This window comes from Glycine soja, chromosome 7 (assembly GCF_004193775.1).
Source record: "Glycine soja cultivar W05 chromosome 7, ASM419377v2, whole genome shotgun sequence".
Classification (NCBI taxonomy): domain Eukaryota; kingdom Viridiplantae; phylum Streptophyta; class Magnoliopsida; order Fabales; family Fabaceae; genus Glycine; species Glycine soja.
Window position 1 is genome coordinate 941,358 of NC_041008.1, and position 127,222 is coordinate 1,068,579.

General features: G+C 32.5%; 14 protein-coding genes, 1 long non-coding RNA gene, 1 other non-coding gene and 2 pseudogenes across 29 annotated transcripts; 12 read left to right on the plus strand and 6 right to left on the minus strand.

Moving 5' to 3' along the window:
• The first annotated feature begins 3,407 nt into the window (after positions 1-3,407).
• On the plus strand, positions 3,408-3,922 carry LOC114417956 (annotated as a pseudogene).
• Positions 3,473-5,317, plus strand: LOC114417955 (dof zinc finger protein DOF3.1-like). The gene is made up of 2 exons (XM_028383048.1): positions 3,473-4,645; positions 4,750-5,317. Exon 1 carries the CDS (start codon positions 3,955-3,957, stop codon positions 4,588-4,590), a length of 636 nt encoding a protein of 211 aa, XP_028238849.1. The 5' UTR covers positions 3,473-3,954; the 3' UTR covers positions 4,591-4,645; positions 4,750-5,317.
• A 9,246-nt stretch (positions 5,318-14,563) lies between these two features.
• LOC114419203 (zinc finger protein 3-like) lies at positions 14,564-15,292 on the plus strand. The gene has a single exon (XM_028384849.1). It carries the CDS (start codon positions 14,564-14,566, stop codon positions 15,290-15,292), a length of 729 nt encoding a protein of 242 aa, XP_028240650.1.
• Positions 15,293-18,794: 3,502 nt separating this feature from the next.
• Positions 18,795-27,860, minus strand: LOC114417957 (ubiquitin carboxyl-terminal hydrolase 6-like). 2 transcript variants are annotated; one of them, XM_028383050.1, is made up of 18 exons: positions 27,616-27,860; positions 26,731-26,876; positions 26,490-26,525; positions 26,291-26,398; positions 25,151-25,251; positions 24,939-25,071; positions 24,057-24,116; positions 23,898-23,965; positions 23,546-23,596; positions 22,497-22,605; positions 21,935-22,023; positions 20,892-20,961; positions 20,680-20,760; positions 20,475-20,570; positions 19,929-19,977; positions 19,723-19,833; positions 19,559-19,633; positions 18,795-19,261 (listed from the first exon to the last, which is right to left on the minus strand). In XM_028383050.1, the coding sequence occupies exons 1-18, from the start codon at positions 27,623-27,625 to the stop codon at positions 19,206-19,208; spliced, it is 1,449 nt and encodes a 482-aa protein (XP_028238851.1). In that variant the 5' UTR covers positions 27,626-27,860; the 3' UTR covers positions 18,795-19,205. The 2 variants fall into 2 exon arrangements, with proteins under 2 accessions (XP_028238851.1, XP_028238852.1); XM_028383051.1 differs by having other exon boundaries at positions 24,939-25,065; positions 27,616-27,858.
• A 1,434-nt stretch (positions 27,861-29,294) lies between these two features.
• On the plus strand, positions 29,295-30,062 carry LOC114419205 (probable galacturonosyltransferase-like 4; the record flags this gene model as incomplete). The annotated part of the gene is made up of 2 exons (XM_028384851.1): positions 29,295-29,328; positions 29,500-30,062. Coding segments are annotated over 2 exons (597 nt in total), but the record flags the coding sequence as incomplete, so codon positions are not given.
• A 731-nt stretch (positions 30,063-30,793) lies between these two features.
• On the plus strand, positions 30,794-39,707 carry LOC114417958 (dentin sialophosphoprotein-like). Of its 2 annotated transcripts, XM_028383052.1 has the most exons (12): positions 30,795-31,230; positions 31,788-32,011; positions 34,379-34,446; positions 34,692-34,763; positions 34,903-35,249; positions 35,358-35,426; positions 35,506-35,594; positions 35,701-37,908; positions 38,039-38,116; positions 38,220-38,331; positions 38,916-38,966; positions 39,225-39,707. In XM_028383052.1, the coding sequence occupies exons 1-12, from the start codon at positions 30,907-30,909 to the stop codon at positions 39,270-39,272; spliced, it is 3,690 nt and encodes a 1,229-aa protein (XP_028238853.1). In that variant the 5' UTR covers positions 30,795-30,906; the 3' UTR covers positions 39,273-39,707. The 2 variants fall into 2 exon arrangements, with proteins under 2 accessions (XP_028238854.1, XP_028238853.1); XM_028383053.1 differs by lacking the exon at positions 39,225-39,707 and having other exon boundaries at positions 30,794-31,230; positions 38,876-38,965.
• A 1,148-nt stretch (positions 39,708-40,855) lies between these two features.
• On the plus strand, positions 40,856-51,153 carry LOC114417959 (NADP-specific glutamate dehydrogenase-like). 6 transcript variants are annotated; one of them, XM_028383055.1, is made up of 16 exons: positions 40,856-41,252; positions 41,723-42,361; positions 43,858-43,987; positions 44,098-44,299; positions 45,352-45,438; positions 45,518-45,577; positions 45,658-45,744; positions 46,206-46,277; positions 46,637-46,692; positions 47,014-47,099; positions 47,286-47,376; positions 47,466-47,623; positions 47,713-47,804; positions 48,071-48,151; positions 48,856-48,929; positions 50,740-51,153. In XM_028383055.1, exons 2-16 carry the CDS (start codon positions 41,800-41,802, stop codon positions 50,813-50,815), a joined length of 1,914 nt encoding a protein of 637 aa, XP_028238856.1. In that variant the 5' UTR covers positions 40,856-41,252; positions 41,723-41,799; the 3' UTR covers positions 50,816-51,153. The 6 variants fall into 6 exon arrangements, with proteins under 6 accessions (XP_028238856.1, XP_028238855.1, XP_028238857.1 ...); XM_028383054.1 differs by having other exon boundaries at positions 41,757-42,361; XM_028383056.1 differs by having other exon boundaries at positions 41,757-42,361; positions 43,876-43,987.
• A 1,491-nt stretch (positions 51,154-52,644) lies between these two features.
• On the minus strand, positions 52,645-58,175 carry LOC114417960 (RWD domain-containing protein 1-like). Of its 2 annotated transcripts, none has more exons than XM_028383061.1 (11): positions 57,979-58,175; positions 57,741-57,806; positions 57,535-57,602; positions 56,705-56,738; positions 56,461-56,530; positions 56,251-56,308; positions 55,876-56,001; positions 54,211-54,302; positions 53,828-53,906; positions 53,213-53,291; positions 52,645-53,127 (listed from the first exon to the last, which is right to left on the minus strand). In XM_028383061.1, the coding sequence occupies exons 1-11, from the start codon at positions 57,983-57,985 to the stop codon at positions 53,042-53,044; spliced, it is 765 nt and encodes a 254-aa protein (XP_028238862.1). In that variant the 5' UTR covers positions 57,986-58,175; the 3' UTR covers positions 52,645-53,041. The 2 variants fall into 2 exon arrangements, with proteins under 2 accessions (XP_028238862.1, XP_028238863.1); XM_028383062.1 differs by having other exon boundaries at positions 52,645-53,124; positions 57,979-58,172.
• A 981-nt stretch (positions 58,176-59,156) lies between these two features.
• LOC114417961 (uncharacterized protein At1g51745-like) lies at positions 59,157-64,190 on the plus strand. Its single transcript, XM_028383063.1, has 3 exons — positions 59,157-59,836; positions 60,687-61,756; positions 62,568-64,190. The coding sequence occupies exons 1-3, from the start codon at positions 59,646-59,648 to the stop codon at positions 63,659-63,661; spliced, it is 2,355 nt and encodes a 784-aa protein (XP_028238864.1). The 5' UTR covers positions 59,157-59,645; the 3' UTR covers positions 63,662-64,190.
• Positions 64,191-65,909: 1,719 nt separating this feature from the next.
• On the plus strand, positions 65,910-67,846 carry LOC114417962 (60S ribosomal protein L28-2-like). Its single transcript, XM_028383064.1, has 3 exons — positions 65,910-66,096; positions 66,381-66,544; positions 67,525-67,846. The coding sequence occupies exons 1-3, from the start codon at positions 65,949-65,951 to the stop codon at positions 67,663-67,665; spliced, it is 453 nt and encodes a 150-aa protein (XP_028238865.1). The 5' UTR covers positions 65,910-65,948; the 3' UTR covers positions 67,666-67,846.
• LOC114420820 lies at positions 67,021-67,113 on the plus strand. The gene has a single exon (XR_003668452.1). It is a non-coding gene; the product is annotated as a small nucleolar RNA R24 (small nucleolar RNA).
• Positions 67,847-70,675: 2,829 nt separating the features above from the next.
• Positions 70,676-76,598, minus strand: LOC114417963 (anoctamin-like protein At1g73020). Its single transcript, XM_028383065.1, has 16 exons — positions 75,890-76,598; positions 75,506-75,575; positions 75,241-75,356; positions 74,785-74,911; positions 74,600-74,700; positions 74,416-74,507; positions 74,225-74,329; positions 73,844-74,113; positions 72,876-73,008; positions 72,678-72,791; positions 72,473-72,540; positions 72,242-72,369; positions 71,975-72,057; positions 71,733-71,840; positions 71,392-71,550; positions 70,676-71,300 (listed from the first exon to the last, which is right to left on the minus strand). Exons 1-16 carry the CDS (start codon positions 76,061-76,063, stop codon positions 71,172-71,174), a joined length of 1,977 nt encoding a protein of 658 aa, XP_028238866.1. The 5' UTR covers positions 76,064-76,598; the 3' UTR covers positions 70,676-71,171.
• Positions 76,599-77,359: 761 nt separating this feature from the next.
• On the plus strand, positions 77,360-78,896 carry LOC114419209 (annotated as a pseudogene).
• Positions 78,897-83,024: 4,128 nt separating this feature from the next.
• LOC114417964 (IAA-amino acid hydrolase ILR1-like 4) lies at positions 83,025-92,175 on the plus strand. Of its 3 annotated transcripts, none has more exons than XM_028383066.1 (5): positions 83,025-83,517; positions 89,217-89,342; positions 90,022-90,336; positions 91,043-91,171; positions 91,600-92,175. In XM_028383066.1, the coding sequence occupies exons 1-5, from the start codon at positions 83,167-83,169 to the stop codon at positions 92,008-92,010; spliced, it is 1,332 nt and encodes a 443-aa protein (XP_028238867.1). In that variant the 5' UTR covers positions 83,025-83,166; the 3' UTR covers positions 92,011-92,175. The 3 variants fall into 3 exon arrangements, with proteins under 3 accessions (XP_028238867.1, XP_028238869.1, XP_028238868.1); XM_028383068.1 differs by lacking the exons at positions 89,217-89,342; positions 90,022-90,336; positions 91,043-91,171; positions 91,600-92,175 and adding exons at positions 83,713-83,838; positions 84,628-84,942; positions 85,746-85,874; positions 86,720-87,405 and having other exon boundaries at positions 83,073-83,517; XM_028383067.1 differs by lacking the exon at positions 83,025-83,517 and adding an exon at positions 88,631-89,006.
• Positions 88,385-89,197, minus strand: LOC114417967. Its single transcript, XR_003667961.1, has 2 exons — positions 88,963-89,197; positions 88,385-88,782 (listed from the first exon to the last, which is right to left on the minus strand). It is a non-coding gene; the product is annotated as an uncharacterized LOC114417967 (long non-coding RNA).
• A 737-nt stretch (positions 92,176-92,912) lies between the features above and the next one.
• On the minus strand, positions 92,913-98,209 carry LOC114417966 (glycosyltransferase BC10-like). Its single transcript, XM_028383069.1, has 2 exons — positions 96,922-98,209; positions 92,913-94,050 (listed from the first exon to the last, which is right to left on the minus strand). The coding sequence occupies exons 1-2, from the start codon at positions 97,423-97,425 to the stop codon at positions 93,391-93,393; spliced, it is 1,164 nt and encodes a 387-aa protein (XP_028238870.1). The 5' UTR covers positions 97,426-98,209; the 3' UTR covers positions 92,913-93,390.
• Positions 98,210-101,262: 3,053 nt separating this feature from the next.
• LOC114417968 (ELF3-like protein 2) lies at positions 101,263-106,401 on the minus strand. 4 transcript variants are annotated; one of them, XM_028383073.1, is made up of 7 exons: positions 106,118-106,400; positions 105,168-105,430; positions 104,402-104,509; positions 103,952-104,306; positions 103,561-103,882; positions 102,802-102,853; positions 101,263-102,692 (listed from the first exon to the last, which is right to left on the minus strand). In XM_028383073.1, exons 2-7 carry the CDS (start codon positions 105,393-105,395, stop codon positions 101,697-101,699), a joined length of 2,061 nt encoding a protein of 686 aa, XP_028238874.1. In that variant the 5' UTR covers positions 105,396-105,430; positions 106,118-106,400; the 3' UTR covers positions 101,263-101,696. The 4 variants fall into 4 exon arrangements, with proteins under 4 accessions (XP_028238874.1, XP_028238875.1, XP_028238873.1 ...); XM_028383074.1 differs by having other exon boundaries at positions 103,561-103,861; positions 106,118-106,399; XM_028383072.1 differs by having other exon boundaries at positions 103,561-104,306; positions 106,207-106,401.
• A 12,790-nt stretch (positions 106,402-119,191) lies between these two features.
• LOC114419008 (transcription factor bHLH87-like) lies at positions 119,192-121,081 on the plus strand. The gene is made up of 2 exons (XM_028384582.1): positions 119,192-119,353; positions 119,460-121,081. The coding sequence occupies exon 2, from the start codon at positions 119,538-119,540 to the stop codon at positions 120,831-120,833; it is 1,296 nt and encodes a 431-aa protein (XP_028240383.1). The 5' UTR covers positions 119,192-119,353; positions 119,460-119,537; the 3' UTR covers positions 120,834-121,081.
• Positions 121,082-127,222: the final 6,141 nt, after the last annotated feature.

A 127,222-nucleotide genomic window follows, 5' to 3' on the forward strand; every position in this document is an offset into this window, starting at 1 on the left:
ATCAATTACCTTTATTAGTTTTTTAAGAAAGTTGTTGAAATAATTGATACTACGTAAGTGATTATTATTTTTTTAAAAAATCAATCTACTTCTAACATGTACTAAGTGGAATAAGCTACAAAATTTATATTGTACCATTTTTTCGATAAAATTATATTATAATGTATCATAAAGTTTGCTGCGTGAAATAAGCTACATAGATTATACTGTATCGTAAAGCTTTGTCATTTATTGAGTACAGAAATGAACTATTTACATTTAATTCCCTCTTAATATTTGACATGTAATTTTTTTGTCCTCTACTTTTAATTGCCAGACCATCTTCCATCTAATTAACCTTCTTGTTGGTACTTTGATATTTAATGAATTAGATCAAATATATAACTCATTGAATAACATTACTACATAATATTAAATGCAAGTGGTACATCTAATTAAATTATTAACTAGACTATTAAAATATTAAAGTATTATTTTTTTATATGTGAGAATCAAAGATAATATTAAAAAATTATAATAAATTATGTATCTTATTTAGTCAATTGAGGCACTAAATTAGACTTCCTTAACAAAAGTATTATTTATTAACATAAAAATAATTAATTTACTTATTACTCAAATTTATTATTATTATTAACCCACTTTCACAAGAATCATTGGTAATAAATAAGTAAATTTTCGTGGTTGACCTACTTGACCAAAAAAGTTAGTGAAGAGTTAGATATTAGATATATTTTGTTAAATCGTCTCATAAGTAAAATCCATTTAAAAAATAGTAAAATGGCCCAAAACTAAATGATAATTGATTGGAAATAGCGTTCTAGATTTCCGATTTAACCAAAAAATATTTTTAAATCAAATTAAGGCCCGCTTAATGCATGTTAAATTGTACAAGTTTATATATATATATATATATATATATATATATATATATATATATATATATATATAATCCTTGTATTAAATGCTTTATAAGCTTGAATTTTTCACTCGAACTCTACGAGACTTAGGAATAATGTCTTGTCTCAACTTTACGTGTGTACTGTTGTCTGTATAGATGTCTGAACAAAGATAAATGAACATCTATACTTTTCAAACACCTAATTAATATTTATATATATTTTTTATTTTTCTCCTCTTATCATATTATATAACTTATTATAAATTATATATATATTTTTTTATTTTTTCATTTTTTCACTTGGTGGGTCGTATAATATATTTGACATCCATAAATTATTTTGGTAGATGTTTACTTTGAAGCATCTTCAAAAATTTATTTATTATTGACCTATGTTTATATGCTCTGATAAAATTACTATGTAATGTTTAAAAATAATTAATATTAATACTAATTATTATAGTTAGACCAATACACTATGAACCAGTATTTACACCAATAAATAATGTTAAATCTAATTAAAAAAAAACATTTAGAAGAATAGTACCTTACTTACCTAAACTGTAGTGTATAATTAGAGATGAGTGATGTAGTAGAGAGATAGGACTGGGTCAAACCCAAAATGACAAAAACCACTCCCATGGATGGGGGGGTTACGCCACGTGTTGCGGGTGACATTGGCCATGCTGAGGTGGGGTGACGGTAACTCAACGCAATCAAACGGACCATTCCCGCTTCTTCAGGCTTCCACGTCCCAGATTTCCTTCCGTCTTATTCAACGGCTCAGATCTTCCCCAGAAACCCAATGATGCCCCTTTGCTTTGTTCGCACGCCAGGGAGGTTCCCTGGCCCACTGCTTGCCCTTATTATGCTGCTCTATGTTTGGAATGAGGATAAAAGGATCAAGAGAAAAGTAAAATATTTTTGTTTTTATTTTTATTTTCTCTTAATTCAATAAAATAAATTGTATTATTATTCTCATTTTTTGGGTCAATCATACCATAAGAGTGTGCTTGTTTTGCCCAATTGAGATATGATTACACCAAGTCCAATATAATTTGACTATAAAAGTAAGAAATGTGATGTTTTTCGGAAATAGAGATTGACATAAATGTATATTGGGATCGACAATCTATAAAGGTACTAAATATAATTTTAGTATATCTAAAATATAAAAAAATTGATTTTAATTTTTAAAATTTTTATCCTAAAAAATTAAGGTATGTTATATTTCGGGAACCGATTAAAATGTCTCTTGTGTTGAATCTTGGATGTGTCTTGAAACATATTTAATAACAAATTAAATGATAATCTAAACATGCTCAAAATTATTATTTCTGGACCTTATTATTATTATTATTATTATTAGGTAACACTTATTAATTTTTTTAAGTGACATATCATGTCAATACATAATATCGCAATTTTTTTCTAATTTTTTATATATTTTAAAATGAACATTAGAAAAAAAATAATCATTTTTAATTTTGAAGAAAAAAGTATTTTACAGAGTAAAATGATAATTTACTTATTTTATACAGACTGAAAATAATAGTTTTAAATTTTAAAATAACGAAATATGAATTTATATACAAATTAAAATTCACTTTTTTTTATAAAAACTAAAAATATCTTTAAACCTCACTTTCATTATTATCTAGAATTATTAGATTAGATAGACTATTAGTTGATAGTTGTGCTTTGTGGTTGGTGGATTAATTAGATTAATTAATTTGATAGAGACATTCTACTATCACAAACTAATGTTATGTTTAAACAATTAGCATTAGTATGATGTGTAAAAATAAATCTTGTTGATTTGTCTATTACCATAGGAATTTTTGTTGTTATTATACCCTACTTTTGCCAAAGAATAACCTGTTTCCTTTTATATTTTAGTGTTACTTTTCCATTACCAGTAGTCCAGTACACTTTGGGAAAGTGTGTGATATGCAAAAGTCATGGATTTTGCCTCTTTTCAACTGGAAGTTTATTTTATAAGAAAGAGAATTATAATTTGTTAATTAAAAATATTTTTTTTGTCTACAATTACAGTGTCTTCTACAGAATAATCCTAATTCATTCCGAGTTTTGAGAAAAAAACATTTATTTAAAGAATTAAATATGTATCACTTTAAAATCAATTATTTAATGATAAAAATTTAAATATTTTATAATTGATCATGCACAGTTATATATTTTGGTAATGGTCTTTAAAGTAAAATAAAAGTAATTGATAACTTAGTTTTCTACATATGTAAGAGCATATTTGGAATGCTTTAAATTCAGTTTGGAGAAAAAAAAATAGTTTTACGACATACTTAATTACCTTTAAAAATATGTCTCACATAGTTATATTTGATCTGAAATTAAGTTTCTATAAAAAATCAACTTTATTTTAAAATAAACTCAATTTACAAAATAAAACTATTTCATAATTAAGGTGATTCTATTTGATTTGTGAGCTTGTGGTCACTTCCACGCGGATGTACTGGTTGACAACATCTTCATCTTTGTCAACATTTTCATGCTCTCCAAATATCATCACATGCCATCTCACATTTCCTCTTCAACATTGCTTGCTCCATGTTTTCTCCACTTTAATCTGTGTGCTTTTCTCCTCAGTCACTACCACAGAAATCCAACAACCGAACAGAAGGTTCAATCTCTATGCATTCGGTACTTTGTCTTATATTCCTATGTTTTATATTATAGCCTATAAAACAAACTCTCTGAAATTGGTCCTAGATTGAAGACTTTTCATGTGATTCCATTTACACTAGACCTCCAAAACACATTTCCAGAGTCCCAAAAAATCCAACCTTTTTGTCCTCTTTCTTCTCTTCTTCTCTCATTGGTGATTGGTGGTTCAACTCAATTCAATTCCTTTTTGCCACTTCACATCCTCAAAAGCCAACACCAACTACTGTTTCCCTCAAGCAAAAGTTTGGATCTTCCTACACCAACCACTCAGTCACTCATCTCTTAACTTTGACACTTATCTTTCCATAAACACCATACACACCCTCTTCAAAATTCAAGTCCTTTCTAGGATGCAAGACCCAACAGCATTCCAAGGAGTGAAGCCACCCCAGTTTCCTGAACAAGAACAACTCAAGTGTCCACGTTGTGACTCCAACAACACCAAATTCTGCTACTATAACAACTACAACCTCTCGCAGCCACGCCACTTTTGCAAGAACTGCAGAAGGTACTGGACTAAAGGTGGCGCTTTGAGAAACATCCCTGTTGGGGGTGGAAGCAGAAAGACCACAAAACGTTCTTCATCAACCTTATCAAAACGCTCTTCTGCACCATCTTCTTCCTCTGCAGTTTCGGATCCTGACCCGACCCGGATTTGCACCAACCCGGTTGATCAAGATCAAAGGGTGCTCAACATTGGTGGTGGCAGTTTCAGTTCCCTTCTAGCTTCATCTGGGCACTTCGGAACCCTCTTGGAGGGTCTGAATCCATCTGGGTCGGGTCTCAAAATGGGTGAATTTGTGGAGGGCGTGAGTTCTGACCCGGGTCTGAATCTGGATTCGGGTCTAAACCCGGATTTGCAGGTTCAGAGCAATGAGAATTCAGAGAGTTTTCTAGGTTTGCAGAATGGTGATTCAAGCTGTTGGAATGGTACTCATGGTTGGTCTGATCTTGCAATATACACACCTGGCCCAAGTTTTCAATAGAAGCTTAGTGATAAAAGTTTGAGACTTTTTGGCTTAATCCAGCTTCTCGATTATGGTGATTGGTCTTATATATATAATATATACTTAAATACTATGGTTGTGTTTTTTCCTGGTTATAGAAAAGTTTAGTGGAGTTTGATCTTGGGAAATTCATAACAGGTTTCACCGTTCAAAAAGCACTTAATGTACAGGATATTCAAATTCACATTCTTGTGAAATATGAATTCTATCTTGTCAACTGGATCAATCTTCGTTCATATTTACTATATGATTATGTAAAGAGTTATATAATTTGATCAAGCCTATGGAGAGCATGCTATGGAGGATCATACATACACCAGAATGTCACTGAAGCAGCATCCTTTAGGTAAAGATTTTTTTTTCTTTCAATATTTTATATGCTCGTGATTGGTGTTTTTCAAACTTACCACTTGTGAAAATTTGGGGAAAAAAAAGGCATTTTTTTTGTGAGGATGGCTCGGAGGATGTGAGATGTTATTATCATATGTAATTTGGTATGTGTTTTTGCATAGCTTTTGAAGTGTCCTCGGATATATGGAAGTTTACATTGACAAGTTGTTGTTGACTTGTTGTGCGTTATATTTAGATATTTAAGGGGATTTGGGGATGATATGGGGAAATCTAAAGTACCGCCTTTGAAGTTGTATCTTGTTTGTATCTTATCAATGGAGAACCTGACAACTGACACCTTGTTTCTTTGCTCTTATGTTCCGTCCTGGTCAATGTTTTCAGATTCATGCCTCTCATGATCTTGTTAACTTGTTCAAAACTAAATGGTGTAAATGTTGGTATTATTTAATATTTATTTAACTTTAGCATTCTTAATCTGTATAATTTAAGCTTCAAATTTATGGCTTTAGTATAAGGGATGTTCCGTTGGTAAGCATATCTCAAATGGACGTGAGTTTTACTGTCAATGTGAAAATTTTGTAGGTAAATAATCTGTAAGTATTATCATGATTCTGACGAGTCCTCATAATTTCAGCTCATGAAAACTTTCCATGAGCTAGAGTTGTTCAGTTTCTTTTAGTGGAATTCTTCCAAATATGTTATTGTGTTCATTTTATTTGTACTTATAGGTATATAATTTTGAGTCAATATATGGCTTGCCAAGAATCAAGATCCCTCCAAAGATTGTACGAATTTCTATCTTAATGTGCTGCCATAACTAAACTCATGTTGAATTGATTGTGCTTTTGTGATCGAGAAGTGTGTGTTTTTTAATGGGTGTGTGATCATGATCTTAGTTCTCAAGTGGTCTCCACATACCATGATGGACCACTATGTGTGTGTGTTCTCTCAGTTACCATTTCATTTACGACGCCGCACATATGTGTGGGTTGCCAGCTAAGTTTGGCGACAGATTCATGTATATGTTTAATTTACGGAACTTGTGGAAATTATGCTAATAAATAGCTAGCTAGCATCAATATATCCTATGGGAGTATTTTTAGTAAAATCATAAGTTTAAAGAAAAATATTTAAAATTTTAAAACAGCTTATGAATAATTTAAAAATTGAATTTAAAATAAAAGTTATGAATTATGTGTTGTTTCTTTATGGCTATAAAACTAGAGATTTAAAGGTGTGTTTATATTAGTGACCATGTTAAAATAAGATTGAATATGACTTGCAAATTTTTATTTCATGTTCGGTGTATTTTAAAAATAATATTAAACTAGACAAGGGTTAAAAATAGTATATTTTGATTAAACTAAAGAGGAATCGAGAATAAAATATAAAATCGTTCCATTTGATTTTATGTTTGAATAGACAGAAGATGATGAAATTGCAATTGTGTAGAACACTAATGCTATACTTAGAAGAAGTGAAAAGGGGAGGAAGGAGAGATGAAAAAGATCAAAATATGTTTATACATTTTTTGTTTGGTATGTTTGTGTTTATAACATCGAAGAAAAGATTAAAATTCAAGTGAGATTCATTATATATATATATATATATATATATAATTTTTATACAATAAAATAAGAAGAAAAAATGATAACTTATTTTTTTCACTTTCTCTTTTACTTTAAATAATTATCTCATTCTTTTTTTCATCCTAGATCAAACGTACCCTAACTCATTTTCTATTATTCAATATCTTCAACTAGTTTTTTTTCCTCTTGAAGGATGGACCATGCAATGAAATGAATATTTTGTTTGTTTGATCATAGAAGTATCGAACAAATATTTTATTATAATATTAACAAACATTGGTATATAATTAGATTTTTTTTTAATCATGTTGAGTAGTTTTTGATTCTGTGACGTGAGTGGACAAACATTGTTGAAAGAAATTACACTTCCTCATCTCGGCAATTTTTTCTTTTAAATCTTGTTACGGATTAATTTCCGAGTGATAATTAGGGAATATTCTTATAATTTCTTACTGTCAATCTCATTCTTTATTAGGTATCCAAACACAACCTAATTCTTACTAAAAAATATCTCTAGTTTAATTTATTACACAGGAAATACCATAAAACAGTTGTTTAATGCAAACATTTATATCACTTAATCTTAAATAATTTCTATTGATTATTTATGACTGAATTTTTATAGGAAAAAAAGAAAAATGCTGGGTCATTAACATGGACAAAGAACACAGCTATTTTCTTTCACAGTTGATATGGTTTCATCTGAGTTTGAATTTGCGGTACTTCATTTTCTTTTCTTCCAATGTCAAACATAATCGGAACCATATGTATGGGCCGTGTACTTAGCCTAGTAGAATACTCAAAGAAATTGTCCCAAGTTACATCACAAAGAAAAACGTGTTTTGAGTAATCAAATTGATGGACACAAACGTGATGTCAATAGTTTGCTTAACTGTGGCCAACGTTGATTGGGGGGGAGGAACAGAATAGTCATGGTGAATTTCAAACTTCACATTTCGAATATCACAATCGACATGCAAGCTTTGACTAAGATTGCTATAAATGATCAGGAAAGAAGATATTGCTTAGCTTCTTCCCTATAATAAATGTGATCCACGTCAACTAGAAGATAAATCATGTGTTAACTCAGGCATGTTATCATTAACAAAATGTCTTAACTAACACATTGAGTGTCTTCATGACACACATGTTCTAGTCAACAAAGACTAGGGCTTTGCATGGCATACTAGACCTTTATGCCAAGAACAATTTCATTGGTACCTCTTCTTGAATCCTTGTCCCACCCTTGGGGTTCACCTCTAATATCTCTTCCACTCTTGTGTCTTAGATCTTTGCATGGCATAATTTAATTTAAGGTTCAGAGAGAAAGAGAATTATTTGAAAGTTAAGGTTAGAGGTTCATCGACGGCCGCAGAAATGGAAATCACGCACCCAATCCCTTCTCTGGTTTGCTACGAGCAAAGCAATCATTCATGAAATTGTATTTGTTTTTCTTCTTATAATGTTCATGAAATCCCTTCTTTAGTTATTACATCCTTGCATTTGTTTTTACATGGTTATTATTGCAAAATCAATATTTATTTTGGAATCAATATTGACTAAAAATTGCTCAAAACAATCAATAAAATATTACTAATAGAATGATGCAATCAATAGGTCAAAGAGTTTCATGGATTATAAAATGCCCAGTGAATGAGTTTAAGAATTATTGGATGCTAGATTATAAATTACTCAATCAATAAGTTAATAAGTCAAAGAGTTTCCTAAATTATAAATTGCTCAGTTAATAATAAGTCAAAGAGTTTTTTGGATTTATAAATCATTCAATCAACAACTTAATAAGTCAAAGAGTTTTCCTGAATTATAAAGAATTTACTGAATTATAAACTGTTCAGTCAATAAGTCAAAGAGTTTCGTGAATTATAAATCATTTTTAATTTAATAGTAAGTAAAAGAGTTTCTTGAATTATAAACGTTTAGTCAATAAGTCAAAGAGTTCTCCATATTATAAATGGCTCAGTCAATAAGTGTTAGAAATTTCATATGTATTTAATACGAAATTTTCTTTTTGTTGTGATAGTTGCTTAAACTTCTTATATAGTAAGATACTCCTTTAGTCCACTTTTATAAGATATTATTGATTAATTTATGCTTATTAAAAAATTGATTAATTTATGCTTATTAAAAAATTGATTAATTTAAGAAATTAACATTAAATTTATCTTTAATTATAATTTTTTTAAAAAATTTACTCTTGAATAATTAATGCATGAAAAGGAACTAATAGTAGCATAGTTTTAATTTTAAAATTAAACTCTTCACTTCTCCAATCCTTACAAGAGAAAAAAAAAATCATAGCATTTATTATTTATGAACTAGATTTATTAAATGTATTTTGATAAAAAAAAAATAATTATCCATATAATATAGTTTTAGCCCAAAAGATTTAGCATGTAATAAGGAAAAAATAAAGCAAAACGTCAAATCAAAAACTAATAATTAAATATACTAAGAGGGATTAACTTACATAAAAAATTTGGTTTAAGTTTAATAGATCAATTTATCATTATATTTATTTTTGACGTACAATAGTCACATGAAAGTTTGAACCTAAGACCTCATACATATTACTCCAAATCTCTCATCACTGGATCACCCTAATGGTTCAATTTTCCATGATTGATTTCTCCTCTTAGTTATCTATTGAAACTGAGGTCTTAAAGTCTGGAACTTAATCAGAAACTCTTGTAATATTATTTCATGTAATCAATTAGCAACAAACCGTGTAATAATATTTGACATAATAGGCGAAATAATTAATAAAGATCATATCCGATGATCCAAAGATAACTAACATCACCATTACACCATTAAGATCTATCACAAGATAATCAGATAAGGTATTTTTTCAAAATTACCAAAACAAAACGGTTATAATAGTGTTTAACAACGATTACTAAGTTGAAGATTGTTATATATAAGTCACTTGTAATAGCTGGCCTTGAACCACTAAAAGCTACTGAGGCAATCTTGGCAGCAAAGATAAAATGGAAATCAATCATGGAAAAGTTGTTATTGCTGCTGCATCAAATAAGTCAGCATCATTAATGAAGGAAGTTTTTTGCAAGTATTGCAATAAGAAGTTCAGTAGTTATCAAGCCTTGGGTGGGCATCATAATTCTCACAAGGCTGAAAGAGAGCAGAAAAACAAAACAAAATTCTTAGCAAGGCTTCTGCTTATTATAAAAAATCATCTGTTAATTCAAATCATGCTTATGCTTATGGGTATGGTGGCAAAACATTAGGGGTTTCACCACTATCCATGACTCCTTTTAAGCCCTTCTGTTATATGGGGTCACACATGACTATCAACATGTTGCTGCATGGCCATGGCAGTACCAGATTTTGAATCCTCCTCAACCCACCATGCATCAATTCATGGCTGAAGGGAGTGGATTTCATCAAAATCACAAATCATATCAACCTTCAATTTCTTCTACAGGACCAAATTCAGGGTCACAACCACAGCCAAATCATATCCACACTTTTATGACTGATGGGAGTGCATCTCATCAACAATACAAATCACATCAACCTTTGATTTCTTGTACCGTTGGAGAAGGACCAACAAATTCAGGGTCAAAGCCACATTCATCACATCCTAGTTTATGTGATAAAGGCAATTTTGGGCAAGCAACCGATTCTTCAATGATACATCAGAAGGCAATCATAGAAGGGTCTGATTTGAATGTCAAGACTTCATGTGATCATGAGAATTCTGCTCCGGAAAATAGTTCTTCTTCAGTGAATGGAGCAGTGGAGAATCTTGATTTGATTCTCAAGCTTTGAAGTCCCAATTCAGTCTAATTTCATGTTCTTTGGTGAATTCACTAGAATTATGCTAATGTTGAGGGACTTAGTAATTTGGTATTAGTGTTTGTATCTGGTATGCATAATATGGACAAATTAGTCATTTCTTGGAACATAATAAGACTTGTTTTTTCTGATCATTATCAACTGTGTTGAATTGTTATATTGCTTCAGCCCACAATAACAAACGCATCACTGTCCTGATTATTATAAAAAACGCATCATTAATGTCTTCGACGTTGCCAAAGCCAGATTGTCATTTTATATAAATTATTATAATTATATGGACTTTCTATTATCAGTACTAAGATTCAATATTTTAATGAATAATATTGGACAGTAAAATCTCACTGGATGAATTACATACATATTTTCACTAGAATGTCATAAAGGAGGTTATAAAAAGATTGACTCAAATTAATGAGCACCAGATAATTAAATAAATAATAAAAAGAAGTCAAATTACCAAAACATAATGGGCAATGATTATTAAGTTGCAGAGAATGCGAAACTTGTTAGTATACTATATATAAGTCACTTTTAATAGCCTTACACTACCGTCAGTTACAAAGCTAACTAACCCTCTTAGTTTCTATTTCTTGGCAACAAAGAAAGCAATCTTGGGAAGAAGAAAGATACAATAATGGGAGCATACAGAAATCTTAAAGCAGCTGCAAGAAAGCATGGAAAAGTTGCAGCAGCAGCAGCAGTATCATCAAATGAGCCACCACCACCACCAGGAGAAAGGTTATTGCGTTGCAAGTGTTGCAATGCCGAGTTCGATTGTAGCAACGCCTTGCGTGAACATGAGAAATTCCTCGAGGAAGAAATGGAAGAAGAAAGCAGAAATTCTTCAACATTACCTCAGAATGAAAGCATACAGAGGCAACTTGGACAAGAAACCAGCAATTCTTCAATATTGTCTCAGGCGGCTCAGAATATTACCATGCATCAGTTCCAAAGTTTAATGGCTCAAGGGATCAGTGGATCATCTCATCAACCTTCGGTTTCTTGTTCTGCAGTGCCAGTTATAGTACAAGGACTTCCAAGTTCAAGCTCACAGCCTAATGGGAATTTTGGCCAAGAAAGCAGTTCTTCAAGAAGACCTCAGAATGAAAGCTTAGAGAGGCCTCATTTCAATGTCAATGAGAGGCAATTTGGCCAAGAAAGAAGCAATTCTTCAATATTACCTCAGACTCAGAATATTGACATGCATCCTCAGTTCCAAAGTTTAATGGCTCAAGGGAGTACTGGGCCATCTCATCAACCTTTGGTTTCTTCAATAAGACCTCAGATTGCAAGCATAGGGAGTGCAGCATCTCATCAACACCGCAGCTCATATCAACCTTTGGTTTCTTCTTCAGTTACATCAAGTTCAAGGTCACATCCTAGTTTATGTTATGAGGGTAGTTCTGGCCAGGAAAGCAATTCTTTAGTAAGGCCTCAGAATGCAAGCATAGAGAGGAGGAGTGATAAGAGGAAATTTGGCCAAGAAAGCACCAGTTCTTCAATCAGAGAGAGGAGCCCTGCTGAATGTCAAGCGACTCAAGCCTTCATGTGATGAGAGCAAAATTGACCAATCAAGCAGTTCTTCAGTAATAGTACCTCAGAATACAATCACTGAGGTAGAGGGGCCTCAACAAATCAGTTCTTCTTCAACACCTGTGAATGGAGCTCAAGAGGAAGAGAAGTTTGATTTGAATCTCAAGCCTTGAATTCACAAGTTAGTCTAGTTTCGTGTTCTCTGGTGAATTCCTTATAGCATGAGATTAGAAATTCATGATGACATTAGAGTTTGTATCTGGTATGCATAATATGGACAATTTAGTCATTTCTTAGAACATAATAATAATAAGACCTTTTTTTTTTCTGATCATTATAAACTGTGTAGAATTGTTATATTGCTTCAGTCCTCACTTGTCAAGTATCGATGTTTAGATGTTGCAAAAGCCAGATTCTCCTTTTATGGAAATTATTAGAATCATTTGAACTTTCTATTTTCTATCATCAGCACTAAGTTTAAAGGGACATGAGCAACGGAAGGGTTAAAAGTTCTTTGTATCAGGAAGTGCCAAATCCTGCACACCTGTTTGTATCAATTTTATGCATTTTGTTGTGCTTGTGGCTGCTGTTTTGGGTTCATTTGCACTTCCTAACTGATATTGGACCAACAAAATTGTCTGCCATTTTGCGTTTCGAACTTGCAACTTTTGAGTGAGAACATATATTTTTGCTAGATTTTCTATAACTAATTGCTTCTGTTATGATGAGTGCTAATATAATACGAAAAGAGGAACAGGTGATATAATAAATTTTAATTTGAGTTATGAGGCGAGCACATTAATAATAAAAAATGTGGGGGGAGTTCTCTGCTCTGTTTTTAGAAAATAAGACAAGTTAATATTATTATTATTATCGATTTTCCAATTAAAAGAAATAAGTCGTATTTATTATCATTCACTTCCCTAATTTATATTTATATAGATACATAAATAGGGTGAGAAATAAATTATTCCATAAATAACTTTATTGGCTGGATTGTTAAAATTTAGGCTAAATTATAATTTTAGTCATTCTATAATTTCAAATTCGTAATTTTAATTCCCATATTTTAAAATTAAGATATTTAGTCATCTATTTTTTAAAATAAATAATTTTAGTCATTCCATTGATTAAATAAAATAAAAAATAAAAAGGATAGATTTAAATTCATGACCTTTGACTAAAAAATAAGTCAATAGTTATTAAATTAAATATTAAATATTTATTTTAATTTATAATTTTTTATATTTCAGAAAAAATAATAACTCTTAACAAATAATACATCTAAAATAGAATTTATAAAATTATTTATTTTTTTGTCTTTAAATAAAATGTTCATTTTCTACAAAAAATCATAGATTTAGAATTATAAAAAAATTAAAATTACAATTTAATCTAAATTTTAGCAATCCAACCAATAAATTGGGTTCACAAATTTTATAAATTTTAAAAAATATTTGATATTTTGTTAGTAAATTCAATTTAACGTACAATTATTTTTTTAATATAAATTGTTTTTTTAAATATATGTAAATGTGAGCATAAGATTATATAACTACAAATATATCAAGAGAGCTTAATTCGATTGTTTAGTATAATGTGTGAATTAATAATAATTATTTATATGTGTCTTTGATTCCTATGAATAAAACAATATTCAATTTATTTAAAAGTTGGTGTGCATGATCATTCAATAATAAGAAAATATTCAACGCTTCTATATATATAAAGAATTATTAAGTATTTTAGATCGATCGTCCTAACCCTATGTAAAAAAAAAAATACTATTTACATTGTACTAAAAATCATTGAAAAAAGTACTTTCAAAATCGATTTTAAGAAAAATAAAAACATTTTGAGATTTTGATTCTAAGTAAATTAATTTTTATTTTAGGATAATTTTAGTACAATTATATGGGAATTTTTAAAAAGATATAATACTTTATTAATCAATAATATTGGATGATAGTATTTCAAAGGATAAAATATATATATTCTTATAAGAAATAACATAAAGAAAGTCATAAGCGTGTATTACTCTTTATAGAGATTTTATCGTAAAAGATATTGAGAGAAATAAGAAATAAGTAGGAAAAAAAATGTAAAGAAAGGTGTATTTATAAAAGTGAGTGAATGAATCTTGATAATAATAATACTAAGAACAATAAAGAGAAAGTAATTTCATAATTATTTTCATTATCTTCCTTTTAAAAAAAATATTTGCATTATATTTTTTAAGGTTAGCATATTCTTAAAAGGAATAAAATCAAATCTAATAAATTATGAACATCTACGAATTAAAATAAACATATTGATTTAAAGCAATTTTACTATTTATGAATATAATTTCACGTTATCAATAAAGGAACAGGGTAACAATCATGGGTACCATATCCCTGGATAAATTACTTTACAATTAAGATATATCACCAGATAATTAGAAAATAAATTTTTTTCAAAATTATTACAAAAACAAAACCCTCATAACAACAACAACGATTACTTACTTCAATAGAAACTTGTTATATATATATATGTAAGCGGCTGTTAATAACCTTGTACCACTAAAACCTACTCTGAGCAAAAAGACTCTCCAAGTTTGGAAGCAATTTTGAAAGCAACCAAGATAAAAAAAAATAATGGAAAGCAATGTTGAAGCAGAAAGCAATCATGGAAAAGTTTCTGCTTCTGCATCAACATCAAATAAGTCACCACCAATGAAGAATGATTTAATTTGCAAGTATTGTAACAAGAAGTTCAGCAATTACCAAGCCTTGGGTGGGCATCAGAATGCACACAAGGAAGAGAGAGCAGCAGCACAAAAAGAGAAGATTCTTAACATGGCTTCTGCTTATAACAAAAATTCATATGTTGGTGGGTTTGTTAATTCAAACCAATCTTATGGATTTGGTGGCAAAACATTAGGGGTGTCACCTCTATCCATGACCCGTTTTAAGCCCCATTATTATAGTAATTGGCCTCATATGTCACACGTTGCATGGCCAAGGCACCAGATTTTGAATAGTGTTCAACCCACCATTCATCAGTTGCAAACTTTGATGATGGCTGATCAAGGGAGCGGATTTTATCAGCACCACAAATCATATCAACCTTTGGCTTTTCCTATACTTAGAGAAGGAGCAGTAATAAATTCAGGGTCACAATCACAGTTATTATTAAATCCTAGTTTATGTTATAAGGGGAATAATTTTGGTCAAGCAAGCAATTCTTCAATAATACCTCAGAATAAAATCATAGAGGGTTCTGATGATTTGAATATCAAGATTTCTGGTGAAGCAAAAAACAGTTTTTCTTCAATGCCTTCCAATGGAGACGTGAAGGAGCTTGATTTGACTCTCAAAATTTGAAGCCCCAAGCTATTTTTGAGGCATTTAGTGATTTGCATGATATTAGAAATTCAGGAAATTAGAGTTTGTTTCTATTTCATTATGCTTTTGGTTATTTAGTTATGTATTTAAACTCCTTTTTTTAGTGCTTGTTTAGATAAGTTTTCTTTGTCTTTTTATGCTTCAAACGACAGAAACAACAAACACCCTAGTTGTGCCCCCATGATTATAAATTATAGTTTTACCTTTCTTTATGTTCATTCACTTTTCCCTTCCATCCTTTATTGTTTAATTCAAAATTACGTCCATATATTACACAACTTTTGCTAATGAAGTAAAAAAAAATATTTTTTTCTCATTTTATTTTAAAGACAAGATGTATCTTTTAAGGATATAATCTTGCTCATATACTACTATACAATTCTGCTTGATTATCTTTTCCTATGGATATTTAACGTTACTGCGTATTATTTCTCATTATTAATCTGGGAAACAAAATTCTTTCTAAAAAATCTTTTTGATAGATTATTTTATTTATGAATAAATACTTTAAATTATTATATACGTCAATTATATAAATTATTAATTGAACCATATCACCTAATTAAATAATGAATATTTGATTTTCACTTTTAGTGTGAATGAACCATAATGTGTTAAACTGCTCATTGCTTCTAATATTCACCTTTAGAGGCAATTTTATAATTTTGAGAATATATTTGGATTTTCTGATTTTATAACAAAATAATTAATCTATAAGAGAATATGTATTTAAAAAAGTACTAAATGACTATTTTTTGGTATTATCATGTAAATCTTTTGTTTCGTTACAGATATATTGATTATTTATGAGTGAAATTGAATTCGGTACCCTTAATCAAAATTTTAAGTTTAAACCTTGTAAATATATATATATATATATATATATAGAAGATAAATTACACTAAAAATATCAATTAAATTTCTTAACGAGTCATGAAATGGATATCTTACAACAAAATTATGGTAATCTAAACAAACAAAAATCAATTCAATAGACATTCACGTGACCATGTAAAACTTCAAAAATAGCATTTGGATTTACATGCTAAACTAATCTGACCGCAAAAAGATGCCACTAGCTTATCATATCGAGTTCATATATTTTTTACCAATGCAAATGTAACAAATCAGTTGACCAAAACAAATCCCTTTTTTTATGCTACAAATTCATCAAAACGAATGTATGGAGATTTTTCTTCAGGTGCTCCTAACTCTGAATAACTCGCTGAATTTTGCCTTGTCTTGTATATAAGAAGAAATTATTTCAACCATCTTTTGTTAAGAGCAGAGGGATTAGGAACTCCTTGGATTCGAGGTCAAGGAACCTCCTGTGCTATTTTTACTAAGGTTATGCAAATTCATCTCCCTTAATTCATTGATTTCAATTGCGTTTTATACACTGCTTTGTTGGAACAGATTTCTAACAAATCACTAACAAACTGACAAAGGCTCTAACAACCTCTAAATGGTTATAACTAACTTATTCCGAGTTCTATGGCAATGCATTCTTGGCTGAAGCTTACAGTAATTCACACATGGGCCTCAAGTACTGCATCTGTCTCCTCTTGTGTGTTGCTATCATCTTCACATATGGATGTCTGTGTAATTAGTATATCATAACAAAATATTATTTAATATAAGAAAATCTTTAATACACAGAAATCAAGTAGCACAAAAGATTATCTAAAAAAACTATTGGTGGCAAAATGGGATTAAGTTAAACAAGAGTACGGTTTAGTTATTAAAAATCTGAAACCCCAAAATTTATAACATGTATTATAAATTTTTGTTAATTGAAAATTGTAATTAATTATTTCTATTTACATTTCTTACCAATAGTTAAAAAATATGTAAAATCAATTGCAATGTTCATACAACTTTTGTGCAAAGTAACCTTATAATCAAATAGTAAGATGATTGATATCACAAATAAATAAATAAAAATATTTTATTTTTCCTATTTATTGTTTATTGGCCAGCTGTCCTTAGGACAAGAACCATAACATAAGCCAATGAAAATTTAGGATTATGATATATGAACCGCAAAAATAATAATTTTCTTCTAATAAACGAGTCACATCAAAATTAGAGAGATCTTATACCAACAAAATATAGATACTTTTTCGTAATTTACTACTTAAGGATGTCATAATCAACGTACTTGAAATAGTTATGAAATGAGTGACATCTTGGAAAAAAAAAATTATGAAAATAATTAATGATCTTAGAGAGAGAGAGCTCATTCAAACATGTTAGAGCATTCAAACATGTTAGAGTTAGTTGTCGAAATTTTGGAAAGAAGAGAGAATCCTAACCACCAATAAAAATGTTGAGTAAAATGTTATGGTATGAAAGTTACTTAGAAGTTCTTGTGTATATAATTAAGCTTGTCTTTCTTTTATGACTTTGGGAAAATAATGATAAAATGAATAAGAAGAAAATTAAGATATACTAGTAAATAAAAGATATTAAGATATTCTAACAGTTTTTCTTGCAATTGCTGAAATATTGGAAAAATTAATAATCATTGGAGTATGAAAAATAAAGTTTCCCTTGAGACATATACAGTAATCAAACCAACCTACCTGTGTACGCCGTTCGTCAACATATGTCTTTACTTTGTGAAGTAAAGCTTCTTTCATCCTGTTACAAAAGATGGCGTGAAAGTTATCAAAGTAACATGGATCATAAAAGTATACTCAACTTAAGAAGAAAATCATGAACGATTCGGATCGGGTAGATGAACCAGAACTCCCCTTCTTCCCGTCACTTTCGGATCTCGAATTTGTTTTTTTCTTTGTTGTTGTGCTTGCGAGGAGAGAAGTAGAGAAAGATGAGAGATGCTGAGGATAACAGAGACTGCATTTTTCTTTCGGAGTGAGATTGTGTTAAGAACTCAGAGTATTGATTGAAATAATGAAGTGCAACGCACATCCTTTTATGATTAATATATTGTGCCAAGTCAAATAGATTTGATCTTGGTCCATATATCTCGTATTGGAGGATTGTCGGGCAAATAACTTGTCTTAAGCACATAGAAGTTCAATTATCGGATCTAGATGTAAAAAAATATCTCTAACTAGTAAATAACATGTTTTTTTATTAAAAAGCTTGAGAAGGTTAAAAATATATATTTTTTATCCATAAAAATCAAAACATAAAAAGTTTAGAGTTTACAAGTCAATAACTCCTAGTGAAGCTAAAAGATATCTGTTGTCCATTACCATTTAAAAAGACTATAAAAATGATAACATTAATCATTACTATTGCATTTTTATCATGATTCTTAGTTTGGAAAATTAGTTATTAATTTCTCAATTAAATGTCCTGAAGATACAGATCAATAAGGCCCAAATTAATAAAACAAGTTATGTTAAAGTTAAAAAAGCAAACAAACAAACGCACAAACAAACCATTCAACATAATATTTAATTAGTGGTATTACCATAAAGAGAAAACAAATCAAAATGCCACGACAAAGGGTATAAAATATTTAAAAATATATATAAAAAAAAGGATTCGCTTATCATAATCAAATTAAACATGTTTATGTCAAGTTTTCATCCTGTATTGTATGCTCACTAAGCATTTCATAAAGGACGTTGCTCTCGCGTTTGATTCATAGAAATAATAGGCTAGGCTTTCACCACAGAAATGTATGTAACTTGATATTCAAGTGCCTCTTGGACCCAGTCGATGGAAGGAAGGAGATTCAGGGGTACCATGCTTCATTTCAAATCCTTATGCATCCTTTAAAAAAAATATAATACCTAAACGAAATAAATACCGACTAATGAGCATCAAACCTCAGGAGTAGAAAACAAATAAACCATTTCTCATTCACAATCCTTGATTCTCTGAAGTAAAACACCAAATCGGCTCTTCCTAGCAATTACACAGATACAACACGAGCCTTGTACATGATTATATACGCCATGTGCCAATCACCTACAGACAAAGATGACAGCAAATTTTTTATAGACTCATCTATATATATATACACACACATACATACAACAAATTTGAAGTTGATGTAAGTAACGGATGCACTTGTGATTTCCTAATATAATAAATTGGCTAATCCTTTACGAAGGAAGAAAAAAAGTTCAAGATATGCATATGCAAATTGGCGATCATGCTAGGCTCAATTGGGGAGAAAGCAGAAGGGAGGGGGTAGCAGGGGAGAGGGAGAAGTAGTAACAACGATATCGATGTCGGCAAACTAATTCTGTTGTATATCCTCACCTCCTCCAGATAGTCTAGTGATGTCTTCTTCTAGTTTTGGTTTGGGATTGTCATCATCAAACTCTATCCATTTCCCTGCCAACAACAAAAATTAATATTATTGCTTGAAAGAGACCGGGACAGAGTCAGATACTACAAACACAATTCTGTTTCCCAGAACCAACCATTTTCTTGCTTGACCCAACCAACATAATGTCCTGAATCAGCACTTCTACCCTTGTGGGTTAATACAGCAACCAAATCATAAATTCCAGTCATCTGTGTTTCCTTTTCACCTATAGACAGAGAATGGAGTAAAAAGCAGAAAGTGGATTGAGAAAACAAAAACAAAATAAATAAATATGAGTAGCATAATGTTGCAGGTTTTTACCCTCCTCCATGGGAACTACAGATGGCTCCCCTCCTCCACTTGTTGCTCCCTGAATCAACGAAAGAAACAAAGTATTAAGGATTGTGATTATTTATGCGTATGGTAGCAGCATCTAGCATGTGGTATATGCAATGGTGATTCAATGGAATGGACTTACTGTAACAAAATGACCATTCCTATTTCTCAGTTTGGCAGCTTTAGGAATGAATGGCTTTTATAATTGATACATGGAATCAATGTAAATCTAAAATCAAGGTTTAACTTTTCTCGTATACAATAGGATCTTGCTAACCAGTGTCCTAAGAAAACTGGTTAAGAAATCAATAAATCTAAGGTTTATATTGGAAATCATGATGGAAGTGCATTGAAAATCATGGTAGGAGAGCATTAATAATACTTTTTAAGAAAAATTATTCCTTAACAAGTGTCTGAGGGTATTGGTTAGATGGGATGAAATTACTACTTCATACTTATGCTAGCAAACAACATGGCAATCATTAATTACTGCATATCAAGCATGATGTTTCAGTTTGGCTGTTTCCTCACCTCAGCATCAGACATTTTTACATCATTTTCCTTCTGAACAGAGCTTTTCTCATTCACTTTCAGACCAAGCTTTTTGCCTTCTTCATTTCTTAGGATCTGAAGGTACAATATCCAAAATGAGAATATAAGCCCACACATTTTACAAAGCAAACATCTTTTTCTTACAAACAACCATAAGATTTTCATGTCAAGACAAAGAGTATACCTGTCTAGGAGCTTCCAATTTTTTACGAAGTTCGTCAGAACAAAAATCATAAACATCCAACTCCAGAGGATAATCTACTTTCTGAGATAACCAAGCACAATGACATTGTAAAATAAATTTCAGAAAGCAAACAAATTCTTCCAAGGATAATTTGTCCGACTCAACAATAACTATCCAAAAACACACACAAAAAAGCAGATAGTGAGCTTTACCCGCAAAATCTTAGCCTTCTGGTTGGATTCCCTCTTCCAAAAGAAACGGACAAACTGAACAGTCAAGTACCTTGAACAGGAAAAGGTTGAAAATCACATCACTCATAGCAATTACCAAGGAAGAAATAACACAACAAAGAAACAACCAATCTTCATCTCAACAATTACAAGGCCAATATCTTGAGGTCCAATTTTGTCAAACTCAAACCAATATTTTAATTCTGATACATGAGAAAGATTGCAAGTTATATAGAATCTTAACTCTTTCAAAATAGTTACATAGAGATGTAAAATTTCAATTAGTAATATTAAAGAAGATAAAATAAGAACTCATGAGCCATGACTAGAATTGTTACTTAACACCATCCACACTCAATCATAGGAATTACAATGTACGGCCAAAACTAGACAGACTTGTTTTCATGATAGACCGTAGAAAGATGTCTTGGCACAGTCAATTTAAAAACCCAGCCTATCTAGTATCTACGATTTAGACCATTTTCAGTCATAGCCTACAAGAAATTTTAAATTTATTATTATGGTTTTGACATTATATTGTGAGGGTGAACGGGGGAAAAAATAACACAAAAATAAACAACACAATTGAATCCCACTCACTGTCCCTGTTATTATGAGGGGGGGGGGGGGGGGGGGTGGAATCATTATTGGGCCAGTAACAAACATGTTAAGCTTTTAGATTCTTCACATGGTATCAGAGCAACTATATGACCAAGCAATTAGTTTCATTAAATTTCAGCACAAGTACACTGGACTTACGCATTATCCATGCTTCAAACACAAATGACTATTGAATTAAGGGATGAATAAGACATTAAAATCATTCATGACTAGAATTGTTACTTAACACCATCCATACTTCATTGAGTTAGCATTGAATGGTCCCATAAACAACACCTTTGATGCAAGTTATACAAGAAAATGTAGCTTGAACTTGTATAGTTCAAAAACTCCAACTGAAATCACATGACAACAAAGAAAAAATCATCCTAAGAAATATCATTTCAAAAAAAGAGAATATCAACCTTGGTAGGGCATTAATGCGTGATTCCTTCAAGTGTATAGCACTACGGCCCAATACAAGTGAAGCCTTTTCTAACTCGGATTTTAACCCCTACAAAAGTCAACTAGGTTAAATAAAAGTTCATGAAAAGTGTATTCATCATAAGGAATATGCTGTTACACATTAACCACAGCATGAAAATCATTAAACAGATAATGATTTCTAAAGAGCAAAAATTTTGCCAATAATTCCTTATTGTGGTCTATAAGTTTAAGTAAATTTCAGCAATCCAACATATCATTGCACTTTCACTGACATAATAGCATAGTTATACAACTTTATCAAGACAAAATTATCAGTGAAATCTTAGGAGTGAACTAGGGAAGAGGTTGGAATAGTAGGGAGAAGAGATGGACAGATTAACAGAGCAAGAAGGATGAAAAAGTTAGACAAGCAAAACAAAAACATAAAAATGGGGGTTAGACTTGCAAGGAGAAAACAACATCCTTAGTAAACAACCCCCAAGGTCCCCAACACACAAACACACATGTTGTCAATGGAAAGAGAGATGCCTTAGCACTTACATGTTTTATCCCTTCATGCAAATGGTTCACCTCCTGCGATATGTGGCATTTAAGTGAATAAACAGACTCTGCTTCTGAGCTTTCTTCCTTACTCTCTTGACAATGAATCCTAACAAGTTATTATCAAAATGACTACATTAAACGGGATACAATTTTATGGACATCAGTAAGCATTTTAATAAACTTCAAAAAGTGTGGATTCTCTCTTTTTTTTGTAGTTTTTTTGGTGGTACAGTCACTTTTAATTCATAATAAATTGAACTAACCAGAATGCTCCATAAAGCAAGGACTACAATGCTACACAAGGAAACAAATGTTCACACATAGAACAAAATTAAAATTCTCTCCAGCCAAGACTGACATCATGGATACATAAAAATATGAAAAGAGGTCGTTTCCAGATTCAAACCCATGACTAACAAAGCATAACTTTACCGCTATGTCAGGACTTGTCCTCAATTTAAATATGCATTAAATATTAATTTATCAAATATATAATCTATACTTATCAATATTTTTTAAGCAACCCAAGCATCATAGAATAAATAGTTTCTCTTGAAAGTTGGTAAGCAGTTGTGTCTTAATTCCTGATTGCATTTAATTCAAAAACATTGCCAGCAAACAACTTCTTTAGCATAGTTAACATCCCCAGACAATGAAAAAAGTTGCCTTTGTATTTATTTATATTCCATGAGCTTCCATACTGTGATAAACTAATAGGTTTAATCTCTAAAAATATAATACGTGGATAATATGCCACTGGCACAATTTGCTAGATACTAGATATAAGAGAGCATGCTTTAGGATGAGAAATAGCAAAAAATAACATGACAATGAGACGTCTACAAGTAAAAATCAAGAAAAGAAAGAATTTACTTGATTTTTCATACATTCAAGGCAAGCCTGTCAAATCACTAGACTAGCTACAAATAGTAGCTAGAACAATGGTACAAATGAAAACAAAAAATTAAGCATAGAGTACTTTGAGGATGTAATTAACATATTGCACGTTAGTAGCCAACAATTGGGGAGAAAGTGTTAGACTGTACCTGCTAATAAGTTCTATGCCAAAGAGGGCCTTCACAGCATCGGGATTTTCACTGAAAATAAAGAATAAAATTTGTTAGATTGAAATTCACATTCTGAATGCAAGTGGATGATAAATATTGAGTAATATATAAATCAGGAGAGTTAACAAAACCTAGTAGACTGTATTTTAAACAAAACTAGATTGACCAAACAGTATGTCAAGAAGAGAGAAGTGAGAAGTGAAGAGAATGGAGATCAAATGTTTAGTAATTTAATTTAAATCTGCCACATTTTTTAAACAATATAAGTATCAATCGTGAGATACTGCCACAATTGCATTCAATTCAGTTACCAAGAAATAGACACAGTTACCTAGATCCAGGGGATCTGAGGGACTGAGAGAGTGTGTATAAAAGTTGTGTCCAACATTCTTCAGCATCCTATTAGACATGAAAAATAAAATAGGTAGGTATACAGTTCACTACTAGAGCAATAAAACTAATTCCATAAGGTGGCATGCAACTTAAAAACCTGTTGCATGAACACTCCATTATGCAGCTGGCCAAATTGAGGATATTTTTTCCGCAATACCTGGCAATCCAGGGCAAGAACAGAGCAGTAAGCAACCATTAAAAAAATATGAAAATAAAACTTTTCAATATACAATGACAGAGAATAGCTATCCTACTCAAATGACATAAAAGAAGTAAAATAAAAGTGGCAGAGGATACACATCAATATATTCTTAAACCACATTCTAATAGTGACAAGTCTCCACTTTGGAAGTTAATTTCAAAAGGACATAAATATGTTGGTACAAAAAGGTACATGAATAAATTTTTCAATAACAGACCAACAATATACATCAATCTAAATAAATGAAACATTGGGTGGTAGAAGACATTCAGATGGCCAAATAACACCGACAGTCATCAGAGGTGGCTGGTTATCAACCCAGGGTTAATATGGGATACAATAAAAGGTAGAACCTAAACTCCATATTGCCATACTCCTAAGACCTTGTCGAATTGAGATTTAAAAGATGTCAGAAAAAGAACAAAGTAACAAAAATAATAATAATTTAACTGAATTCCTGAATCCATAAACTTGTGCCAACATATTTATGCCCATTTTTGTGCAAACATATTTATGTCCATTCAAAAGGAGAACATAAATATATTGGCACAAAAAGAAGTAAAAAAAATAGTTATTATGAAATTTAATTTAATGAAAATCTAAAACTACCCAATACTGTGTTACTATGAAATTTTCAATGTACCATACTAATCACTAACATTAAAAAATTCAAAAAAATGAAAGTCTTCCCACCCAAAAACATACAGCATCATATAAACAACAAATTAACAAAGATAAACAAATAATTAGTTATATAATGAACACTATATAATGTACCATCCAAAATTGCATTGGCGCCACAGGCTTGACACTTTTATCAAGCTCGCTGAACAAGTCACGGGTTGCAATGGTCAACAGATGAGAAGATTGATCAACATCATTGTTTCGTCCTGAATGTGAATAACTGATTCTAAGAAAGTTAATATTATTCATCACATCTCAGCTTCAAATGCAGCAAAATGTCAAATTGTGTCTTAGAAAAAACTTACTTAGTCAAAGCTGACTTTAACTCAGGCACAGAATGGAGGCATTGCAATGTTGAATTCATATAACATGTGTTTCCCAAGTTGAAAAGACCAGCAGTATGCCCCTAGGAAAACCAACAGGAAAAAAAAAATCAAATGCTAAAACAAAAATATTCCTTCTCTAGTTATCAATGAGATAAAACTAGTCATTCAATGAGAATTAATTAAACTCCATCAGTGTTTCATCCTTTCAGGACCAAATTACTGCCAATTTAAGGACCAAAGTGATGGCACAATTTGACATTGAAGGACCAATTTGATATCATATATACTATTAAGAACCAATTTGATGTTGTGTTTAATGGTTGACCAATACAATGCTATGTACATCTTTAGAGGATCAAGCAGAACAAAGACCCACTGAACATGTTAATCAAACACTAGTGTATGGCAATGGGTCAGTGAATGAGTGGTCAGACCAGTGGGTCACTAATTGAACCGCACCAACCGGTGTAAAATAAAGTGACATGAAAAATAATATAAGAGTGTGTGTCTATATATATATATATATATATATATATATATATATTATTTGTTTTACATCCACTCAAAAGGAAGCATAGCTTAGTGGCACTTGTTAAAAATAACTCTTCTGCAAGTACAATGTACAAGGTTTGAATCTTGTTGGTGTTGTTTTTTTTTTTTAATATTTACAAAATTTGTGCTGCAAGAGTATTAATTACAGTTGAAAAGTCAAGCATGTATCACATGGATCAATGTCTGTTGTGTGTGGATTAACATGCCAGAGTGAAAACTGAAGTCAAGTCATGAGATAAAAAAAAAAACGGATGAACCGGTTCCAAGCACCAGGTGGACCAGTTTATACCAGGTCAAATGCATAACCGATCTGGTCATGTGCTGGACCAGCACTGGTTTCCGGTTCAACTACACGGCCCAACCCAGTTTTTATAGCACTGTTTCTGTGTTCTATAAATGACTGACAACATAAGGACAAAAATACAAGATTGTTAGATTATACATCTGTTAAGATGCTTATGACTCATGCCCGCTATTTTAGAGCTACGCTATCACAAAAAATAAAAACATAACCATTTGCAGTTTACCAAGTAACATATGTGTGTGTAATTAAGAATTGAAACTTACAACAGCAACTACTTGTTCTTCTTCAGGAAGATCTTCAACAAAAACAGTTCCCTTCTCAGGAGTCTTTACAACTTCATCAGCTGTACCCATCATCATTAGCTTTTGACCCTGGAAAAAGAAGATTATGTAGATCTATTAAATGAAAAGATGTACGGAATATAGTTGAACGGTAACGAAAAGCACATTCTAGCATCCTAACCTCTTTCACCCCTACTGTTGACCAATCAGCATCATCCTGCATTGCAAGAGGAAATTAAAGGAAGAAAAAGAAGAGCTCTGAAACAACTTCATTCCAGCTTATTTATACAGAAACTTTTTATAAGACCTACTAAGATCAACTCACTGATTATTAATAAGGAAATATGAAAATCAAATCGGATAAAGCATGGTCAGGCTAAGTTTGCTTATTTCTTCCAGTATCACTTCAACAATCTACTTACCTTCAAAAGACCACCCTTGACCATAATTTTTTGTCTTTCGGGAGGCACACCAGTCAAATCATACAATTGGCATTTAAAAACATAAGGAGACTGGGTAGTGTCAAGTTCTACATCTTTGAAAATCTCCTTTTGCCATCTTACGCTTACTGCAGAGAAAGATCAGTTGAACTTGTGAATACCAGAATGACGAATTCAGATTAAAAAAAATAACAATCAACAAGACAATAGCAGTAAAAGGAACTCCATCATTATCTTTCAAAATCAATTTTAGTCTATCAGTAACATCCTTTACGAGATGTAAAACAAGACAATCATTCATACACAATGAAAAATATTTAAAATCAGTTAGAAACCCGTCGTAATTTCCTCACTATTCTTATAGCATAGTTAGACTTCCAAAGAAGTGAAATGCACCTACATCTTCACTTTCGAAAGTTCCAAGGAACACTGGATAATGATAATAACAAAGTGTAACGAAACACGGAACTTGAAAACAGCATATCCAAGCAAGATAACACTGGATAATGATAATAACAAAGTGTAACGAAACACGGAACTTGAAAACAGCATATCCAAGCAAGATAACACTGAGTCACCCTAGCTTACACAAAATAGATTAATTTCATAAAGAAAGCCAGAAATCGAGCTCAAAAGACAACACCTCGTCAGAATTCAAAATGAACAGAAATTCCTTGTCTCATTAGCACAAACCCTAAATTACCAACGCTGCATCTCTTAGATTTCGAACAGTAGTAAAAGTAATAAAAAAAATAACAGCAGCAAATAAAATTGAAATAATAATGCATCGAAATAAGGGCTATGAATGCGTAGAGAAGAAAGGAATAGTAGCATGTTGAGAATAAAAGAGAGAGAAAGGTGTGTGACCTGTAATCATGGTGAGAGTGAGAGGAAGAAAGGAACAAAGAGTTGGGAAGAGGTTGGCTTGAAGAAAGAGCAAAATGAAACGAAACAAAATATATTGAGGCCTTTGTTTCTGTGTGTTGGGGTTTTATATTTGGGGCGAGAGCAAGAGGAGATTGTCTGGCCCACTCTCTCGTGTTCACTGCGCCAGCCGACGAACCCAACCCCACGAGACTCTTCTTTTGTTGGACCGCGACTCTCTACTAAATCATATCAGCCTTCGCAACTTCCGGAATATGACAGTATTATATTATGAAAAATATATATAATTAGATAATAAATATGTATTAACTTAGATAGGATAGCTATTATACTACAAAACGGACCCTAAATGTATTTGGTCTAAAAATATATTGAGTATATTTTATAATTAAAATTTATAATAAATAAATATTTTATTCCATGCAAGGTTGCTTGATTGAACCATACAATGTTTATTTCATGCAAACTTTCTTTTGCCCAAAGGCCTTTGCGAGGAAATTAATAAGATATCAAGGACCTTTCTTTGCTCTTTCTTACAAAAAAAAAATGATTTTGTGGGTCCATAATATTTTTTATAAATATCTTGAGAACAATATTTTATTTAGTACTAAAATGAAATTAGATGACTCGTATATTTGAAGGAGCATTGTGAAAGTGAAAAACATCTTCAACGTCGAGAGTCAGGCTTATGGCGACTCCTTCAATGCTGTCAAAAGAGAATGGTGCTAAGGAAAGTGGTTGTCGTTTCAAGTTCTAAAGATAAATTTGTGAGTAAGAGAGAACAAGAATACAACGAGTGAAAGGAGAGGAACGACCACACGTAAAATTACCATCGTCTTCGTTTTACGCTATTGAAAGACAGCTTAGCGAAAATTGTCTTTGAAATGTTGACAGTATTTGCAAAATTACCCCCCCCCCAAACAACGATTGCTTTTCGACAATCGACTTTAAATACGTGTAGTAAAAAACACTTTTTTAGTAGTGTTTTTGACATCATTTACGATTTAAACTGCAACCACAATAATGCTTTTAAATGGGTGTGGAAGATCCACATATATTCCAAAGAATATATATATTACTTTTTTGTTGGCTCATTCTTCATAAATCACTGCCCATGAATTCTTTGAGGCGTCACAGGAACACAACGTCTTCTCTTGTGTGCAACAATTATTCTCATTAAGAGATGTTCTCCATTGTTTGCAGGAATGTCCGTATGCTTTTGGAGGTCTAGATGTGATTATCCCTTCTCTCTGAGCCTGTGTTTTTTGTTATGAACCATGAAGCTTGATTGAAAACTTGGTTGAAGTCCCAACATGGTTTCCTTTTTGCAGGAACATTATGGTGAATTTGACGTGGAGAAACAATCACTGTTTTGATGCAAACCACTATAAAATTAACCAAGTATTGAGAAAAATATAATTGCTTAACGATGACATCATTTCATCCCTACACGATCGGGGTATAAAGGCTCGATCCCATTTTTTTTTTCTCGAGATGTTCTCCTCCTAGTTTTCCTATGTTGGAACTAAATGTAGATGGTAGTTTATTGTTTTCATCTTCAAGCATTGGGTCCAGAGTGTTTTGCGCAATTAAAACTCTACTTTTCAATACTTGGATGTTATTATGTTTCCTTCTCTAAATATGTATTTAAATATATTTTAGGTTTAATTACCTATTTAGTCCCTATAGTTTTCAAATTTATTCATTTTAGTCCTTATAGTTAATAAATGACTTTTTTAGTTATTGCAGTTTACCTTTTAATTCCAAATAAGTCCTTACCATTAAAATTGTTTAACATCATTAAATTATTATTGTCAGGACCGCACCGACAATTGGTGTGTTTTCCCACCGCACCTTGCCTCTTCTGTGATATGTTTGCCATTCGCCTCGGTCTCATCTGCCGTCCTTCCCCGGAGCTCCCTCTCTTCTGGGAGGCCCTCGCCTTATGCAACGGCGAAGACTGCGGCTCCTCTCCTTTTGCCACCATTAACGTAGCCATGATCCTCGACACCAACTACCTCCGCGACACCATGGCCGCGATGCTCTCCATGCTTCAACATTCGACGTGCCCCAAGAACCTGGTCTTCCACTTCCTCTTCGCCCATGACGACGCTCTCGAACTCTTCTCTAGCATCAAGTCCACCTTCCTTTACCTCAAGATGAAGATTTATCGGTTTGACTCCAACAGGGTCCGCGACAAGATATCCAAGTCCATTCGACAGGCCTTGGACCAGCCCCTGAATTACGCCAGAATATACCTTGCCGATACCATACCAGAAGACGTGAAACACGTGATATATTTGGACTCTGACCTGGTGGTGGTTGACGACATAGCCAAGCTTTATGGTGTTGATATGAAGAGCCAAGGTGCGGTGCGAAAACACACTGGTCGTCGGTGCGGTCCTAACAACAATAATATGCTATGGTGAAGCATAGTGTCGCGGAGGTAGTTGGTGTCGAGGGTCATGGCTACATTAATGGTGGCGGAGGGAGAGTAGCAGCATTCCTTGCCGTTGTGGAAGGTGGGGGCCTCCCGAAAGAGAGGGAGCTCCGGGGAAGGACGGCAGACGAGGCCAAGGCGAATGACAAACATATCAGAGAAGAGCCAAGGTGTGGTTGAAAAACACACCGGTCGTCAATGCGATCCTGGCAACAATAATTTAACGATGTTAAACAATTTTAATGGTAGAGACCTATTGGAAATTAAAAGGTAAACTACAAAGACTAAAAAAACCACTTATTAACTATAATGACTAAAATGGATAAGTTTGAAAACTATAGAGACTAAATGTGTAATTAAACCTATATTTTAATACTTCGTGTTGACATCCTCCTTTAAAAATATAAATAATTACTTTTAAAACTTCTTATTATCTTAATTTCTTATCTGAAGATACATTTTTCTAGGACATTCGTGTCACCTATTTTATCAATACTTATCACTCTTACTTTTATAATTTATTTTATTGTCATTAAAAAATTAAAACATGAAAAACAACATAGAATTTTCACAATTTCAATGAAACAAGTAAAGAAAGCAAATTAGGGTAGAAGAAAAATAATACCCAACTCATGGGGGGCATTATTGCAATGTGAAGGATAGAGAAATACAAAAAAAGAAGAAATATAGAGGATTCTATTATTATTATTGCTGTGGCATTTTCATGTTTTTTTTTTTAATTATTATCAAATATCGATCTGAAGAGTGGAACGAACGTTCCATCCTCATCACAGGCATTTCGGAGGCGAAAACAACGCAACCGCAATCCCAACATGTACGGCGGCGCCTCCTCGAAGCTGGGCCGTGGCGCCCCCAACCGCCGCTCCTTCCCCCCTCCTCCGGCGCCGCATCGTTCCTCGGCCCCCGTCGGCCGCCTCTCCCTCGGCTCCTCCGCCAGCAACGCCGCCAAGGACACGGCGGCGGCGGCGGCGGCGGTGGAGGAGACATTCAGCCTCGTCTCCGGCAGCAATCCGCTCGCGTTCTCGATGATCATTCGCCTCGCGCCCGACCTCGTGGAGGAGATCAGGCGCGTGGAGGCACAGGGCGGCACCGCGCGCGTGAAGTTCGGTCCCAATCCACACAATCCCACCGGAAACGTAACGCTTCTCACTCAATTTGTTTGGTTTTCAACTTTCGATTGGTTTCTGCAAAGTGTTGGTTGTCAAATCGAACGTTAAAGCCTTTGTTTATTCATTTCTTTTTGTTTCTTTAGTCATGCTCATTTAAGTTTAATGGAATAAAAAGAAACGTTACGGATAAATATAAACTAGGCCACTTGGGTAACCGGGAATTCACCAGTCTAAACATTATTTGAACTTGAAATTATGCATATTTTGAAATTCATTCACTGAATTTGAATCTGTATCAACGTTACTCCTTTTTGAACAGTGTTATAATCATAGTACTACTAGGAAGTAGTGACTATTTGTTGAATTGTGTATTTGTGAGCCTAATTTGATAGTTTTCAATGTTATGTGCTGACTAATTGACATGTAAGCTTATCAATATCGTTTCTGTTTGGGTGTGAAATTGGGTGATTTTGCCGCATGACTCGGTTTGTGTTTACTGTCTTTTGTTTCTGTGTGTTCGTGTTTTTGTTAAGCAATTTCTGATCTGTAGTTTGGAATGTCTGTCTGTTTTGTATTTGTGCCAGATTATTGATGTTGGTGGGAAGGAGTTCAGATTTACATGGTCAAAGGATGGTGACCTCTGTGATATTTACGAAGAGCGCCGTAGTGGTGAAGATGGGAATGGTTTGCTTGTTGAATCTGGGTGTGCCTGGCGCAAGCTGAATGTGCAGCGTGTCTTGGATGAGTCAACCAAGAATCACGTCAAAAGACGGTCAGAGGAAGCCGAACGCAAGATAAAGTCTCGCAAGTATGTAGCTGTAATTGGGATATTCCTTACATTATTTTCCTTTTCAGTGATCTTCTGTCTCTTTCCTTGTTAATTTGTTACTGCTTGCATTTTGTATGCATTTATAAGAAAGTGCACAGGATGCTTCTGTTAAAAAGATATTTTAATATATTTGTTCTACAGTATCGGTGGAGCAATCTCTCAAAGTATTACCCTAGAATTTTCAAAATTTAAGGTATGCGATAAAAATCAATTGATATATTTAGAGTGTAAAGTAAGTAATATCAGTCATTGTTGACAAAATCAATGGTCGATGTTAGCGCACAATCACATGCTAACACGCATGATAAATCATGGATGTGTTGGAATATCAACCATTGTTTTTCTCATAAACAGTTGAACTTACTTACTTTACCATTACTCACTTTAAAGGATCCAAGTCCAAATTTCAAACAACCACCAGGGTAATAATGTTGAAGCTGAGTTTTGAAGTCTTGATGGTTAGTTTTTGATAAATTTTTTCTATGGTTGCTACAATTTTTATTTCTTTCAGAATTCTGTCACATATTATTACATAAAAGGATATTGGAGTATGTAAATACATAACTATGAAAACAGTTTTGTTTCATGATTGTAAGGGATGTTAGCTCTTGCTAACAGCACCCATCTAGTATTAGTCAGCAGTATAGATATTGTAAGGGCTGTTAATTTTTCACTAACGACACCTCACTAAGATCAGGTAGTTACATTCTGTTAGAAGTTAGTAAGGATTAGTTAGAGTTAGTTATTGTTAGTTTCTCAGTTCAGAGGTCTTTAAATACCTCAGTTGTAACTAACTCAAGTTAACTTTTGAGATCAATAATATCAGTTTTCAATTTCTCTCTCTCTCACTCTCAGTTTATCGAAAATGGTATTAGAGCCTATCTTTGATCCATTAAAGGGTCACCCACCATGTTATCCATGCACCAAGCCCAAAAGTGTTGGGTGTGAGAGGGTGTATTGGGGAAAACCCAAGTCTGACATCTGCTAGAGATAGTGCCAAGATAGAGTATATAAGTGGGGACAATCCTCACCCTACGAACTAGCTTTTGAGGTTGAGTTAGGCCCAAACCAACATTCTAAGATGAAAACATAATATGTATAACCAGCTGTACGATTAATGTGGGGTTTTGTTTATGTTGGGAGGCGACACTCTAAGTGTCTTGTATTTATGTATACTTCACCAGTACCCCTGGTACCGCTGTGATCTAAATTAATAATATATATATTTTTCCCTTCCAAAAAAAAAAAATAACCAGCTGTACGTATAGTAGATAGAATTTCAACAGTTGAGGCAAAATAGAGGTGAGCATAGGGGGAACAGATCCTAGTTCAGTTTGTTATTAACTTCCCAGTAGTCAACAGTTGTCCTACAGCAGTTAGTTAGGTGGAGCCTCTGAATGAATTGTTTAGCCGTATTAGAGTATTGTACAGAGAGTTGCAGTATTCAACTTCACTCTCAATCAAGTCAGTTAGTTAGAAGTTAGGTTTCTGTTGTGAGTTTGTTAGTAAGTTGGATAGTCAGTTAGTTAGTCATAACTAACTACTCAGATCTATAAATACTCAGTTGTTACTCAAAGTTCAGTGGCTAATAATCATTTTCCTCTCTGTTCTATGATTTGTTAAGACTCTTTTAAGCGGGAACTCGAGCCAAAGTAATAGGAAGAGGAATTCTAGGGGGTGTACTGATTTTTGGGAGTCTTGAATCCCTGGAGTTGAGAGAGGATTCATTACTGTTATTTTCATCATATCTTTTCCTCTTGGCTCTGTAATCTTTTTGATTCTTAGTTCAGACCCAAGGATAGGAGTTAATGTTATTCCATATCTGTTTTTCTGCCTTTCTGGTACTATTCTATTAATGTCTACTATTTAACATTACAATATACAACAACAATAACGTGCAGTTAAAGCTTTATTTACTTGAAATACGAGGAAAACTTTTCTGAATAATATTCAGTGATTCAAAATATACAAGCTCTACTGTTAATATATAGGCTAATCCCAATAAATGAAAAACAGGAAATATGGCAATACTATATTGCAATAGTTACAAATACTAATGGGATATGCACAGGAAAGAAAAATATTCATTCCTAAATAAGAGTGATTTACATATTTACAACATTTTTTTTGTAAAAAAGTAATATGCTCTATTTCTAGTGTTAAAGTCATCATTAACTCATCTGTTTCTTTTCTTAGCTAATTAGCTTGCTTAAATTTTTTGTAACTCAATGATTTTTTTCTTATATTACTTTCCATACAGTGATTGTTTATGGTGTATGAATCCTCCGCTCCCTCCCCCCCTCTCCTTGTTTTGGCCAGTTCATTTATTTTTGTTGTTTACAACAGAGCCATTGTCCTAGAGCCTGGGAACCCATCTATGAAGAGCCAGATAAAGGCATTAGCAGCTGTTGAGGGTAACTTTTCTTTCGTTTCTTCTACTTTATGGATGAATTTTTCCTGTAATATTTGAAGTGTGAAAGTTCCAAATAGCTATTGTCATTGAGATGAGCAACTTGAAATTTTTTCTTGATATTGGGCATGTTATCTGCTTATCATCACTCTATTTTCTCTGCCAAAGCTTTCCAGATTTACTGTATTTAGTTTAATAATGTTTATATTGAACTATTTTAATGAATAGCCTTACACTTGCCTTGTCCAGCTACACCATGGAAGAATTATAATAAAAAGAAAGAGGCTGCACTTAAGAAAAGGAAAGTGGAAACCCTTCAAGGTGATTGAAATTTACATCTTTCCAACATATTTTCAGTCAATCTTAAGATGACATTTTTTTACCAGTATTGAAACCCTTCTGATAAATTTCTGTTAGCTCATGTAATTCATCTGTAATGTCTTGAACTTTTTTTTAATAGTTGGTGGCCCCCCAAAATCTTCCCATAGATCTGGATTGACTTCAACAAATACTAGTACCAAGGGCAGACATTCCTCTCCTCTTCCGTCTCCACCAGATCATTTTGCTGCTTCATCCTCTCCAATGGGAGCTGTAAATATGTCTAAGAGCTTTGAGGATGCTGTGCCCTCACAAATGACAGGCAAACAAGATACTAATGCTGTTTCTGAGAAAGAAATCCCTACCAGAACAAACAATGCTATGAGGAACACGCCAGGAGGCAAGGGGAAAAATTGGTCTAAACCAGTAGATTTGCAGGTCATGTTAATTTCTCTTCTAAAGGATAAACCTAATGGAATGACTTTGAAGGTATTGTACAAAATCCAGTATATAATTCTTCTTAGGCTTATTTTTAATTTCTCTAACTTTTGATTCATGTAATTTATCTTCTTAACTGCTTTTCCCCTTTGATTATAGGCCTTGGAGAAAGCTGTTGGAGACACACTTCCAAATTCCATGAAGAAAATTGAGCCAATTATAAAAAAAGTAAGTGGTGGGATTCTTTTGAGGCTGTTGTTTTATGATACGCCTGTTGTATAATTTTTCCTTTAATGTTGAGCTTCAGATTGCAAAATACCAGGCTCCAGGAAGGTATATTTTGAAACCAGGAGTGGATTTGGAAAGCTTAAATAAACCTCAGACTGAAAGTGGAAGGTACCTTTTATTTTTATATAACTATACTATGGTATACCAGTACTGCAAGTGCATCACTTTTGTGGATCCCTTCATGCATATAAGGTGTATTGTCTTTTTTGTACAGTTCTCCTGATGACAATCACAGCCAGATACTTGCTCGTGAAGATTTTTATGATCAGACATCAGGTCCACAGGGAGGATCTGAAGAGAAAGTACCAAATATTGATTTGGAGGGAATTGTTAAAGAAAATTCCAAAGTAGAAGAAGAATCAAACAATTTGGAAAAAATTGATGCCCAACATACTTCACCTGATATCCTTGGTGATAAAAAAGGTTCTGATCATAGTGAAGGGCAGGCAGGAAGCTCCAGTGATAGTGGAAGTGACAGTGATAGTGACAGTGACAGCAGCGATAGTGGAAGTGATAGTGGAAGCCACAGTAGGAGCAGAAGCAGAAGTCCTGCTGGGACAGGGAGTGGGAGTAGTAGTGACAGTGAAAGTGATGCATCTTCCAGCAGCAAAGAGTTACTGGAGGGTTCTGATGAGGATGTAGATATTATGACCAGTGATGATGAAAAAGAGTCAAAACCAAAAACAGAAGTCTCTGATCAAAGGATGCCCTTACCCATTCCAGCAAAATCACCTGATCGAAGGTCAATGCAGAATGAGGTTGATGAGCAGCAGGATGGTAATGAATCTGATGCAGTTGAAATTGAAAAGGACTTACCTGAGGAAAAGGAGGCTGAAATGGCTCTACCTCCGGCTACCATTTCTAATAGAGGTGGAAAATATGCAGAAGAGACAAGACCATTTCCACCTGACTATCAACAACTCCAGGAACGCCAAAATTATATAGGGAGTTTGTTTGACGAAAGAGTAAATGAAGTTAAAGATAGTTCTAGGCATGAACAGTATGACAGCTCTAATAGGTTTTCCCAAGGTAAACATAAGAGGGGTTCTGATGCGAAGAACATTGAGGAGAAATCAGAACATGCAAAAAGGTTGAAAGCAGAAAACTTGACCTGTCAACCATTTTCTCCCAGTAATGATGTGCAGACATTCGAGAATTCTCGGAACTTGTCTCCTTTTGAATTTACTGAAGACACTAGTAAGGGACCTAATGTACAAGTGTTGAACAGAGCAGAGAGACAAGGGAATTCAAGTGTTGGGTTACAGAAAGGACCCAATCGAGCATTTCCTGGAAAATCTGGTTCAGATTTTCCACAAATAGGTCAAAGGTCATCAGCTCAAATCCCTTCAGAAAACCCTCCCTACCCATTGGAAAAATCAGATAAGCAACTTGAGAGTGTAAGGCACAGTAAAAAACACTCAGGAAAGGACTTCCATGTACGGGAAGCTTCTTCTGTGCAGAAAGATAAATCTCAGAGAGATTCCTTGAATGAAGATATTCATGCCATTGAGAAAAAAGTTCCCAGGAATTCCAGGGATGGTAGTAATGGAAGTAAACAGTCACTATCCATGGATTCTTATTACCAAAAACAAGGTGAAATGGTTGGTAAATTAAAGGAAGGCAGACAAAGTACACAGTCACACTTGGGAACATCACCTAAGGACAACAATCAAATTGGTTTTGATCAATCCCCTGAAACTAATGGGCGAGGTATCTCTCTTCAAAGAGAGCTTTCAGACTTGGAGTTGGGTGAATTTCGTGAGTCCACTCCAGATGAAACTCATGTTGCAAAGCAATTTGAACGAAAAGGTTCATTTAAACAGTTGGAAAACAAAGCAAACACTTCAGAGGATAGAAATTCTGATATTACTAAAGTAAAACCTTCTTTGAAAGCAACTTCAGATTCAGGAAAGCCATCCTCAGCCTTTGTAAATTCTGGGTTTCCCTGTAATTTCGACAACACTAATAAAAAGAACTCAGATAATCATTTTGAAGATTCAACAAAATCTCGTTCTAGAGTTATGCAGACTCATTCGCAACATTTAAGAGCAGATCCTGCAGAAGTTGGATCTCAAAACAAATTGGCAGAAATGAGCAGTAAATATAGAAATAGTGAATCTGGGGGGAGCCAAGAGTTTGACTTGGAAGGTCGCAGTGAAAGCAATAGAAGAGTGCCTGCAAATGCATCTAAACCACAAGACAGTAAACGCGGAATAGTTTCTGACCCTGTGAAAGAAAGTAAAAGACAAACACCTAATTCAGTGGAAGAGATGGCTGATGGAGGAAAGGATTCTGTGTTTGCAGATAGAAATCATAGCGATCAAAAGAAGAGAGAATCATCTTCAGATGAAAATAGTTGCTCTTATTCAAAGTATGAAAAGGATGAACCTGAATTGAAGGGACCAATAAGGACTTTCTCCCAGTAAGCTGTTATTCTTAATTTTTTCTTTAAACTGTTGTTTCAGTGATTCATGTTGTGGCAGGGTTCGCCTTTTTAGTTAATCACTTGATTTTTTGGGCATCTGATACGTTTTTTTCCTATGCAATGCTAGATATAAAGAATATGTGCAGGAATTTCAAGATAAATATGATAGTTACTGCTCCTTAAACAAGATTTTGGAGGGATACCGGTAAATGCCATTACAAATCAAGGATTCATTGCTTTTATGTTAGATGTTTAGTTTTATTATTTGTTTGATAGTCTGTCTAACATCTCTTACCCATAATCTGCAGGGATCAGTTTCAGAAACTAGGCAACGATTTAGAACTTGCTAAAGGCAGGGATATGGATAGATACTATGACATCGTGGAGCAGCTGAAGGAATCCTATCGACGCTGTGGACCGGTATGTTCTATTTTGCTCCTTCCCATGCATGCAGTATTTGTATAATTGTACTATAGAGCCCAAATGTTGAACAAGTAATATTTTAGTACATTCTTGTTCTGCATTCAACAGTTTCTCAAAATTTTGTTCATTCTTAAGCTCCTTTTGTCTAATCTTGTCCATTTATCTTTCTGCATTGGAAGAAAAAATCTTTGAAAATATTTGTACTGTCTAAATCACTTGTACGATAATCTTGAAGGAATTTATGTTGATTGAAAGAGATTGTGTATGAGACAATTAATGCTCTAGTTCATGTGCATGTCTTAACTATTAAGCCGGTTCATCTTATTATCTTAAATAGCAACCTGATATAGCATTGGCTGCAATGGTAATTGACTGGTAATTGTCTAGTTCAACTTGATGCAATTTTGGTTGAGTTTATCGTTAAACAAATTAGTTATTTAACTTTTTATTAAGACTTTGTGTTTGGATATAGGAGTTTTTTTAATCGTTTCTCTAAGTGTTTCATGTATTACCTAATTTGTAAAGCTCTCATCGTATTTAGTATATATCTTCAAAACATGTGGGCATGATGTGAATTGCAGAGGCACAAGAGATTGAGGAAAATATTTGTTGTTCTTCATACGGAATTGGAGGTAATTATTTACATCTTCTCTAACCTTGATCTAGAATTGTTTTCTTAAGAGTAAATATACAATTTCAAAAGTGTCAACCTATATTGATTTGGTCCCGTAAAGTTTCCATATACACAATTTTATCCTTGAATTTGTCTATTTCATGAGAAATTAGATCTTCCAACTTGCAATTAACTAAATTTGGAGTCTAAATTTGTCATGAAGTGCTTCTTTCTACATGCTCCTGACGCTTTTTTTTTTTTTTTTTCCCACTTGCAGAATCTCAAGCGAAGGATCAAAGACTTTGCAAACTCGTATAATAAATGATGAAAATACAAGAGGACTATATTAGATAAAATTGAAGCCTGTTTTTCAAGGTTAAGAACTTTTGGGTGATACATGATGCGCAGTAGAGTAGATGGATTCTTTTCTAGGTTGGGTGTGCACTAGTTTTTGATACTATTTCTTGGTAGAGCCATATATTTGTATATAAATGAAATTTTGTCTGTTGCTTTTGCGTATGGGTCTGGCATATTTTTGGCTTAGCCTGGCCTTCATTTTGTCTCCATGTCTAGATAAATTGTATATTCTTTAATACCGTTTAACATATTCACCGAGGTACTAGAGAAATTTGAGAATGTGCATTTTAAGTTCACAAGCCAAAAGAAATGTCACATTGAACTTTTACAATGTCACATGGTTATTATGGAAAAACTGTTGCCAAATAGGGCAAGGAAATGAAATGGGCATTCTTTAAGTGAATTACTCCCTTCATTTTTTTATTTTTTTTTGTCTAAGTGTTCCGGTTCATCAAGAAAAAAGATGTTAACTAATCTATAATTCGGTGGAAAGGTAAATAAAGTTTGATAAAGAATTGTTTGATTTATTTTTTATAAGATCCAATCCATAATTTTCATGAAAAAAAATCTAATTCTTTAATTGTGTTAGTTATTTTTTGACTAAAATATTTTTAATTAATTCTACTTGCAAACAAATAATTAATTGTACTGGCATTATTTATTTTTTGAATCCATTTTAAAAAAAGTCATTCAATTTTAGTTGTTTGTTTGATTATCCAATCAACTTGCTTTTCAATTCAATTTTATTTTTTTATTCAAAATTCAATTTTGATTTAATATAATATATTCTAAAGAAATTTGAATTGAAGTTTATAACACAATAAATAAACTTTAAATTATACAATAAGATAAAATATCTAATCCAATTAGCATATTATTATAATTCTAAAATTAATATATATTTCTATTTAAATTATTGAAAAAACTTATATAGTATTTTATAAGAAAATGTTTAACTTGCCTGTTTTTGTTGTAATTTATTTTATAATCTGTTAAAATATATTTTATTCTGTTTTTTGTTTTTTATTATCATAAAAATATCATATTTAAGGAAATTTATGAGTTATGACGACTTAATAATCTCTTAATTTTTTAAAATTATAAAAATAAATTCTTGAGAACCATTTTATATCCCTTTTTTTCTGTTGTTATAATAGATCCACTTACTTAAAGAATTACATAATTTTGATTTTTTTATTACACATGGAAATACTCAATAAGAAGAGGATATTTTGTCAAGTTAAAAGATTATTTTTCTTATTTTAAAATAATTATTTTTTAAATAATAAAGACTCTCATATAATATAATGTAACGTAATATAATATAATATAAATTGAAAAACTTTAAATAATAAAAGTTTGAAAAAATATATGAAAATTATTTCACTAAAACAATATTTCTGAAAAAAATAACATTCATATATACGAGATTTTATTTTCATTTCCAAAATCCATGCATAAATATTTATAACCAACAAAACTAATTTTACCTCTTGAAAAATGAAACCGTTCTAATAAATCATCATATCCAAAATTCCTCATTATTATCGCTATTATCACTATCATATTATATCAGATCAAATCAGGCTGGTGCCAAGATTGTTTGAGTTATACATATATTTGATGGATGATGATGATATACACACAATCCACATCACATCACATAACATCACCATCACATACATGATGATACGTTCATCCTCGCCACTCTTCACTCCCCCCACTTTCTTCGATTTCTGAAATACCTTACAAAACAAACAGTCCCAGAAACAATCATTAAACTCCCAATTTTGTCTTGTTCTACTCATCACTCATTCTCTAACCTCAATTTCAAATAAAAGTTTCATTCTTTTCACTGCTCCAATCTCCCCTCTTTGATCTCACTCCAACCACGAGATGCTCAAAACTTCTGCTTTTCAAGTTTGCCACTTTCGTTCTAATTCTCGAGGTATTTCAGCTCACCGATGAAATTCAACTTCTGGGTATTTCTGCTAATTTAATTACGAGTTGTGGGTCGTTGGCAAAAAACATTTTTTTTGTGGGGTTTGTGTGGACTCTGGCTTTATGTATTTTGAGGATTCTGAGGTTTATGATGTGCCTTGGGGTTTAAATGATTGTCAATTCAAATATTGGGTTGAGGGAAGTTTATGAGGGGGTTTCTTCAATTGAAATGTTGCCTGAACACTAGAAAGGATGTTCATGTTTGGGATTTTTGTTTATTGCGATTTTGAAGAACTGAAGACTGGCCTAGACAGTGCCACTGTTTTGATTTCTACTTGAGTACCGGTTTGTTTTGTGTTGTGTGTGTCTAGGCCAACTCAATTAAGCCATGCAATTTTATGAAGCTGATGTCCAGACATATGTTTATCTTGCTTAAGAGTTTTGTTTGTTTGTTTGTTCCATTAACTCCTAAAATAGGTAAATTGGTGATTCGATGTATTTGTCTTGACAGAAAGCAAAGTATTTTAAATTTGTTGAGAGGGTTGTGATGCTGAATGTTGTTTCCAACCAGTGGAGTAAGGATGAATTCTGCAATGGATGATATGAATTTGATTCAGCAAACCCAGAGACATCACTTGGTTGTGAGGGAGATTGGCGAGGAGATTGATTTAGAAATAGGAGCTGGGGAGGATGACCCGTCATTTGGTAGCACTACTCTGATTGGTGCACCGATGCGGGAATCTTCTGTAGAAGAACATGGTGAGAGCAAGCAGATGGGGATGATTTCTCAGCTTCCTAATGATGCTCAAGATATGTCCAAGACCCAACAAGGGAAAAGGAAGAAAAAGGTTGTTAAAAGATGGAGAGAAGAATGGGCAGACACCTATAAGTGGGCTTATGTTGATGTGAAGGATGGTACACCGAGGATTTTCTGCTCTGTCTGCAGGGAGTACGGTCGGAAGCATAGAAGAAATCCTTATGGGAATGAGGGCAGTCGTAATATGCAGATGAGTGCCCTGGAAGAACACAACAACAGTTTGCTTCACAAAGAGGCTCTTCGTCTTCAAATGGCCTCCAAAGATAAAATTGTGGTCGACAAGCCTGTTTATGTAAAAGGTTGGCCATCTCAGCATGCTATAATAACTTCCATGTACAGATAATATTTTTAGTTATTTTGAAAATGTTGATGGTTGTATACTGCGTTTTGTATTAGTTGATTTGAGCCATTTGTTGTGCTCTTCCCCAATTCGTTTTAATTTGTGGTCATAAGTTCATAACAAATATATTGTTTGTTGTGTTGAAAATTCACAAAAGATGCATTTGATCAATTATATAGGATAATAAGGGATATGCTTCAATGCTGCATTCAACATTTCAATTGATCTTTAGTTGTATGAAGTGCACATATTGTGTTATTAGATGAATCTGAATGTAATTGTGATCTATACTACTGCTTTTAGAGTTTAAATTACCACTGATTTGGCAGCATCCTATGGCATACAACCATTTTTATTTGTTCCCTCCACTGGTTTAATGGTTGCTTTGCAAAATTTAGTTTCCGTCCACACTTTCAAATTCTTGCTTTCTGCTTTTGTCCTGAATAATATGATATTAATTCGCCATTTTGTTTAATATTAGAGTATATGACTGTATCTTTATGCTGTAGTTGTATATTGTTGCCAGTATATTGTTAGCTTTAACACACAGCACATGTACCCTCATTCTGTGAGTTAAGAGAAGTAACCAACAGATTAATTTAACTGTTTAGTTAGTTAGCGGCTCAATAATTCTGTTACAATAGTATTCCCTACACTGTTCCCTATATTTTTAGAGCTGCACTCAGATAACAGGGTTAATTCATTTTGTTTTAGAAAAAAAGTATACCATTTTCAGATTCTTTCTCTCTCAGGTTTCTTTCCTTTTCTATTATTTTCCTTCAGTTTCTGTTCACATATACTTCAACATTTAATGCTATTTTTAAGGTTTCAACGTTCATCTTAAAATGTCAATGATATGGGCTCAAAGAGGCCCGTTATTTCTAAAGTGTATGTGGGAAGGGCCTAAAGGTGCGATGCACCTGATCATAGCCAAAGGGCGGAAATGGGGGGATGGGTGGGGAAAAAAAGTGATAACAAAATAGTGGTATAAGTGGAGAGAGAGGGAAGGAGGGGGTAAGATGGAATTTAGTTGAATTTGGATCCTTTGGAGAGTTTAGGACTCACGAAGTGCCCGAGAGAGTTTCTCTTACTAATTTCTTCCTTGTTTATATGGTACACAGTGCTATATCTCAGGATCTTGTTCTTAATCCCAGATCTGAATACATTAACAATTCAGATACTTTTAGTTTTTATTTTTATCTGTACTTGATACCTAACAGTCAAGATTCAGTTATCATTATCAGTGTGATAGAATTTCTATTTTACAATTGACATAATCAATTTCTTGAAACAAGTATATATTTGTTATCTACACACAAAATAGTATGTAGATTTATAAGTCATCATCATTGATCATTCTTATAATTGACATAATCAATTTCTTGAAACAAGTCATCTTCTTTCTTATAACATGCTTATGTTCTTGGGTATTGTCTGACAATTCTATAATTGAAGTTGCCATGTCAAAAACAGCAGGATCAATTCTTGAAGCTACACTAAAAAGGGATCCTCATGAGGTTGAATTCATTCAGGCAGTCCAAGAAGCAGTTCAAGCCCTTGAAAGAGTCATAGCAAAAAATTCTCGGTGTGTTTTATTCAAATGGCTATAGTTATATATTTAATTATCCACAGATGACAAAGCCAATGCTTTTGTATTTGATGCTTCTGATTCTCATCAATATTCTCATGTTTCAGTTATATTAACATCATGGAGCGCTTATTGGAACCTGAACGAATGATTGTTTTTCGAGTTTCATGGGTGGATGATAGGGGTGGGACATGTGTGAATCGGGGCTTTAGGGTACAGTTTAACCAGTCAATGGGTCCATGTAGGGGTGGTATTCGTTTTCATCCATCAATGAATTTAAGTGTTGCCAAGTTCCTTGGTTTTGAACAGGTATTATGAGTATTTTTGGTATTCACATATGACATTATTTCTTACAAGTAATGCCTTAACTCTTGCAGAATTTAGCCTATTTTAATGCCATCGCATTTTTTTCCATGACTTTGAAGCCTATAGGTTATTTGTCAACCACAAGAATGCACAACATGTGTAAAAGATTTTCTCCCTTTTTTTTTGGGTGGGGGGATCCAAGTTACACCCCTTGATCCCTTACATTTGGGTTGTATGTTACACACTTTTTACATTTCATCCCCATGGTAGGACCCACCTTTTTCTTTAATTTTTTTTAACATTGATGTGATGCCACTGTTAGTGCTGTATGGTAGTAGTCTGTTTTGTGTTTTTAAAATGAGAATAAACACATGAAAAGATGGGAGGATAAGTAAGCAAACATGTGTGCTTGCAGTTGCACATACACGTGTCCATATATTGTTGAAGTTTGTTGATAAAAAAAAAGATGGGAGTGAGCAAATAAGTGCCCGAATGATAATAAAAAGATGGTGAGAGTATTCAATGGAATAAAGAGTTAGGCAGGGTCAATGTTGGAGTTTTTTTAAATACTCTCTTAGGGTGGCTTTTGGGATGCTGATATCTTAGATGTCTAAGATCACTTGGTACCAATTATACTAACATAAGATGCATGCGTTTGAGAATGTACGTGTTTTTACACACGTGGGTATGCTGTATTTGTGCAATTGATAAGTAAACCATAAAATTTCATATCTGCCTTATCATAATTCGTGGTAAAAACTAAAAAGTTAAAAATGTTAAACTCAATACTAAATGCTAACATGACTAGATCTTTTGTGTTCTATGCGCTTTATGTAAGGAAATATAATGATTGGGACAGAAAACCTGTATTCACTCAAAATACCAATCATACAATATCTTGAGTTTGGTTGAGTAATGATGTATATATCTAAGCCTTCATTTGTTTATATTTGACAAATATACTGAGATTCACATATCAGCCAAAGAATCTGATTCTGAGCTGCATTTCTGCATTGGACCACTTTATAGTTTATTCGACACGTCCTTCTCTGCAGACTTTAAAGAATGCCTTATCACCATACAAATTAGGAGGAGCAGCTGGTGGAAGTGATTTCGATCCAAAAGGAAAAAGTGATAATGAGGTGAATTTTCAACTTATTCAATTTGATCTCTACTTATGTAGTTCTATAATTACTAAATGTTACTTTGATAAGTCGGCAGATTATGCGATTTTGCCAAAGTTTCATGAGCGAAATGTATCGCTACCTGGGGCCTGACAAGGTAAACTGAAAGCATATCTTTTAAGCTTTTCGCATTCAAGGCCCATTTCATGTATTATTCTTGTGATGGATGTCTACTAGGACCTTCCGTCTGAGGAAATGGGTGTTGGTACTCGAGAAATGGGGTATCTTTTTGGACAGTATAGGCGTCTAGCAGGTCATTTTCAGGTAATTCATACATTCTCAAATCCTAACAAACTATTTGGTCGAAATATAAACATTTTACCTTTTTTCTTATATATTTTCCCCTGTATGTTTATACCTCAGATCTGAATTGCTTGATGCACTTTATGTAAAAACATCAATAGAATAAATCCCGATGACCGAGGAAAAATGAATAGATTGAGCAAACTCAGAGATAACTGTGGACCCGACCTAATAGGAAAAAAAATGGTTGTTGTTTCTGGTTGTTTTTCTGCCTTTATGTGCTTGAGGATTATTGCTTTACTGTACAGAAATGAATGTTGCATATCTTGCACAATATATCATGTATAGTGCTTCGTGTAGCATATCTAATCAGTTTAGGAACACAAAATTTTGAGATACTGATTATGTTGGCATTTGGGGCAGAAAGGACAACTATGTTTTGTTTTCTGGGTATTTTTCATATGTATGCCTTACTTATGCAGGGAAGCTTTACAGGGCCAAGGATATTTTGGTCTGGCTCCAGTCTTCGACCTGAAGCTACTGGCTATGGGCTGGTAATTTCAATTTTTAATTCTCACTCTCTGGATGTATGGTGAGATGTGAAAATATGAGTGATTATGTATGAAATGTGCTCCTGCTCCATGGTAGCCTTCCATTTTCTTTCCTTTTCTGTATGAGATATCCTTTCACAGCAGGTCCTATCAATTTCTTGTGTATATCCTTGTTCAACAAAAAAAAAAGAGCAATCTCTAAGCATTATTGCCTATGACCTCATATCAGCTAACTCATCATATCAGAACAATAAGCATGTAGCATGCAAGTCCATTCTGGCCAAGAAGATCATCATAAAATGTTCTCTGCATCTATTTTTTCTAGTAATTAAATTTTTAACAAGTTTGTCATGCTTCTGCAGGTTTTCTTTGCCCAGCTCATGCTTGCTGACATGAATAAAGAACTTAAAGGATTAAGGTTTCTATTTTAATTTACACTCTTTCTTAAACAGTGTTGCTAATGACTTGTTCATTATTGGTGTACCTTTCTGACCCTCATTTCTTGTTATGATATCCCTTTGAGAATTTAAATCTTTTCTTTTCAATTTGGTAGCTTTCTTTTCTTGAATTCAAAATTCCATTAATATTAGAAACTTGGAAACCCCCATTTTCAATAATATCTTTTGTTAACTTATTAGATTTTTTTAAAAGACTATCTAGTGTGAAATTTGTTGCATCCTAAATTGATTTCTCACATTCGTGATCCTGGAATACTCTTCTAATTTATAATTTCTTGTAGATGTGCTGTGAGTGGTTCTGGAAAGATTGCAATGCATGTCTTAGAGAAGCTAATTGCTTATGGTGCTCTTCCCATTTCAGTATCAGGTAATTTTGGTTTTTATGCTGTGTGTATTCTTTTATTCTATCTAGAATGAAAACTTGTGCTTTGTACACGAGATTTTTCATATATGGTACTAATTGAATATAAGATTCTCATATCATTTTGAGTACCGTTGTGTATCCTGGTCCTTTCAAAGAGTTTTTTTTTTTTTTAACAAAAGCATCTGACAGATTCTAGAGGATATTTGGTTGATGAGGATGGATTTGACTACATGAAAATATCATTTTTGAGAGACATCAAAGCTCAACAAAGAAGTTTACGGTTTGTATCATTCCTGTTGTCTGTTTATGCTTTATTCTTGCTATTATGTATAATTTTACTGTCCTTGTTCATAAATTTACAATATGTAGAGACTATTCAAAGACCTATGCTCGGTCCAAATATTATGATGAAGCAAAACCATGGAGTGAAAGGTGTGATGTTGCATTTGCTTGTACTTCACAGAATGAAATTGATCAATCTGATGCCATTAATTTGGTTAATTCAGGTTGTCGTATACTAGTAGAAGGTAGTTGTTCTTGTAGGATGCAATATTTTGGTTTTTTTCCTCTTCCTCATATATACTAATGGAAGCTACCTTTTTAATTTGAATCCCAGGTTCAAACATGCCTTGTACCCCTGAGGCAGTTCAGATTCTTAGGAAAGCTAGTGTTCTCATTGCTCCTGCAATGGCTGCCGGTGCTGGAGGGGTGACATTTTAATTTTATTTTTCCTATGTATATTTTATAGTGTATAAATAATCCCACCGTAACCAAAACAACAACAACATTAGTGATCGTGGTGATGGTGGGGTACAGCCACTTTCAATTCTAATACTGCCATGATGAAAATGCAAATTTTATCCACCTTAATTGATCTTCTCTTCAACTTATGGAAGATTCAATTTTTCAACACCAAACGTTAAACATGACATTTGGTGGATCTATCTTTAATCTTCTGTTCCCATTGCTTGCAGGTTGTGGCTGGAGAACTTGAACTGAATCATGAATGCAGTTTGATGCACTGGTCACCGGAGGACTTTGAATCTAAATTGCAGGTAGTTTTGTGAAATCAATTGCTCTTACAAATCATATAGGTTTCCTTTTAAGAACTGTAAATGGTTGCTAAGTTTATTATTATGTAGTTGTACTCAATGTTCTTATTGACTCTTCCTATTCAAATTGAATTTAACTCATTCTTACATGTTAGAATAGAATGATACAATTTCCATAAACGAAGTTATGTTTCTTATGTGCAGAGAAATACATTATAATGTGTGTTTACTGTTTATTTGTGATTTTATCTTCTTTTTATTGTTTTTGGGAGAGGGAGGGTAGGGCTGCTAAAAAAACTAGTTTTAAAAAAATAACTATAACTAGTTATATAAAAGTAGTTATAAAACTATAACTAGTTTTATAGTTATAGTTATAGTTTTAGTGTTATACAAATGGTTATTTCAAATAACTTATTTTTATTCATTTATAACCGGTTGCGTAATTGGTTTTAGATATAACTAGTTTATTCATAACCAGTTATACACCCATATTTTAAAAACAATAACTGGTTATATCAAATTATAACTAGTTATTGTTTTATAACTACTTTTATATAACCAGTTGGATGACTGGTGCCAGATGAAGATGTGGAAATTGTGAGTTACTCATGTTTAATTAATAATTTTTCTTCCACACTTCCGTAAACATCCGCCACATACTGTTTTACAACAACTTCTGTCTTCAAATTTGTTGTTTCTATGGGCAGGAAGCAATGAAGCAGACTTATCAGAGGGCTATGAAAGCTGCAACTGACTTTGGTTATCAAAAAGAAAGTCCTGAGTAAGTGCTTTCTTCGGTAACACATTACAAAATGATGAAAGCTTCTAACTTTATATGCTTTACTTTCCAAAATTAATGCTCTCCCTGTAGGCATCCTGATTGATTTGTTCTCTCCTTTTTCATTTTGCTGTCCTACCACAATACAAAATATATGATTTTCCTCTCTGAAGTTCTTTCTTGATGTTGTGAGTAGGGGCGGACAAAAAAAACTGAATTGAACTGAACTGCTATTCAGTTCAGTTTTAAAAAATTGAACCACTTCCAAAAGAACTGTTAAATGAACCATTATTAAAAAAACCACGACAGTACCAGTGCAATGCGGAAGAGTTTCGCTTCAACACTACATCCGTGCTTCGTTTCAACTTTCACGATCCTGCTTCTAATACATTATAGGCAAAATTGTATTTTTGGTCCCCCAATTTATCTCTAGTTTCGAATTTGGTCTCCCAGTAATTTAATTCACGAATTTGGTCCTCTTATCTTATAAAATCGTGCAATGTTGGTCCCCCAGGCCACAATTGGACGTTGACCGTTAACAACAATGCATTTCATCTTTCATGGAGTTGACATCCAATTAAAACATGACACGTGACAGTCATCATCCAATAAGAATGTGACACGTGACAGTCAACGTCACTTGTTAACGGTCAATGTGCAATTGTGGCCTGAAGGATCAACATTGCACGATTTTATAAAATATGAGGACCAAATTCGTGAATTAAATTACTGGGGGACCAAATCCGAAATTGAAGATAAACTGGGAGACCAAATTTGCAATTTTGCCTAAATTATAATTAAACACTTTTTTCTAATAAAACTACTTTCTTCACGTGGGTTTTCAATTCAGTAACTTTGCAAAATCACATTATATATGTATTTGAATAAAAGTTATAATTTGTCTAAATTTTAAAATAAATTGCTTCTGTGCGTTGAAAAGTAATTAATAATAGATTTGAAAATTCTTAACTTTTATAATAAATGTTTACTTATTTAATAGTGTAAAAATCTTTATAATAAAAATACATCAAAATTGAACACGCATTTTTATAATGAATTCTTATAACATTTTTATAATTTATTTATTTATTATATTACTTATCTACTAATTTTTTTCTAACATAAATCAATGTAAAAATGAGAAGCAAAATTAAAATAATGTGGTGTTTTTGTAATTAAAAGTGAAAAAAAAGTTGTTTTCTCAAAACAAATTACCCTTAAAAATAGTTCGTGCAGTTTGGGACAATTTAGAGTAGTTTGCAACATTTCGGAGCTGTTTGGAACAATTCAGAGCAGTTTGAAACAGTTCAAAACAAATCAGAGAGTAGTTCAGTTCAAACCAGTTCAGTTCAGTTTGAATCGCCTCAAAGACAGTTCGGTTCAATTTGCTTGAGCTGTTTTGCCAGTTTAGTTCAGTTCAGTTTGGGCGAACTGGAAATGCAGTTTGGAACAGTTCGCCACAATTCAGTTCAGTTCAAATTGAATAGCCCTAGTTGTGAGTATTGAGTATGCTAATTTAGAAGAATTATAGCTACAAGATCTGTCTTGACCAAGTTTATTTTTCAATGATCAAGATAGCATTTGTGAGATGCAATGTCTTTTTAATATTAAAAAGAAACTTAGAACACCTATATAATCCATCCTTTTATTAACTTTTTTATCCAAAAAAGGTAAAATGCATTCTAGTGTAACATGTCATTGTAATGGCAACTGTAGATTCTTGTGAGTGTAGTTTCCTTGCAATGTATTTGTTTGAATGATCATTCATCTAAATATGTAGCCCTAGTTAATATGTGTATGCTTGGTATGTCAGGGCTTTGGTACATGGAGCAGTCATCTCTGCCTTTCTAACCATTGCTCAAGCCATGACTGATCAAGGCTCTATATAGAGGTTCATATTGCATAGTTTTGAATGCATCCAAATACTGATGTTAACCAATTAGCACTGCTTGGAAATCTGCATTCAGTGAATAGTCCAAATCATTGCTGATGCTACAGTATTGCCAAAGCATATTTCCTTGTAAAAATATGTAAGAAAATTTAGACTCAGAAAAGAAAAATATTTGAAGGACAAATTTTAGTTTCACAACAGAATAGGCATCTTTATTATTACCAAGAAAAAGGAGAAATTGTCCTTGGCTTATTAAACCCTGTTTGATGCTTGTTCCAAACTTGAGAAATATTTGGATATTGAGATTTGAAATAAAAGATTAGTGTTCAGTTTGAATATGCTTGTTGTTTAGAAGTTTTCCTTCGAAAAAGTCTTTAGATATTTCAAAATTTTATTCGAGACATTTTGTATCTTAAAATTAAAAGTGACCAACCATGCTATTAAATTCCTACAAACGTTCAAGTTTAGGGAAAATTCTTAAAAATATTCGTGTTGAATAATAGCATCTAAAAATAGTCTCATTTAAAATAAAACACACACACACGTGTGAGTGTTTTTATTTTATTTTTTATGTTCTCTACTTTGTTAGCATGTTTAATAATGTTAAAAAAAAAATACTAAAAATTGCAGGAGATTTTTTAAACAAATTAATTAAAACAATAAAAAAATCTAATCTTTCTCGCAAGTACTCAATAAAAACTCGAACCGTGCAATCATTGCAAACAAAGTTAGCAAGTTTGTCTTCCCCATATCTTCAATCCGTGCAATCATAGCCACAGGAAAAACACCTTCCACTTTTTTTTATTTGGCGAAATTTTCCTTGTCATATGCTCATATTCATGGTCGAGAATTTTTATTTATTGTTCCTCTGCATATGTATATGCTTCGAGAAGGCACCGACTTACTTTAAAAATAAGTCTTAGACACCTTTTTTTAACAACTTTTTTATAATACAAATTCAAAAAATTTAATTGTTGAATCAAATTATGCTATAATGACTATACATATCAAAGTTTAGATAAATAAAACATTCATAGGTATATAATATTATATTTTAGAAGTGTGGTACCTGTTAAAAAAAAGTTGATTAATGAAGTATCAAATTTTAATTTTTATAATATATTTTATAAACTTGATATCCTTAATAAAAACTTTCCATCTTTAATTAGATTAATGTAATTTAATGTTTATAAAAATTTATTAAGAGATGTAAGTTCAATAAGAATTAGTCTTGAAGAAGTAAATGACCCTCAACCGAACTTGTGTAAGTAAATGTTTATAAAAATTATCTAAATTTTAATAAGTTTATTTAGTTCAACATGGTTTATTATACTTTATTCTTTGTTATTTGTTAAAAGAAAAAATTAAAGAAATAAAACATAAGTAACAAGTCCAAGTTTACAAAAGTAAACAGATTATTACATATGTAGAAATAAATTGATTACTTTTGCATATGTGTTTTTTTTATTCACAAATGTTATTTTGTTAGAATGTTAATTTTATTAATAAATGAGATCGAACTTACCACTTTTTCTCTCTTTCCTTCTCCCTTCACTATCTAACTCACCTAATATCTCCTAATTTTGTAAATGTATAACTTACTATTGAACCATGTGTAACTGGATGCAGAAATAATCTTTGTAAATGTAGGCACGGTGGAATTTTGTCATTTACTAGAGGTTAAAAATTAAATGGAATGCCAAATGTTTTTCTTACTCCAGTGAAGAATTTCAGCCGACCAAACTAGTTTTAAATTCCGTATTTCATTCATGATATATAACCATAACCTTAAAGAGAAAATGATAAAACAAAATTTGAGACTATCTCTAAACTTGAATGGATTCAAATTCAGACATCTCTACACTCGATTAGAAAGGTCAAAAAGGCAGAAGAGTATTCTTTTAGTTTTTTACAAAACACTTCTGCATAGATACACACATTCATAATGAAACAAAACCATCTTATTTCTTCTACTTCAAATTGAGTTGTCTACCCTAAGTTACTGATTTCAAGCAATTCAAGGATGATGACTACAAATAAAAGATATTTCTTTTATATGAAACAGTGTTTAAGTGAAATACAATATCACACATCAAACACTTCTGTATTGTATCTTCGATAATATCATAAAACCAAATCCTCCAGTCTTAGAAAGATGGCAAAAACTCCCACAAAGTCAGCGAGGCATACTGTAAAACTCTGCCTGGTATGTGACATATTCAATTTAACTAGCCCTCATAGAAGAATGTGTGGATAAATCTGATTTTTCGGCCAGATAATGCTCAAGCATATCCTCTTCTTCATCATCTGCTATGATTATCATTATATACAAAATAAGTATTTGTTTCAAAGAAACAGCACGTATGTGCATAAAGATGGAAAGAGAGAGGAATACCTTCAAAATCATCTTCATCAAAGTCAATATCTTCCTCATCCTCCACATCAGATTCCTCAGCGACAGCAGCCACACCTTTCTGTGAATTAACAAAAATAGATGGTATAACTTATATGCTCATAAAATTTAAAAGAATTACTGTAAGATGATGCCAGTAGGAATGAAATTTTAAGAAACAGGATCCATTAACCAAGAGTGTTTAATTAAGTTGTGACATGTTTAAAGCAAGATTCATTAATAAGGAACCTTAGGCAATTGTATTCAACAACCAAGATGCATTAACCACTAGAGGCTACTGTGATAGGTTTTTAATGTCTAATTTAGGAGGCACCATTTACCAAGGAATGCTTTTTATATATATTTTTATAGCCTTCTCATACATTACCAATTCCAAGTTGTGATTTCTTTTTAATTTAATTTAATATAAAACAATTTAAGGTTCATCATTTATTTTAGTTGCTGGTACCAAGTTACACATTTGAGTTGTTGAACGTGTGACACAAAAATATTAATTAGGACATCAAAGTTAGGAATAACTATAGTAAGGACAATGTGACACAAATATTAATTAGGACATCAAGGTTAGGAATAACTATAGTAAGGACAATACGGTACCACTCTTCCACTTTCAAACCACTGTCTACCACTGAGCTTCTTTTCCTTAGGAGCTGTGAGCACAGACTCTGGCATTAGCCTGCAACCAGAACAAATTGTTTTGGCATCAAAAGAAAAGTTGCAACAGCAGGCATTTAGAATAGATCGACTAATTATTTACTCTATTATGTCATTTGTTACAATGTTACATTTCAAATTTACAATCTTCCCACCCCTACTCTCTTTTTTCCTGTCTTCCTCCTGCCATACATTATAAATATATTTTTAAATACCCCCACAGATAATCACTTGTCACACATGTAGAAGATTCATATATTTACAGAAAACCTTTGTATCTCAAAATTGTAGATTTGAAGAGATTGAGAAAACTAAAAGGAGCTTACTTGGCTAGTTCCAATGCTAGTTCAGCTTCAAACCTTTCTCTCCATGCCAAAAATGTTTCAACGGTAACTGGTTCCCCGTGGGGTATCACTACCTAAAATGTTGGATAGATAAAATAGTCAGACAGCTTTTTCAACACAATTTTCATAGAAAAATGTAAAAAATCATAAAAAGAATATATTACAGAGGAAATACATCTTCATCTTAAAATGAATCCAGGTAAGAATATATCAGAAGAAAACAAACCACCACTGCTACCTAATATGACTACTAAGAACTAAAGGAATATTCTCCAAAACACATTAACAGACAAGAAGTAATTACATATAAAAATGAATGTATAGTCTATAATTCTATATGCTCATCTACCAGGCACAATCTAATGGAATTACAAAAAGAGGGAAGTCTGATAATAAAAAATTTCCCAAGAAGGAACAATTATTGAACCCAAAATATTATAGAGAATAACTGCTTCAAATGGTTATTTCCCTTCATAGTAAAAAAAAGTATAGTAAGAGGGCGAGCCTCGGCGCAGCGGTAAAGTTGTGCCTTGGTGACCGATTGGTCATGGGTTCAAATCAGGAAACAGTCTCTTTGCATATGCAAGGATAAGACTGCATAAAGTGACCCTCCCCCATGCCTTTGCATAGCGAGGAGCCTTGCACCCCGATACGTTAGTTTAAGTTATTGGGCTTTGAACTTTGATCATATCAGTGCTCTTATTCACTGTGTTTGACTTGACTATTACCCTTCTCTATTTGTCCCAACTTCTACAAGCTGCCTAAGATGTACAAGCACATATTTTCTCCTTTCACACAGATAAACTTTGTTCCTTCCATACACAAACTAAACTTTCTGGTAGAGAAAAATAAAAGCAGTCAGCACTGGCCTTGCAAATAAAGCTGTTTTGAATAAAGCATACCAAATATCTAAGCTAGGGTTACTTTCACTAATCAAAGTATCAAATACAGATGCAGTAAAGGTACAAGTATTATTGAGATGATGTAACATTTAGTATCACTGATCTTGTTAGCATTACTCACTATGAAGTTCAATTACTGGGATAGAGCAATTTATCTAAAGTATAGGATACAATACAGGAAGAGCATACATTAGCTTAAGTAATTAAAAATATAGTTAACATGTAATAACAATAATAATAAATAAATAAATAAATTCAAAACATTTTAGGGACAATATGACTTGCAGTTCAATAGTGTTTCTTATTTTATTTACCAGTGTGGAAGTTCTTTTTTATATTTTTAGTTTATGTTGAAAATGTCTTTAATAGTATTCATTGTATACTGTATATAGCTCTAATCTTGTTCTACACAATTGTACTACAAGTTGTACACAGTCCTTTCTGCTAATAAGTCTCAGAAAGAAGTTGCTATCTTTTTTACAGAATTTTTTTTATTAAAAGGCTAAGAGAAAGAAATTACTACATTTTGAGAATATGGGATTCTCAATGGGGAAAAACGGGAAAATCAAACACAAACACAAAAAAAAAAATGTGGGCCTCACTATTGTCTTACTATATTTTTCAGTAGGTACTTTGTGATCACAAATAACCCTCAATGTCTTTCTCCATTTTTAGCCATCCCGCTTGTATTATGAGTTTAACCAAAATTTCAAAAGAAAAATCATAAAATAGACGTCAGTCTTACATCATCTTTGGCTGCTTCTTCTGCTTCAGTACTCCCAACATCATCTTGAGAAAACCGGTCAGCCAACCACTCTTTAGCTGAGGTAACAAGTGTGTAGATCATAGCCATACCAAGATTTTCAGATGCCTGTGGAACACAAGTTTTGCATCAAAATATCCAATTTCCATAACCTAGCAAGTATCCACAACAAATGTAGAGTTCCATAACAATCACTTGTTGTGCAACATGAAAATGCACACATAACAACAGCAAACATATTAAATTAAGAGTGACTATTTAAATGTCTTTCAATCTGAATGACAACCAGTGCAAGAATAGCACAAAGACTAGATCAGCTCAAACATTAAATAGCAAAACTGCATTGTAAAAGACTACCTCTTGTTGAAGTTTTTCTTTCAAAATCCTTAGATCTTCAGCAGATATTCCTTGCAAACTGTTAAGTATAGATGGAATATAGACACATCATAATGTTAGTGTATGCTAATAAATGAATCAAAAACATATGTAATGTGATGCACTTGACATTAACTGAACAGACAAACAAAAATATTATAAATATTAGACAATTATAATAGCAATACTGACCTTTTCAAATTTAAAAGTGGAGGTTCATCAGGATATGTTTCTGTGTGTGAAAAGATCAAAGCCAGTTGTGCTGCAACAAAAATAGCAATTGCATCATTCATATATGCAGTATATAATGTCCAAAAGTAAAACAATATCTTAGGAAGAAAAACAAGATATTCCAAAATCTAAAGTACATGTTCAGTAAAACTGAACACCAAAATGGAGAAGAAAATAATATATCGAAGAGAAAGAAAAAAGAAACCTGGATTAGTTATTGGCCCATCTTCATCGTCATCCTGTTCAAATGAATAACATTTAGATAAATATAAGGATAGTTTTTGTTAGTTTTCAGCTTAAAACCATTTGACACAAAGTAAAGTTGTCCAATAGATATATAAGTTGTACCCTCATAATTGAGGTAGGCAATGTGGGACTTCCTAACCCCCCCCCCCCCCCCCACAAATGCCTACCAGAATAGGCGAGAACCAAGATGTGTTATATAGGTTTTGATACCATATTATATTTCAACTTAAAACCAATTGGCACTAAGTGAAACTGCACCCGAGAATTGATGTGGAACTTCCTAACAGTTTTTGCCAAGTTATTTGGTAGGGAAGACATCTCAGTTCCCTAAGTATAAGGCACCAATCAAAGGAGGAGGAAAAGCAACGGAAATAAACCCAAACAAGCTACTTTTTACCAGAAGAAGACATCGATATTATTCCAAATAATTTCAATGAATGACACTGCATACAACAGGAAAATGTTCATCTCTTCTTCTCAACAACAAAGGAACTTCATTACATAGAAAAAGAAAAGTAAACTATTAATCAAAATATATGGATCGCAATAACATAAACACAAATCGTTCCCATCATAAATAAGCTGCATAATAGCAACCATCATAGTTATCCATGCCAAAGACTTAAAGTATTTTCCACCAGGTATGGCCAGCTATACGGAATATGGATCAAACAATACCACTAGTAAAAAAAACCGACTCTTCGGACTTAAATAAACAAGAAGTTAAAAAAACCAAAAATGCATAACACGAGAAACCAAAGTAAAAGAGTTAGAAATAGAAACATTTACCTGCGCAACAACCTTTATTTGGAAGCACCGATTGGAAGTACTTAGGCCACTTTCACCAGAGTGTATTTCTAGCATGGAATGAATGTCAAACAGAAAATCAAGCCCCCTTTTTTTTTCTCAGTGGAAAAACAAATGACAAGTAAATTGGGATAATAATAATAATAATATAATATATAGATATTTTAAATGGTATTAAAAAAAAAAACCTTTGAACTCATCCATGAGTATAGCTTCTAATGCTTCAATCTCCATATCCTGTTCTTGTTTGTAGTCTGCGTAACACAACATATCATCAAATAAGGCTAATGCTATTGGGAATTTACGCACATAACAGAATGATCAATTTGCAACCAAAAGCATGGAATAAAGTTGAAATAACATGCAATTGCAAACGGAAAAAGTAGAAAGGGGGAAAAAACAGAAAGATTAAGATTAAGGAATTACCCGTCATGGTTGGAAATTGATTCCTATTAAAATGTAGAGAGAGAAAGAGGGAGGATGGGATTAGCAAGGCGGTGTCAGGGCAACAGTGGGAAGGGAAGACCTAACCACTGAAACACTACGTTTTGACAAGTAAGCCGTAATTTCGATTCATTCCAACATGAATGCGATTCAAACTCTTTTTTTTTTCTTTTCTTTATTTCGGTCTCTCCAATAATCTTTATCTTGATTGTTAGTATATATTTTTAATTTGAAAGGTAAAATAAATAGATGATTTATTATGATTAATATCAAGCTAAAATCCAATTTTAGTTTATATATTATGTATCAACTTTAATTTCTAAAATAAAAATTGCCAATTTTGGACCTTGATATTTTTTATGGAAAAAAATTGATTTGGGGGTGGACACAGATCTATATTGATATTTCTTTGATTTTTTATTTTAAAGTGGAGGGGGCTTGATATTTCTTTGATAGTTTGATTTGATAATTTTGAGGGGGTGTTTGTTTCATGATGGATTCTAAAAAATATGAAGATGAGAATATATATATATTCTCATGTTATAAGTTTTTTAAAAAAATTCTTAAGTATTATTAATTTCTAGAAATGTTTTCTTGCATCTATATTCTAATAAGGAATGGGTGGGAAATTCCCATGGAAATAAGTGAAAATATAGTAAGAGAATTTGTAAGTACTTTATTGAAAATGATCGATGATGGGAAATTAGAAGAGATAAATATATCATAAAAAGGGAGAAAAATATATGGTTGTGATCATTATTACTACACATATTAAAGAGTTCGAATTACTATTTTCAGTTGAGAATGGGTATATAAATGTACGCAGCATGAAATGAGAAGCACAATAAATCAAACGAATTATAAAAAATAGTGTTAAATTTTATTTTATAGTATTTTATAAGAAATAAAGCTAAACCAATACTATCCACCAAAAAGGAAAATTTTTATACTAAATTTTTAATTTTTAAAGAAGAAATAATAATAATAATAAATACATGTATGCTGACAACACAGGTGAAACCTGACAAAGGGTGTACTAAATTCAACCGTATACACTTTTTATTTATTTATTAAAAAAAAGAAATATAATACTTAGAATTATTATAAACAGCACGATCATACTGTATTGTATTCGATTCTTAAAGATAAAAATAAAAACATAAAAAACGAACACATCCCTTCACTGCCTCCCTCCTTGCTTCTCTAATGGGCCATCGCCTAAAGATACCAAATGTCACGTTTTGATCCAAACACCAACCCAACCTTCTTTCTCTCTCTCTCAGTGCAGAAAACCGCTTTGCTTCATCTCACTTTTTCTCTTTCTTCCCTCACTCACTACTCACTCTCTCTGGTGTGTTGCCACGGATGACCACCACCATGAAATGGCAAAAACCCTTCTCACAAAACCCACTTTCCTATTAGATCCCTCCTTTCTCCTTTCCCTCTCTTAGATCTTCCCCTGCATGCACCCATTACAATTCCCAATGGGGTTTTAGCCTCTTCGCCTTCTTCTGGGGTTCACCTGTTTTGCGCAAAAGTGAAACCTTTGAACCCTTTCCCAACTGGGTACCTCCGCAGGGGCGTGTTTGGATTGATTTCTTTCAAGGGCTTAAGAAAAGAGCTTCTTTTTATTATTTTTATTTGGAGAAATGGGTAGCTCCGGGGAGTCGAACCTGAACGTAATCGATGCGTCGGTGGGTGGGTTGGTTTGGGTCCGACGGAGAAACGGGTCGTGGTGGCCGGGTCGGATAATGGGTCTTCACGAATTATCGGAGAGTTGCTTGGTTTCTCCGAGATCGGGTACTCCCGTCAAGCTCTTAGGTCGTGAAGATGCAAGCGTGTCAGTTCCTTCTTCTTCTTTTCTGTCTCAACTTTTTTTGTTGTTGCAATTTCTGTTTCTATGTTTTTGCTCATATTCCTGTCTGAACTTGTTTTTTTCATCTTTAACTGGATGGTGTTGTGGTTGTGACTATATGCTATCAATCATGTGATACTAGCTTGATCATTGGATTTTTATTTTTTATGTTTCTGGTTTATGTCATTAGAGTATTATTTATAGGGTGGAATTGTTTTCTCAGCTTCTTAATTATGTTCCCCACATCTTGGGATGCTTTTTCCTTTTTTTCTTCCTGAGTTGTTGGGGAATCTTGCAGCCGCCATTGAGCAATGGAGCGTTTTAAACCTTTAAAATAGATATGATTGCTTTCTCTAGTTAAATGTGTCTGTTACTGCTTCCTGTTTAGTGAAGCTTAGGACTGAGTAGAACTAATTTATGTTTCTCATAAACTTATGATTGGAACTGTTTTGCTTTTACCAATTCGTTGATTTGTGTTTCCAGAATGAGAAATTGAACCATATAGTCTTGTCATTCTTTTGGAGAAACATTATGATTTATGATGCCTACTCCCTCGTCCCTAATCTATATGCCCAAGATAAGCTACAAACAGATTTTCAGAAGAACCAGATATAGTTTTAGAACTTGGCTGTGGCTTTCCCTTTTCAGCCGAAATTTAAGCTGTTTGTTATTAGGAAACTTACCCATTTTCCACTGTAACTTCCTGAATTCGATTCATTATCATATAAAAAATTAATGTCTAGCTTGTGTACTACAGTTGTCTTTCTTGAATTTGTTTAAAGGTTTATTGAAATTTGCATAAGATTTGATTTTGAAAAAAACTTCTGTGATACAGGGATTGGTATAATCTTGAAAAATCAAAGCGGGTAAAAGCTTTTCGCTGTGGAGAGTATGATGAATGCATTGAGAAGGCGAAGGCATCTGCTGCTAATTCAAGCAAGAAGGCAGTGAAGTATGCTCGCAGGGAAGATGCTATTCTTCATGCTCTTGAGCTAGAGAGTGCTCACCTGGACAAGGAATCATTAAGCTTATGCTCCAGATTAGATAAACCTGGTAGTGAACATGGAGGATCAGCTGGCGAATTACCACTCATGTCTAATTCTGGTGAAGACAATGAAGATGTGGTGGATGATCTGAGTGACTCTGATGACAATTCTAATGCAGCTCCAGAATTGTCACAATCTGGTATATCTTTTGAAGAGCCTAATCACTATGGTACTTTAAAGATGCAATCTGTGCAAGGAAGGAGGAGAAGAACACCTAATGATTCAGAAGATGATGGATTTGAAGGAGTCAAGCGAATGAGAGGACTTGAGGACCTAGGCATTAGTGTAGTGTCAAAGAGACAGGTCCAAGGTACAAGTGCAACTGAGATAGTTCATCACATTAGTGCTTCACTCAACAATTCAACTGCAGGGAACTGTCTGGCAAATGGAACTTCTGTAAATGGTGGTAAAGGTTATTCTTCAACACTGAAAAGGAAGAGATCACAAGTGGCAAATGCTCATGAATTATTGAAAAGGAAAAATCGACGCCGGCCCTTGACTAAGGTTTTGGAGAGTACAGCCATGGTGTCAGTTCCTGTCATTTGTAATCAGCTTCCCAGTTCAAGCAGTTCTCCACTGTGTGGGGTAACTGATGGAAGGATTTCAGGATTAGATTCTAATGGTTCAAAGAAAACTTTTCCAACTACAACACATAATTCAGATAGTACTGAGGCTGCTTGTGAGAATGGGACTTCATTAATTGTTCATGACCATGGTAGTGATGATGCTTCCCAAATCAATCACGAGGTCAAGGAGAATGAGACTTTTGGCATACCGGGGCTAGTTGGCAAAGATTCTCCTGATGAACTATTTGATGTGCCATTTGTTGGGGTTCTAGGGGAGGAGAAACACACTACGGGTATGCCACAGTATCTGAATTTCCATAGTTATCAGAATGCATTGCAGTTTCAATGTCCTCCTCCCCCGCCACCCCCCGCGCTTGCTGATATTATTTTTCTTTTTTCTTTCCCTTTTCATCCATATTTAAATTTTCCTTTTGGTTTCGTGACAGATTTAGGTCTTTAGAAGGGTATGTTGCATAAGTTAAATAGTTTATGTAGCCCTGCTCAGATCATGAAGCTCAGGAAAAAAAGAGGGAAAATGAATGTGGATTCTGGAAGAGACACAGTGATCATAGATTATGATTAATAACAGTTGAATAAGCTAGGTTAGGTTGAAGCATGGTTATATGGTTGGCTTCTTTGGAAGTAAACTATTGAGATTCATTGACCTTCAATTTTGCACCTGAGCTAGTGGCACTCATGTTGCCTATGTTGCAGAAACAGTTTTATCTGAAGTGTATAACTTGTGCCCTTTCTCCATTGAGATTGTCACCTGCTTTTGTCTGTTTTCTCATGGTTATTGCTCATGTCCCAATAGTATGTGTACAAATGGATTGTTTAAAGTTGCATCATTGAGCTGTAGAATAATTATCCATAACTACATATATTAATTTTATGTGGCTGTGTTCTTTTCCTGAGGTTTGCAATCAATGCTACTGCTTCCCTATTTCCATCTGTTTATCTTTAATCAATAAAACCCTTTTTTTACCTATTGAAAGCTGTAGAATATAGTTAAGTTATACTACAACTTTGCTTTTCTTTATGTTGTGGTTTGAAAAGATGTGGGCTGGATAATTAACATGCACTGATGTTAATTTCTTTTTCCAGATTTCTCACCCATACAGGTTTCTTGTTCATCTGGCAAGCCTCAAGTTAGTGCATTGGGAGAACAGTCTTGTAATGCTAGTCAATGTGAAGCTGTGTCCTTGAGAAATGAGAGCAAGAATGAACCTGGTTGTACCAGTTCAGCTGCTGGTCACATTATTGTTGGCCATAGAGCAGACAAAGGTAGTTCAAAGTGGCAGTCAAAAGGAAAGAGGAATTCAAGACATACGAGTAAAAATATAAAACATGCCTCAAGAAAATATGTGGACACAGACCCCCAATCCAGTGCTTATTTGTCAGGAATAGGGATCTCGGATGGAATCTATCAGGGTGCTTGTCAGAAAGTTGATTGGAATGGCATGGGTGCACCGAATACTTCATACAAATGTACTTCTCAAGTTAAGTGCAAACCTGTTGCTGTGGGCCAACTGGAAGGATTCCGGGACTTGAACAAGCATATCAAGGGGACAACAACAGAGGCAAAGCTATTGCCTGATGGATCTCTCACACCTCAGAGATTGCTTCCTTATCGCCATTCACGCTTCACTGTTAACTCCAGATATCAAACGGCAGATTTCCCTGGAAGAAATTATTATTCTGATGCTTCATTATATGACGTTAAGCTAGAAGTTAAATCCAGCTACCGGCCACAACACGTCCCTTTGGTTTCTCTTGTGAGTAAACTGAATGGCAAAGCCTTTATTGGACACCCTTTGGCGGTTGAGGTCTTGGTTGAAGGTCATTGTGATAAAATGTTGAGTGACATTGGATGTGACTTGGAAGTTGGTGATGTCTATTGTGCAGCCAAGCCAAACTCGGTGACCAGAAGAATACATTCCAAGAATTTAACGCGATTTTCGCCTAGTAAATCCTCCAAGATGAAGAAAACTGGGCTCTTGAATAAAAAGATTCGGAAATTGTCATCATTGACAGGTCACAAGCAGTTAGAAGAGGAAAGAAAACCAGTGGTAGATAAGCTCAAGGGTCCTGTTATAGCTTGTATTCCCCTCAAAGTAGTATTCAGTAGGATAAATGAAGCAGTGAGTGGTCAGGCACGGTCCACATACCGTGCATTACCAACATCATCCAACCCTTGACTTGTGAGGAGTTAAATGAATGGATGGTGGTGTGGATAATTGCTTCTTTGGTAATGTAAGAGATTTTGGTTTAGTTCTGCAGACCATAATATTATCTCTACTTTTTTTTAACTACATGCACAGTTTGCAGCCCCCACATATTCTGCCATGAAGGTCGAATCTTCTGTACAATTTCAAGACATTTTCATGTAGAACTTAGTAGGAGTTAAATCATCTGAGGCTTCTCTTGGCTCTGTAAATAATGTAACATTGGATGAGATGTAAAGAGGGATGGTCTAGTATTAGATGTTTGACCTGATATTAGGTTCTTAAAAAGTAATGAATTAGGATGTTACGGAGGTTCAATAACTACATTGTATACTCATGTTGGATTTGGACTCGATTGTTTATGTCGAAGTCACCTCTATGAATCCTACAAGCCTAAAACAAAGAAAAATGCAATTATGAGAACATTTGGATCAATCCCCATTTCAATTCGTTGTGTTTGTATGGGAACTTGTTTGCCATCATTACATATGACGGTTGCTCATATTGTTAGTATTTTTCTTTGTTGTGAATGCTTATTCTATATTCTATAATGTGGATGTTATTTCATTAGCTTTATGGATGTGATTATCTTTAACAAACATGCAAAAGAAAAAGAGAATAGTTATTCTATTAATTATATTCATTTCTTTCTAAATGTACATTTTTAAATAGAATTTTATGTAAATATTTACATCATAGTTTTATTTTTTTCTATCGGTTCGAATATACAGTTTCATAGGTTATGTTGCATCTTATGTCCCAGTAAAGCGATACTGAGATTGTAAGGCTGTGCAATTTGGACTTGTAATATGATATATGTAATAATTTGGTAGTTTCTTATTCATTGAATGACAAATCATATGTAGGGCATGAAGATGCAAATTAAAATGGGAAAAAAATTTCTTACGGCAATGACAAACTATTCAAAGTATATATTGGAACCTGGAGATTAATTAAAATGAGATTGTTGACCTGATATTAGGTTCTCGTGTTCAATATTTTAGAAATTTAGCTGTATTAAAAATTTGCAAGAGTTTTACTATACATAATAAGCGATTGAGTTCCACTTAAATTAGATATTTTATATGATGCTGTTAGTTCTATAACGGTTTATTTATACTTTTAATCTTGATACTTAAACTTAACGATTATTCTGTAAAAAAAAAAACTTATAAGCGAATTTGCTCTTTTCTAATTTTAATTGTTTGTATTTATTTTTCATTCTTTTTCAATTATTCAATTAAATATCTCACTCCAAAGTTTCATAAAAAAAATATGTATACAACAAAGATATGATATATTATTAATTTGTATTGATTTGCAAAGGATAAAAATAAATAAAATAATAAAATGAAAATAAAAACAATAAATTACTTGTTTTTTTTATAACTGTTATTGAAATGTTTTATATGCTAAGTACATACATCAATAGTACGAAATGCTTTATTGAATGAAATCTTGCTGTGAAAGACTTAAATTTGAACGATTAAAAATTTGTACCAAGTAAATACAAGCAATTAAAACTAGGATGATGAAATAGACATGACATTAAATATAAATACTAAAATTACAATTAAGCTAAAAGGAAAAGAGTATTTATAGTTGATGATAACAACACTAAAATATAGAGCAATTATGACAAATGGAAAAATATGAACAAAGTAATTCTTGTGAGTATCACATGATTGTCATTCCTCTCTCTTGAGTCTCTTCTCCTTCACTTCAATTGTTTTTTTTTACGTGTTTAGTTGTTTATTTTAAGAGAAATATTTAAAAAAGGAAAAAGGAAACCATGTTTAACCCAAAAGGATTTCTCTTTTTTTATCTAAATTCTAATTTTTAAATAGAAAATATAATTAACCTGGCAGTTATTTGAAGTTTCAACCCATAATTTTAATTTTTTTTTCGTATAAACATTTCTTTGGCATATATATTAGCACATGTTTGCATTTGCTTAAAATTCAAGAAATTTTTATTTTATATTTTTTTAATTGGTTTTTAAACATGGTGTTATTCACTGTAAGTTTATTAATTTATATTTTCGTATAAACATTTCTTTATTTTAATTAATTTTTAAAAAATTGGAATGGGCTATTTGATCCTAAGTAATAAGATCCAAATCCAACCCACATTACACGGATCTTTACGGGTCGAAGTTCCCGAACCCGGTTTATTCAATTTGATAAATTAGGGTTTTTTCACTGTCCTATATATAAGCCTAACGCAAAACCCTAGTTTTGTCTTGCAGGCGAAAGAGAAGATGGCCACCGTTCCAGGGCAGCTCGTGTGGGAGATCGTGAAGAAAAACAACTCCTTTTTGGTCAAGCAGTTCGGAAGGGGGACCCAGAGCGTCGAATTCAGCAGAGAGAGCAACAATCTCTACAACCTCAATTCGTTCAAGTACTCTGGTATGCCATCACTTCATTTTTTTTTTGAGCTAAAAAATTGGATTTTGTTTTAATTATTGAAAATGAGTTCTTGAAAAACTATTCCTTGTGATGATATTGAGTGAGAATATCTGGGGTTGAATTATTGGGGTAGAGCTTGTGCTTATATTGAAATGCTTAGATTTTGACGATGGCGTGTTTATCTAATGATCTCAGAGTTGGCTTAATTTGAGAGACGTTTTATGGAATGGATCAATGTGTTTTGATAGTTTTTGTCTGAATGTCCTGTTTCATTGTTATGGTAGGTTTGGCAAACAAGAAAACTGTTACGGTACAGCCTGAGGGTAAAGATCAGGCTGTGTTGTTGGCTACAACAAAGACAAAGAAGCAAAACAAGCCTGCTGCATTGCTTCACAAATCTGTGATGAAGAAGGAGTTCAGGAGGATGGCAAAGGCTGTTGAAAATCAGGTAATTTTAAAATAACTTTCTTCCTTAGGTTAGATTTTTTATGCGTAATGGAGTATGATATTCTTTTTCTAATTCTGAGAGGTAGAATCTATTGCTATTTCAAATATATGTTTTGTTTTGTTTTTTCTTCTTTGATGACCACTAATCTAGTTTGGTTCTTGTTTGGTGTTAGAGTGTTAGTTGTTTTAGCTAAGAGTCAAATTGAACTTGTCCTTATTATCCTGCAAAGTGATATTGCTAGTAGGCCTATGACTTGCGTTTGATGCTTACTCTATTATGTCAGTGACTGAACTGTCCCCCAGGTAGCAATTTTGGTGTCATTTTCATAAATGAAAAGAAATTATGTGTTATTATTGTTCTTTGATCTGTTGAAGTTACATTGCCTACTTGTTTTGATTTTGTGATTGTTGTGTGTCTTTGTTGGGGGACATTGTGCTTAAAAAACAACCTTTTTGGGCTTTTGACAGTAAGACTCAGCTGCAGTGATGAGCCTCTAACATATAAGAAGAATCCTTTTCGTTTGAGTTTCTTCAATGAAATATACATGTCACGCTTGGCTTCTGAGCTTCTATCATTCAGAAATTTATTCATGAATTTGTTCTACTGATTCCTTCCTGATGCTGTTAATATAGGAAAGTTTATGTTCCTTTCTTATGCTGGTTAATCATTGTCTGATATCAGCATCCAAATTTTCATGTTAGTATTATGTTTTGGTCTGAATTTTCCCAAGTATTCTGCTTGAACCCATGAATTCCCTCGAGTAAAAGCTTACTTGAGTTTTGCATGGACAGTACATGGTTCTTTAGTTTTAATCTGTAATAGTTTTCTTCGTATTTTCCAATTGCCCAAAATTCCCTCTTAATGCCTGTTTATTTATTTGGAATTGTTGCTTCTAAAAATTGTGGTGCTGTTACCCCATTATACCCAAAATTTATAACTTTTAACTGATTTCCTTTTCCTAATGATGCACTGTGCTTCAGGTGGCAGAAAATTACTACAGGCCCGATCTCAAGAAGGCCGCCCTTGCAAGGTTGAGTGCTGTTCACAGAAGCCTCAAAGTTGCCAAGTCTGGTGTCAAGAAGAGGAATAGACAGGCAGTGAAGGTCGCCAGTAGGAAGTGAAAGGGAATCGAGAAGAGTTAGATTGCATTCAACCCTCGATTTTTGCCCCCTTTTTGTGTTTTTAGAACTCCAATCTAGATTTCTCGAGTTTGTTTTGCAATGCAATTATTTATTAACTATTCAATATGAAACTTGAACTACCATGTTATAGATTTCACCTTCATTGATTTGTGTCTTGGTATAATCGCCTTATGCATGTTGCTTTAAAGTCGTTCTGACAAAATAGGTAGCTATTATTGCGTCAAAGGAGGGGGATGCTTGGTGTCTTTAGCATTAAAACCCTTGATTGAAAAGATTTTTATTTGTTTTTCTTTTATCTTAGCATATAATGAACGCAGTTGTGTAGAACTTGTGAATGTTGAAACCAGAGTTGGTGCGAGTGCGAGGATTGATTGGTTGGGGGGTTGAAACATGGTAAAGCACAGTTGCGTAGATGTTCGTAATAATTCGGTGAAAACTTAAACTTGTTTAGATTATTCGCCATGAAATATGCTGGGCTTGATTTAGTAATTGGCACCTCAATTAACTAAACAAAGTAGCTCATGCAATAAGATTTTTGCCATTTTGGTATAGCGAAAATATTTTTGCAATACCAGAGAAAAATGAAGTTGCAGAGCATCACTTAAGGTTTGATAAAATAAATTGCATACCTCTTACATAAAATAGATTAACTGTAGAAAGATGAAAAAAAATCAGTTGATGAGCTATGGTCGTTGACGACATTATTTGTACGTAAAATGCGACATTGTTACGTAGGTTGTATCATAAACTTGAGAGGGGTTAATCGTAGGCTGGTTTTTGGCTGTTGGTTGACAAAAAAAATTGGTGTATGAAAAGAAAGGTTAGAAGTAGCATGTCAGAAGTAAATATGTGGTTTAAACAACTTTCAGAAGTAAATCAGATGCAATGAGTCCTAACTCTAGTAGCTACCTAATATTCAGCCATTCAGAAGTTTCGGTCGGACCTTGGTTCCAAGGGTGGGGGTAGTACATGTAAATGTAAAGAGGATTTGCCTGCTACAAGTTGTCACATAATACTAAGGTAAATGCAGAGGGTTTTTAGTATATAACGACGGCACCTAGAAGCTTGAATATTACCTTAGTTACATTTTGTGTGACTAATGTTCATGTTATAAGGTGATGTGTTGCTATTCGTAACATTTGGTCCTGTTATGATTAGGCCTGATGGTTGACTGGCTTGTCCATTCGTGACCATCACGATAGTCTTAAACCGTTTGAGGCTTAATGTTAATTAAAAAAAATATTACAAATTAATTATGTTTATTTTGAATCTCTTTTCTCCTTTTCAACACAAGTTTGGTTTATACCAAAAAATATTTGTTTTGAATCAAGAGGCCTCTCAAATCCAACCACGGAAGAATTTGATACGCTTTAGCTTCTAGTTACAAATTTGTAAATAATCAAACTATCTGTTATTCTTCATAGTTAAGTTAACGCGGTCTCTACTATTAGTACAGAAAATTTCCTCATTAATATGGTCATTTGTGGTCTCGTATAGAAAGGAATATATCAAATTTTGAAGTGTAAACACTATTCTATTCCTATGGTACCAACCTTAGTTCCATATATTATAATTCAATACCACTATGTTCGTCCTAATACAAAATAACACATTGTTTTTGTTTAATAATCAAATAATTACTTCTCTCAGTCAACAGGAAAATGAAAGGAAGAACAAAATTAGAAAAAATACAATTTGAATGTGTTGACAAAGTTTAAAGTCAATGAAAGTATATTATTACACGGATTGGAGTACCATGTTACTTGTCTTAGTGTAATTCGTTGGCCTTATAAAAGAGTTACATACAATACAGAGTTTCATAATTCGTTAGGTACTTACTGTACCACATTTTCTTTCACAAACTATTCTGGCTGCTGATCACACAGCAGCCATGTCTGTAAAGAAATCTGTGTCTCTCAATGGTGGCAATTCGGTTGCCAAGCTTAAAGGCCAGAAACCTTCAAAACGGAGGCGTCTCAATCGTTGTTTCTCTTCGGTTGAATTGTCTATGGAGCCAGGGAAGCAGCTGAAGGACATGGATTCCAACAAGTTGAAGGGTGAGATCAAGAGGTGGGCTAAGGCTGTTGTTGCATATGCACGCCAAGTCAGTGGCCGTTTTGGAAAGTCACATGGCTAAGTCACAAATTAAAGTTGATGGAATAACAAGTTCTTATCTAAGGGCCAGATCACAGACATGGCTTTTTGAATTTGTTTGATGGAAGAAATGTTGGTGGAGTTTGAAAATGAGCTTTACATCAACTGGTTTTAGCCTTGAGAATTGGTGCATAGATGTTAAAGTGGTGGTTGTATATTTGTTGTGAGAAGCAAGGTGAATCAAATAATTTTTTTTTTTTTGTGAATCATATAATTTTGTGTTGGGATATCCATTTGTATTGACAGGAATCATGCCCTGTCAATTTGAAGGTAGAATGCCAAATTATAATACATTTAAATTTCACAAAGTGATATTGTAAATATAATCTGGAATTAGAAAGTATTTCTTTTCTCTCCATTGAACTGCTAACTGCCAAATTATACTGTGATGCGTGAAATGTATACAAATTCTGCAGCACATGAGCCGTAGTATCGTATTTGTATATTGAATTTTCATAAATTCTATGTCCAATAGATATACTGCTACCATTTTTTAACTAATCGTATACCTGCTTTTCTGAAATGGATACTTATACAAGAATATTGACACCAGTAACATGTTTTCCTTATAAGTATCTAAGTGCAAGTTGCAAACACCAAAGGAAAAGCAATTGGGGTTGGAAATAAGAAATATTAGGGCCTGTTTATTTCTGTTCACTTTTAAAATACAAAACTGTCATTTTGTTTTTAATTTGTTCCTTGTTTTCAAATATTTGTACCAGAAACATTGAAAACATTTTTTTCTTCGTTCTCTCTATTTCCTATAGATTTACAAGAAGGTAACAGTTTTGTAAATCAAAAGTAAAAACGGATAATAATGAAAACAATCTAAATGTGTCCTAGTCAAATCGTCACATATATAAGACAGTAACTAAACCGCTAAGAGATACACTTTGTTCTGAATTACATTCCTTTCTCTAGTACACACAAACTCGAGTGTCTAGAAATATTTTCAGGTAGCCACCACTGCTGTGTTGTCAATTTGTCATTCATCACCTTTGGTCATTCCTCAAATTCGTAATCAAACAACTATAATGAAATTTAAATGCCTCAAAAAGATACAATCCTTGTTTCACTGACTTCTTGACAAAACTTGTAGTAATTAGTAATTTTCTTATGTACAATTTAAAAGGGAGAACACTAACTGTAGGGTTGTATGAACTATTTTATAGGCACAGGAGAGGGAAGATAAACAGGTCAATCAAAGCAAAATCCCTTCTTAATATACAATTCAGCCATGGAAAACTGAGACAATAGAAAGACAATCCAGCATAAGCTTTCTTTCTCTCGTGTTGAAGTGGTAATGAAGTAAATAATAAGCTGGAAAGGCATCATTCCAATTTTTTCCCCTCTCTAAATGTCTTATCTCCTCCGGAAATAGTCCTTAAAAGCTTCTTAGAACACATATCCTGTGCCTGTGTAGTGTGTTTTGCACGGTTGGCTCTTACCCAAGCAGGTTCCTGCAAAGAAAACAGTACCATAAGCTTGTTATCTCTCATTAAGCATCTTTGAAATGGAAGAATGATAGTGGATGGGAAGCAAAACAATCACCTCAGGAATGAAGCGAGAGAGACCGAACTTAGTCAACAAGAGGACATGCTCCATGATTAATATTGCCGCAAGTCCAGGCTCTATTTTCCATTTTCCCTCCTCATCATATAGCCATGCTAAAAGAGCGCAGTTGGTGCATATAGACATCAATATAAGAAACTACAAAATGAAGAATGTTCTTAAATTAGAGTTATATAAAAATCAAGTGTATAACTCAAGGTGTAGATATCTCTTCCATATAGTTGGTTATTTGGTAAACATGTTTTTCCAATTTATAATTAATATGAAGTGGATTATGCAAAATAATTGACAAGCACCTTCCAAAATATATAAACAAATACCTGAAATATGTTAAGCCAGGCTCCTACTGTTGCAGCGGCACGAGGAACAGGCCGCCTCAAAATTACTAGCAGCTTCAATGCATCTGTCCTGATCTCCATAAGGTTGTTCTGACCATGGAGGGAGTAAGTTGTCAACAATGTAATATTTTATAAAAGTCCGAAATGAATTAAAGAGCATTTATAGCAATGATGAAGGCACAAAAGCAAGTGAAAACAAGGGAGGTAGATAAAAGCATTTATACCACAGCAGCAAAAGCAAATGCAGGTGGGAATGCGCAAGCAAACATCAAAATCATTCCAAACTGCAATGCCAATTCTAAGAAATCTGCAAAACAGGATAGGATAATGTCAGTCTTGGGACACTTCTATAACATGATGAGAAATCAAGCCTTTTTAATTTAGACTTCTACACACACATGTATATCTAAATGAAACTATTTATATTCCATATGTTCAAGAATTAATTAAATACCATATACAATTTAAAAGTGTAATGAATTTGGAAGTACCATCAAATAACCCATCTTCAAGCTCCTCACCAATGCTAGCAGAGTAAGAGAGCTTCAGGTATTCTTTTTCTACTCTAGAAGTAAACTGGAACTTTTCTCTTGCTTCTCCTTTCTCATTCTTCTTGTGTCTTGAGAAATAAAATAAATTAGCTATTGTATAGTGGTAACTGGTAACAAGGTAAACAAAATAAACCCAGCATACTCCATGTCCAAGGGGATGAAAAGGCTTACCGAACCCTGTACTTTTTATAGCTATACTTGAGATAAGGCAATGAATTTTCCACCAAGTTTTCCAACACCTGGAAATATGCTTTCTTTTACTCTTCTATGTTAAAGGAAAAGCCCCAAACTAAAGAGAGGGAGAAAAGTAGAAAAGTAATGGGTAAATGGGAGAAGGGAGAGACAAAGATAACATGAGAAAACTTTTCTCTGCAACCTCAGACAGAAGGAGTCGCTGAATCAACACTTGGCGAAGAGTTGAAAAATTACGATGCAACAAGGCATGATAAAAGATTCCAATGTATGTCTGCATAAAGTACAGACCAAACACCTGTGGGAGAAAGTAAACCCCTAAGTTCAATGTTTAGGATAAAGTGAAAAAAACAACATGGTATCTATTAATCCCCATCATTACCTTGTAGACCAAGCTATCAGCCCGTTTTTCTGTGTTCTCATTGTTTTCATTCATGATAAGTTTGACAGACACCTTGCCACCAATCTTGGTAATATACTGAATGGCGAAAAGGTATACAGCAGTGAGCCCAAACCTGAAACCCAACATTAAATAAGAGTGATATTAATGAAGTATTGATCTCAACCAAATATAAGAGTTTATATGACTAACAAAAGATACTTATTAGCATCAAATTACAGATTATTTAGTAGAGACAAGCTAGTGCCTTCCTAATGGGATCTAAATCCACAAGTTCAAATTTATTTTGACAGTACAAAGAACAGAATTCGTGAGTTTTACGTGGGTGACCGAGAAGCTTGTGGGACTAATGTAACAACAAAATGAATCTCAATTTTATGTTCTTATTCTCAGGTACAACACTAAAAAAAAAAAAAGTCCACATTGACATGTATGAATCATGGGATAAATTGCATTTAGAAAAAACACACTCAACAGAGAAGATACTAAGTATTCATAGAGACATAGTATATCGAGAACAAATTGGATCACACAGTTAACGATCCTGGTGGTGTTATGCTTTACTTCACTGGATGGAGTTGAACTTTTAGTTTGACAGACACAAAACTAAAGTAGGGTAATTGCTGCTGCCTACTACAGAGTCAAAAAGGAGAAAATGAATTAAAAACAGTCACATTGATACTCAAAGGGGCTGACATATAAAACAAAATCCTTCAGAAAGGTTGAGAGCCCCATCTCAGTAAAGATGTGAAAATAAATGTTGCAAGAACTAATAATTATACGAACAAAATGGAAGATCCTTTAGTTGAGATTCAAGAATGAAAGAACAAAATAGAATGACTGGAATAAGAGAACAACACAGAGAAAGAAATTCCAAAAATAAAAATAACAGAATATTCAATTAACACAAACAAGTAGAAGTAAAGAAAAAAAATGGTATGCATTCTTACTTAATTATATCAGAATCAAGAACTTCATAAAGATGAGCATATGCCAACTCAAATGGTAACTGGAGGCATATGATGCTGAAGATAATGATAGCATCATTTCTGAATCGCATAAGACGCCCAAGCCACTCATGTCTCTGGAATATTTCCTTCTCTTTAGCTCTATCAGTCTCAAATACTTTCATGAGTTCCATTGGGGGCTGCCAGGAGCTCGACTTCCTGCCTGAAATCTTGTATCCTTGGTCAGCTGCAACTATAGAACTAATAGGCCATCTGCAACACCAAAACACGAGAGAGAAAAAGATGTGAAGGAAGAGGGAAGAATCTCAGCAAGCAAAGAAGTGATTGCACTGATCCCAAAAGAAGTAAAAAGTATAACATTACCTGGCTAAAAGTGCAGAATTTTTACGTTTCCAGAACTGAGAAAACATTATAGCCCAAAGTATCACCATGATGAAGAAAATAGGAAGCACAACTAACTTCAATGACCTAAAGTGTAATAAGAAGTCATAAACCCACTTGACTAGATGCAACACTAAAGAAGTGGTAGCATAAACACCCTCAGATTTGCTCACCCAAAATCTATCAATTGCAAAGTAAGCCCAAATGCAGCAGGGAAGAGCATCCACCGTGTGAACATTCCAAGAAAAGCAAAATAGATTGCAATCTGCAGATTATTCATTCCTTCATTGGATAAGGAGAATAGATAACATCATTTTCATATAATGTTATAAAGCTCAGAGTCATAGTCACACAAACCTTTGCCCCATAATATGAATAAATCTCATCGATTGGCTGACTAGTGAAGTCCCACCATTGAAGTGCCCAACTTCTAAGAAGTTTCTTTCTCTTCTGTTCATCTATCAACCAAAAAGCAATATTAGTCCAGGTTTCAAGTCACACCAATCTAGAGAAAAATTGATGGCACATGTGAGTTAAAACACCATGCAAAGGAAAGACTTGCTTAACAATTTCCACTGATTCCAATTTTAGAAGCAGATTCTCCCCAATTTCCCAATGGATTTCTTTTCCATCAAATTTAAGGGTTTTTACTGACTTGCTGTTGTTTACCTGCAAATTCAATTTTACAAGAGAACGAAAATGTTAAGACATGTCAAATTGTCAATAGGAGAGTTCATACAAGACTGCAATTCCATGGTAGTCATGGCCACACTACTGATAACAGCAATAAAGTTAATGAGCATGCCACATTTTTCGTTTTCATCATCACAAGAATGCTTTTTCCTAATGTTTTCTTGAACTAGAAAACTAAGGCACCTATAATCTGAGAATCGGGTAAAACAACAAGCGGCATGTGTGGAACTGGCTAACAAGCACAACAAATTACAAAGAGGGATTTCAACTTGAAGAAACGACAAATGGCCACAGAAAAAACTCACTATTCCATATATCAAGTGACAGTAGCACTGAAAACGCTCATACCAACTGAAAACAGAACCATCAGGTTGTTTCACAAAAGCTTCAACCTCCTCAACCTCAAATTGCAAATCCATACCTGTCATTTATTACAAGACGCATTAACACAAACATAGGAATTGTATAACCACTCACATGCTAGTTAGCACTTAGCACCATCTGACACAGTGACTTAAATACTATCGTAACAGGCAGAACAGATGCCCCCTTTGAGGGAATCGCATATACCAATAAGAGTCCGTTTCTTGATTTGTAGTTCAGCTGCAGCCCTCCCCAACGTCTCCAAAGGTGCAGCCAACTAAACAAATGACAAGTAAGTTTTAGCCACTCATCAAAAAGCTTAAATTAGACACACATAACTTATTAAACCACAAGATTGATAGACTATGGTTCATAAAAAAAAAAAAAAGAAGATTGATAGACCATGGAACAATATCATAAGAAAATGCCTTTTTTAGAAAGAAAAAAAAAAAGAGACTAAGATTCCCCTAGACATACCAAAATGAGAAAAAAAAAAAAGAAATTGTAAACTGTAAAGCATAGAATTGGATGAAAGTGACCAATGAAACATATGGAGTTTTTAAACATAGAGAGGAATTGAGAAAACCTAACCTTGATGAACTCATCTGCAATGCCAATAACTCTCTCAACTACAAATCCCACCTTCTCAAACTCCTTTACAAGGACGTATGCACAGTCACATGATTCATCTTTTTCCTGAACCACTCTCCTAGGAATCACCACCCCAATTTCAAAAACATGTTCTTCATTTCCATGCTTTTTCATCTTCGACCCCACTAACCCAATACACGTGAGAAAAAGCCAAAAATAACAACAAATTACCTCCCTTCCCTCCTTCAACTATTCAAAGGAGCATTTGTTTTCACAAAATAAAATAAAAAAAGCTTCAAATGAGCAGAAGAAAGATCCGTTTTTGGCCAAAAGGGGTTGAAGAAAATGCCATAAAAATGAAGAATTCCGAGGAGAAAATCAATGGGTGCGCTGTGTTGGAAAAAACTAGCACCGTCCAAGGGGTGGAAAATTGAAGACGGTGTGTTGTATGTGTGGGGTCATACAAACTGGAATGACGAGAATTCCTAAGGAAAGGTTTTAACTTTGAATTGAAGTAAACACAAAACTAAAAAGGTGGTGATGGGAAAAAAGACGGAAAGAAGGAAAAAATACAAAGAGGATTAGAACGAGCTTGAGGAAGGTGTCATAACTCATAAGCCTACCAAAATGAAACGGCCATTCTCAGCAGAAACCTCTCTCAGGAGGGACAGACACAGACACATAACATTAACACAGGGTCTTGTCCACGTCCATGCTTGCTACTTTTGTGCCTTTCTCTTTTTCTTTCTTTATGTAAAAAAAAACAAAAACTTTACCAAAAGTATTACAGTATATTTTTATTATTATTATGAAATGAAATATTTACAGTCTTTCACAACTTAATCAACTAGTTTTAATTAAGTTTTTTTTAATATTTTATTTATTTATTTATTTATAATACCAAATTCGAAATTTTGTTTAAAAAGATTTAAATTTAATTTCATTCGTACCCACAAATGTTGGTGTATATATTTTACATATGTTATGTTATTACATTATTTATATTAATTAAATTAATCTTTTAAAACTTAAATCATCATCATTATAGCAATTTCCATCATATCAAATTAATCTTTTAATTACTAAAAATCGAAAATATTATCATATTAATATTGAATTTAATTGCTAAAATAATTAAACTAACATTCTATGACAATTTAATTTACTGATAGATAAATCTTTGAAAGAAAATATATAATTTTTATTTAATCACAAGTCCTTGAAAAATTAAAATAGTGATGCAAAATAACTTTTAAGAGACTAATTTAGTCGTTAATTTTTTTAAAAAAAAATTAACAAAGTTATGTGCGTATAAGATATAATAGTATTAACAGAAATTGAATGATAAAGTTGGCATTGTAATTGTGAGCTCGGGATTACACGTGCTGCATTTAAAACATAACCGTGGTAACATAATGGATTCTGCTGCATGTATGTATACCAACTGGATCTGAATGAGTAGACCCTGTAATGGCAGCTACTAATGTGATTATTAGCTTACAAAACCTTGTTTCTCGCGAGGCTGATCCTCGAGGTATATTTGGTTAATTCTTCTTTCTCCCTTGTGCTTCACATTTATACTTATTTTATCCTTACTTTAATCCTGTCTTCTGCATGTTTACTTAAAATAAATTATATGTAACTATCAAGAAGAAAATGAACTAAAATGAAACTATGAGCACACCTTTGATTGGAGCCTATTCATGGAAACCTTTTGCCTGTTTTATTTGCTTGAAATGTAGAACTTGTTAAAGCTTTTCTATGGTAGAGATAATTGAACATAACTATAGTTCCAAGAATCATTATTAATCATATGCCAAATAAGAGCATTATTATATTTTATGCAAGAAACTGACTGATTAGTTTGGCTGGAAAGTTAGCTTGAATGAGCACCATATGGAGTTGAAAACCATCGAATATCTGGATTACAAGACAGTGTCCTGCTAATAAGTGTCTCGTTTACTAGGGGTGGGAAAAAATAAGGACTTGTAGACCATGTAAGGTGAAGCTTTAATACCCTTGTCAGAGAAAAGGATGAGCAAGAGGAACACAACTTCACCACAAGCTTTTAATGACCATAGAGGCATATATATGGGATCTAGACCTTTAGGATCGATGTATGTATATGTTTGTGAACCTTTTTGTATGTGATAATTGCTGATTATTTAAACAGATGAAAGGTTTGATTCCTGAAGGACTTAATTTACTTCTTATGCTGAGAATCTTCTGTGTCTTCTTTACGTATGTCCCTACAGTTTCAAAGCTCCAAGGAGGTGCTGCATTCAATGTTATTCCAGATTATGTCATCATTGATGGCACCTTCCGAGCTCTTTCTAGAGAAACATTGAAGCACCTTAAACAGCGCATTGAGCAGGTTTGTCAAGCAAAGGAGAAGAATAGATTCATTTTGCAAGCATAAACCTGAAATCTGAAATTAATGATCTGCTCTATGATACATCATCACCTCATTAATTAATCTGTTGTTTTCTTTCTTGTGGTTGTTATACCAAATAGCTTGATTAGGATTATGATTATGAGTTTTAAGGGTGAACCTTTACATAACTGCAAGAATGAGATTGTTGTGTTGCCTTGTGGCCTTCACGTTTAAGGCTGATTCACACATTATATATATGCAGGTTATAATTGGTCAAGCTGCTGTGCAGAGGTGCAATGCAAATGTCAATTTCCATGATGAAGAGAAACCTTTATATCCTCCAACTATAAATAATGATGACTTGCACAAGTTTTTTGTTGATGTAGCTGGGAATTTGCTTGGTATCAATAAAGCTAATACTGACGCAAATAGACATGGCCGCTGAAGACTTTGCTTGGAATGAAGAATGCTTCATTTGAACCGGTTGCGCCATTACATTCACCCTATCTCGTAATCAATGAAGATGGACTTCCCTATGGGGCTGCACTTCATGCATCATTGGCCACTAGTTATCTTACAAATTATCAGCAGGACATAGCCAGGGTAGTCGGGAAATATTATGAAGAATTATAAGTGTTAATAATTATCAAGAGCCATTGTAGTCTTATTTCTTGCAACATTAACCTGATATGTGAAAGCATTGTTTACAGTTTTAATTGTTGCATGGTTTAGATTCCTAAGAGCGCATTTAGCTAACGGGAAAATGGGGCTAATAAAGATAAGAATAGACTTCACAGTCCATATGGAGAAGACTTTGGAAGAGGTTTTGTCTCATGGCTTCGTCTATGGGAATGGCTTGTTTTAAGAAGTAAAAAAAAAAAAAAAAAAAGATAAATGGAGTGCTAGCTAGGAGTACACAATCTGACATATATTTTAGCTTACTCTATTGATTAAAATTTATTAAAAACTGTAAAATTTAAGAGAAAAATTCAGTATATAAAACTTGAGACTCACCAAATAAATAACCAGTAACACTACAAGAAAATTCATTATCACCCATGGACATAATTTGTGGGTAATGTAATTTTCTTTTTTACGAATTTCCTACCAATAAATATTCGTCAATAATATGCTTGCATGAAATTATTATTGACGGATATTATGTTTTTGTCAATAATTACTGAGGATGGCTTAATCCATGGGAATGTTGTGAAGAAGTACCTACGGATTTGTTCGCGGATAATTACTCACACCAATAAATATGTTAATGTTGTGTTGTTAAAAACCACTTAACAGGTGAATCCATTAATGTGAAGTTGTCAACTTAACTAATTGTATATATTAAGTATGTGGCTTGGGTTTGCAACCACATCAAATTATCGGAGGGGGAGCTTTGTTGCCAATAGTAGTCCTATATGCCTAATTAGAGTGAAATTGTCTCCGGTAGAAGATACATATAATCTATATCAAATATAAGCATGTTAGATATGACTTAGAAAACTTAGTTTTCCTATTTTCATCATTGTCTCATACTTTGAGTTGAAATGATAAATAAGTTTTTAAGTGATATTTTGTGTCATTTTACATGTATTTTCTTGATAAAACTCACGTTTAGACATTAATTTTGTATTACAAGAAATCAAGAGTATAGCTACTCAATTGAGTGAAAGAGTTGAAAATTATATGATTTTATGAAGGTATGAAGACTTTGCACTTAATAACGGTCATGGTAAGTAGCACGACCATGACAAGAGCATAATTGACTTTCAGAACAACGTCAACCATCTAACAACGATCGTGGTAAATTCCACCATGGTTGTGGTAAACCATGAGGGCCACAGTCAATCCACAATGCCCAAGAGCTTCAACGTCACTATTTTTTGACCATGATCGAGGTAGATTTTACTGTAATCGTAGTGTACCTTTTCATACTGATATATATTAGGAAGCTATAAATAGGGCTTTGAACTTTGTAAGAAAATAATCTTTTGATCACTTTTATCTCTTATGAATTTTGAGAGAACCTTTATGGTTTTTAAGAGCTATGAACCTTTTAGTTCATTGTTACTAAAGTGTATGGTACATTTACCCTGTGCGAGTACTATTTTTATGCATCAAGAAACAATTTTAAATTTTATGGATCATAGTTTGTTTTAAATGGGTTTTTTTTTTGTTTTGTATTGGCCTATGAGCACATTAACCCACATAGAGAGAAATTAGACTTATATAAAAGCTTTAATGTGACATTGATCTTTACGTAGAATAAATGGCCAAGTCATACTATCACAACCCACTCTTGGACCATGACCAACACACAAACTATAATTTCTTTAGCTTGGCTAGCCTAAGAGTACCTCACTCCAAATCACAATTAAAAGACCAATCAAAAGGGGTTATCGAATATCCGACAAAGTTTCCCCTAAAAACAAGATTAATCTCATATTGAATAACCTATGAAAGCATATCATATATATATATATATATATATATATATATATATATATATATATATATATATATATACCTAGATCCAACAGTTAGATATCAAGACTACTGATCATAACATAGGCCCTTGACATACTATCCAAAATATCAACTAATAATAATGTTGGTCATATATACTAATTATCAAAGTGTCTTAAAACATCATAATTACACCATAAGCATATTTACATGATAGGATCATCTATATCTCAAAATAAAGAAATTTTCTCTATATTTATTTCTACCATTATCCTTATAATTGCATCATATTGGAGTCACAAAAAAATACTCTCCATCAAATGCAATGGAGGCCTACCAAAAAGATAAACAATTTTCTGGGTAAGTCAGCAAAGCACAAGAAGTCAGCTACTTAACCACCTGTGTATTTGAGGGGGATGAAAGAAAGAGGTAAGTCACGAAGACTTAGTGAGAGCATAAAATACAAAACGGACAGGAAAGGTAGCACAAACATAACACAAGTCTTTACATCCAAAAAGAATTTAAATGACATTAAATAAAAGCAAAATAAATACAACTCGCTTTTAGAAACTATTGTATACTCCCTTGGAAACTTTTAAGACTACATTAATCTTGTATTCAAGAATAATTACTTTGTAAAAACTTACATTCTACTATGTGCACATAGACCATATTATCTTTTCGTTGTGGTGAACGATAATTATAGAAGTATGACATTTAGCTCGTAGATTACATTATCTCTTTCTTGCAATGAACAAATCTTTAGGAGCTATGGATATTCAACCCATAGATTGCATTCTCTCTTCGTTGCAGCAAACCAAAAATACATATAAACTATGAATATTCGACTCATAGGCTACATTATTTCTTCGTTGTAGTGAGCAGTAATCAATCATAAACTCACAATAATAAAAATAAAAGAAATCCAATATCCACTTTTAAATACCTTATCAAAACTATTAAGAATTTCAAAGAATAAATTTCAATCAAACAAAAATAAATATTTTACTTCATTCTCAAGTACTCCTAGAATTCAAAGATCACAAAAGAGTATATTTTGGAGTTTATTTGCTTCTCCTAAAAGAATTTAAAAGTTTCACTAAGTAGATTAGCTACTCACAACCAAAAAGAAGGCAATCAATGTCTTCCAATGTCATTGGGAGGATCAATCACCATATTTTTCACAGAATCTAAGCATTTAAAATAATAAGAACAATAGATTAGACAAAATTTCCAAATTTAACATACATAAGATTTTGAGAAAATCATAATAATTCATAATACTTAGTTTTGTAACTCCTCTCACACAACCCATAGCTAAACTATGCTATAAAACACCCATCTAACTTAATGGGTTATAAATTTACCTTAAAGAGATTAGATAAAGAATTTTAAAGAGATGGGTGTTGTTCCTTTTTACTCCAATCACATTCCCTTGCTGGAAAGTGCCACAAGAATGTAATAAACTTGATGAATTTTAGAAGAATAAAAGATAAGGAGTCGAAGGATGAGAGATGAATAAAAATGAGGATGAAGAGGGAGGATTTGAGAAATGTGGGTGGATTCTTGAAAGAAAATAATTAGGAAAGGGAGAGGGGGAATTCTCGGAAGTTCTAAAATGGGAGGAGGGGGTTGTTTTATTATTATTATTATTATTATTATTATTATTATTATTATATAAATGTGTGTGTTAAAATGAAATGGTGTGTTTCACATACTTTCATGTAGGTTAAGTCAAGCCTAAAAGTTGAAGTCTATGACATCCTTAACTACATGCTTTTTATTTTGTTCTCACTTTGGTATTAATAGAGTGTTTTAATCATGTAAGTTTCACTTTTTTTTTTTGTTCATTTTAACCTTAGCATGAGTTTTGAAATCCTCTATAAGTCACTTGTCTCAAGAATTAATGTAAAAAGTGATTTTTCTCATTAATTGAGGAACTGACATAGAAAGATTATCACTTTCTACTTTGATCGATTTCACATTCATCATACGATATAGAATGTCCAATACAACCAATAATAATGAAAATCTATTATACCTAATAAACCAGACTTAAACTTTAATTTTTTTACAAAAATTAAACTTATTTAAGCAAAATCTTATCGATCTAACTTATTTCCTCTTCTAATCAACCATCCTAGAATCATTCACTCACTCAATCCATCCAACGGAAAGAGACTCAACACTAAGAACCTTGGATCCCACATAAAAACAATCATGATAAAGTAATATGAAATAACAAGATTTTTTTTATTAGTGCCAAACACAGAATTGAACGGTGAAAAAGCAATAAATATGTTAAAAAACATTGTGTTACGTGTCTCATCCAATAAACATGTGTTGCCAGGTTGGAGTGGTCATCACGATCTTATAAAACAAATCTGACTGTTTGCACTTTACTTCGTTTCATTCTCTCAAACACCAAACCCAAGTGATTATGTGTTCCTTCAAAACATGGTTCAATTTGTTCATCATTTTCCTTGCCTCGGCTGCAACACCCATCTTCTCATTAACAGATTCCCCAAATCAACTCTCCACAAACTTTCTAGAAATTGCCAAGAAACCTGAAGTATTTGATTGGATGGTGAAAATCAGAAGGAAGATTCATGAGAATCCAGAATTGGGTTATGAGGAATTTGAGACCAGTAAACTCATTAGAGAGGAATTGGATAAACTGGGTGTCCCCTATAAACACCCAGTTGCTGTCACTGGTATTATTGGCTTCATTGGGACAGGAAAGTCACCTTTTGTTGCAATAAGAACTGATATGGATGCACTTCCCATCCAGGTTTCATGAGTTTTATGTGTGTTTTTTTTTTCATATGCTTGAACCAAGATTGACTTTTTTTTATGATAGTTTTATGCGTTGGTTCTCTTGGTTAGGTGGTAAGGGTAAGACAACAAAAGAGTTATGTTTGCCCTTAATTAATTAATTCCTAAGTTTATTAACACTTTTTTGTATATTCCATTGATTTGATCTCAGGAAATGGTGGAGTGGGAGCACAAGAGTAAAGTACCTGGAAAGATGCACGCATGTGGTCATGATGCTCATGTCGCTATGCTTCTTGGGGCAGCAAAGATTCTCAAACAACATGAAAAACAGTTGCAGGTTTTACTTACTTTTTATATTGCCTTCTTTATTTCCATTTCCTTTCTATAATGACGTTATGATTTTGCTTTATTCATAGTCACGGCCTAATTGCAAGGGAATTTGAAATAGTATGCTTAAGGCCACAAGTTTTAATTTTGGGTCAGAAATTAAAGAGTCTATCTAGTTTGACTTGTGGCCCATAAGATATTTGATATTTTTTATTTATTTTTTTACTAGGCTTATTATATATGTTACTGTTTATTTAATATTTTCTCCAAAGAAAGATAGAAATAAGAACGAAAAATTGCATATCACTTTAAGTTGGATTGGATTGGATCAAATTTAAATTTTAAACCAAATTGATCAAATGATGAATAAAAAAGAAATTGAAATAATTTGATCAAATGACTTTTCCCTTCAAAGTAGATCCAATCTAATATGCAAAAACACATAGTTGGTGCCTTTATTAGTCTACCATACAAAGGACACTCATCCATGTATGCTACTTTTTTATGGATTATTTTTTATCTTGTTTTGTCTGAGACAGGGATCTGAACTGCCTTTGCTTCGTGAGTTGGACTGGAATTATAGATTCCTATTAGACTGTTGAATTGGTCCGATCTTGACAATTTGGAACCAGTTTGGATAACTGGTGTGATATCTGCAAAGCTACTCCAGTGCTTAAGTCACTAAGGGTCCTCCGTAAGAAATATAAAAATAAATGCATATACATGTTACAGTGACATATGTTGTCTTCATCCTCTCTCATGGATCCCTTACAAATTCATTATCTTGTTGTCTAAATAGGGAACTGTTGTTCTTGTTTTTCAACCAGCAGAGGAAGGAGGTGCAGGGGCTAAGAAAATTTTAGATGCTGGAGCCTTAGATAATGTTACTGCTATCTTTGGATTACATGTGACGCCTGACATTCCAGTAGGTGAAGTGGCCTCTAGGTGTGGTCCATTATCGGCAGGAAGTGGTGTATTTGAAGCAATAATAAGAGGAAAGGGAGGTCATGCAGCTCTTCCCCAACTTTCTATAGACCCTGTGATGGCAGCTACTAATGTGATTATTAGCTTACAAAACCTTGTTTCTCGCGAGGCTGATCCTCTTGATCCTCAGGTATATTTGGTTAATTCTTATTTTTCCCTTGTGAGCTTCACTTTTATACTTATTTTATCCTCATTTCAATGCTATTATCAAGAAGGTTTTTACAATATTCTGAGTCTGTGACTGCTAATAGCTACGCGTTCATCCTGTCTTCTGCATGTTTACTTAAATTATATGTGGGAATCATAAGGAAGAAAATGAAGTAAAATGAAATAATAAGCATAGCCTTTGATTGGAGGCTATTCATGGAAAGCTTTTGCCTGCTTTATCTGTTTAAAATGTAGAACTTGTTAAAGCTTTTCTGTGGTAGAGATAATTGAACATAACTACAGTTCCAAGAATCATTATTAATTATATGCTAAGTAAGAATACTATTACATTTTATGTAACAAACTGAGTGATTAGCTTGGCTGGAAAATTGAGCTTGGATGAGCACCATATGGAATTGGAAACCACTATACTTCTCGCTAGTCAAAGCCATCGAGTATCTGGATTTCCAAGACAGTGTCCTGCTAAGTGTCTCGATTACAAGGGGTGGGAAAAAATAATATGACTTCAAGACCATGTTGGGTGAAGCTTTAATACCCTTGTCAGAGAAAAAGATGAGTTAGAGTAACACAACTTTACCACAAGCTTTTAATGACTATAGAGGCATATGCGATCTAGACCTTTAGGATGTATATGTTTGTGAACCTTATTATTCGTAATAGTTGCTTATTATTTAGACAGAAGAAAGGCTTGATTCTCGAAGGATTTTGCTAGTTTATGGTGACAATCCTCTGTATCTACCTTACATAAAGTATATGTCCCCACAGGTTTTGACAATTGCAAAGCTCCAAGGAGGTGATGCTTTCAATGTTATTCCAGATTATGTCACAATTGGTGGCACCTTCCGAGCTTTTTCTAGAGAAAGATTGGAGCACCTTAAACAGCGCATTGAGCAGGTTTGTCAAGGAGAAGAATAGATTCATTTTACATGCATAAACTGAAATATGAAATGAATGATCTAGACTCTCTTATAATGTACATCATCACCTCTCACTTATTTGGTTGTTTTCTTTCTTATGGTTGTTAAATGTAATAGCTTGATTATGATCATTTTGGGTATTTAAAAGGATGTTACATTAAGAATAATTGGTTAGTTTCCTATTACGTCGAACTACTTATTTTAGTTATTAATAAGAAATATGCTGTATTTCATAGGATCAGTTAGAAACTTGTATAAATGTATGTTTTGTTTGTAAGGGAACAATAAAAAACAACTCAAATGCCACCTTTACATCATATTTTATAATTCCATAATCATTGATGTACAAAATGAAAACGAGCTCTGGTGCAGCCGTAAAGTTGCAACCTTGTTGACTAGTTGATTATGGGTTTGAATTCAGAAGCAGCCTTTTAAATATGTAAGGGTAAGGCTGCATACCATGACCTTCGTCATACCTTCACATATGAGCCTTCTAGAACCGGAGTATGTTGCTTTTTTTTTTCTTTATTGTCATACAAAAAACATGTCAACATAACTGAGAGTAGATGCATTTATAAATTACACAAACATGGGGAATCAAATTCCTGTAAAGTAGTTTTTCTTTGTAGAGCATATTTAATAGTTACATAGTCATAGAACTTGAGAGTTTAAGGCAAAAATCTAGTAGACCTTTACTGTTTTACCTTTTGTTGATGTTTGACAAACTTATGAGTTTGAGGGTGAACCGTTACATTACTGTAAGAATATGATTGCTGTGTTGCCTTGTGGTAGGGGCTAAGGCTGATTCATATATTTATACAGGTTATCATTGGTCAAGCTGCTGTGCAGAGGTGCAATGCAACTGTCAACTTCCTTGATGAAGAGAATCCTTTATATCCCCCAACTGTAAATAACGGTGACCTGCACAAGTTTTTTGTTGATGTAGCTGGGAATTTGCTTGGTATCAATAAAGTTGACACTAACATGGAACAAGACATGGCCGCTGAAGACTTCGCATTCTATCAAGAGTTCATACCTGGCTACTACTTCACTCTTGGAATGGAGATTGCTTCATCTGAACCGGTTGCGCCATTACACTCGCCCTATCTTGTAATCAATGAAGATGGACTTCCCTATGGGGCTGCACTTCATGCATCACTGGCCACTGGCTATCTATATCAGCAGGACGTAGCCAAGGTAGTCGGGAAATATCATGATCAATTATAAGTGTTAACAATTGTTAAAAGCTAATGCAGTCTTATTTCTTGCAACAATGACCTGATATGTGTCATTGTTTTACAGTTTTAACAGTCACATGGTTTAGATTCCTAAGTGCTTTCCCTTTAAAGTCACTGGTTGTGCATTTAGCTAATGGGAAAATGGGAGTAATAAAGATAAAAGGAGTGCTAGAAATACCTGGAGACACATATTTTAGAGTTTAATGATGATACATTAATCATGTAAAATAATTTTTCACTTTAATTCAATTACTCATAAATTATTATTAATATGACTTTTAAGATAATTTTGTAGAAGTCAACTAAGTTATCATTATTGATGGTTCGTGATTGAATAATAATGTAAAATTATTTTGTATGATTGTTTTTTTTTTCTTTTCTGTTTTAACACACTTTTTTTTTAAACTACAAAACTAAAGGTGATATTCATTAAATAAGACTTGAGACTCACCAAATTTTGTAATTTTTTTCTATCTTAAATCTCTAAAATCCCTACTATCTAGAGAATTTTATATTGTTTTAATCAAATATATTAATTGTATAATGGAAATAATAATGACACCTATATAGAGTGCAAATAAATCTCTATTATAAAAAATACACATAAAAAAGAGAGGGTGTTACTCATACTTTATTTATAATGGTAGTAGCATTATTTGATTTCATGAAACTTTTCTCAAAATTAAATAAATCAATTTTTCTTTCAATTTTTTTTATTAGAAATAAAGTTCTACGACTAATTATAAGAGTAAATGATAAAGTCCAAATAAATATTTTTTATTTCACAGAAAACAATTATGAAAATTGCATGATATTACACAAATCATCACTCATAACAGATTTTGCTAACAGAAACTAACATAAATTTAGGAACATATTTTTTTAATTTTCCTCTATTGATAAACTAAAATAATATCACGTAACAAATTTAACGAGTAAAATGGTAATTTACTTTTTTGAGGAGAAAAATTGTAATTTTTTTATTAGCAGTAAAGATAATAATTTCCTGAATCTCTGTGTATGAAGAAAAAAAATTGTTAGAAGATGTCAGTCTTTCAAATAAATTTTAAGGATTAATCCTTGGTTTTTGGCCTAAATACTTTCGTTCACCCCCTCACCCCCTCACCCCCTCAACGCCCCCCCCCCCCCCCCCCCCCCCCCCCAAAAAAAAATAAATAAATAATGAAAGAGAAACTAGTCTGTTCTGTTTATAAAATGAGCACATGACCGGCGGGTGAACTTCATCCAATAAAAAATAATCTGTTTTTATGATATTATTCTGAATCTGTTTACAAACACAATAATGAAAAGATGGTGTTAAAAAAAATGTGTTTCATCCAATAATGCTTTAGCAAAGTGTGACAATAAAGAGATCAAATCTGTACCAGGTTGGAGTGGATGTGGACCCTCACAATCTTACTAAGCAAAAGAAACAACGTCGATTGCTGTTTTACTATCCTCGTTCCTTCCTTCCTTCTGTTCTGTCTGTTATTCATCTCATTCTCTCAAACACCAAACAAATTATGTGTTTCTTCAAATGGTTCAATTTGTTCATCATTTTCCATGTCTTGGCTGCAACACCCATCTTCTCATTAACAGATTCCTCAAATCAAGTCTCCACTAACTTTCTGGACAATACCAATAAGCCTGAAGTGTTTGATTGGATGGTCAAAATCAGAAGGAAAATTCATGAGAATCCAGAATTGCGTTATGAGGAAGTTGAGACCAGTAAACTGATTAGAGAGGAATTGGATAAACTGGGTATCCCATATAAATACCCAGTTGCAATCACTGGTGTTATTGGTTACATAGGGACAGGAAGCTCACCTTTTGTTGCAATAAGAGCTGATATGGATGCACTTCCCATCCAGGTTTCATCATTTCTGTACTCATTTATTTCTATGCTTGAACCAAGATTTTGACTTTTTATTTTTATGATAGTTTTGTTGGTTGGTTTTATTTGGTTTGGGGGTAAGGGTAAGACAACAAAAGAGTTACGTAATGTTTGCCTTTCCTATGTTTTATTGATATTATTTTTTTAATCTATGTTCCACTGATTTGATGGTGTATCTTAACCTTAGGAAATGGTGGAGTGGGACCACAAGAGTAAGGTACCCGGAAAGATGCACGCGTGTGGTCACGATGCTCATGTCACTATGCTTCTTGGTGCAGCAAATATTCTCAAACAGCACGAAAAAGAGATACAGGTATTACTTATCAATTTATATTGTTTTTTTTATATTGCGCTTCCTTTCTGTATAATGTTATGGTCTGCTATATTTTTTCCTCAACTATTTCTCTTTTCATATTGATTGGAATAGGGGTTGCTAGCAACCTACTGACACACACTGTATTATTGATAAAAAAAAATCATTGAAAAATACAAAATCAAGAAAAAGACTCGTTAAAATTTGTGATTTTCAATCAATTTTAACGAATAAAAAAAGAGTGGTAGAGTATGTGTTGCGGGCATTTTTCAAATTGAAAATGTAGGATCACTTCTCACTACTGTTTATTAAATTTTCATTGTAGAGTTCTTATTATGTCAATCTTTGGTTTCTTTCTAACATACGGGTAAATTGTTGTGCATGTTCCAATTACCAAATGCCTGTAGTATCTTCCATCATGCCAATTTTGTAAATTAGAATCATTCTATCATCTGATATGCATGTTAATCATTTTATTTTTTTCAAAAGAAAAATATTCTTGTTTCTAGTTACTGTAACACAATCTAGAAAGAAAAAGGAAAACTTAAAGTAAAAAAGCTGTTTGCAACTATACAAGGACACTCACCCTTGTTTGCCACTTTTCTCTGGATCGTTATGTTCAGATGTCTTCATCCTCTCATGGATCCCTCATATATTCATTATTTTGTTGTCTAAATAGGGAACTGTTGTTCTTGTTTTCCAACCAGCGGAGGAGGGAGGCGCAGGGGCTAAGAAAATTTTAGATGCTGGAGCCTTAGAAAATGTTACTGCTATCTTTGCATTACATGTGATGCCTGACATTCCACTAGGTGAAGCAGCCTCTAGGTCTGGTCCAATATTGGCAGGAAGTGGTACCTTCGAAGCAATAATAAGTGGAAAGGGAGGTCATGCAGCCATTCCCCAACATTCTATAGACCCTGTATTGGCAGCTTCTAATGTCATTATTAGCTTACAGCACCTTGTCTCTCGTGAGGCTGATCCTCTGGATCCCCAGGTAAATTAGGTTAATTCTTCTGGTCAGCCTCTAATTTATACTTAATTTATCCTAATTTTACTGCTAATATGAACTTTTTATGATATTCTGAATCTGTGACTTTGCTAATTGCTAAGCAGTCATCCTGTCTTCTGTATGCTTACTTAGATTACATGTGGAAATCAAAAGGAAGAAAATGAAGTAAAAGGAAATTATAAGCAGAACCTATGATTGCAACCTATTCAGGGAAGCTTTTCAATAGTAGAGATAATTTGACATAACTCTAGTTCTAAGGATCATTATTAATTATATGCTAAGTAAAAATTCTATTATATTTTATGCAATAAACCGAATGATTATCTTGGCTGGAAAATTGAGCTTGGATGAGCACCATATGGAGTTGAAAACCACAATATTGTTTGCCAGTCAAAGCCATTCAGTATCTTGATTACAATGGATGGGAAAAAATAATTTGACTTGAAGACCATATAAGGTGCTTTAAATACCCATCAGTGAAAAGATGAATTAGAGGAACAAAACTGCACCACAACTTTTGATGACCATAGAGGCTTGTGGGATTTAGACCTTAAGGATGCTTGTGTTTGTGAACAATTTAATGTGATAATTGCTGATTATTTAAACAGATGATGAAAGGCTTGGTTCCTCAAGGACTTTACTTGTTTATGGTGACAATCCTCTGTGTCTTACATAAAGTATGTCCTCACAGGTTGTGACAGTTGCTAAGTTCCAAGGAGGTGGTGCATTCAATGTTATTCCAGATTATGTCACAATTGGTGGCACCTTTCGAGCTTTTTCTAGAGAAAAATTGGACCAACTTAAACAGCGCATTAAGCAGGTTTGCCATGGAGAAGAATAGAATAATTTTACAATGCGTAAACTGAAATCTGAAATTAATGATCTCTTCTATAATATACAATATCACCTCACACTAATCTGTTGTTTTCTTTGTTGTGGTTGTTAAACCCAATAGCTTGTTTATGATTATCTTGGCTGTTAGCAAGGATGTTAGTATGTTACATTAAGAATACCTGGTTAGTTTACTTTTGTTGATGTTTGACAAGCTTATGAGTTTGAGGGTAAGCCTTTACATGACTATAAAAATAAGGTTGTTTAGTTTCCTTGCTTAATCCCATAATAGTTGGAGCCTTGTGCATCTCGCTTTTTATACATAAGCTAATGAGTTTCTGTTGTAACAAAAGTGTTTGCACTACAGTATTTGTCACTACATTTGTGGTAGGGGCTAAGGCTGATTCATTTATGCAGGTTGTCATTGGTCAAGCTGCTGTGCAGAGGTGTAATGCAACTGTCAACTTCCTTGATGAAACAAGACCTTCATATCCTCCAACTGTAAATAATGGTGACTTGCACAAGCTTTTTGTTGATGTAGCTGGCAATTTGCTTGGCACCAATAATGTTAATATTGAGAAGACACCTATCATGGCCGCTGAAGACTTTGCATTCTATCAAGAGGTCATACCTGGCTACTTCATCATGCTTGGAGTGAAGAGTGCTTCGCCTGAACCGCACCAGTCATTACACTCACCCTATCTCAAAATCAGTGAAGATGCACTTCCTTATGGGGCTGCACTTCATGCATCATTGGCTACTAGTTATCTTCTGAGGTACCAGCAGGACGTAGCCAAGGTAGTTGGGAAATATCATGATGAATTATAAGTGCTAATAATTATTAAAGGCTAATGTAGTCTTGCAACAATGACCTTATGTGGCATTGTATTTCACTTTTACTTTAGATTCGTAAAAGTTTTCCCTTTAAAATGACTAGCATTGTGTTTGGTTGAGGAAAGAAAGGGGGTGAATAAAAGGGAATATGTGAGAAAAGAAAAGAAAAAAAAAATGAAAATACTAGTTGTTTTGTTGAAGAGAAATAAAGTACAATAAAAGAAAAATATTTAAATTAAAATTGTTTGGTAGGTAAGAAAAGAATTTAATATTAATAAAAATACGGTATTATTATTATTATTATTATCAATCTATAAACCTTCAGAAAAATAAATCAATTAATCATTGGTTCTTGCTACTTTAAGTCGGTAAAATCTTGGAGGGAGAAAAGAAAATGAATAAAAATAAAAGTTGGCTTACATACCTTTTGCTACCCCATGGCAGCCATCCATATCTGCTGCCACTTTTTTTCCTGAAAAAAAGCTTGGAATGATGAATGCCTTGTTTGAGTCACTTGAGTTAGTGCACTCAAAGTTAGTTTGGATAATTTTTTTCTATTTTTTATGGGAAAAAGATGAATGGAAAAGGTAAAAAAATATCAAACTTTTTTTATAAATTAAAATTAACTTGTATACCCAACTTATAAAAATGTTAAATGAGAATAGATATAGTGTGATTCAATTAGCATCATAAGCATGTACCTTCTCATTTTTATTGCGCCAAATCCAATAAAAACATGAAAACTACCTTCAAGTTAGACGTGGATTCAATTTGTGTCTGAAATGGAACAAAACAAGCACTTACTAAAGCAGGCAGTAGATTCTCACCAACCCAATGTGCCCAGACTGCACAGTGACACTGGTAATCTGGTACCACACAAACTACTCACAGCAAAATAAAGCCAAAAGAGGGGCTTACTGATATTTTTACCAACATGAAACAAACTATAATTCTGACATCTGAGTATATTTCATAGCTCTGGCCTTGGCATCTTAGTTGCAAGATAAACCAACTAGCAGAGATGGAAACTGCCAATTGAAAGAACCACATACTGGATGCCTCAAAATAATACGCTAGTGCATTTTTTAATGGCCAGAAAAATAACTTGTGTAAATGACAAAACATATTCCAAAAAGATGGGTACAATATTTACTTAACTAATAAATAATCCAATAAAGTATTAATCAATATTTTGGCTAATACTTCTGTAAAATATGGTTTAGATTCAATGTCCTAGACATCTAAATGCTGGAGGAGCAACTCAAAATTTCTGCAAAGCAGGGAGATTAGATGATGAATCATGCGACTAAAACAGAGTTAGCAGATGGCTAACTAACATGCTTCTGTCAGCGTGTGCTCCTTCAATGATGTAGCTTAGAAGCTATGCCTTTTTCCAATTCCTAGAGCTTTGGGTGCTATGTCTAAAAGAGGGCCCAAAGCATTAGGTGCAAATTTTCTTGCAAATAAGAAGCAAAGGGAAGATGGCTGGTTATTATAAAGACATGTCTGATCTTGCAAAATTTTCTTGAAGAATTCCTCTTTGATGTCATCCTTCCCAAAGGTAGCTGGGTGAGCACCACCCCTTGACCAGTCCACATAAGTGAGGCTTCTATTTGCCAAAAGATGAGGAGTATTAATTGTTAACATTGTCTGAAAATAGTGCTCATCAACATAACATTTGTGTGGTTTGCAGAATTCTTTGAGCTTAGGATAGTAAGTATTGTCTTCAACTATCCTAAGAGCTAGTTCTCGGTTAATTTCAAACCACTGAGAGCCTTTTCGCCAGTCACTCATGTTGATCTCAGGTGCCATGTTTCCATCATACCGTCCTCTCCCATAAGGACCAGGTTCATCAACTGCACCCATAAAGCTATATCTTGAGCGTGCTATGTAAAGGTACACAATGCTGAAGTTTTGGAGGGGAATGCAGGACTCTGATAAGAGGATAAACCATTCATTTGAGATATCAAGCAATGCATTAGCCAGAAGTCTTCTTTCAGCATCACACATACTCATCATTCCCCACTCTGCCACCTGTGAAGGAGAAGGCTGATTAGAAATTTCTAAAAAAACACACACAATATTTAACCCTAAACCTATTCTTGGTCTAACTGTCACAACATCAAAAATGAAAACCATTGCACAATTCATTGAACATATCAAGGATTGGGGAGTTGATATTTTGTTTGGTATTAGAAGCATATTCTCCCAATGAATTGGTGGATAATAAGAAAAACCATACAATAGCAGCATGTTTGATTGCTGAGTGTAAGTTATTTCATAATTTCCCCAAGCTTCTATGCATCACACACACACACACACACACACCGCGATTCTGATGTCCCAGTTTTCTAGTCTAACAAATATCATATCATGAATTCCCAACCTTCCCCCCTTGTAATAATTTGCATACCATCCAATTTCAGAAACGTTTGTTTTATTTCCATTTGCCATCAAGAAAATCATAGACAACCAGTGTTATCTGCATTTCAATGTCCTCTTCTACTCTTCTAGATTATTTATTAAGTAGGCTTTCAAACCAAGTCTGATGATCACAAACCTATTACCAGCATTAATGACTCAATGCTATTTTTTGTAGTTTGTATAAATAAAATGCTGGCAAACTGAATCTATGAACCAAAAGTCTTCATTGATTATAATTTTAATTCATGAAAAGAATTTACAACTACAATAATAAAGTGTACAAAACCTATTCAAACATGCACACCTCACTGAAAAATGATACAATAACTGTCAGCAGCTAATAACCACAAGTCAAAAAGTGTACGTAAATAAAACTAAAGGTGGTGAAAAATTACAACTGAAAAAAAGCTCTCTTTTAATAAATATGATAGCATTAATAAACATTGTTAACTGAAAAACTGAATTAGTCGTTCTACAACTTTTTAATTGCTACCTGTCATAAATTTGAGCAGAAACACAAAACTGCCACAAATTTTGTGTAGGAAATCGGTTTTGAACACTAGAGTAACCAAGAAAAAACACATTTAATAGCATGAACAAACAATTTATAAAGACTAAGGATAAGATCATGAACAAAGCATGAGCCAGAAACCCAAGGATCAAGAGGGAATAAAGGATCATCAAGAAACAATATGGAGTGAGGTACCTCAATGTCAAGAGTAGATGTGAGCAATTTCAATGATATGACAGTTTTTGCTCAGTGGTGTCATTTTGTTGGGGTGTGTGAAGACAAGAAGATCGATTAATTATTCCATTAGTTGCAAAAAGTTAATCAATTGGGCTAAGAAGTACTTTTTTGCACTATTACTGTGCAAGGCTCAAATGGAACAACCAAGTTGAGTCTGAATTTCTTTATAGAAGTTGTGAAACACATTGAGCAACTATGATATTTCTTTTATTAAGAAAATTCAAGTATATTTAACATCTCAAAAACTCAAATGAAATTATGAAAGTAACAAAACACTTATGCCCTAAAATAGAAGTGACACAACTAGGAACCTAAACATCAAAATGAATGACATCAAACAATGACTTGGCTTAAGGGTTGATATAGTTTGGAAAAGAGGCACAAACATTTTTTCCAAGATGACATGACTCACATTCTAATGATTGTAAATGGGATAGATAAGGAACCACTTTCTTCCATTTTGAGATTGTGCACTACACAAGATAAATTTTTATTATATATTTAACACTCATAGTAAATGAATATTTTTTAATATATAAATTATATTATTATTAAAAGTCATAATAAAAAAATCTTTGAATATATAAATAATCCTTTAGATTTATAATTAAACAATTTAAATTGTGATATAAGATTACTTTTCATTATTGACCATTTAAAAAAAAATAGCTACTGAAATTCAATTTAAATAGAAATAACAGAGGATAGATTGAAAGAGAAATGCGGTTAAGAAAATCAGGTATACAAATTATGATAAAAATAAGGAAAATTTAGATGGTTGAGAGAGAAATTGTTTGGCTAATTGTAGTGCTAGTGTGTAAATTGCACCTCCAAATGAGATTAGAGAAAGAATATTGAAAATGTCCAATTGAGAGAGTGTGGAGAGTGAGAGTTTCTTTCTCCAAGTTGTGTGTTCTAATTTATAATACAAGAGTGAGAGTTTATTTCTCCAAGTTGTGCATTTACTTGCATGTTTCATCTCTTCCACCGTGTATGTTACTGACATGTTTAGTCTCTATCTCCTATTGCTACTATCCTCGTGTCTTCAATCCATCGAGTTCATAAACCCTAGTTTGTGTATTTTGTCTTGCCATTGAGTGTCCAAGAGGACACCGTAGTTCGTCCCAAAGACTGCCAATCAGGCTACTATCTGAGTACCATTATTAGAGTCATTGCTACACAGCCACACGTGCGATTTTTTATAAGCAGCATTTGCCAGCGCATAGGGTTCATGCACCTCCTTTCCATTATCTGTTTGTTGTGTTGTTTTGAATAGATCATTGTATCAAATCATATTCAAAATTCAAGATTATGTTATTCTCTTCTCTCCTTTCTCTCTTAAAACCTTGTAACTTCAACACATTTCAACATTTGTTTGACATAAAAAGGCATGGGATCTGACCATCATTTAATATGACCTTAAATTAGCACCAAACATAAAATTCACAAAGGAATAGGATCTGAACATCATTTATTATGACCATAATTAGAACCAATCATAAAATTTCATAATAAATAAGGGTGGATGGGCTGAAACTTGAAACACCAACAAATAAATGGCATTGTCATGTCCTGTGGCTCAAAATATAGAATTTGGATGGAAAAACATGCCAATGAACAATTGAAAACATGGAAATCCATAAAGATAATGCTACTTTCCTGATGAATACATATAGCCCCTAACACCATGAGACATTTAAAGTCAAATAACATAGAATAAAGCGAGATTATACCTGGCTTGGGATCTGTCTCCTGTAAAAGACTGATGATGGTGAAAAATCAGCATTATAAGATGGCAGCGAATGAACATAGATTGAATAAAGCCTCTCATGCCCTCTAAAGAACTTCTCCCAGAGTGGTGCCATTGGCAAGGGTCCCTTGGTCAAGAACATGAAGGCAATCTTGGGAGTTCTTTTAAAAGGATAACTCTTGATCCTTGGAACAAAAGAAGCTCGCCAGAAGAGTTCGGTGTCATTCATGGTATGCAGCAAACTGGATCGAGGCCTAATCCAACTTTCTAAGGTTGCCGGCTGCTCAAAGCAAGGCTTAAATGAAGACTGAACCAAAGCCACATTATGAATACCAAAATGCCTAATCATGTACATGCTAAGAAACGAAGCACCTAGGCCAATAACCAAAAAGGCCAAGAAGAACTGCAGAAGTCTCAAAGGGAAGGGCCTAGAGGGAGTAGTCCTAAATCCAGCAGGGTCCTTCCCTTCCTCCAACCTAGACTGCATGGTTTTTCCTCTGCTCTCTACCAATCAAACTTAGATTCTTAGTACTCGTGTTCCTTCACACATAATCAAATCTCACAAACACCTCATACGCATAAAAAACCTCAGTTTTCAATGCACAACCAAATCAAAACAAACGTGTCACACTATTCTAATTTCTACCACATGGGCCATCCTTCCTTCTTCGTTGGGAGAACTGATCACAGCCCATATCAAATAACAGATCAAAACACCAAACTAAGCACGAGATCACATCAAATAACGTAAGAAAATCAGCTCCCCTTAAAACCAACAATGTTCATACCGTTCAAAAACCAGAAAATTAAGAATTTTGAACAAATCCAAACTTTGGTTTCCCGTTTTCTCGGAAAGGGTGGAAATGGCATTGAAGGGTGGATTAGAGAGGGAAGAAAAACAAGAAACAATAAGCAGAGAAGCGTGAGAAACGCATTACCATGATGCCATGTTCAAAAACACAGTTCAATCAATGGCAAAGAAAGAAGTTTGAGGAACAAAGTGGAGGATCCCTTCACACTTTTCTCCCTTACTCTTGAATTGCGCCAGATTTCAATGGAAGTGGGAATTGTGCGACCTCTGCAATCTCTACTCTTTCATTCTCATCACTGTGTTAAAAACGTGCTAAGTGGTGGTGTTTCTAATTTTTCTCTTTCTGTTTTGTTTTTACTTTTTAGGCTTTGAATGAAGCCCCAGTTAAAGGAAAGTTGAGACGGGTACTCCAAGGAGAGAGAGAGAGAAGTAGCATGATTAGTATTATTAACCTAAGATTGAGTTTCATTTCATAGATTTTTGTCTGTTGCTTTTTTAGTTTAGGTTGTTGCTGTCGTATTGGGTTTGGTTGGGTTCGGCCCACATCATTGCCGTTGGTTTCTTGTGTCAACATTAATGCATGTACAATGTAATATTTTAGAAACTTATTTGATATTTTTATTATTATTTTCATTTTTTCCTTTTTTTTATATTATCTATTATATTACTAACCAGTGTAAAAATATATCATTGTTCCAAGTGAAATTGTATTTGATCTCCTTTAAATAAAATCTTAAATCCGAGTTTTGTAGATAACAAAATATGATTAAGAATAAACACCTTAGTATACATAACTAGTGATATTTTTTAATAGAGATTAGTCATTATTAAAGTTAATAAATATTTTACATCAATGTTATCGTAATAAAAAAAATATTATTATTCAGTGAGTGGATCAACTTGCAGTAGCATAAACTTGTTCTAACTTAAACAATTTTTTATTTTGATTCTTAATTCAAATATTTTAAGAGAATTCATATAATGTTATTCGATTGAAATAAAATTATCTCTTGACATTACATGAACTGGAATAAATAAAAGTGGACTTAATCTTTTAAGTAAAATATTGGTTTTGAATCTCACAAATAAAAAAACATTAAAAAAAAACTTATTAAAGTTTATCAATCCAAATTTTCAAAAAATTAGACATCAACAAAAAATTATAAACATTTCACAAATATAATAAAACAAATAAAATTGCTGCTGCAAGTTAATCACTCTTTTTTATCTCTCTAAATCTAAATGTAACTTAAGGCAGCACAAACATTTGTTTTTATCCACATTTATGTGGCTTATTATAGATATAAATACACGTGCCAGTGATTTCATGTAGATCGTTATGTGTGTTGTTAGAATTTTCTACAAGCACATGTTAATTGTAGAAAATTCCTCATTATACCCATATTGTAGAGTATAGTAATGTGATTTTCTTAATTGTTTTATTTCATTAATTTGTCATTTGATGAATCCAAGTTCTTTGGGGATGGGGCAGTTTCTAGAGAAAGTAAATTGTTGAAGGGTCAGTGTAGGGTTTTCCTTTGATTCTTGTTGTTTTTGTTTCTTTCTGAGCATTTTCTCCCAATCATATTGTTTCAAGGTAGAATAATTCGTGGACCACCAAACTTTTTCAGTCCATTAAGTATTCACCAGATTATTCTTTTCCTTTCCTTCAACGTTTGGATGGTGGTGATGATGGCAACGTTCAACTTAAGATTCTTGATAAAAACGGCCACAAAATTATTTGCTTGTTCGTTAATTAATTCTTGAAGTATGCCCTTTCTAAAAGTAGGCGTAAGTGTCTTTAGAATTTTTGTAAAATGAAATTACAATATGTTTCACTATTTTAAGGCAAGTATCGTTTAAAATTTCGCCTAAAATTTAAAAATATAAATATTCTTAATTTTAAATGCCATTTTACTTTATTAATATATTTTATTTTAATAAAATATTAAAAGATGAAAAAATAAATAGTTGACGTGTTTATTTTTCTTTTTATTAAATGATACAAATTTAAAACAAAATAAAGACTCTCTTTTTTATCAATAGACTCAATTATTTAAATCTACCAATTTCAAGTTTATAGGGTTTTAATTTATATTTTCCTTAAGAATCTGGTTTATTCATTAAGAGAAAAGAACATTGACTAATCCGGATTTCACTCAAAAGATAAAAAAAAAATGACAAAAAATTATTTAAGTCAAGAATCAAACTCAAATATTATCTAAATGATTCAATTTTAACTTCAACATATTAATTATTTATGTTTAATTGTTAAAGAAAAAAAAAAGGTTTACATTGATATCTCATAAATAATTTATATACTTTATTTAATTAAACTCATGTCTTGAGTGGTGCATTAGCCCTAATAATAATAAAGATTAATTTTTTTATTAATTGAAATTGTTCCATATATAGAGATATGAATTTTATTACAAGAAATTTAATAATTCAATGTGACAGTATCATATCAATTTTTGTAAAATAATTATTATTAAAATTAACATAAACTTATCATACAGTAAGTTGTAGTTAAATGATAATGTAAAATATAACTTGTTTTCTGATATTCAAATTATAGACATTATATTCAAGATTTTGGTGTGACGAGAATTTTATTTTTCAAGCACTTTTAAATAGGAACTAAAAAAATGATCTCTAGTTAGAAATTGAGTCATATGATACTTGCAATATTTGCTGTAAGGTTTGTCATAGCTTAGATGTTGGTGAATAAGAAATGATGGGATTCAAAAAATATTATGCAAATAAATATTATGTTATATTATATTATATTGATAAAAAAAAGACAAAATTTGTAAGAAGATGAAAAAAAATATATGGAATCATTTTTTTATATAGATTTAATTATCTTTTGTAACTCGTGCTTTTATTGTTTGGTTATAGGGAATTATGTTTTTATTTGTTACGCTTTCATGAAATGTAAAAATTGAATTTTATGGAAAGATAAGAGCAATATGGAATGAAATATTTTCATGGAGAAAATGTTTAATTTTACTATTGACTTCATGAAAATAAAAAAAGAAGAAAATTATATTAGAATTTAGTAATGGTAACTAAGCAAAAATGACTATGTGCTGAAAATTTCAAGTGATGAAATGGCATCTCCATATGTATTATATATACTTTCGAAATTATATATTATGAATAAATGGATAGATTTTTGTATTGAATGGAGTTATTGATACATAAATATGTATTTTCATACACCCTACTTTTTTACATTTATTCTGTTTTCCAAACTTACCCTTATTAAAGTTTTTCTTTTAAGAGTAAAAATATAATTGATGAATTTTTTTAGTAATATGTTTAATAAATAAATACTATATTTCATTACTCTAGATATTACAAAACTAGCACTTGAGAAAAAATATTTTTTATTTAGAAAAATATTGAATATATTTTTAAAATAAAATAGAAACATAACAAACAAACAAAATAAAGATAGAAAGGGAAGTTCATCCATTTCCTCTCTTTCTAGTTTATATAATAACAACATGATAGATTGTGACTTTTTATTTGTATTGATCAAAATACAAAAAACAATTCAGGTGTGTAAATAATCAAAAGGGTCCACAATTCTACATTTTGTAGTTCCCTAGCTTGAGTGTGTGATGCTACCACTAGTCTGCATGAAACCTAGCAACTTATTTGTACAAGGCTGAGCGAGCTGCTGAGGTTTCTGCATTTCTTCAAGTGGTTGGTACAAATATTTTTCTTTAGTCTCATGAATTTACAGTGTTGCTTCAGCTTCTGCCTAACGATGCATGTGCTTCTTCCTTAGAAGTCCTCTAGTATTATTGTCAATAAATACATTGCAGGTATATTTATCAGGGAAAAATGGTTATAGATACAATGTTTGATTGTCAAACTAGAAATATCTGAAATTAACAGACATGTCATGTCATGAGACAGACAATGTCATCACTAGTTTACAAATGTTTCCTTTCTTCTTGTATTGACCTGAATATCTTGGCAGCTGTTTCACTTGCTGTTTTTGGATTGTGAGGCATAGCTTTGATTACTCGTGGTTGTTGTTCAACCTGTGTGTTTGTATCTTCTGATTGCCAAAATGTTGGTGCCAAAGGAAACAAAGGAAGCGCTTCTCCACTCACCCTCTTGGAGGGACTGCTAGCTGTGCTTCTCTGCAGTTCTTTATCTTTCAGTGAGTGATGATAAGTTGAAATGTTTCTTGGCATCACTTGACTTGTGGGGCTTGACATGTTAGATGAGCTTTGGAACAGTATGGCAGAATTGACTTCACCCCATGAGTGGTGATTTTCAGGACCATTAGATTGCCCCATTTGCTCAACAGCTGAAGCTGATATAGAAGATGGATGATTCATGAATGATGGTGGTAAGAAATGGGGTAAAGATGAACCAGAAAGGATTCCAAGCTTTTGGTGAGAACTTGGAGCAAGAGCTGCATCTGAAGAAGCATCCTTGCTTAGAGGATTGAAGCTCACTGTGCCACAAGAACCATATATGGGTGCCATGAAGCCTGCATTTGGAGGGCATGGCCATATGATTGGTTTGTATACTAGGCCTTCAGATGGGGACATGACAGGAACTAGCCACTGGTTCCCAGGTGGGGGGTAGACATAGCTTGGCGACTGTTTGGAATTTGAATCTGCAGAGGCTAATGCAGGGTTTCCTAAATGATGGCCATAGTTTGGCAGCTGATTAGCATGACCTTTGGTTGTGTTGCTGATACAAGGAATGGGAATCTTCCCAACTGCGCTGTTTGTAGCCTTCTCAGCAGTATTGACCTTCACAGATTTATTGTCAAGTTTAACAACTGATGATGGTTTTTGGCTGGCAAAGTCAGATTGAAACTTCTTGCTTGTGGATGTTTTTAGTGGTGGCTTGTTAAGTAAAAGGTTATCTTCAAGCAATACATGGGGTGAGCCTGCTATTAATCTTTGCACCTGCTTACAAGAAATGATTTAGTTACTTCTCATATTATGATGAGTGAAATTAAGGTGCATATATTTAATAGAACAAACAGTCAAGAAGAATATCTAGTCTGGCAATTACCTTTATCAGTCTATGCAACTCAAACACTTGCTTGACAAAGATTTTCTGTTGACTGAATAGAGCAATGTTCAGTATCAGGTCCAAGTAGGGATCAAAATACAAAAAAAAAAAAAAAAAAAAGACAATTTAAAAAAATGAAGTGACAAAAAGTGAGCACATCAAGAAATAGTTCACTAGATTCAATCTGCATTAAAATTTGAGAAATGCAAGGCTGTAGGTTTGGAGGATGAATCTTGTCAGAGATTAAGTAATGGAGGAAGACTAATGAAAAATTGAGGTTTGGAACTCTTTTTCCTTTAATTCAAATGAGGTAAGGTGACTAATATTTAAAAAGTCTAGTTGATGCAAGCAGCACTAAAATTCATAAGTGACTTGCCCAAAGTAGGTTGTTTATAGTCCATACTTTCAAACCAGAAATTATAAGACATGTTATAATGCATGTCATGGATATTCAAAAAAATTAAATTGAATTTTGGTCTGTGGATTTCATCTATCACTATATAAGATTTGGCAATGGTCACTACTTGTGATGTTGAACCATCTACACCTGTAAGTTACTGTGTTATTTTGTTGTATAAAGGTGAACCAAAATACAATGGATCACATAGAAAACCATGCACTAAAAGTTTGTCAGAAACTTAAAGAGATTATCTGTAAACAATAACAAACTCAGCATAGTTCAGTTGTAAATTTAAGTAGCTTAACAGAAAGAGAGAAAGGCCATTTAACAAACACATATTACTAGACAAATAAACTTACTTAATGATAGTTCTTCTGACTTTCCAAAATTGTTGTTCACCTATAGCTCCTACAACATTGTCAGGGGAAATATCCATAGCCAATGTACATTCTGAGTTAGCTTTACTTACAGCATCAGAATGCCTATATGTCTCCTCATCTTCATTCATGTCTACCTTGTCCAGGAAGCACCTTCTACCAATTTCTAACTCACCAGCACATTTGTGTACATCATTAGCTGTTGGCTTCTCAATGTGATGGTCCCTTGAGTTTACTTGGTCCTCAAAAACTGCAAGCTCTTCATGTGTACGGACACTGCTACCTTGCGATGTTTTCAAGCTATCTATTAAAATACTTCTCTTTTCTTCCTTCAAAGATCTATGCTCTTTATTCATTGATTTAGAATTCTTACCTTTCACCAATGAGATTAATGATGCATCTGTCATGTCACCAAAACCATCTAATGAGTGAGGAAGCACTTCCTCTGGCTTCTGACCATTTTGACTCACTTCAGTATGATCCTCCATCCGGTTCTTCCCATATTGTGCTGACTTCAGGTCTACAGCACCAGGTGAATTCACCTTTCGAAATGAATTTGGACTTTTAAGCGAACCGCTCAAATTACTATGAGAAAGTTTGTCTTCATCTTTAAAATTTTGGATGATGCTACAGGATGAGTTTTTTCTATGTGCAGAACCACAAGTTATAAAAGTATCTTCGCCATCAAGTGTTCTCAGAGAATTCTTACTATTAATGAAATCATCTTGCTGAAACAAATCACGTTTACCGGTCAATGACAATGAGAACAAGAAGTTTAAATTTGGTAATTTGTAGGTTTCTTTGCTTCTCACTCATGACTCACCATGAATTTGGTTAAGTTAGTCTTTCTGGAATTATAGGTTTGACTCTTCTCAGCCAGAATAGAAGGCATGCTAGAGGTGCAAAATTGGATGCTTTGATTGCTACTGATCTGCAGCAGTGTAAACATCAAAAATAAAAATAGCTGCAAAGGATCAACAAAAAAACTTATTTTTAAAGATATGTAACTATGATCACATATGTGTTTATGTATGTTGCTAAGTGCTCCATGCTTTCCCCTGAAGAAATGTGAAAAACAAAAATAAGGGAGATAGAAAGCAGAACTACTTGAGGGTTAAAAGATGGTACAACCACTTCCCTTTCCTTGCTTTCATAAGAAAAAAGAGTGATATTTATGATACAAAGATCAGAAACATAAATATATAAGGGAGCAGGAACAGATAGGTATTTGAGAATAAGACTAAGAAAAATTGTTAAAAGAAAAGAAGTATGTCATTGTTGATACAATTATGTGCTTCCTTTGAATACCATTTTAAGAATACTTCAGTAGTATTTTTTTTTATCTCTATACTTGAATTTTGTTAAACTTCCAAGTTTGGTTATAATGTCTAGTACTATCAGAATTCATAAAAGCTTCATTCAAGCTTAATACTTCTATCAAAAGCCTATACTCTATATAGCTTATGAAAGAGATAGAAATAGGAAAAACAAGCCGAGTTACGTTCTAACCATCTATGAAAATAAGACAAAGATAAAAAGGGTACAAGAATGATTAGTTGCAAAAATTTAAAGAACTTCACTTGACTCACGTGGCTAGATGATGTAGGGCCTGTGTAGTTTCTGAGCGGAAGTGGAAACAAGGATGCTGATCCTGGTGCAAAATTTTGAGAAGGGATGCTGAATTGTTCATAGAGTGCCATCTTATTCCTTGGGGGTGCTTTTGGCCCTCCTCTCTCTGCATCCTTAACATGCAACCTTGGAAACATTGGGCTAATCTCCTTGTCCTCTTCAATTCCCCCACTCATCCTATTCATCATTCTACGCACTAACCACTTGCAACAACTTCATATCTCTGCCAATTTCACAAAACACACTTTTCATTCCTCTCATACAAAATTGCTAGCCGAGTATGTTTTTGTCAGTAGCAAAAAACCACTTCAGAAGTACCAGAAACTCAAATCCACATAACAGAAACAAGTTCTGTTGAGAAATTTAGCTAGAAAAAAAAAATCCAACCCTATCAAAATAAGTCAATCAATCCACAAGCAATTCATGGTGCATTAGCACATACAAAAAAAAAAAAAAGGATTAACCAGCTTCAAAGAAACAGTTTTTCTGATTGTACATTATTAACAAGCTAAGGAAGAGGACCACATCATAAATGAGAGCCAAAAAAACATAAATTCACATGTACCCAGTTCTCAAAAATTGAACTTTTTTAGCTGAAAACCAATGATAACCGAACAACAACAAACTTAGAAAAGCATAAGAACCAAAATGAAGATTAGTTAAACCGTAAACAAGGGCATCAAAGGAAAAACTCTAGCAAGTACAAAAGAGATATGATAGATTATTTTTTAATAAAAAGAAAGAAAGAAAGTTTGAAGAAAGATAGATAGATTCAGTAGGAAAACAAGGCCACCATGAAACCATGAGGGCATCACCAATAAAAAATTTGAAGAAAAAGTGAGAGCAAAATAAACTTGGAAGGCAATATGGGGTAGCTAGGGACCTAGCTAATTAATGTGAAATAATATACCCAATGTTTGTAGAGAAAGTAGTGTTCCCGTTTGAGTATGAAATAGCATCAATAGCAATAGCATTGTTGGCGAGTGATGATGACCCTACCATGTTGTTGAGTTGATGAGGAAGAGTTGGAGGCAAAGAGTATAAGAGGGATCGGAGAGTAACATGGCACAATGAATGCGGATGATTGGAGACAGAGGCAGTGACCGAGTCTCTCTTTCTTTCAATTCATTTGCATGCACTGCGAAGTGCAAGGCAAGGCCAAAGGGTAAGTCAGTGCATGGTTACCACACGTTGCATTTTCGCCAATCTTTCACAAAAAATCCGTGTCCTCGTGTTTTAGCATTTTTTAAAGTTTTCACACACACAAAAGTGCCACTCCTGCTCCTACGTGCGTGCGTGCATGCCACCCTCCAATCTTGTCGGGTTTGCATCCCAATCGCGATTGGTTCAACTTCGTTGATGAGGAAATTACATAGATTGTGGTTGATTTATTTTGTAGTAGTAAATTTTTTTCCCTCTTTTTACTAACATGTGATTAATTTGGCTTAAGAAAAACATGCAGTTTTAATACGGATATTATTTGGTCTTAGACACGTGAGTATTCTCCTGCTTAGGTGGCTGACAGACACATGGAGTTCCTTACCTTATTTTAAAAAATCCTTCATTTCAATTCCTTTTTCTTAAAAAAATATATCTTAAATGTTCTCAATAATAATAGAATTTTCACTTATCACACAACTGAGAACTAAAGGTGTGCTATGTAACTGTTTCATTATTATTTTTAAAGGTAAATTGCAGTCGCTGTTAATAATGTTAAAAGATAAATTTTAAATATAGTATTGTAATTATTATTGCTATTATTTTCTATTTTTTTTAAGTATGCTATCATTTTCTAATTAAAAAGTGTAATATTTTATCTTGATGATTATTATCTTCATCTTGAATAATTACATGATTGACAACTATTACTAAAATGAAGCATTGGTTTTTGTTGGAGAATAATCTTTTTGGAAATTAAATTTTGTACCAAAATATGATCAAAATTTTGTACCAAAATTAAATGATCATTTTGTTATGTTGAATAATTACAGTTCTCTCTACTAAGAGATTAAATGAGATACTTCAAATCATTTTACTATGAATGAGACTTTAATTACATTCTGCAGTTTGGTTTCATTATAAAAAGAAAAATAAAAAAAGTGGCGGGAGAGAAACGGGAAAGATATTGTCCTTAGTTTGTTTTAACAAAGAAAAAATGAATATTGGTCTTATGCCTTTTTATTCTGCCCAAATTAGCCAAGAAACTTGTCAGAAAGGGTCAAAGATATTGCTTCTTACTTGCTTCCCAAATAATATCGTTGGATTTTCATTACAACTTTTGAAGCACTAAACTGTCTCATTCTCCATCGTGATTACCTTCAGTTACATTCACATGTCATTACGTTGATCCAATAATATATATTTTACTGGACTGCAGTATATATATTTAGTTATTTACCAACCCGTTAATTTGAAGTTTTGAACTAATAGCTAGAGTTCCTTTTTATTTTATTTTATTTTATTTATTTATTGATATTTTTTTTAGTTTTAACTTATAAAACCATCATCAAAAACTTTTTCAAGTTTTTTTTTGCTTAAAATATTCATTTATTATGGTCAATACTTAAAAAAATCTATTAGAAAACTTATGAGTTCACTAAAAGATGCGTTGAGTCGAAAATGTACGAATAAAATTCGAAGCCCAAAGGGTACGAGCTCAAAGGCAAAGATTGGGCCGGGGCTGGGAATAGGAGCCCAGTTCTAAAGTGTTGGGCAGCAATCCATGCACTACTTCCCAATGACAAACACTTGCGCCCTAGAGATTGAGCTTTTCTTTGGAGTCAGAAACGGCATGGTCCAACGCCCAAGCATGTATTTTTCTAAGAATTCATTAGAGCACAAAATATTGAAAATGTAAAAAAATTAAGCTCTTTAAAAAGAATTTAGGGTAAATAGTATTGTTGGTCCTTCCAGAATTGGTCAAACTTATTTTTAATTCATATAATTTAAAATTAATAATGTTAGTTGTCTATTTTTGAAATGCAATGAAATTAATCTTTATACTAACTTCACTCATTTGTTTGCTAATGTGGGTAAGGGATGACATGTGTCATCATGTGGCAATGATTGTGACATGGATGACGTGATTGTTATGAAAAAGGTATGGTATGTGTTAGTTAATAACTTTTTTTATCTTTATTAACCGATTAAATATAATTTTGATTCCTATAAATTAATTAAATATTATGATATTATAATCCTTATATTTTAAAATCAATGGTTTAAGCACACTAATTTCTGAAATATGCATGGTGAAAGTATTCTCTGCTACTAACTCTATTTGGGTGGCAAAGATGACATGTGACTTGCTTTAATGATATGCATATGACTCTAAATCAGACGTTGAAAACTTCTAAAGCATGTTTCTTAACACCCTTCAATGATTAACAGAGTTTCAACACTTGAAGTTCTTATTAAAAACAACCCTTTAGAAAACTTTACTAATATTAGAGGAAAGGTTTCAAACTTCTTTAGTTTTGATGTGTTTCAAACTTGATATTTTTTCACTATTGCACAATAATGTTCATTACAACAAGACAAAGTTAAGTAGAGTTTTTCCTCTTAGGTAGATCTTTTAGGCAAGGTGTCCTAAAAGAGTGTGATATCCCGTTACTTCTTTTGCCTTGTTATAATTAACATTGTGCAATGCTGAAAATCTCTAGGCTATGGCTTGGATATTGAATGTCTTATCTAGATATCCTTACGTGTGTTTTTTAAGGCCAGGTGCAACAGTGTACGTCCAACGAAGGAACACATCAATACAAAATAAATTTGAGGTCTTATCCTTTTATTAATAGACAGATTCAGATTTTAAAAATAAGGGCCATATATATATATATATATATATATAGAAAATATTTTATATAATACTTTTTATATTTATATTGATATTTTTTAAAATCTATATAGAATAAAATAAATAATTTAAATTTAGTTTTATATTTTCTAATTCTTATATATATATATATATATATATATATATATATGAGGAATTAAATTATTGATTTAACCGTTAGATTATATCTATATATTATGAAGATCATTTGTATCAAATTTTGTTGAAATTAAATAATAATAAAAAGATAATTAAATGATTCATATTTTAATATATTTTGAAATACTTATATTACATCGATTTTAACATATATGAATGGGATAACAAATAATTTTAAATTAATATGAAATTTTACATGTGTAATTTATATGAAAGAATTTTTTAATCCAACCATAAGTTTTAAGAAAATATTATTCAATTAAAAGTTATAGAATAATGTAATAATTGTTAAAATTATATTAATTTGATCATTTCTCATGCATATATATACATGTGTGTCTTGTTTTATTAATTGAATCAAATTTGAGTCGAGATCACTTATATATCAAACAGGTAAAGAGTATAATAAACTCATCTTAATATGTATAATTAACACATCTAATGGTCTATCTTAGTAAAAAGAAAACACCTCTAATGATCCGTGTTAGAAGAAATAACGTGTTTCTGATAATTAAAGTGTTCATTTTCTTCGTTTATTATTGTTAATTTCTTGTCTTAGTACGGTGAGACTTGAGAGTTCAACAATTTTCAGACTTCTCACGTAGATTTTCGCTAGGCATAATTTTCCTGAAATAAGTGGAATACAATTATTGTAGGACCAGTTTCTTGGTTAACTTTATTATCTCTATATTCATATCGACATATTCATATTATTTTGACTAAAATTATGATAAAATTAGACACCTCATATATTTTTTAAATTGCACACCGACTTAGGAAATGGGGTGCTTCGTCCATTAATTGTTTAATTCGGGTATAAGCAAAGCAATCCCCTAGAATTGATAATGGTACCTCGATATGAGAGAGATGACAACTTGAATATGTATATTTTATGTCCTAGGAAGAGAAATATCATATGAGATCATGTACACGAAGCAAGCATCTAATTTTGAATATATATATATATATATATATATATATATAGCGTGCTGGGCACGTGGTTTATGCATCCGTGTAGCAAAGTTCAGTTAGAGAAAAATGATGAACGAAATAATTATAATGCATGGTAATTAACAATGATCAATAATTTTCACAACTAGTAAAAAAGAAAAAGGAAAAAGACATAGATGATTGCGTGGACCTATTGTGTGCACGTGGAGTCAACATCATATCATCACCCACCCTTGAGCTATGGCAATCGGCAAAGCCAGTTTAGGAAATTCAATTGGATAAAACTATATACTATTTCTAGAAAGGGTAAGAGGAAAATGGTGGTTTATTCTGAGAAAGTGATAATAGAGTGAGCATTTGCAGGTTCTTTTATTTGGTTGTTGTTGACCTAAGGCCATTGAACGTGACGAATCCTATTGTACATACAGCAAAAGAAAGCACACAATGCCACGGAAAAGAAGGAAATTCTTTCAACCATGGTTGTTGATATGTAAATTCCATTTTGTCAATAATGGTGGTCACACCCCCTTTTCCTATCTCATCTTTAGCCGACATGTTGATTCATTCACACTATTGTATATGACGAATCAAATTACGTGTATATATATATATATATATATATATATATATATTGTTCATTTGACATTGATTCTCATAGGGTAGTATGAGAATGATTCTAAATGGGCCATTATGGAGGTTGTGGATGGATGGAAAGGTAAAAAAGTCTATATCTCAACGGTTCATAGACTATATATAGGGTCTTCTTCATCTTGTTCGGTTGTCTTTATCCTTTTATTTTCTCAATTTCTTCCTTAGGATGAAAATTTATATACTTATATTGATAACTATTAACACCAAACACGTGATCAACGGTTATAAAATTATTTTAGTTTAATTAATAATTTGAAATGCAAGTTTTGGATATAAAATTATGTAAAACACTTGAATTTTTTTTACTGTTTATAATAATTTTATTAAACTCAAACATAATTATCTTTCTTAAAAAATACGCATGATTCCAAAAAAGTATATATCAATGTATGTTCTAATACTTTTTTTTTGTATACACCATATTCATAATTTAATTAATATTAAATAGTGTTTTAAAGTTTGTTACTAAAATCTCTAGTAACTGTTAACAAAAATTATTGTTAGCTTTTTTTTTTTTACAGTGTTGTAATGATAAATTTTTATTGGAACCATAAATTTATATAAAGTAAATATTTTCATTTCAATATAATATATTCTATATCCAAGTTTAATCAGAAATCAAATAAATTATTTAGTTAAAAAATAGAAATCATTAATTATCAGTTGTGTGTTATTGTTTTTTATTTTATTTTATGTAATCAGATGAGGAAAACAACCTGCATATATAAATATAGTGTATCACGTCATGCATATGCGTCGAGTCAATAGATTTATTAATATTTGTTTACATCTGAAAGTTCCTGTTGAGTTAAGGCTTCGAACAATTGGTTGGTTCATGATTGGGTTTATCACTTTATCTTATATATTCACTCAATCAATGCTTTTACATAGAATTTCAGCCGCTCAATTATTTAACTATTTTCCAACAAAAATGATAAATCCATAAATTTTTGCGGTAATTGTTAAAAAATGAAAGTTGACATGAAAGAATAGTTTAATTTATTTGTTTTATCCAAAACCTCTCATATGTTTAATTATGTTTTAGGTTGTTTTTGAGAAATAGACTCTTTTAAAGTTTTTTTAAAATATTGCTAAAAAGTTATTCTTAATAAACAAATTAAAACATATCCAAAGTTATATGTCTACAGATCACTCAATATCAAATAAAATGTAATCTTTTATTTTGTATAAGTTACCTGACTTTAATGATAAAAATCCAATTTTCAATATAAATATACCTTATCGTTCAGCTTCAAACTTTACTTTCTTTTTTTTTTAAATAAACTCTTTTAAAGTTTTTTTAAAAAATATTGCTAAAAAGTTATTCTTAATAAACAAGTTCAAACATATCGAACGTTATATACTGTTTTCTACAGATCACGCATCTTCCAGAGGTGTCCAATATCAAATAAAATGTTTTAAATTGACAAATATATTTAAAAAACAATAAAAATCGATCAAAGCCGGAGTGGAAACAATCAACCCCAAAAAACTGCATTTTCTATATTGTAGTTTCATTTGATTTTTTTATTTTTAAAATTAAATTGCATCTTTAATATATTTATATTGATTTGCAACATTGCATAACCGTATTTCAGTAATGATACTATGCAATGCAATGTCGTATGTGTTGGACAAAGGAATAGTTATTTCGTCTGGTCTAACACTTTTCATTGAATGAATAGTAATCAAGTAATTTAAATATTTTGATTGTAAAACATAATTTTTTTGTGAAATTAATGTAATTAATCTTATATAACAAATTAGGTTGTTAACTAGTTGCTCGAAAATGAGATAATTCATTTTATAATATAAATTTTTACTCCTCATTCTTAAAAATCGAGCAACTCTAACATGTATAATATCTTCTTACTTTATGTATACAATTTTCTTAATTTATAACACATGTTTTATGAAATTTTATATCAAATCATGTCAATATTTTTTTTTCTATAATTAAGAATCTTTTTTATTTCTTAAATTGTTTTAATAAACATTTAAGTTTCTTCGGCTAGCACTAGTTGTAAACTAAATTAAGATATTTGAATACTACATTTCAATATTATTTTTAATTAAGTGATTTTTGACATTTTTAAAATAAAAAATTAAAACACTTACATTGTTATATTTTTATTGGTAATAAAATATTTTTTAAAAATATTTGTTAGTTTATATTTTTCCATTTTATGTAATAATATTCATAGATTGCACAAAATATTTGAGTATTTTATATGTATTCCTGTTGAAATAGCCATCTAAGAATAATATTTTTCTATTTTATGTAAAAATATTCATAGAATGCACGAGATATTTGGCTATTTTTATATATATTTCTGTTGAAATAGTTCACATTCATTAAAATGCATTAAAATAAGAGTAAATCATACTAACATTTCTTAAAATTTTGTGAAATTACACTAACATTTTCCCTGTCTTTATCTATCCTTATATTAACCCCGTTAGTTAATTTATGCACATACATCCCTCATCCATTACATTAACCCTCAAAACATTACATCGGACTCCCTTTAAGGGAGATTAGTCTAAATGTGTTAAAAAGCATCAGAGATTTATGTAATTTTACAAAATCTCAAAAAGGATATTTTTATAATTTACTTTTAAAATAAGGTTAAAATACATTTTTTATATTTTATGTTTTTTTATTATATATTTAGTTTGATTGTTTATCTTTTAATGATCCTCAGGAGTAAATAAAACCTGTCTCGTTAAATTTAATTACTTGAAAATTGTAGAATGAAACTGATATTCAATAAAAAAAAACCATGAACTTGAAAAATATATTAACTTTTTTTTGTTGGTGAAACTTATTTTTTATCATGTTTATAACTCTTTTTTGTTTCAAATATTAGTTGATTTTTATAGTTTTATGTAAGTGAATTGAATGAGAAAAATTTTATGTATTAAATTAGTTAAAAAATCATTTAAATTTGTGCTCTAAAATTAAAAATAATCATTATTTTGAAAAGACCATTTTTATCTATTTTACAAATATAAAAAAATTAAATTGAAATTTTTAAAAGATGAGAAAATAAATTAAATATAATTGAAAATATAAAAAATTAAAAGTATATTTTAACCTTAAAATAATAAAAAGTTAAGATATGTCGACGAGATGATGGGGAGATAATTAAATTCCATTACTAAGAAACAGTTAAGGCCCATATTTCTTTTTGTTTACTCATTATATATAATTTTTTCCCCTAGAGGATTAAGGTTTGAGATTGTCTAATGATTGTGAGCTTTTTGACAATCCCATAGAGTGAGAAATGAGTAATACTATTTTGATTCTCAAGTCAATAATAATAATACTACTAAAATGATAACATGTAATAAATGATTAATTATTACATTAATATTAGTTGTTTTCATTTTTACAAAAGTTTGAGACGAACTAAATTCCTGACAGAGGGTTTAAGGCCTCTCACAAACAATAATACTACTTTATATTAATGTAGCATTAATAAGATAACTTTGCTTTAAGTCTATTCATAAATGCATATAATTAATACCTTTGTACCTGCATGTTAATTTGCAATTGGGTTATGCTAAATAGTATACTTAGAATATTGATTAAAAAAATTAAAAAAATATATTTATTATATAAATCATAAGAAAGCATAAAAAAATCATAAATAATATATTTTTTTTTATTTCTCAATAAAAATATTTTTACTTTAAATTCTTTAATCAATATTATTAAGACAGTAATTAACAATTATTTTTGTAATTTTGCTTGATTTAGTGTTTAGGCTGAGGTGCCTACTAGATAGAATGGACCTATGTTCATAATTTATTTAATTAATCAAATATTAAAAAGTTATATAACAAAAAATCCCCTTTATAAGAAAAAAAAATCCCTTTATGAACGCTAAATCCCTTTTATATATATAAGATTATTAAAACTTTGATTAAACATCTTCATCTATCTGCCACATTAAACCCATGAATAGATGAATAATAATAAAAAAGCCATAAATATAATGTATTAGACGATATAAATGATTTTCGCATGATCAAAATCTTATTATGCATGTTATCTCATGATCACATTATATCTTTAAGATATCGCTATAAATGAGTTGATGAGAAGCAACCAAAAACAAATTGAATTTATAATAACATGTTTATTAATAATAATCAGCCTGCATCCATACTTGTCACATGATACAAAATGGATTGGTAAATAAAGAAGGAATATTGTAGTATTTGGAAAATCGTCATAATTGTTAGGCGAAAGGGGCTAACTTGGATGAGATGGTCCTAGTTTTGATGTTTGCATGGCACGTGGGAGAGGGCTATCTCATCAGGGGTTCCACCAATGGTTGGCCTCCACGTGTGAATAGGAGCGTTTACTTCACGTGCGAGTTGTTGATGATTGAGCCGAGTTGAGCCGATGGCGTGATGTTAAGCCGACAGCTCACGGCCTGTTTGGCAGAAGAATGCGGCAGCGTGATGTCTCCATAGGATTGATTGAGACAAAAAACCACTAGGCCCACCCAAATGGCCGAATAACTATGAAACGAGGGTAATCTTTTTTCTAAATTATTAAATGAAGATAGTGAAGCAATAAATTATAGAATATTTCACTAATTTATGATTTTGGTTTTATTTTTTTATTCTGGAATCGGAAAAAAGTTTATGACTTTTGATTTTTTCTTAATTATGTATTTAAAGTCATAAATATTTTTTTTTATTAGAAGTGGTAAATGATTTATGACTTTAGAGTCTAAGTTTCTTTTATTTAAATTAATTATCAATAAATTTAAATTAGATTTCATTTTTAGTTTTATTTAATATTTTTGTATATTGTTTTTTATTTAATATTTTTAATATTTTTTTATATTATTTTATTTAATATTTTTTATATTTTTTTTACTGATGTTAAGAATTATTATTTGTTTTATAAATTAGAAAAATAATACAAAAGACTTAAATTTAAATAAAATATATTAAATATACTACACACATGTTTGTTTAGGAAAAATATTAATAGTATGATGATGTTCACAATGAATTTTTATAAAAATATTGATTAGAAATTAAAAATGAAAACTAATTTAAATTCGTTAATAATTAATTAATATGAAAAACTTACGAATTCTAATAATTTTCTTAAAAAAATTAAAATATTTATGACTTCAAAGTCATAATTTTTTTAAAAAAATCAGAAGTCATAGAATAACCTATGACTTATCCCTTTCTAGATATTAATTTAAAATTTATCTACATTTGATAATTTAGAGAAAAATCCTCTGGTTTGATTGTTTCACGCATCTCTTCTTTACTCCACACTTCAGAATATATATGTATATAAATAAGTTATTAATGTAAGTGATATTAGATCCAATCTTTTAAACAGAATCTCATATTTGAACATTGTAATTGAAAGATGTGATTAAGAGAGGAGAATTCCATTAGATATGATCAATCAGTCTTTTTGACAAAGATTAATTATTGACAAGATGAATAGATATTCTGTATCAATAATATCATAATTAATTTATATATATAGAAAATAAATAAAATATAAATATAAATGAGTTTATTAATGGAAAGGTTCTCATCAAATTTGACTGAAACTTTGTAACATTATGTGAAGAGGAAACCATTTTTAGAGTGTAAGATGTAGAAGGGAGTAAAGGAATAAAAAGACAAAGAGAGAAGAAAGTAAGTGAGTGTAAGTGAGAGATATAATAAGCGATGAAAGTGACCGAGATAACAAAAAAAATGAGGTAAAAAAATGAAAATAAGCATATAAATGTTATTGTTAAAATAAGAATATTGATCAGAAGTTGATCTCTTGGTTGACATTAGATAGAGTGCTTTCATTTTTTCTATTTTGAAAAAAAAATATTTAATTAGAATATTTATAATAACAGTGTAAAGATTTTTTATATTGTTATTCAATTAATTATGTATGAATGGTCAAATGTGATAGGGTAATTGACTTTTGTAATAATTACTGGAAAAAAAGTCTAAGTGCTTTTAATTTATTGATAATGTAAAAATATTTATACCAAGTGCATAAATATTAATTAATTTCTTTAAATAAAAATATTCTTAAAATGTACAAAGTTAAGTTGAATAAAAAATGACTAAATTTCTTATAATAAAAAAAACTAAATTTCTAGACTATAATAAGTGTGTCAATTTTTATAAGTTGCAAATTCAGCAAAATTAGGTTTGTAAATTTATTTATAGCATGATATAGTGTTTAAATTATATTAAAGTTACTTAAATTCTAATTACACCCATTATTTTTTATGTATAATACATTTTTTTTTCTTTTTGCTTATTATTTGATGAGTGAAAGGCATTTATCTTATCATTTATATTTTCCCAAAAAGGATTATTGATCTTATTATATCGTAACATTTTAAAGGATAAACTATGGATAAATAATGTATTTCATGTCTTTAAAAAGCACAAAGTTGACGTCACTAAAATTAAAGGTAGATATTGTAAATTTGGCAATTATATATATATATATATATATATATATATATAAAATAAAAGGATCACCTGACTCCAATACCGTATGTTCTGTACGTGGTGCATTCCTGTGACTCTGAACTATATGTGTCTCTCTCAAACCAGTTATTTGAAGAAAATATTAGTTTGACATATATTCATAAACATGACTCGATCTGCAGATAATGCAGGTGAAGAAAAACATATAAGAGATGCTATAGGCAAAATGCTATGGGAACCCATTCACTGATCAGGAACATGTAGTGAAGGGGTGCATGTGAAGGAGCTATAGTGTTATGAGTTAGGACTGATCAGAATTCACTGATATACCTGTGAATATATGCAATGCCACAACACAACTCCTAATAAATCTAAACAAAACATACATATATAAATTAACTAGGATGTGATGAGACACATTTGAATAGGCTATATATGCTTTCTCTCTCTGCTAATCTGACTGCTGCCAACTTGTTTCTGTGCTCTGTGGGCTCTCTCCACTATCAGGATTTATGCCCAAAAGAAACAATCCTATGAAAGTATATTTGTAAACCCTATCTTTTCAGATTGTGTATGTGGTTTTTTCTAATAAGTTTTCAGGTGCCACACGTATAATACGCCTACTTTATACATTATTCAATTTTTACATCAAATTTTATGAGTTACTGTATACATATATTCTATTTTTATATATCCTTAATATAATTTTGTACAACATTATACAGAAAAAATAATAGAGAAAATAACATACATTTACACTATCAACCAATGACAAATTATCATACATATTAAATTTATCAACTTTTATAATAATTATATTAAAAGTTATATCAATAATGATTTATGATTGATTAACATAATTATTACTTTATATTGTAAATGCTTAGCTATTAAATTCTAAATAATATACACATTGATAACATAAATGCTTGTAACGTAAGTTTATTAAGTTTGCTAACAACTCTCTTAAAAATTATATCAAAGATGATTTTAGTTGCTTGATGATCTTTTACAGCATGTCTGTTAAATTCTATTATATAATTTACCATTTATATATTAATTACACTTTTCGACCGTAATAATTATTTTTTCTGTGTATACATATACAAGTACAAGGTGGTAGAAAGTGAAAACGTTGCAGGCTATGATTAAACTGTGATTAAGAGAAAGCTTTTATAAAGAGGGTATTGGTGTTAAAAGATGCTTCACTTACACTGCAGTTTTTACTAAGCGACCAAAAAGGGGTCAGAGCTTTCCGCACTTAAAAAGAATACAAAAACAGGTATGCCATAAAATATTGAGGATTTGACATTCAAAATACTAACCTGAAGTCTCATGCATGCTCCCTGTCTGCAAAAACAGTTTTACTTATATATATAGACCCACCTAGCTGATCAAAAAGCATCATCCTTTTCAAAAACCACTATATTGCTCTAAACTGTTAAAACCATATTATTACTACAATATAATAATAGTCTCTCCCTTTTATTTTTCTCTTGTATTTATTTTCATATTCAAGGGGCTTACTTATTATACAGTTTCCCGACGTAATTGCTCAAGTACCAATATTTGTTTTTATTATAAAAGCATGTACCTTTTGTTCTCCCTACCTATACAAGGTTCTCCACAACAAACACGCTGAATCAGTACTGGGGCTTCTTCAATGACAGATGAAGGTACAACCTTAACCTTATTCTCTCACTTTCTATTCTCTTTCCAGTTTGTTAAATGTATCTGGGATATATATATCTTTTATAAGGGACAGAAGAATTCTCTTTCTTTTTCAACTTGTACTTTCAGAATACAGCACTGCATAAAATTCAGTTTCTCAATTCACTAACCATTTGGTTCTTTTCTTTCACCTCCTCATCACAGCTATCTCCACATTGAATTTGAAAAATCCAGTTAGTGCTACAACAAGATTATGCAAAACCTTGGTGTAAAATCTGTGTTCAATCCTCTGTTTTGTTGCTGACATTGAAGACTCTTAAACAATTAATTAAGGATTACTCTATAGTGTTTTGGTTCTGGCAGCAGTTGATCTACAACTGGGAATTGGTAAGGCCTTAATGTCAGTATTTTTTTTTTTTGTACTCAGATAAGTATTTGGGGTATGCTTATTTCATCTCATATATTATAATTGTTATTCTCTTCAACATATTAGGTAACAAGGATCACTTTCTCCTACAAGATTCAACTAGATTTCTTGTACTTTCATTTTCATAAAAAATTACATTCATCTATGGATGGTCTTAGTTGGGATGCCTCACAACTGTGGGGTACTATTCAGCAACCACCAGTCTTTGGAGGAGGTTACTCCATGCCCCTCAATGTTCTCAATCAAATACAAGAGATGCAGAAAGCTCAAACAGGTCATGTATTCTCAAATTCTGAAAGAGCGATTTATCAGTCCGCAGGTGCTACCACCACTTCCTCAGAGATAATGGATGTGATGCAAAAACAAGACAAAAATCTATCACAGCATGTGTCTACCATGCCGGTGAAACCAGGAGCTGGAGCCAGTTGGGGAGAAACTTTAACATCCCAATCATACCCATCCCTATCAGTCAATGGACCTCACAGTATGAACCTGATTAGCAACTACACGCCAGATTTCAACATGGCCCACCACCAACAACTTGTCAATGGCTCACAAAATGGGAAGGGTGGTTGCTCTCTTGAGCCTTTTGACTGCTTGATTTCAGCTACCAACAGCAACACAGACACTTCTGTTGAAGATGATGATGGGATCTCAATGATTTTATCTGACTGTGGAAACCTGTGGAACAACTTCAGCTATGGCAGTGTAGCTTCCACTGGTGAATCTGAGAGCAATGCTTCCAATGGTAGAAACAAAGACATGCAGTGTCCAGTCAATGAAGTTGATGAAACAGTTTCTCAAACAGTAGAATCAGAGGCTAATTGTTCAAAGAGGAGTCATGATCAATCTAAAATGATCCAAGTTGGTGATTCCTGCTTCAGTATTGTTCAGAATTCTTCTCCAATTGAAGAAGGTGGTTTCAGACTTATCTCAGATAATCCACCAGAATGCAAGAAACCCAGATGGGATATGAGTTCCTCCTCAAATAATATCAATTTCCAGCAACCAAATTCATCCATTTCTTCTTCCATTGAAGAGCCTGATCCAGAGGCAATTGCACAAATGAAGGAAATGATATATAGGGCTGCAGCTTTTAGGCCAGTGAACTTTGGCTTGGAGGTGGTTGAAAAGCTAAAGAGGAAGAATGTGAAGATATCAACTGATCCACAAACTGTGGCTGCAAGGCACAGAAGGGAGAGAATAAGTGAGAAGATTAGGGTTTTGCAGAAGCTTGTGCCTGGGGGAAGCAAGATGGACACAGCATCAATGCTTGATGAGGCTGCAAACTACCTCAAGTTTCTCAGGTCACAGGTGAAGGCACTGGAAAGTCTAGGGAACAAAGTTGATGCAATGAATTGTCCTCCTACTAGCATTGCCTTCTCTTTCAACCCTTCTTTTCCCATGCAAACACCCCTCAGTCACATCCATCATTCCTAGGGTTGATGAAATGGTCACCTTACCATCATGGGGTCAAACAACCCCCCATGACCCCTAATCATTTCATTACCAATCACAATGATTAACATATCTGATCTTCATTTTCTAGCCAAGAAAAATTCTAATTGTTGACTTATATATCATTGTATTGTAATTGTCTTCAGTATAATCATCAGTGACTTGTTTAAAATTATCATAATGACGATATTCTCAGGTTACAGTAAAATAGAGTGTTCATTTTTATTTTTATTTGGTTACAGTGTTATTTATAATGCTACTACGACTGTCACAGCACTTTTATAGATTGAAGGTGCGGCGAATTGGTTACCACGAGAAGTAGTGAAAATATTAATGGAAATGAAATTACCTTACCTTTTAGCATGCAGAAAGACCTAGCAATTATAGCACCTTATTATTGAGATAAAGGGCTAGAGAAAGTGATTGTCACTTTAAGTTTGTTTTATATTATAGTTTAAAGGCGCATTTTTCTTGGAGACCCATTTAACAAGATTTTTTTAATTGATGTGCTTTGTTAGCTAACCAATGCACGAGACATTCTCTTACGATTAGTGAGCATAGTCAGTGGTCCTGTCTCCTTGATTCGACCCAACGCGTGCTCTTGAAACTCACTCTAAACGCATTGCTCAGCACGTGCTGCATATTCTTCTTTTTTAGTTACGAGTGTTTGTCATAAGCAATACTATATAAAAGCTCTCTATGTCTTATTTAAACGTACCAATTTGCTCTTATATTAATGTAACTAATGATATTGTTAATGATGATGATTATTATGACAATGACGGCTACAACAAAACGTGATGTGGGTCTTGTGCTATTTGTCATCAAACACGGGTTATTTTATTTTGCTCAAATATCTTCATTGAGCACGTCTTTGAGCTATTAATTGTTACTGTATATGCATGTGCTGTATTTCCAGTTCAGAATGAAGTCCTTTCCTTCCCTTTTCCCTCTATCTCTCTTTTGCTTAAGAAACATTCTACTTTTGGTTCACTTCTGATCACGAACACAAAAGCTAATTCTCCCACTAATTCTTTAATTTTTTCTCAACTCCTCTGCCTATTTGTAACTAAATTTTTCTCTTGCCAAATAAAATTTTACACACACATATATATAATTCATGTAAAATCTAATAATTTTGTTGCACATAAACCTAAAGCAATGTAGCATGGCTTCGAATTGCGGTATGCAGCCGCAAGTGCGGCTATAATATTGTAGTTTTGAAGGTAACTAACTGTACTTACAAATTTGTCTATATATATATTTTTTTTCATAACATAGCTGATTAATAAATGCAGCTGCAATTTAAAACCATGGAATGTACTTAAACTTTCTCCTACTCTGTAATAAAAAATATTTGTTAAAAAATTGAGTGGTTAACCGATATATAAGACATGTGATCCCTATATTTAAACACTTAACGATTTTGGATAAAGATGTGGTGTTTGGTTCTCTTGGTAGTCCCTATCCGAGTCCTCTCCTGATTCCCCCTCCCCCAACAAGTAGTATTATAGTCTGCCTGGCTAGACTTGAGGGGTGAGCAAGAACAGCTCTAAGTGAGTGGTTAGTCTCACATTAGTTAAGAGAATATTCAATGAAAAATATATAAGAGATGTCGTGTCTATACTTTTGAATAGTCTTTATTATTAGCCTATTAACACTTTTAGGTGCTTTCTCCCAAACTCAACATACTTTTTTTGATAAAAAAAATATATCTAAGTAATGCATGAATTAATTTATATTCACTTCGATTAATCCATATGCACAAGGGTATTTCTTATAGCTTAACCTAAGTAATTGGAGAATCTAGTGTGCCACGAGGGATATAAAGGAACTTTTTTCTCCCCTTGATAAGTGGTACAATGCATAACCACCAAATCACCAAGTTGAAGCCAATAATCAACTTGATCAAGGAAAATCAGCTTGGTTTTTAAATACGTGGATCCTGCTCTTGCTTGTACCCAGTGATTGCTTGTTTTGTTCTTCAAACTGGAATTGGAATTGAAGGTTGAGAGATTTTGGGGGAAAAGGTTGCCATGATTGGATCAAAAGGGGTTATAGCAGTTGAGTTCCTTGCTAAATTTGGAAATTCTGTTGAGAAATGGATTAATAGATCTTTTGCTTTGGTTTGTCTCGTTTGATTTTATATTCAATAAAGCAATTGTCAATAAAACATCAATTTCTGTCTTGAAAATGCCAATAGATAACCAATTCTTTTGTAGGGTTTCACAAGTGGGACAGAGAGAGGATGGCAAAGACTAGACTTTGTTTAACAAACAGTTGTGTTGTAGCTGTTGATTCTCCGACTTGGCTAAAATATATTTGCTACGAGTAATTTTTCTTAGCTGTACAAGATATGCTAAATTAAAAATAAATAATTATAAAAGTTTCAAAATTTCATTTTTATAAATAAAATTAAACTTAAGATAATAAAAGGAAAAGAAAATCGTCTTATGACGGTACACATGATCACTCGGCAGAGCCATGCTTATTTCTGCAGGTTCTCAAAGATAGGGATTTAAGATTTGTTAATTTGATTATGATTGAATTTTAGTTGAGTTAGTGATAATTAAAAATGTATTTTTAATACAATATATTAAGTAATAGTATCTAACAAAAAAAACATAAAAAATAAGATAAAATTCAAATTATGGATGATCATATTGATTTAATAATAAGGGACTAAATAATAATAAACTTCACATATATAGACCTTTATAACTTTGTACTGAGTCTTCGTTAAAAAAAACATTATTAACATCTTATTGTGTTATCTTTTTATTATTGTTTCTTAAACTAACTCATTATTTGATTATAATTTTATTTCAATTCAATTGTCTACTCAAAACCTTACTCTTCACTTTACTACTTTTTAAAGTAAGAACTCAGATTTGTTTGCTTGGCATCCGTCAAAATTTTTGGTGTTGTTGATGGAGACTGTGTCAAAGTTTTTTTTTCATATGCCCTGTTCTTCTCGTATAGGTAAACTAAAATATGTTCCAAAGCATAAGGAAGTAAGTCAAATTTCAAAGCTAAACAGAGCAAAGAATTCGCTCCTTGTCTCGAAAATTGGGCTTGACCCAAGTTAAATGCGTACTTCAGTTAGTGAGACGTTGAGGGCCCACACAAGCACTTGAAGGAAATCCATGGTTTTCTTAAAAATAATAACAAGGAATTCTTAAAAAGCAAATCAAGCTTGGAGCTTTCTTTTCTCTCTAGCCAACCAAGCAAAGGACCATATTCTATCTACTACTGAAAAGTGTCAAAATATAGGAAGACATGTTAAAACTGTTTCTTGAAGACATTCTTTCACGCCTAAGGGGAGATATATCATATATATATGTTCCATCAAGTAAGAAGACACATAGATCCTTCCTGAGTGTTAGGAATGATTGAAGTAATTGTGTGTAAGTTGCCCCAACTCAATATTTTAGAGCATCTCCTCGTGCAATATTTTTATAAAAGGAGGATTTTAAATGTAGTTAGTCGAGGTTCTCTGATGAATAAAACCCAACAATTTAGACTTTGCTAAGAAACACTTTCTAGAAGGGTTGATGAAGTAAAAGTGTCATCCTTGAACATCAAATTTCTAATTAATCTAGCTAACCTCTCTTTTTCAACAACTTGCTATGAACCAAGCGGAACCATCTAGAGTCCGTGGGATTTGTATGGATCCAAATCACTCCATTTGTGCTTGCCCATGGCTTCAAGAAGGACACAAGGACAAGCAAATGCAATCCTCAGACCATTCCCAAGGACCACAAAATTTCCAGAACTTCCAAGCAAGATCTTGGGCCATTATTAGAAAACAAATTCTAAGCTAGATATGTCTCTCAAGAATATAGTTAAAATTATTATTACTGACGGCCAAACATTCAGAACTTAGAAATGCATATAAGGGAACTAGCATCCTCTATAAAATAAGTTGGAATTATAACGAAAACTCACTTTGCAACCATTAACCATATGTAAAACTAATAAAAGACCCTTTAACACACAAACCAATACTTCAATACAACAAAAACCGATAGCACTTTTTCACCATCACCACCCTTGTCCGCGTAAAGATATCTTAAATGCAGCAAGGGATAGATAATTATACATTTATTTCAAACATTTAATCCCTTTACCTCGCAAGAGAACTCAGTCCACTGATTTCATCCGCAGAGACAATTTCACTGGATCCAGTGAACGTAGTCCCAAGTTTTCCTATTGGAAAACACTGTTTTAATTTAATTCCATGAACACTTGATTCATTGTTGGCCTATTAACAGAACTCGGAGTTACACAGGCCATTGCAATATCTATTACTTTCCTTGCAGCTTCACTGTCATATTTTCCTTGTATCCATATAATACCATCAATTTCACCATCATTAACCAACAACATGGAACTTACCCATTTAATTATGTGAGTTTTCTCATGGCATGGATTTTCATTATGGCTGTTCCCCCATGATTATCTCTAGTAGAACGACTCCAAAACTAAAGACGTCACTTTTTTCATTCAACCTGTTTGTTAAGTTGTATCTGCATGATAATTTGACTATAAGCACAACAACCACGTATAAGTTCTTCTTTAATTTCATAAAAAAAGTAACAATCTCGTATAAGAAAATGCAGGGAAAAACACTTATTCGTTTCTAGAAGTGTTGGGTGTTGTCATTTAATTAATTTCGGAAACTAATTAACGAAGTTAAAAAGAAAAAGCCCCTTAGAACTAGAATATGTCAATCAAGTAGTCCATTTGTTAATTACATGCAAAAAATATATAGTCAGTGAAGAAAATTAAATATAGAAGGTATAATAATTAAGATGTTAACCCAAAGAATTAAAGGGAGAGTACTTGATGAAATTAAGGACCAAACCTGATTGATCCTGGGCATGAATTAGAGCTGCAAGAGTCAAACACAATTGATATAGATTGCTAACACAAAATGTTTAGCCATTTTTCTAAGTCCTAACCCTGTGTTTTATAAATCTTTTAAGGACTTTGTCTAACACTGGAGTGCAGTATACGCGTACGTGGTTCATTCATCATTTAGTTAAATATTTATTTGGAATAAGATAGGTTATATTTAAAAATATAGCTTTCTCTGACCAAATCAAGGTCTGTATAAACAGGCAAAAATAGTTTTTATTATACACAAAATATTAAAGAAAATGACACACTCAGTGACTAACGCAGTTTTCTAAGAGTATTTGTAGAGAATGTTTCAAAATTCGATAGAATTTGAAATACATGGGAATTAATTTGATTGTTTTCTTAAAATTATATATTTTGTTTAGATACAGTAGTTAAATTTTTATATATTTTAAATTCTTTATTCAGATAAAAACATGATGGAAAAATGATTTTTTATATTGATTCCTGGGATGTAATATGTGAGGCAATAGCATTTTTGTAATACCAAGAATGTGATACCAAGTATATGCTGTCATCACTTAAATGATATGTTGCTATCGTTTTCTTGGAATGGCAAAATTTAGGTAAGGGGTGTATCAATATGGATTTAAGCTCCAAAGTATTTATCAACATCTTCATTACTTCATACTTATATATATATGTAGAGTGATTGTTTTGTAAGATTTGAGGTTGTTCATTCTCTCACAGTCTTTAATTAATTTCTGTGTTGGTCATTCTTTCTCCCTCAACTTGTAACTTACTGGAAAACTCAATTTACTTGCAAATACAAAACAAAAACATACAAGAAATGAATTTTTTAGTTTCAACTACTTCTATACACAACTAGAAAAACTTAGTGACCGATAATAGATCATTCTACATTTCCGTCGCTAGCTAAGTTAGCAAGAAAAATAGCGACTACTCAATTCAGGGACAAAACCTAAGTCGCTAAACGGTCAGCTAAATTAAAAGTCGGTCACTGTGTAGCGACCGATATAACTTGTCGCTATATAGCGACCGATTATGTTTCAGTTGCAAAGTTTAAAGTTGCTGCTGTGTGACTAGGTTACAGGTTCAGGTTGTGAAATTGGGTAAGACGGCCTGCAGTAGATCCATATTAGGTCCAATCCTTTCTTGGGCTCCTCCCATACAAGGAGTTTTATAGCTCCAGGTTCACAAATGCAATAATTTTGAATGATTCCTTATCTTGACATAAATTAATTATCAAAATTTTATTAGGATCAATTCTGACATACAGTTGAGTTGGATGATAATTTACCTGTCAAATAATGTTTTGGCGAAATCTAAACATGAGAAAAATTACAAACTTGAAATGTCATGATGTAAAAAGTACCAAATACAAATATGTGCTTTTATAGAAGCAGAAACTCCTGTTCACACTTAATGGCCCAGAGTTGCTTAAGGAATGAATAATTTTAGGCAAAGAGCTCTCTTTGTTTATTTAT

Excerpts from the sequence above, each read along its gene's own strand:
- LOC114417963 (XM_028383065.1), bottom strand. The coding sequence starts at position 76,063 with ATGAAAAAGCATGGAAATGAAGAACATGTTTTTGAAATTGGGGTGGTG. Across the intron at positions 75,576-75,889 it reads TTGCAGATGAGTTCATCAAG|TTGGCTGCACCTTTGGAGAC; the intron begins GTTAGGTTTTCT and ends TCATTTGTTTAG. Across the intron at positions 74,330-74,415 it reads TTGCAATTGATAGATTTTGG|GTCATTGAAGTTAGTTGTGC; the intron begins GTGAGCAAATCT and ends ATTACACTTTAG.
- LOC114417959 (XM_028383055.1), top strand. The coding sequence starts at position 41,800 with ATGTTGTTTCCAACCAGTGGAGTAAGGATGAATTCTGCAATGGATGAT. Across the intron at positions 43,988-44,097 it reads GTCATAGCAAAAAATTCTCG|TTATATTAACATCATGGAGC; the intron begins GTGTGTTTTATT and ends CTCATGTTTCAG. Across the intron at positions 45,439-45,517 it reads AAGGAAAAAGTGATAATGAG|ATTATGCGATTTTGCCAAAG; the intron begins GTGAATTTTCAA and ends ATAAGTCGGCAG.
- LOC114417957 (XM_028383050.1), bottom strand. Across the intron at positions 26,526-26,730 it reads TCAAGGGTGGTCTTTTGAAG|GATGATGCTGATTGGTCAAC; the intron begins GTAAGTAGATTG and ends CTTGCAATGCAG. Across the intron at positions 20,962-21,934 it reads CGCATTAATGCCCTACCAAG|GTACTTGACTGTTCAGTTTG; the intron begins GTTGATATTCTC and ends TTCCTGTTCAAG.
- LOC114417955 (XM_028383048.1), top strand. The coding sequence starts at position 3,955 with ATGCAAGACCCAACAGCATTCCAAGGAGTGAAGCCACCCCAGTTTCCT.
- LOC114417961 (XM_028383063.1), top strand. The coding sequence starts at position 59,646 with ATGGGTAGCTCCGGGGAGTCGAACCTGAACGTAATCGATGCGTCGGTG. Across the intron at positions 59,837-60,686 it reads GGTCGTGAAGATGCAAGCGT|GGATTGGTATAATCTTGAAA; the intron begins GTCAGTTCCTTC and ends TCTGTGATACAG. Across the intron at positions 61,757-62,567 it reads GGAGGAGAAACACACTACGG|ATTTCTCACCCATACAGGTT; the intron begins GTATGCCACAGT and ends TTCTTTTTCCAG.
- LOC114417964 (XM_028383066.1), top strand. The coding sequence starts at position 83,167 with ATGTGTTCCTTCAAAACATGGTTCAATTTGTTCATCATTTTCCTTGCC. Across the intron at positions 83,518-89,216 it reads TGGATGCACTTCCCATCCAG|GAAATGGTGGAGTGGGACCA; the intron begins GTTTCATGAGTT and ends TCTTAACCTTAG. Across the intron at positions 89,343-90,021 it reads AGCACGAAAAAGAGATACAG|GGAACTGTTGTTCTTGTTTT; the intron begins GTATTACTTATC and ends TTGTCTAAATAG.
- LOC114417968 (XM_028383072.1), bottom strand. The coding sequence starts at position 105,395 with ATGATGAATAGGATGAGTGGGGGAATTGAAGAGGACAAGGAGATTAGC. Across the intron at positions 104,307-104,401 it reads CTAACTTAACCAAATTCATG|CAAGATGATTTCATTAATAG; the intron begins GTGAGTCATGAG and ends GATTTGTTTCAG. Across the intron at positions 102,854-103,560 it reads GTCAGAAGAACTATCATTAA|TCAACAGAAAATCTTTGTCA; the intron begins GTAAGTTTATTT and ends TGCTCTATTCAG.
- LOC114417962 (XM_028383064.1), top strand. The coding sequence starts at position 65,949 with ATGGCCACCGTTCCAGGGCAGCTCGTGTGGGAGATCGTGAAGAAAAAC. Across the intron at positions 66,097-66,380 it reads CAATTCGTTCAAGTACTCTG|GTTTGGCAAACAAGAAAACT; the intron begins GTATGCCATCAC and ends TTGTTATGGTAG. Across the intron at positions 66,545-67,524 it reads CAAAGGCTGTTGAAAATCAG|GTGGCAGAAAATTACTACAG; the intron begins GTAATTTTAAAA and ends ACTGTGCTTCAG.
- LOC114417966 (XM_028383069.1), bottom strand. The coding sequence starts at position 97,425 with ATGCAGTCTAGGTTGGAGGAAGGGAAGGACCCTGCTGGATTTAGGACT. Across the intron at positions 94,051-96,921 it reads GGAGACAGATCCCAAGCCAG|GTGGCAGAGTGGGGAATGAT; the intron begins GTATAATCTCGC and ends TCTCCTTCACAG.
- LOC114417958 (XM_028383052.1), top strand. The coding sequence starts at position 30,907 with ATGTACGGCGGCGCCTCCTCGAAGCTGGGCCGTGGCGCCCCCAACCGC. Across the intron at positions 34,447-34,691 it reads GGCATTAGCAGCTGTTGAGG|CTACACCATGGAAGAATTAT; the intron begins GTAACTTTTCTT and ends TGCCTTGTCCAG. Across the intron at positions 38,967-39,224 it reads TTCTTCATACGGAATTGGAG|AATCTCAAGCGAAGGATCAA; the intron begins GTAATTATTTAC and ends TCCCACTTGCAG.
- LOC114419008 (XM_028384582.1), top strand. The coding sequence starts at position 119,538 with ATGGATGGTCTTAGTTGGGATGCCTCACAACTGTGGGGTACTATTCAG.
- LOC114419203 (XM_028384849.1), top strand. The coding sequence starts at position 14,564 with ATGGAAAGCAATGTTGAAGCAGAAAGCAATCATGGAAAAGTTTCTGCT.
- LOC114417960 (XM_028383061.1), bottom strand. Across the intron at positions 56,739-57,534 it reads AAATAAAGGTTGTTGCGCAG|GATGACGATGAAGATGGGCC; the intron begins GTAAATGTTTCT and ends TCATTTGAACAG. Across the intron at positions 56,002-56,250 it reads AAGAAAAACTTCAACAAGAG|GCATCTGAAAATCTTGGTAT; the intron begins GTAGTCTTTTAC and ends TGTGTTCCACAG.